The 122,583-nt window shown below is 39.0% G+C and overlaps 1 protein-coding gene across 6 annotated transcripts; it reads right to left on the bottom strand.

Annotated features, from left to right (window-relative positions):
- Nucleotides 1–2,205: 2,205 nt before the first annotated feature.
- MGAT5 (alpha-1,6-mannosylglycoprotein 6-beta-N-acetylglucosaminyltransferase) lies at nucleotides 2,206–114,219 on the bottom strand. Of its 6 annotated transcripts, none has more exons than XM_036386575.2 (18): nucleotides 114,134–114,189; nucleotides 102,905–103,002; nucleotides 71,845–72,233; nucleotides 67,729–67,896; nucleotides 57,441–57,517; nucleotides 55,896–55,985; nucleotides 47,914–47,985; nucleotides 46,665–46,826; nucleotides 45,606–45,775; nucleotides 44,592–44,726; nucleotides 38,760–38,893; nucleotides 34,734–34,867; nucleotides 24,336–24,485; nucleotides 16,675–16,821; nucleotides 13,923–14,039; nucleotides 13,085–13,159; nucleotides 10,485–10,642; nucleotides 2,206–9,446 (listed from the first exon to the last, which is right to left on the bottom strand). In XM_036386575.2, the coding sequence occupies exons 3-18, from the start codon at nucleotides 72,080–72,082 to the stop codon at nucleotides 9,248–9,250; spliced, it is 2,226 nt and encodes a 741-aa protein (XP_036242468.1). In that variant the 5' UTR covers nucleotides 72,083–72,233; nucleotides 102,905–103,002; nucleotides 114,134–114,189; the 3' UTR covers nucleotides 2,206–9,247. The 6 variants fall into 6 exon arrangements, with proteins under 6 accessions (XP_036242468.1, XP_036242470.1, XP_036242466.1 ...); XM_036386577.2 differs by having other exon boundaries at nucleotides 102,912–103,002; XM_036386573.2 differs by lacking the exon at nucleotides 102,905–103,002 and having other exon boundaries at nucleotides 114,134–114,219.
- Nucleotides 114,220–122,583: the final 8,364 nt, after the last annotated feature.

Below are 122,583 nucleotides of genomic sequence, written 5' to 3'. Positions count from 1 at the left end.
GTCCATTTTCTTTGGAGTTTTTACTCTTTCAGCATTGTTGTGCAGCACTGGTTTGCTTTGATGTGTCTCTCCTCACAAGCAGATGTCTTCAGCCAGGCAGTGCTTCCCTGAGTTCCTGCAGGAGCAAGGATCCCCAAGCCAAGGCTCCCAAGCAAGGCAGGACACGGTGAGAGCAAAGAGCTGCAGTCTGTTCTCTGCAAACCGGTCCCAGGTTTTTTTGCTACAAGGATTTACTACCTAGATTGCAGCTAAATGCAATCTCCACTATCAATAAAATAAAATAAGAAGTCCTGACAAGCATAAACACAAATAGAAGAGGGGAGTGTGAGGCAGCAGAGTGGGTGCTCCAGCTCTTGCACACTGAGGGGAAGTGTTTTGAGAGCAGCACAAAGTCCCAGCAAAACGTTTCCATCTGTGGACTCTCTACCAGCTGGAGTTTGACTAAACCCAGTCTAAGCATGTGAGAGTTGAAGTATCCAGTATTTAAGCTCCCCCAAAGGAGCTTTCCAATACAGCTGCATGGTGTATTTTTTATTCCAAGTTCCAATTTTCATAGCTTTTTTTTTTTCCATTATATGATTGCAACACAGCCCACATGTAACTCTAGCTGCTCACCATTTTACAGATGTCTCTTCAGCTTTTTAGATGTCAAATCTGAACAACAATTAAGGGAATGAAACAGGAAGGAAAATGTTTCCAAAAATAAGCAGAACAAGAGCCTGAATGAGCAGTGTCCTCCAGTAATTCATTTTGATGGTAGGAAACATTTGGAAATTGTGGTGTGTTGAACAGCAACACAGAACCAACAACATTTTCACCCAATTTAGTCCAAGGGGAAGTATGCCGAGGACCATAAAAAGGGGCAAGTGGTGAAGGATATTCACATACTTTTCCTCACTGAAACAGCCATAAAAGGCTCTTGCAGCAGCACTGCACAGTGGAAAAACCACCTTCTGTAGCCACAATGCACAGAACTCCCCAGGGAAGAGACTGGCCAAGTGGATATCCAAACCCACCCCAGAAACCTCTGCCAGCCTGCAGGCATCTGTTTGACATCTTCATTTATGCTCTTGCTTACCAGGGTGTGTGTCATTCACTGGGAGAGGGGCAACACAAGGCATCTCAACGTGATAGTTACTGACTTTTGTACTCTTCTGATTCTACAGGACTCACTTACGTGTGGCCACATTAAAAACAAAAAAAAACAAAACCTCAACAAGCTTAGAAAAAGGTAACGCTGAAAAAAATGAGCTGTTGCTTCTTTCCAGTGTAGTCATGTTTTTTTTTTTTTTAATACATAGAAACTGTGTTACAAATGGACATTTTTTAAACAGATAAAGAGCTGTCTTTTTTTTTTTTTTTAAATATTATTCTTTCCACTGCATACTGCTCCTGCATTAATTGCTCTATTACTCTTGGATGCCTCCACCAAAACCTCTCCACATTCCCAGCAGCTGACAACAGACAGCCCTTCCCTGACTCTTGGCTGGGCTAACAAAACCTGAGGTGGGCAGAAAAGGCCTGTCAGCAGAATGGGTGCCACTGAAATACCCTGACAGCTCCCCTGGAGAAGTTTCACCCTGAACATTTGAATTTGTGCAGAGCTGCCAAGGTGATTTCACGTGGCACCTCTTGAGGGCACTGAATGCACACCCCAATCCCACATGAGCCAAAGCTTCATGCCTGAGCCCTTGTTCCTCATGTAAATGTTTCATTCCTGAGTGCTTAGCATGTTAAATTGGATCCTGCAGGAGAATGCTCTCTAAAGCTGCTATTTTACCACAAAGGAGCTCCATCTTTCAGCTCCACAGTGTATTGTGCCAGGAGGTCTTGCAGGCCTGAGAGCCACTGCAATTCAGTCTCACTTTCCCTCTCTCCCAAATTTACAGTGTGCTGTAAATTCGGCGTGTGCTGTAAATTTATAGGAAAGCAGGAATTTCTAACTACTGCTGTGACAAAGCTGCCTCCTCAGAGGAGGCTTGATGTAACCCATTATCCAATTTTATAACCCAGGTTTACAACAAAACAAAGCCAACAGTTCATTACTCACCTGATGTTCTGCTGGCTGTGGTGTGGGACTTACCTGTGCACAGGTGGGGCAGCAATAGAAACACCCAGCTGCAGAGTTGGAAGAAGCCCCAGAAATGCAGTTTGGGATAAAAGGCAGCTCATGGCATTCCCATTTAAGCACAAAGCAATCATAAATCCAAATCACACAAGAAAAAAGTTTATTGAAAAATAAATTCTCCCTAGTTTTTTTTTTTCTACAACAGTGAAAACAAAGCAGTTTTCTATGCCATTAAAGTACAGACATTTACTGTTCTAAAAAAAAAAATTAAAAAAAAATCCCATCCTATTGAACCCCAGGAACTTGGCAGTATCTGAACCACTGCGTTCTGTTCTGTTTGAATCCAACTGCTTGAACGTAATATAGTGGAACACAATCACTGAAATAAAACAAAGGATTAACCTATTAGGGGAGAATTCAAACCAAACACCCCACAGTACCAGCCTGATCCTGAAGTTCTTGTGTCCATTTAAACCCCTCATTGACCCCACATTATTGTTTGCAAAAAGCAGTATTTTACTTCCAGTGAATTTAGTAGGGTTTTTCCCAATTTATACTGCTACAGGGCTTATTCAGACTCTGACCCTCTTCACCCATGAGGAGGGAGACTCCTGCAGGGAATGATGCAGACCAGAACCCAAAGAGCTGCCTCAAATAGCACTCTGGAGAATCTCCCTGCAGTGGTCAGCTCAGCAAGCTCAGGGGGATCAAAGTCTCCAAGCCCAAATTTGCTTTGTAAATATTCCCTGATATTTTTCTTTTGGCTCTCTTAGAATCTCCAGGGTAACTTTTCTCACAAAATTTACTCTTTTCTTTCCTTTGGTAAAAACTGCCATTTCCTCCTCCTCTCCTGCATTCCTTGCAAAAACCAAATTAAACTCACGACTCCTGAAAAATATTTTTCACTGTCACTGTACTGCAACAGACCTGATAATGAACATAAATTAGTTCTGGGTATTACACCATTAAAATTAACTGCCTTCAGACAGCAATTTAACTTGATTTATCATGTGCCTATTTGATACTTCAAACTACTTTGCAGCTGCTGGAGCCTGAGCCAGGTCGTGTTTCATGCACTTGATGCCCTGGATGGCTCCAGGAAATGCCAGGCATTATTTACATGCTCTCCTTAAAGCCAAGGATTTGGTGGCTCCTGCAGGACCCAGGGCTGTGTTTGCAGAGACAATACAGGTGTGTTTTCCTGCACCACAAGCAGCCACGTGCTTTGGTGGCCATGGGGACAGCAGGGTCCTCAATGCTTCTGTGAGCCCTTACACGAGGGGGCAAATTCTGGTCCCATGCACAGCTCACTTTAGCAAATTGCACCTGCACTGAACTGCCCAGCAGAGAGAAGGGTTTCAATCACTTGAGCACAACTGATTTTTTAAAGCAGTTTCTGTGTGTTGAGGGTGAAGTTATTACTCATTTTATCAAAATTTTAGGACCTGGTTTTATTTACTCATTTAATAAAGAAGTGGCTTACTGCTCTTGAGAGAGGTCTGCTGAATTAAAACACACTTTTATGTGTTCTAATTACATGAATATGCAAAGGATGACACTGTTCAAAATGAACAGGATCCAGTGTGCAAGGCACATCAGCAATGGTTGCACTTTGTTGCTTTTCCTAGAAGAAAGAACAATGAATGATGCCTCACACCTGAGGCACTCTGGGGTCCAGCCTCTGCTATTTTCAACACATTCCTACAGTAAACATTTTACACTTGATACATGGAGTTGCTGTTTACACATTCCATTTAAATATATTTGGAAGTTGCAAACTAATTAAAAAAAACCCTACAGAACTGCTTGAAAGTGTGTGGATGAGGTTTAAGTCACTGCCCATAAAATGGTGTGTTTTGATGTTACATTCACAACAATATTATTAAAGCAGATCTCAATCAAATCCTCTATGTCCCTGGCCATTTCAGCTCCAATGAAAACATATCTGTCAGTGCATTGTTCTCCTGGAGTTTACAGCAATCCCTACAACAATGGGGCCAAAGGAGATGGAAAGAGATCACAAGTGAGAAATTGAAGGCATAGCAGCTGCAGGACAAACATCACAAGGAAACAGCCATGCCAAATGTTAGCACCCCTGGAAAAAAGACTGGGAAATCAGAAACTGATAACTCCTGGTCTCTCTAAAAATAAACAATAAAAAATTTCATCCCTCAGACCCTCAACTGTTGACTGATCAGCAATTTAACCACATTTTCAACTGATACCTTAATAATTAATCAGTAACATCAATTTAGAGCTGATCTATGTTGTGACAGCAAGAAAAACTGGTTGCTGATATGTGAATAATATGCCCTGGAAGTGTTTGGTCTTTATCATTTAAGGTACAGTGCTTTACACTTATTAAAAAGGGAGGGCTGATCCTTTAATTTTAAGAAACATTAATGGAGGAGTTGTGCTATCACTGAAGCCAGGGGGAGTCACTAAGTTAATGAGGCTTGGATGAGATTATATCCAGCCCAACTCATCCCAGTTAATTTATTTTACTGGCAAAATCTGGTCCTGAAATGAACTCTGAGCAAAAGACATACCTGAGAAAGCAATTTGGGTTTTGTTTACATGAACAGTGCTGCAAACTCAGAAATCCCTTTGCAATTCAGATGGGCCACGCACTCTGAGAGGGGAGGGAATGGCTTTTGTATTAAGGACAAATAAAGGATGCTGCCTAGGATTTTAAAGGACAGTGGTACAACATGACAGCCTGATTTGGAGCTGATGATATCAAGAGAAATTTTCAATGAATCTGAATCCTTGATAATCAGCAAGGTGCAAAAGCTGACATAAAGTAGCTGGAGCAGAGCGGAGCTGGGAAGGTGCAGAGTCCTGGCTCTGGCTACAAGCCCACCCCTACTGAAATCTGATCAGCAGCTGCTTTGCAAAATACTGCTGCAGAAAAGTAGTAGCATAAAAAAGGAAATCCAGCTGCAATAAGCTGACCAGGCCCTGCTCACTGAGAGCTGCCAGTTCAGCTGTGATAAAAGGCCAATATTCTCTGGTAGCACCAGGAACCGCCCAGTGTACGTCCATGCAGAGACATCTTTATCTGAAAAACCAACACCTCCCAAACCTCATTCTGGATCTTCAATTTTCCTGCCCATCAAATCAGCTGTTCCTGGAGGTTTTCTGTTATCATTGTCTCCCTGGGGAATGTTAATGGCTTTCCTTTGCTCCCTGGTCATTGAACAGACATCCTGTCCCAGCAGGAGCTCTCATGCCAAATCACAGATTCTCACTAAATTGCATTCTGCTTGCAGAAGCAATGTTTTGCAGGAATTATTAAAAGTTATAGTATCTTTTATCTTATTAAGCCTTATATAGTTTTAGAACAGATTTCTTCACTACTAAAAATCATTCAAAATTCACACCACTAAGTTGTAGAGTCATCAGCACAATTTACCTGGAATTAGTGTTCCATTATATTGTTCAGACAGTGTCCATATTCCAAACACATATCCAAACCCCAAAGAAAGTAAAAAAGGCACATAAACATTAAATATTTGTAGAAACATAATCTGATATGAACAAGCAAACACACTGCTGCAACTATAAATTACAAAAAGAAACATAGAAACTAAGCAAAAAATGCAAAAAGCAACTCTATTTATACATGTGCAAATCAACTTGCATATATGAAATAAATGAGGTTTTTATTGGCATTTTTAAACAGTGTGTATTTACCAACTTTACCTTTCAAAGGCAAGCCTTTTATGTTAATTTTAATAAATATGTAAATGCTTCTCTCAAGTTTTCTAATCCCGTAGGAACAAGATTTTTGAAAAAAACTAGGTCACATACAAAAATACAAAATTTTAAAACAAAGAATGTCTTGATATGAGAGATATGTTTAAAAGCTTGTAAAATGGTTTAGGTATTCAACTTTTGACATTTTTTTTCCCCATCAATCGCAGATCAATATATTCAAATGCAGTCATGCAAAAACCTGACTTCTGAGCACAGGAAGCTGAAAGCTCTGCTTGAGTCTGAAAAGTCTGCACAGTCTCTGCTGCGAGACTGAAAAGAGCAGCACAGTCCCCTCTCTGATGGCCTTGCTGGAGTGCAAGAACAGGACTACACACCTTTCTTCTTCAATTAGGAAAGAAAATAGTTATGGAACTTGAACAGAAAGCTGCCCCCTAGCCTGAAATGTGGTTATCTAAAACAGGTTGTAGTAAATAGCTCAAACTCTTCACTAGTCCCACATGGATTTGCCTGAGTGTTGATCTGCAGAAGGATTCACTAATTTCTCACTGCACGAGGGGAGGCGGCTGTGACGGGGAGGGTGTGGAGCTCAGTGAGCAAGGCTTGCAGAGTCTATGCACTTACAGTTCTCATGATAGTCTCCTTTTACATGAAGCTGTAGGTCTTGATTTGTTATTCTTCAAGATTAATGAGTCTTCTCTAGAGGTTTCAGTGGACATAAGATCAGAGACCTGACACTGAAGCCAATTTGGATGTTCTGTCCCTGGCTGAAACGCAAGCGGCATCGGTGCTGCTGTTGCATTTTTGCCAGAATGCACAATTCAGTTCAGCAGACTAGAAACAGTGCTACAGCATGAGAAAACAGCTTATAATAAACTCTCCCTGCTGTGGTAAAGGCAAACTTAGCATTGAGCAAAGCACTAGACCAGAAAATGTTATAATAACAAATACCAAACCCCTCCCATCTTTAAAGGTTTAGAGGCAAAATGAAATGCAGTATGTACTGCCATGTGGGCCTTACAGCAGGGGGAAGCAAGCAAACATGTATTTACAGCAAAGAATTACACTACAGCAGAACCCACCTTTTGCACCCTTGAAGTGCACACGCACAAATCTTTGTTTCCAACATAATTCTGTGATATCCCAGTTCAAAATCAATTCCTGCCTGAAAAACATCAGGCTGAAGACAAGTCCTGCTCTTGCCTTTACTTTCAGCACCAGCTGGAAGTTCATACACTGTGATAGGCAGCATTTTCTAGTTGCACAAATATGCACAGGTATGCAGGGGATATTTTATATAAATACAGAATGAATTGTTGTGCCTGCTCAGACCCATTTCCAATTATCCTCCCCCAGCTTTTCCAGAGCAGTGAAACTATGGTAAACTACATTTGTGCTGACTGAAGCAAATGCTGAGCTGTGACAACAGGAGGGATTTTCATACTGGTTTGCATTTGTTTTCTTTTCATACAAAAATTTTGCCTCCTATTAGAGAACCCAGCTGTTCTGTTTCTGGAAAATTAATCTAAAATACAGCAGATTTTCACATCATCAAACCCAGATCCTGGTGACCCTGATGTTCAACAGCTCCCACAGCTCCTTTTTGGATACTCAACAACCTCCTGTGTTGTGCAGAGGGATGTTATGGAGTGTTACAGGGTAACACTGTCAGGAGTGTTGAGGCAGGAAACCAAATGCTTGAAAAGGCTCATTCACTGATTTAAAATTGGAATTTAAAACACAGACTGTTCTGGAGGATTTATCCACAGTGCAATAGCATCTCCCTTGCCTGGTCTTTGGTAGGTCACTACATCCATCAATATTCCCACATAGATAATGAACACTGCTTACCAGAAAAATCTGAACCAAGCAGATATGTCCGAGAAAGGAAAATGTAAAGCATCTCTGCCTTTCATACTACCTGGTAATCTTTATGGAAAAAAAAAAAATCTGTCCTGATTTGAGGTTTTATTCCAGCATGGTGAGAGCATGTCCACATTGCAAACCTACAGACTCTGACTGCAGATTTGTTTCTCACTAATCTTAACATGTAACTTCCTGACTACAAATGGTGCTGTCAAGCATGTCACCTTCTGCTGAAAATAACAAAAATTACTTCTGTGAAAAGAAGGCAGTTCAGAGGAGTTAACTTGCTTCTCTCAAAAAAACCCTAAAACCCAATCTTGATTTAAATTCTGAACTCTTGATTTGTTTTCTTCTAAATTTGTTATGGGTGTGCATGATCAAAAGGGAAGAAGAAACAAGAAAAAGCAGCCCTCTAAAACCAAAAAAAAAAAAAATCAAAGAACCCAAGAGGACTGAATAATTCTTTTCTTTTCTGCTCTTTGTCTCCTCCTACTTGCTCTCCAGAAAGAAATTTCTCTTTAAAAACCTAGCTAGTTGTGAAGACATTTTACATTTCTACCATACAATAATTGTAGTTAGCTGAGTTTAACCTTTCTATGTCATTCAGCAACACTTTAACTACTGGAAGCCGTAGCAAACTGAGGCTCTAAGGATAATATTGCTCCAATGATGCTGATACTTTTTGCTTCACACAGAATTTCTAGTAGACAGACTACAACAGAAGCGTGGGCAAATTCTGAGGATTACTCCCTAAATGGGACCAGTAAACTGTGATGAGTCCATTCCAAAAATGGTTGTGTGTTTTTGTAGCTTTTCCACACTGAGGAATGCCACAACCCCAGTGAGCTGTGCAGTCACCAAGATGTGTCACATGCTGGCAACTGCCTATTTGCTCATTTGTGACACTCTGCTTAGGCTGCTCTGGTGCAGCAGCTGTGATGCAGACAATACCTTGTTGTATACAAATATTTAATTTAAAAAAAGGAAAAAAACAAAACAACAACTGGGCCCAAATAACCCAATGGCAGGGTACAGAGCTCTCTCATTATTCCAAGTTCTTGTGAACTAAACCACTTTGTAGCCATTCAAGCCAAAGCTGTACCCAAACCAGTGCACCTTGAATAAAATGTTAGTCCTCCTTCCCCAGTAACCCTTCCCTCAAGCACACTTTTTTTCAATTTTCTACCTGGAATGAAGTTGAGATCCTTTAGCTAACCATGATGGGGGATGTCCTAACTCATTAAAAAAATAGAAAACACTTCACCCAAACAACAAAAACAGAAGTTTGATGGGTCTGGAAATTTTCTACAAACTATTCTGTGCAGTCATCTTCAAATCACTGTTGAACACGAGACTCGTTTCTCTTCGCAAACAGCTGAAGGAATCTGAAGAGTGACACTGCAAATGTCCTTATAGGAAGAAAAGATCAGTTACAGCTGTTTTATTATGAATCCCTCCTCTCTTAGTAGATAATTCTGCCCAGCAATGATAGCTCTGCCTGCAGTGGAAAACCTGGACCAAAGTGCAGGGAGTACACTAAGGATCTCCTCTCCAAAGGACTCTGGTTGTGCCCAGCTGGGAGCAGCCCTGCTGCTGCTATAGGCAGTCCTTGCAGAGTGCAACCTGCCCCTTGATATAGTCCCTGCAGGGGCAGATCCTTCTGTGGGCAGGGTGGGAGCCAGCACAGCTGAACAGTAGCAGGTCACCTTGGAAAACACAGTGCTTCCTCCTTCCATCAAAAGAGGGGACCAGGATATCGTTTGCAGACTCCATGGTGAGACATTCGATATTATACCTAAAAAGCAAAGCATGTCATCTGCATCACACCTGAGGTCATGGCAGTTTGGTACAGCTTTCAACCTTCCTCACTAAAAATAACAAACCCTGCTTTACTGTGTCCTAACTGAGTGCATTTGCAAGTGCAGCTTTCCAGAACATGACTTTTCTGCTGTACAGATTCTCTCTGCAGAGGGCAGTGCAGCCTTTACAGCTTTGCTGCTTCCTAAAGATTAACAAAAGAAGTTAAAGAGAAAAAAACTGCTTTTGACTATTCCCCAAAACCTAATATTTAAATACACCGTGGATTTTCAGTAGGACAGACTCAAAGAATCTGAAATCAGGAGATATTCTCTTTAATTTCAGGAAGTCTCTTCTCCAGGGAAGCCCCACAGAGGCAGCTGGAGGTGGGTGAGCTGGACTGTGGGGATAAGGGATGCTGCTCCTGGGCTACAGGGAACAGGACCTGCAGCTCCCAGGAACCAGCCAGCAGAAAATGAAAAATGCCAGTTGCCATTTGTGACCACAAAGCTTAAGCACCAGGGTAGCAATTCCAGCAAAACCTTGTTTTCACTTATTCTGGAAACATTGGTAACCTTCAGCATTTAACAGACGGGTTTTTTTCCACAGGATTCTGATTTTGTCTAGACAGCTAGAGAAGAAAGTTTTTATATGAGCTGCTTTTGAGCTCCACTGGAAATTACAACTTTTCAAAGAAAATACAAACACCAAAATCTTCTCCAATGTAATTTAGCAAAAAGTGGGGATGGAAAACCTGGAAAGCAGATACCCCAGCAGCCAATTTGCTGCTGGGGTTCTGAGGACTTTGTTTTCACTCTGAGAGGAACACAGACACATTTCCAAAGAGCATCCCAAAGCAGCATTCCTTTCCTTAATGCACAGCTGGTGAGTTTTACACATCTGCACTAACACCTCCAGCCAGAGCTGCTATCTCCCCACCTTCCCTTCTCACAGAACTTGTGCTTTAAATTCCAAGTGTGGCAAAAACCAGTGCAATAAAGAGACCAAACAACATACTTGTGCTAGAAATACTTACCTAAGCAGAGCTTTGTCCTTGTTAAGATGCTGGAAGAAGGAAGGCTCACAGATGAGCTGGCTTTCCTGACAAACTTGCTTACAGGATTTTCCAGGTTCAGCAATTTTGACTTGAAGGGCACTTAATGGGGGCCACATCACCTGCCCGTGACAGAAATCCTGCAGTGACAGATCATGTTTTGTTATGATGTGTTCAGACAACATTGCACAATACTCAGACTGTGTTTTAGCATTGGGCAACTCTCACCAAAAGGTGATCAAATAATTTGGGCCTGGTCCATCATGGTTTGCTTCTCTGGACAAAACCAAAACTTGTGTGAACTGATCCCCTCACTGTGACCCAAAGCCCCCAAATTCATTTACCAGTTCTCAATATCAGCTTGAGCTTTTTTCATTCTGTTTTGATTTCCTGTGCTGAAGGAGGAAGTTTTCATACTTCCAGGTCTAACCACAAATGGAATACTATACAATCATGAATCACAAAGTATCCTGAGTTGGAAGGGACCCACAAATTTCAAGGTGAGACCAAAGGAGGTGTCCTCCGTTATCTGTCTTTTCTTGCTCTTGGCTGAATGTTCTCACTCCCTTTGCCAAGCTCTGGGGCTGAGCTGAGCCAAGTCAGTTTTCTGACCTCACAGAGTCCTGCCCAAACATTTTCTGCTGGGTTATCAACTTCTCTGCTTGGCCACATCTTTCAAAGTCAGTATGTCTGTTCCCTCAGCCCAGCCTGCCTCCCCCAGCAGCTCCCAGACCTGCAGCAGGGAGTCCCTGCTGCTTTGGCCACGCTTGCCTGGCTGCTCCTTTGATGCCAGTGCCAAAACTGAAGCAATCCCTGCTCCCTCTGGTTCCCAGCCCCTGCTGGTGCCTTGCAGAGCAGACACAAGTGTGTGTGCAGCCACAGAGCAAACAGGAGCAGGGGTGGGCTCAGCAGGGATGCTGTGACCCAGCAGCCACACTGGGCAGCTAGCAGGGCCAGGGCTCTGCCAGGATGGAGCAGCTTGGAGACCAGGCTGGCTTAAGGCAGCTGAAGGTGACACTGCAGGGTGTGCAGCCACAGCCCAGAGGTCTCATCTCAGACCATAGAGGCCTTCAGCCCAGCTGCTGGGTCTGAAGGGACAGGGAGGTCACCAAACCTTTCTTGTGAACATTGTCCTCCCTCCTGACCCTCTGCCAAGGCCCCAGAGGGGGAACTCTGGGCACCTTTAAATGCTGCAGTTCCACTGTCCACAGAGTGACCAGCTGCCCAGTGTATCTGGCCCATCTCTTCACACTAAACATCCCCTGAAGACTCCACTGTCATGGGCAACCACAAACCACTGAACCAGTGGTTTATTCCAGCATCTTTATTTAACCAATTATTATCTTACCATTATTTAACTTTATTTAACCATTATTATTTAACCAATTCTTTATTCCAGCATCTTTGTTCCCATTTCAAGCTTGTGCTGCTTTCTCTGTTCTTCCTGCCTTCACCACAAACTTATCAAAATAAGGTCTCAATCTCTATTTTTGCTTTTTATTTTTGGTTCATCTGACATGATAATTAGGCAAAGTGCTAAGTACATGCAGCTAAAAATTGTGCTCGAGCATCCTGGGAGCTGTGAAACACCACCAGCTTTTGACAATTAGTCAAAGCAATGAACAAAATTACAATATCCTGTGGTTTTCTGAGAAGCACAAGGGAGGGCTTAGCCCTTGGGGGTGGGCCAGAGGGAAGGGACAGGTTTCAGCCACAGGTGCCATCTCTTGTCTTTTTCTCCCTTACATTGAGCTCCATTTCTTCCTGATTGACAAAAACTCCCAATTCTAACTTGGGTAGAATAATCAAAAGCAGTGATACTTTTACAGGTTTTGTCATCAGTACAGAAGCAAAAAGCTTAAAGTGTTTATTGGCAGGAAAGTGGGAATAGCTCTGCTGTGTTAACTACCCTCCTGACCTGAAGCTGTGTTATTCTTTAGGACTGTCTTTAACAGCACCCACCTTCAAAAATACAAGGGCAGACAGATGTCCAGTGCCCTTGAAAGAAATGCTGGCAATTAAATGACATATCGGAGATAAAGGTTATTCCTATCTCTGCTCTGCAGCAGCCAGAACAAAAGGCAGAGCTGGCTGCTGCAACAGATCTGGCTTGGGCAGGAGTCCAAGCAAACACACAATTTCTAGAAACCAGGATCCCAAGTAAATCCCTGCAGTTTATTACTCAACTGAACATCTTCTGCTGCTCTCAGCTGGAAGTGATGCCCAGGGACCAAAAGTCCTTTAAGTAACTGGGTTCCAAACCATTTAAATCTTATTGATTGAAACTAAATACTTGAAAAATCTGCCCAGAGGCTGCAATTCTGCAAGGAGACTGCAATTCCATCAAAAAGTACCTCTGTATTTAAGTGATCCTTCTTGATCCAAAGCTTTTATGTGTGCACACAGCTAAGGAAGTCACATACACACTGAAAAATTGCTTGGCCTTTCTGCTTTCTTACAATGCCAAGGTCTGCACAGCTACTATTCCTACTTGGACAGCAGCAACACTGAGAAGCTTTAAAATGGAGATGGTCCTCCCTTTCCAACATAATCCAAGAGTCATCCAAAACAGAAGTTCATACCTGTTTTTCAATAAAGGCATTCATCCTCTGAAGCATTCCCTCACAGGTAAATTCATAGGGCAAATAAGGGTCAATCTGTGGAGACAGTGTGTTCAGGTTAGAGGGGTTTTTGTTTCAATCACCTTCATTGTGTACTCTGTGATGTAGCTTCTGGTCCAAATACTCTATTATAGCAACAAAAAGTACTAATAAACTCATTAAAAAATAATTTTACAAAACCATCAGCAGCTTTAGCTGATTTTTCTCCTTTTTAAAGGCAGTAATAATTGCTCCATGACTCTTTATGGAAACTCAGGGTACACTGCAAAGTGGCAGATGTAAGGCTAGTCTGAGACCCTCTGGGATTCCAGAGCTCCTGTTTTAACTAAGTTTCAGTTTTGAAGCTGAAGTGACAAAACAGAATGTGGTACCTTTGAAAATTCCTTCATACTCTTCCCCCCTTGAAGTGCCCTCATTGCCATTCCTCACTGTCAGTGCACAAGCACTTCTCTGGGAATCTCAAGGCTACAAACTCAGAGTGGAGCAGTGCAGAGCCTGCAATGCTCTAAGAATCAACAATGAAACTTCCTCACTGAATGCACAGAAAACACAGATTGCTGTATAATTCACATCTGAAATTCTCATTTCTATACAAATTCACTCATTTTTTTCAAGAACCTGCAATATCCAGTACTAAAACATGAGAATTTCAATACCATAGATATGAAGTACCCATTTTTTCTTCAATATCCTACCAAAATGCAGCACTCATTAGACTAACATTAGGAAGCACTGTATGTGCAGTACACACTCCACACTCAAGTGCAAATTGACAGCAAATTGAAGACACATTTCTCACCTTTTGATTCAAAATGGATTTCACAGCCCTCTCAACCTCAGAGAGATCATTGATGTCCACAGTCCACACATGGGGTTTCCCAATGTAAACTTCAGCATAGGGATGCTGAGAGGTCAACTGAAAGAAGAAATTATATTGGTAAAAATTAATGTGTAAAGATATCTTTGCCTCTCACTCTCTTCATCAGACTTGGATTAATCAGTTAGAACACAACACTCAGCCTCATTCCTTCTGAGTTACTTTTCAGATTTTTCTCTTTAAATTTAGAGGGTGAATTTAGTTGGAAAACTGAAAATCAGATAACACAGATCACAAGTCAGATATGTGCACCTCTAATTTATGGCTTCAAGCCTCACCAAGACCCACATCACAGAAGACTTGATGTTTACTGCAATTACTTGCAGCACAGCCCTGCTTCCCCACAGCTCATTCACAGAGCCACCCTCCTTCTTCAGAACCTCTCACTGCCACAAGTCCTGCTTAGACCTGCATGGCTGGCTCCCAGAGATGTCATCCTCACCCTGCATCCTTCAAATGGCAAACATTTCCAGAGTTCTGTGAGCAACAGTGAAGAAAGAATAATTTTAAAAGCTAGGGATTAATTCTGACTCTCATGATTGAGAGAAGAGTAACATGACCTCACCAAGAGTGATAGCCAATATTTTGCACATCACTTGGTCAGAAAATAATATCAATGAATCCCCAAGAGGGTAACTAAGAAAAGCTGTATCAGAGTTGCTTTCAGAACTAGCAGGACAGCTCAATATGTATTTTTTGTGACTGGTCACCCAGGAGTGAGAACATGCACGTGAACACACAAAAGCGAGCAAAAGCTACAGAAGAGAGAAGTGGTTCACACCAGCCTCAGAAAAAAACCTGCATTTTCAATAAATACCAAAAAACCCCACAGGATAGGTTGTTTATAGGCAGTGTTTATACAGCTGCCAATTTATGCTGTAGTTAGGATAAAAAGACATTGCAGAAGATCCGAAGCAGGAAGCAGTGTCTGTGGGGAAGAACCTTCTCCTGCACTAGGAGATACACTGTACTTGATCTTTTCTTCTGTTCTGCCAGAAACTGTTGCATTCATGATTAAAAAAACAATTAAAAGTAGCCATTGCATTTTGCTTGTGGAGAATAGCAACTTGCAAAGGTTACTTTACAAAACCAAAAAGGCAGACTTCAAATTCTTGTATGGATAATCACGTCACAGAACTACACAAGCTCCTTTTGTTCTTTAGCACTTGAAGAATGGAGAGAAGCATTTAAGGGTTTTTTAATCCCAAAGAACCAGCACTTGGATTACTGGCAATTGGATCTAAATGCAGTTGTGAAGACCAGTCAGAGAAAATAGGTCAGCAGGCCATGTGAAGGCAGCAATGTATGGATATATATATGTGATATACTTTGGATTTGAGCAGCCAATAAGGATTATTTTTCTGTACAAGTCAGGTATACAGCATTTCTGTTAGTGCTGACACATGCCAGCAGGATTTATCATGGCATTCCAAGCCTTGAAATTCCCACAAAGCTCTTAGATGGGTTCAGATTATTTACTGAGCCTGACCAGTTATGGTGTTTGGGCACAGAACAACTGGAAATGACACAAAAACTGAGGGACTCACAGAGGAAAAGTCTTGAAAGGTGTCAAGGAGAAATTTTAAACAGGTTTTTATTCCCTTATTGCTGTCTCCTTTGTTAGCAACACAGACTGAGAGAAGGGGCAAGCTTCAGCTTGTATAGGACATGAATTCAGTGTATAACAAGAAAGGCAATTACAGTTGTGGAACATAAAATTATAAAGAATTTTTTTTATGCTCCTGGTTGAAAATGGGAAACTGTCTTCTGCTTATCAACCAGCTGGTGCTGCTCAGGACACAATTTAATGGCCCAAGCATAACCTGAATCATCTGCAGGTTACCTGAGAGCTTTCCCTTGATGTAAATACATAAAGAATATATGTACATACACCTATGAGCAAGCCATGGCCACAGACATGAGAGCTGATGTCAGAAATGGCTCTGTGACTATTAAATGTTTACAAGTCTAGGCTGAATTTTACCTACACTGAATAAATGAAAATGTTCCAAAGTCAGTGCCAGGATGAGGGGTTAGTTTATTTAGTTTCAGTCTTCTCTCACTAGAGCCTAAACACACTGACTGTTCCAAAAGCTTGGAGTTTGGTTTTCCTGTTTTCCTCAAGAGTCAGTTCTGCAAAAGTCTTCAGCATTTAACCACAACCACGGTGGGTGACCATTAATACCTTAACTCAACGGTGCCTGAACAGGTCTTTTCTGAAGAAAAAAAAAATCCCAAAACACACATAACCACCCACAAATACCCTTTTCATAATTTGCTTAAACACCTATTTACTTCCTGCACAGTACACTGCAATGTCTGTTTCTTCAACAAAATAAAACGACTTTCAAATGATGTATCAAAACCACAGATCTGTTCCTGGGCAGAACATCAGGTTTCCAAAAGAAACTTCAGTTTATGATGTCTCAATAAGAAGTAGCAGAATGCACCTAAAACAAACCTAGAGGTGAAGACTGAAGTGTGCTAACAACACCATTTTAGTTTTCCTACAAAAATAAGAACTGATACTCCTATCAATGACTAAAGAAAAAAGCATTTGCATGCCTCTGGCAATAAACCTTGAACGTTAATGCAATTTCTCTTATACTCTGTTACTAAAAGGAAACCCACAAGCATTTTCAATAAAAAAATTATCAATATTGATAGAGCTTACCTCTCGGAGTGTAGGTTTGCCTTTGAAAAAATCTGTGTTTTTGCTACTTTTTGGCGGGTTAAATCTTAAATTTAGGAAAGCACATCCATTGGCAATAGCCTCCAAGGGAGCTGGACCTTCATATGGAAATCCAAGACCAACAAACAGCTGAAAAATACAAAACAAAGGGTATTTTAATTTTTGTTATTCCCAAAAAAGCTAAGTGCTAGCGAAAAAGAAACAAAAAAACCACATTCTAAAGGTACCAGCCTGAAGAAAATGGGAGAAAATCAGCAGCTCACCACCTCCCACCCAAGCAGTAATGGAATGTCCTGTAAAAGACATTTGATAATCATCAGCTGTAATAAGCCTAGCTGGTTTTTCATGGAGCTGAGGCAACAACAGACCTTTTTAGGGATTTTTTTGGGCAGGAGGAAAAATTGGTGTTTTGATTGGTGTTGAAGTGGAGCTGCTGGGGCTTTCCTACAGGCTCTAAAGCAGCAATCTCCAGGAACAGCTGCACCAGGGTTTTCCTGATTCCCAAACCAGCCAAGCCGCTGGCTTTGCCATCACAACACGCTCCTGGGACACTAATTAAGACTCCTAATTAAAACGGTAGGTGGCAGCAAACAGCAGCTCACGACACTGGACGGAGGCAGCGAGAGCCTGCAGGGGCTTCAGAGGGTTCAACCTACAGAGGGTTCAGCGCCTCCAAGGGAAGCCAGAGCAAAAATCCATCTCAAAGCTTTTCCTCCACCAGCTGAGATTCCAGGTGCTCTAGAAAAGGCACTGCTCTGCTCCAGTGAAAATACATTAAATGGTTTTTTTTTTTGAGTTGTCTAAAAAAATCTTGACCCCCTTTCCTGCCCAAACATAATGAAACCTCCTGAATTAAATATAGGATTCTTCATCTTCATTTGAATGTTTGTGTATAATGGGAGAACTACAAGCTCTGAGTTGGAACAGCAATTTCTCAGTACTGCTGCATAACAATGTGTATATATACCTATATATATATATCTACTGCTTTTATCAGGAAAATAAAGCACAACCTTCATGAGAGTCATGCAATCAGGACACATATTCAAGGAGGTCAAGGCATACTATTCTGCATTAAATCTTGTGCAACACAGAAATGAATCCCAATAACAGAACATTCACAGCTGGAGGCTCTTCCTAGGAGCTGATGCTAACATTGATGCATAAACCTGTAGTCAGCCCTGCAGAGGCATTGCAGCATCAATCCTCCCCAGCCCATGGCAACAACGGTATAAATTCAGAGTTGGCTCATTTTAGAAAAGCAAGTTAACACTTCTCAGCATAGCTGGGGACATGCAATTTGTACTGCATGGAGCCGAATATTCTAATTTCAGTTCTCAATATTCAGGTTAAAGAAGTGGCAAAAAGTTTCTCAACTCTCTCACAGATTTAAATCTTACAGAAACTCTCTAGTGGCTGATAATAAAAAGATCTGGAAGCTATTTCTACTAAAGACAAATTATATAAATTCTGGTTTTATATATGGCAAAAAATAAACCAGCTTTCAGTCAGAGAAATGCATGCTACATATAATCTCAAAAGAGGGAATTCACAAAAAGGTAATCTGTTGAAAACAATGAATTAAGGACATGAAACCATTTCATGCAGTCTGCACATAAAATATTATTTATTTACACTACTCCTTAGTTCAGGCAGAAAACCAGCAGAGAACCAGCAATTAAACCTATCTGAAGTATTAATTCCTCCTATGGTCCCTGTGTTTGTCTGTTATGTAGGGAATGCTGGGTTGTTTGCTTAGTTTTGCACTTTTTTAATAAACTGCTGCTGTGCACTGCTGAGTTCTGTGTCTGACTGGTCCATTTATTTGGGAGGAAGCTCCATGGGAAAAGAAACATGGGTTTGTGTTTTGACAGCACTGAGAGCACTGCCATCACTTAATCTATAATAGATAGCTTACCACCTGTTTCCCATCCATTTTCCAACCTCACCTCTAAGCAGCACTGTTCCTTTGAAGGAAGAAGAAGGATGTGTCTGATCCCTAGAAGAGGGTGTGTGTGTGTGTGTGTGTGCTGCCTGGTGGCCTGAGCCTGCAGCCTGGCTCACAGCTGCCTGCAGCCCCTCAAATCCTTCTTGCAGCCCTTCTATCACCCTCCAGCACATCATCATCAAACCAGCTGAAATTCCCAAACTCAGTCCAGACCCTTCTCCAGAAAGCTGTCCCTTATAAAGTGTCCTTGCCCATGGCAGGGAGTGGAAGTAGATGATCTTTAAGGTCCCTTTCAGCCCAAGTCTCTCTATGATTAACCTTCCTTGGTTAGGGAGTGAGCATTTTTGTCTGGTATAAAGAGCAAAACAGAAATATCTTACATGCCTCAAGAAAGTCACATTCACTATGATTAAAAGAGCAAGTATTAGAGTACACAGGCCTTTTCTGTAACTCATAATGCTATCATTTGCTAATCCTTTGAATTACATGCAGTTTGTTATTTCCAGAAAGGCTAAAACAATCTGCCAAGGTACTTCCTAAGAGTATGCAGCAAATACTGCAAATCACTAACTGAAAAAGAAATGAAAAAAAGAAAAAAGCAGACATAACAGTCAACTATTTTCAGGTACCAGTGCAGCAAACATCATCCTCAATACAGATGAGGCTATGGGGAAAACACTCTGTCCCCAGAGTGAAAATTTACACCAGGCTGTGCCTCCCCTAATTTTGTGATGTGGCTGTTCACTGCTGCCTCCAACACTTGCAGGTGCTGACTATGGCTCTTGGGGTAATTTCTCATCAGATGGAGGCCTGGTAACCCAGCCCACATGGGAAGGCACCTGCACCCTAGGGCTGAAGATCCATATTGCAAAACTCTAAATGTGACTGTGTTGGTAACACCACAGTGGGAACACCTGGCTAAAAAATATGAGTCCAGATCTCATTCTGTTAGCTGCAGCAGAACTGCTATGCAGAGGAGATGGCTTTATGCTTTACTGGTTGATTAGTGCTTGGAAAAAATTCATAATCTGTTTTTGAGCATTTTTCTCACCTTTCCAATGTTTCTGAAAGCAAAAGCCATTATTTTTCCTAGACAGCTCTAAGTGGGCACACGGCACAGCTGGCTGTGCACGCTGACACCCCACAGAACGTGGTGATTGCCAGAAGGAAGTCACACTGTAAAAGTCTATCTAAAAGAGATAACTGCCAAGAAAAACAGAAATAGACTGATCATGGAAACAGCAATGTGGGGTTGTTTTCTTTTTACCCTGTTCCTTTTTAGCAAGGTCTGCTGCCCCAGTGTGTCTGTGCCTCTAGGTCTGCATGGAGCAGAGAAGAGATTTGTGTCTGCAACATCACTGGCTCAACTTGAGTAAAGTTGAAACCCTTAATAGTTTGGTTTTCATAACAAAGGCTCCTCAGGAACCTTCTCCACCTTTGTAATGAACTGAACCTCTGGTTTGGAATGTCAGATTTTTGAGCTGGCCACCCAGCATCACACCAACCACTCTTCTTGCTGTAATGTAAGGGGCTCTCTCACAGTGCAGTAGTTGAGACATCTCTGACACAAAAAGTGACTCACAACCCCTCTCATGAAAAGCAGTATGTTTTTTTTGTTGGTTTTTTTTTGGTGGAGTTTACAGCACCACATCAGACTACTATTAATATAAGTAAGTAAACAGTCCTCCTAAATTATAGCCAGACAGTATAAAATAAGGAGTGAATGCTTTACTTCCCTGACTGTAATTATGACTAGCTGAATAGTTAAGAAAAAATTTCATATTCCAGAGAGCAAATGCTCTAGTTTCACGCAGAGGAGTATTTATCTTCTCCTCTCCCTTTTCTAGCATTACTGCACTTTATTCAATTTATTCTGTCAGGTTGTAGGTTTATCACCACTTTAATATGCCTCCTTATTCAACTTCTATATTCTCTTCTAAACTCCAGAAAGAGGAGCATAGCAAAGGTTAACTATCTTGCTATATTCTTCTCATCAATACAAAATACTTTCTGCAAAAGTCAATCCTTTTGTGATTCAAAAAACTTGAGAATAGAATCACTAGGTAAATATCTTTTCAGCTGATTTTATGAGGTATAAATATATATTCCTTCATAAAAGGCAATATGAAAAAGTTTGTTTGCCTGTGTCTGCATAAGGCTGTTGCTCCTACTTTTATTAATCATACAGAAATCGCAAAACCCGCTTAGGAAAAGAATTTGAACTCTCTGAAAAATTCACAGTGACTTGAAGGAAAAAGTTGCATCTGAAACTTTCTCAAAAGGAGAAATACTTCTCAAGAATTCAACACTGGTTCCTCCAAGAGAGCCTGGTCCAACTCCTCCAGCTGCCCACTTGGCAGGCAGCCCTGGGAGTTGGCAGGAAGGCTGCCAGCTCGCCTACCCCATTCTCCTCCAGCGTGATGAATGGCTTCACATCTTCTCATTAGGAGCTGCAGACATGGCTCGTTTTTGTCATGCTCCACACAGCTGAAGCAGCCATGATGAATCTCAAACAGCCCCTCCTGCCTGCAGAGCTCCCTCCCTCTGAAATGTGCTGCTTTACAGCACACACAGAAGGAGATGGCAGCTGCACAGTGCCCAGAATAACTGTGTCCTACCATCTACTGGAGGGACCAAAGACATTTTGGGAATGCAAAGCTCTGATTAAGAATCACAGGACTGCGCCCTCACCTACTGGTATTTTGCTGTCTAAGGACAAAGTGAAGCAGTGCAGCATAAGCTGGCACTTCTGACTAGGCTGAACCATGTGATTTGTTAAATTATTATTTAGCTCTCCCTTTCTGAAAGCCAGAACATTTGTCAGCTGACCTAACAAAAACCTGCTAACACAGTGCTGAAATCACAACCAATGACAAACCCATGGTCTCAACACATTTGAAGGTTTCTGCAAGTTTAAGGACAAAGGCTGCTGTCTCCCCATGATGCTCCAGACGAGTATTGCACCCAGCCCAAAGTTATGGCCCTGATTATTCACACACCTGCAGCACAGGCACAGTCTGGTGACAAAACCCCATAACTAAATTAATCAGGGGACTCTGACCATGCTGCCTGGTGAATCAAGTGATTATGACTAAAAAGTGTCCTTGAACTTCACGGCATGCATGTGCACACGCACACACATGGGGTTCCTCCAGGCACAAAGCTCCTGTTCAAGTCACCTTGATTTTTGTGAGAAACCTGCACTTATTTTAGCAATTCATGATCCAGCTTTATATTGACCCACATAGGCAGCAGATGGCCACTGGTGACAGGTGAGCAGTGTTTTGTACTAAGCTGTGTTCAAGCATTGCCTCTTAAAGGGTATCAAAATCTGGAACTGTGAATATTCAGGCAGCAAGAAGACTTGGAGCAAGTGTGTCTGTTGATCAACACTGACAGGTAACCATATGCTGAGGCAGAACAGCCAGAGTACCTATGAGATACAAAGCATCAGCCAGCAAAAAAACCAAAACAAAACAAAAACCCACCCACCCCAATCCCCCTCCACCTGAAGTGTCCAAAAAAATGAGATGGGAGATCTCAGTTTCCACTTTCAATCCCAGCATGCTGCTGTTTTTTTCTGTTCAATTAGATACATTGAAACTGTATTAGACAGGAATAATAAGCAAAATGCATGATGCAATAAGCCATATTTAATTTCATTTCATTGCAAAATCAGAAATACATTGCACTCTCATTTCCATGACAATGCTTATGTATTAGGAGAAGCAGATGGACTATTAACAGCTTATCATCAGGGCAAAGTTTTGTTAGCCTGGCTGTATCATAAATAAATAATTTCTTTAAAAGGAAAACAGCATTTGTCATTTGCAAACCTGCTAACAAAAGTTCAGAAAAGCCATATAAAAATACTGCTTGCAAATGTAATTTTTAAAATGCTGACTTCCTGATACAGGGTTCTGAAACATATCAATGATTTTCTCAGTGCCATCCACTAGGAAATGCAGCAAATTCTAAAAATTATTTTCCCCAATGTTATAAAGGAAAAAACCAACCATAACCAATGCACAATAACAGAATAAAAATCATTAAAATCTAAAATGCTCTAGGACTCTGACAACAGCACAGCACAGATCCATGATTTTCACCAGATACTTTTGGTGAAAAATAAGCAATTTACTATGTCAGGAGCACTTCATAATCCCAACACAGTCTCTTCTATCTGAAGCTGCAATTACTGCTCAAAATGTGAGTGGAAGTAGTCTGCTCCTCTTGTGTCACAAAATCAATACAACTAAACTGTAACACATAGGTATCAACTTGAATTTGTCCTAAATTGAATGTGTCTTTACATTGCATCTTAGAGCACAGCAAATATAACCAATAACAACTAGATAAGACATTTAGTTAATACTGAAAATCAAGGTTTTTAATGTGATACATGCAAGATGGCTGATAAAAAATTAGAGGAAGGCTTAGTTAAACATTATTATATGAACTGGCACTTTTATAGGGAGTTCAGTAATTCTACAGGAAGTCCATTTGCTTATTTTACTATTTCAGTGAATAGAACACATGTTTTCTTAGGAGGTAGTCACTGTTCATGCTTGGGGGTTATTACAAGGTCAATATTCTTCCCACATTATGATTAACACAGGGATTTCATACTCCACACAGGCAAAAGCTGTGTAATCTCAGATTATCTATGACGAAAGCAAATGTTGGCTTTTTAATATGCAACATTATGTGTATCTGCATGCATCAAGCACATACACACAGTGGTTGCACTTAAAAACTCAGAATTTACCAACAGCTGTCACACAGAGATGTCAAATTACCATCATTTTCCCAAGTACTTCAAAAAGGAGACCTCTGCAGTTGTGTGGGAAGCCTAGAGGTGCTTGCTTTTTTCTTTTCTTTTTTTTTTTTAAGAGATTTTTCTGTGAAAGTGCACAGCAAGAAAATATCAACAGTGGTGCACTTCCACAGATTTTGCTAATTTTAAACATGCAACTCCCTTCTTTCACCAACTTAAACATTCTATTTAAATGTAATCTACTGAAGTGTTTAAATGCTGCAAAGAGCCACAAAGATTCTGGGAAGAGCAGAGAATCCTGACAAAACGTGGGGACAAAATTTATTTCCATGTAGATCCTGTCCCTCAGCTTGAGTTCCCTTGACTCTGGAGGCACAGGCAAAGCACATCACAAGAAGCCACGCTCCTGTGCTCCCTCTCTGTGCCCAGCTGAGGCAGAGGAAGGACATGAATGGCAAATGAAGTGCTGCAGCTCTGCTTTTCTCCCTGAGAGAGCAGGGTTGCTCTGGGTTAGAGTCACTGGCAGGGCACAGCAAGCTGTGCAGCTTTTGGCTGTTACCTAACCTTGACCTCAGGCATGTCAAACACAGCACAGTCTCAGCTGATAATCTCCTTGAGCTGAATATCACATTCAAGAAAATGAAAAATGCATTTATCCCTGTTTCTCAAGCTGGTTGTTAAATGGGACTGTAGCTTGTCATCCCAATTTTCTAATATGAGCTGTCAATCTACCAAACAGAGACATGATGAAAAATGTATTCTTGGCACACAGAACACAACTTAAGCTCCTTTACACATGATAATTTTTTTCCAGTGCTTTTAAATTAGGAGCTTATTCATAGGAGGTGAAATGCATGCACTTCAGACACCCTCTACTTGGAGATATTTTTTGCCACCACTCCTGCTTGACAAACTTACTTTGGTTTCTCTCAGCAGAAACTGCAAATCCCGCCCGCTGAGTATTCCATGGTTCTTTACATAGCCAGGAATGTACATGGTGCTCGTCCCATGAACAGTTCCATGGACCTCCATATAGGTGTGGATGACATCCAGGTAAGCCTTCTTATCCTGTAAGGGCAAGGAAAAAATATTTTCATTGTTATGAATTTGAAGTGGCAATATTTAATCAGAGCTGTTTTTTTATCTCCTGTATCACAAAAGCCAGGGAAAGAAGTTCACTCATTCCTATTTGATTTCTGTAATGTTTGACCTTTCATTACATTATTAGTTTGGTTTTCTACTAAACTGGAAAAAAACTGCAGCTTTTTCACTTGTAGTCGAGGTATAAAGAAATTAATACCAAGGTTCTCTTAATTTCTAATTGGACAAAACCCAGGATGCCATCAGACAGCTGTAATCTCAGCATGCTGGAAAGATACTTGGCCTAAAAATACTAAAAACCCATTTTGAAATATCAAATTTTCACTGTTTTGGTCAAAGATGCAAAATAATTCTCTTCTTTGTGAAGAAAAGGGTGAATGTCACCTTAGTAAGATGCAGTCTTGCCAACTGAATACTGAACACACCCCTTTATTTAAATACCCAGTGTCTGAGTTCCATGAGAGACCTACAAATGTTCTGCCTACCTGAAGCTTTAAAGGCATTTTGGAAAAGACCCAGAGAAGAGCAACGGCTTTCATGTTGCATTTTAAAAAAATTAAGAAAAAATAGTACACCATCCTAGTTTGCACACAAGAATTATTTTAATTTTCAATGCCATATGTTTTTTTAAGTTTTAAAGACTACTGGCATTCCAAGGCAATTAGCTGAAGTCTGTATTTACATGCAGTCTGCAACACAGATCAGAAGACTTTCCCTCAATATTTGCACATAGTCTTAGTAATAGCTCTAAAATCAGGCAACAAGTTGCTCTACTTCTTGGCAGCAAGCAAGTTTTTACCAATTCTACTTTCACTCACTATTTTTGTCGTGTAAATTCTGTGCACGGTTCCTGCACAGCCCTGTGTGAAAGCTGGCCAACAATTTTACTGAAGTTCACTCAAAGGACAAGTAGACTGGTGAAAATCCTGTCTTTTCCAGCCCTGGAGGAGCAGGTGTCACACCCAGGTGGATGAGTGCTACCTCTTCCAGCTTCCTTGCTGGATTCATTGCTGCAGAGTGTGTTTCATGGGTGTAACAATGGTTTCTCCTTTCACCCTGCTTGTGCTGGGCAGGATGGGCTGAGCCATCTCCAAATGCCCCTTTGGCAGCTCTGCCAAGGCTGCACCAGCCAGACACTGTCCTGGGCTAAGTGTTACATAAAACAGCCAACAGATAAAGACAAAGATGCTTTCTTCTTCAATGTGGCTGCTCTTGTTATTAATTAACACAAATTATTCAAAAAAACCTAAAAGCTCACTCTATTTTTTGCTTCAAATTTGAATTACTCTGTAAGAGATATTCCTGACATAATTGCTAAAATACCATAATTAGAAACTGTGAGATACTCATACACTTTGTCAAGAGAAAATCCACTTAGAAATTTTTCTTTGGAAATGAGCATGAGAAATATAAAAGGAGTGGCCTGGTCTCATTTCCAGAGGATACCTTATTCCTGCCTACCTGGCTTTTAATACTTCCAGAACTTTGGAGTGCTCAGGGTTCTGAATGGAAGAGAAGGCAAGGAAGCAGCAGGTGCTACTGACATATCCACCTGTAGCAACACCAAGGCACTTGCCTCAGATTTTACTGGCTCATGACACAAACCCTGGTGACACAAATGCACTCTAACTCAAAAAAACCCAAACAACTGAGCAAAAAGCAGCTAGAAAGAACAAAAACCAAGATTACCTAAAATTGCACTTCTTTTCAAGATTGCAATGACAATGTTACAAACCTTTTACAGAATGCTTAGCTATTGTAAAATGACATTAACCATGCACAGCCTTAACTGGGAATAGTACTTAGGCATATAACTGACTTCTTTCCCAATTCAGAGTCTAAAACCACAAATAAAGCATTTATTATCCAAATGAATGGATAATTTATCCAACCAAAATCTCACTCTTTTATTTCCTTACTTGGAGTCAAAACCAACTGCTTTCAAAATCATCTACAAAGTACCATAAAAGTACTATTAGCATCTTATACTTTACCTAAAGCTCACCAACATTTGTCTCCTTTTGCAATTAAGTAATCCTGAATTTTCACATTCCCTGCAGACAAAGGCTATTTTGGATCATAAAAGCATATATTCTAGGAAGCCACCTCAGAAAAATGATCAGGACACAATCAAATTCTAGACATTAATAAGAGTGAATTAGAAAATGAGAGAGTGCAAAAAGAGCATTTATAAATAGAAAGGCTACATGTAAATAAAGAAATGTGACTGAAAACAAAATACTGACATTCCTTCAACTATTTATCTGTTTCCTGATTTGCTCACCTGGCAGCAGATATAATTATTCTTTTATCTTAAACCACTTGAACTTTACTTTCTCCAAGATGGATTCAAAGAGACAAGACCATGAGCTGCTGGGGACTAATGCCAACCTGACATTGTCTGCATTTTGTGTCAGCCTGCACTGCTCACCCTGCTGTCCACACTGCAAACCCAGACTCAGAGGATGAAGATAATCACATTTTAAAAAAGGCAAATCATTTCTCCTCAGAATCAAAATGGAAATGTAACAGTGAGTAACAGCTACACAAACCTTTTCTGAAACAATTTTTCAGCAGCTAAAATAAACATGCCATTCAGAAAAGTACTTCTTGTTGATCACTGACTGCAGAACTGCTATTACTGCTCATCAATCATTTCCACCTACTTTTAAAAGCATCATGATAAGGCCTTTCTCATCAAAGAAATCAAGTGACAACTGTTTGATAAGTCTTTCCCCAGGACAATGTTGACAAGAAGACACAGTATGAAGAGGTAAAATTTTAAGTTTGGTGGGTGAATAATTTAAATATAAAAGCTATAAAAATATGTGGTGGAAACACAGTTCATCGAGAACTAAACTCTGCTTTTAGTTTTCTCAGTGTAATACCTGGTGGTAATTAACAACTCTGCTTAACCAACAGTTTGCCAGTCCAAGGTAATGACAGCATTTCGCAATTTTGGACCATTTGGGTGCCCTCACAGAAGACCAAAAATTCAGCACTGAATGAAACTAAGGATCACTAGAGGCCAACTGCATTACAGAAGAGCTTGATTCAGAGTCCTGAACTACTTTATGGCTTGAAAGTTCAGACTGCAAAACATATGTAAAACAGCCCATGTATCCAGCCTCACTTCCTTGCATTGAAAAATTCAGAAGGCAATGGTTTTATAAAGCTTGACAAATTTAATTCAGAAAAACAAGTACTGGGATTCATCTTTGTGTATATCCTAAATGCATGCTGTAGAGAAGTCCCATCATCTGAGTGCTTATCTGTAGAAGTGTCAAGTCCAAAGTAAGCCAAAATGCAGTGTACATGCAATGTATGACAATCAAGATTGTGACACAAACATAATCTCTGCTCGAGAACTGTCACCCTCTCAAAGACTTCTCAAGACATGCCTGAATAATGAAAATCCTGTCTACCAGGGAGCTAGAAGAGTGCACAAAGGCTGGGGAATATTAAGAGATTCAAATGCACACAGTGTTTTGCAGAGGTAAATCACAAAGAGTAGATTAAGTCTCCTCAAAGTCAAAGATGAAACTTTCAAATTTATAAATCTCAATTTGGCCCGAATTCATAAATGGAAGTGGAGAAGATTCAATGATTCATGACTAGTAAATATGAATTCTACACTGACCAAGTAATCTGAAATTTAAATAAAGAGTTAACTATGCAACCACATAAACCCCTCAAAATTATAATTACAATTCTTCCTGTCCAAGGAAATACTCTCTCACCAAACTGGTAGCATTTTCTAAAGAAGCCAAACAGCTTGTAGGAATTCTTTGAAGTTCTTAAAGGAATTGAATCTCTTGGGGAGAGATTGGTAATCACTCTTATGAATGAACAGTCATCATGTGAAAGAGAACAGAGAAATGACAAAAATATGCTGTCATTATTCACACTAACAAAATCCAAACTAACTTTAAAATGTTGGATAAAAACATCATAATTTTGCACACCTGGGGTTTTAACTTTTGAAAAAGCCCCTTCAGTAATCTAAGGGACAGAGAGACTAGAAAAGAGACCATCTGATAAATTCAACTGTCTCCAAAACCCAGGAAATAAACTCTCCAATCAATTAGTCAGGTCAGAAAGCTGACATTACTTTATTTGCAGCACTGGATGCATGGGGAACTCTCCCAAAGCATGCACGCTCAATAATTTAAGAGACCAGATTATATTACTGAAATTAATGCATATTCATCATATTTTCTGAATACATGCACATGTGCTAATTATTGCCATGGACTTGTCTGGGTATGGTTCTGCTCTTTTGATGAATTTTTCCTCCTTGACAGTATCTGAAATATGTCATCAAGTCATAATGTACTTCTCTTATCCTTCTTTTCTCAAACACACAATCCTTGTTCTCAAAACTAAGATATCAGCCCGTACATATTAATCACTAATACAAGTAAACAAGGAGGCATTAGCTGGCACAAGACTTATTAATCTCAGACACAGGGAGTTAACACAAGGCCACATTAATCTCAGGCATTTGTACTAAGCACTGTATGGTACAAAACTAAGCATTAACCATGAATATGGGGATCGTACATTATGTGCTCAAGTTGCAAGTATTTTCCAACATCTTCCCCTACTGCTGCATAGACTTCTCACAGAAATAAAACCTGTTTGGTAATTTAACTAAAATGACAGAATATTGAAAACCAGTCCTCACTTCAAATGTGGAAAGAAACCCCTGAGCTAACCAGTGTCACTCAAGAATGAAGACTTTGCATTATACTAACACATGATTATGGCCCATGAAAAAACCAGTCCATTGTTCAGTAGCAGTCAGTCCACTCATCAATGAAGTAAATGATGGGATTTTTTTGGAAAGAAATTAAGAAATAAAGAGAATACTATTGAATTATTCTCTCTCCCTCCTCACACACCACTGCAGTTCTGGTCCATTTTCTCACTGGACAGTGTTCTGAGAGGGGTAAGAAGGATCCAAGACACAGGACATTTCCACTGTTATACATAGAAAACTGCAAGAAATTCTTTAACAATTTAATTTGAAAAAGGCAACTTGTCAGAATATGAAGGAGGTTTACAAATCCATAGTTGGCATAAAGAATGTGAATAGTGACTGACTATTCAAAATGTCCTATACAAAGAAATCCAAACAAAGCTCATAGGGGACAGGTTTAGAAAAATGCATGAGTTAACTATTTCTCCTGCAACAGGTCAGAGATTTGACGGAATCCATGACAGAGAAAGCTGCAGAGGCAAAACAAAGTTTGCATAGGTGCCTGATCAAACAAACATTTTGAAATCACCTCTTACTGAGATCTCAACAATGTGTGAGCAGACAGTTTATCAACAGAGAAACAGATTCAGGAAATACTCTGAATTAGCAGAGCTGGAAAGAGAGAGAATTTGCAAGGGAAGTATTATATAACTTTGCCAGGCTCTTGCTCTTCCTGAATGTCCATTTATAGCTTCTTTTTTAGGCACCATATATCTCTGAATAAAAAATATATTGGCACATATATAAATTCTGCCCAAAGAATGAATAAAACATCTCAGTAAAGGTTTAGGATTTCTGGCAGAGCTTTAAGAACCTTATCCACTTCCCTATCCTCATCTTTTTCATCCATGAAGGTTTGGGGATTTTTAAACACCGAGGTTTTCCCAAGATTTGACAATTTCATTGTTATGCAATGCACACCAACACCTAAGCAGTAATTTCCTGTCCTTGGAATGGAAATTTCCAGAACCAACGAGACATCCTTGTTCACTGTAAATGCTGAAGGGGAAAAGTGAAGAGGTACAGATGAAAATAGGAAGTGGGACCAGAGGAAGAAAAGGTTGTGTTGGTTTTGTGCTAACCAAATAAGAGTAGGTGATTGTGTTAATCAGTACTGTAAGACCTCAGTAATTCATTTTGCAGCTGAAGAGTTCTGCAAAGTGAGAAGGTGATCACTGGCAGGTAAATATCCATGAAAAAGTAGGGTTTTTTCTTTATTCATAATAAATTAAACTCTAATTTTCATAATAAATATTAAAGAGTAAGCCTTTAAAAGTGCATGCTTATTTACCACACTCATTTGTTTAGATTTACTTGTTTCTGATCCATACTGCTTCCAGAACAAAATGGTGAATTTCAGAAATGTTTCTGAGCTAAAGTGTCTGGCTCATTCCAATTTGTTAGATTTGTGGCATAAGGCAGGACAGTGCTCCTGGTGCCAGGCTCTGGGGTAACTTTTGACCAATTGATAAGGCCCCAGTGCTGCTGCACATTTGGAGGAACACAAAACAGAATGACCACAAGAAAGTCTGTGAGTGCACTGACCATGTGGGAGAAAAGGTGAGAAGGAACTTCTGTCCCTTTACTTATTTTTCTTTTAGTTTAAAAGTTGAAATAAAATATTTATTCAAAATACAATGCTAAACATGAAGTACAAAAGCCAACCAGAAGGAAGGGGCTTTCCTCCTGCTTTGTGCAAGAGGGCATATGATGGGGAAATTACATTTAAACACATGTTCCCTGGAGCTACAAGGGAACATTAGTGTGAACAGCTTCAGTGATGTGCTTTACCATTGAGAACAGGCTAAAGGTAACCATTTCCAATGCAGCTCTTCTAAAGTTGCTGTGCAGGCAGTATATATTTAAGGAGAATGCTTTTCAAGTAGCATTAGTAAGAAACTCCCACATTATTTTACCTCTAAATATACAAACATTTTCAATATTTACTCAAACAGACGAAATACTAAAGCAGTCATCATATACTTATGTTATGCACTGATGCCTATTTTCTGGTAAAAGCAACCTTCTGACTTCTCTCACAGCAACCCACAAAAAAAAAAAAAAAAAAGAAATAGCAAGTACTGCAAAATCAATCTTGACACTTTCTTTCCTCTAGGATAAAGGGTCAAATTAGTGGAAGAGTATAACAGTAAGTTACAGGAAGAAGAACAAACAAAAGACTTAGAAACAAGAGCTAAGGCAACATGAAAGGCTTCAAACATTCTCTTTTAACTGAAATGTTCTGTAATTAAAGTAAATTTTGATAATGGAGAGCATTATGGGTTTCACGCACATTTTATAAATTCCATTTTCCCTCCCCCCACTTTGGCATCAATAGGACTCTCTTTACTCCTTAGTACTGCCAAAAATCCCAAACAAAACCCCAAACCTTTTATCCCAACAAACACTTTCCCAAAACTTGGTAAACGTTGCCCTTCATAGCTTACCTCTAAAGACAACCTTTAGAAATGCGGCAAAAAAATCTTTAGGGCCTCCTGTTTGTTATCCTCAACCCACCTAGGGCAGATTTAGTTATCAGAGGGAAATAAAGCAGATTTGTCTTACACCCTCTGCACCACACATCCTTCCTGACCTCAGGAGGTGTACCCAGACTTGGCCACTGTGGGATGGGATGGATGTCACTGGGCTCAGGCACAGAAAAAACCCATATCCATGGCTATGTAAAGCCATGGTGGTTTATACAGCCCCAGGGAGAAGAGGTCCTGTGCACATGGCAGTCCCACTTCAGCCTGCTTGGTTTAAATTAAACAATTGATTTGTCACTGCTATTCCCCAAAAGCACCAAAGTCTGGGGACAGGAACGCTCTCCCCTTCCCACTGTGCTCCTCTAATGACTGATCAGCCCCAGCAGTGACACATGTACTCTGTGCAGATTACACCTCTCATTAATTGGCCATGTTGAGTAGAAAGAACAGGAGCAGGATAAATAGATTAGTCTGGTTCCATACAAGCAGTGGTGGCAGATGAAAAGAGCACTGAACAGGGAAAATGAAAGAAACATGAAATAAGCAAATTACACAGACACAAGATTAGTTCAGGCTTTCTCTTGATCACAAGAATTGGATTTTATCACTCCAGATAAGAAATCCCACACTGTAACTGATTCAAAGTCTATCTGCAGTGATTTGCACTTTATATATGAGTGCATATGGGCATGACTGCAGTTACAATCTGCAAGTTACAGTTTTAATCTGCTCGATGTTACCAGCACACAGTACACATTTTAACATGGCCAGATACCAAATCAAACATCTTGGAAAAACAAGATAGGAAATGCTGATAAAATACAGCAGTGACTTGAAAAGCAGCACTTTAAAATATGATACAAAGCTCTTGGCTGAGAGTTCCTAATGGTGAAAAGGGAACCTGTCTAAAAATGAGACAGTATTTCCTTTTGGATTTGATGCTGGTATGGCCCATGTGCCCTTTGCAAACATTCACTTTTCAAGAGGAACGTGAATAATCTTGAGAAGGTTCAGAGAAAACAGACATGTGAAAACTCTTAAGGATTAGAAAGCACAAAGCTCTCAGGGGCTCAGCATATACAGGCTTTACAGGAGATGACTGTGGGTTACTTTGACCTCGACCTATATTCCTACAGGACAACAGAAGAGAAGCATCATCAGGCCAGTTGAGGAAGTTTATAATTGCTACTAAGACTGGAAGGAACCATATGGAAATCTGAAGCAGAAATAATGCCAAGTCTTAAGGGAGAAAGTCATTGTTGGAGGACTTCACCAGAGGAAACTGTGGGCTTTCCATTGGGTGCTATTTAAAAATCAAGACTGGATATTCTTTCCCAAAAAGCCATGTTTTTATCTTAATCAGTCCATGAATATCCTGTGTGTCATACAGAATCTGAGACTAATCACAGATCTCCCTCTGGGTATACAAACTATCCATACATATTTCTGAATCCACACAGAACAGACTGAATAAACTGAGAAAGATATATATGTCAGTGAGAAACACCCCGGTGAATAAGGAGCTGTCTTCTTCCTTAAATCCAAATGGTATTCAACAGGTCTTTCTGCTGATGTGCACTGCAAATCAGGTCAGGAAGTTTAGATGATTATTGTATGTTGCTGCATTATCAGTCTCTTTTGAGAGACTGATAATGAGATCAGTCACAAGTAAAAGTGTAAGTAGAGTCACATGTAAAAGGACAAGAGCCTAAGCTTGAAAAGACTTGAAGAAAGGATTCCAGCTCTGCTCCAGCACTCTGCAGAGAGGAGAGACTGGCCACACTAAGTCCTTCTGTACCTGATCCAAACAGAATAAATAAATACCTTAATGTATTTACTACATATTTTCTCAGCACAGTAGCCAAGAAGCATCCAGCTCTACCTGTTCTGCTACCACTGCAAACATTCCACTCTTTTTACTAAGTTTTAGTTTTGTTTTGTCTCACAGATGGACCATTTATTTGCAGCTATCATCTTTATAGAATTTATTCTGTATAATCTCAGTCATCAGAATGAATGTTGCTTCTGAGGTTTGAAAAACTGTGCAAGCCCAACATTCTCATGCCAATAAAGAGAAAAGGAATGACAATGTGACACCCAGGTGGTCTCCCACTGTCACATTGTTTGGCCCTATGTATGGCACTGATAAGTTCCTTTTTCAGCTGACAAGAGGCTTAAAAAGGTCTTTTTAGGCAGGAGGGAAGGCACATGAAGAATGTGAGTATGCAAAATATTTGGGCACACAGAGCTGGAGGCAACTAGGAAGAAATCCAGTTACTAGTAAGTAATCTCTGAAATCTGCATGAGACATACACTCCTAGGTGTGTCAGCCTGGAAGAAGGAGCCACAGAAAAGGACAGTGGGTAAAAAAAAAGAGAGCACTATGACTTAAAAACACAATATACTTTAATTTAGTGAAAACATCACCAAACCTTGGTGTTGTTATTCTGCTGATCTCATCTGCAGATGAGAGAAAATACAATAATGGCAATACTAAAGAAACAAAACTCTGATATAATTACAGGGAGATAAAATAAGACTGCACACTTTTAGAGCCTTTCATAAAACAGGCTTTCCATCTCAAAACGCAGCACATTTTTTGTTAGAGATACAAGAACAGAAGTAATTGAAAGACAGGTTTGGTTATGATTAATGAAAGTTCACACCTTAAATTTTCCATTATGTTTACCAGCCTTCTGCATTTTCTAAAATTATTGTGACATTAAGGCTATATTTTTTATTCTACGAGAAAGGTGTACAGAAATAGCAAAGGATCCACATCAATCTAGACAGAAATTTCTCTAACAGAAAGACTTCAAAATGTTCAATTTAATTATTCAAATACATTTGTTTTCAGAAAAAGGACTTAATGGGTTTAGACAGATGGGACACTTTCAAATTTCAAATTATGCTTTATTTTATTGATAAACACAAATTTACTCAAGCATATGAGTATAAAAAACTCACCTTCCAGAAATTATCTACTTTGCCATAAACGAGAGATTGATTCTGCCTTTTGATGTCATTAATGTGTTTAATGTCACTGGAATTCAGGTGCTGCTCTACCACAAATCCAAGGAAGCTGTTATCTGGAGTGTGAGCTGCAAGAAACAGAGCAGATTCAGCACCTTTGAAAATATTGGTTAATGCTGCATTAGAGTGAATGTTGTCAGAAAAGAAGCTATAAGGAACATGATCACCTCCTTTTTATTAGTACTGAAAGATACATTTGCTTGCTTTATTATCCAAAATAGTTTTTATTAATTTTAAGTCCTGCTCCATATGCCTACTGGAGTAAGCAGCTATTTTCTGTCTTGTTTCTGATAATAAAAACTCAGCCGCTGGACTGAGTCCAATGGTAATGATCTTTTTTGTCTGTGTGCTAGGCTTTATTTTATTATTAGAGATAAAAGAAACAGAAGAACTCCAGCTTGACAAATCTCAGAGATACAATACCAACAATTTGAAAACCCCCTGGATTTATGCTTGTTAGCAAAGATGCAAGCAAAAATGGATGTTGCTCAATGGCATAAATACATTTTAGCCAATTTCTTGGGTTCACCTCCTACACTGGAATTACCAACACCAACCACCCAACTTTCTGTGTATTATGCACCCATGCTAATTACTGGCCTACCAAGTCACACTATACAAATCAGAATACAAATTGCATTGCCTAATTCACCCAGACAGTGATCATAAAATATTTAAATGTGGCACGTGAAGTCAGCAATACTGCTTTAAATCCAATCCAGGCCAAAAAAAAAGACTGTGTACCAAGGATATGCAATTTATTCATAGTTTTTAATATTATTTTTGGCCCCTGTTGGTCTTTTTTCCAGCAGTGTCAGTCACTGTTCCACCCCCTATAAAGAGACAGATATTTAGGCTCATTAAAAGGGGTTCTGTTGTTTTGGATTGGTTTTTTTTTTGTAGACTTTTATTTTTTGTAGACTTTTTTTTTTTTTTTTTGGGTGTTTAATTCCAGTGATGGACTCCAGCACTCAATGCTTCAGGTGGAAATCTATCCCTACTATATAAAAGCTATTCCAACACATGGGGGTTTTTTGTCTCTAAAAAGTGGCATAGCCTCACAAATGCACATAGAAAAAGGCTGCAATAAACAGCAGGATCTCCTCTCTAGGCCTCCTGTTAAATTCTGGCACACAAGCTGACAATTAATCACATTTTGAAAAGCTTAAGAACTCAAACCAAAACAAAAAACTCCTAAATCCAAAGACAACACCCCAGGCATTTTCGATACGTGCAATATTAAACCTCTACTAGAGTTATTAAAAAAATTCTATTGCAATTATGAGGTTTTGCATTTTTGTTCCTGAAAATCAGCCAAGTGGATAATGCAGGAGAACAGAGAAACCATACACAGTGTACACGTCCCTCTGCCCTTACATTTAGTCTTTCAAATGACAATTACTCTTTTTCACAAAAAACGCCTCAGCAACAGCCAGGCACCCACTTAGGCCCAAGGACTTTTTAGAATTTTACATAGCAAACAGCACATTTCAAATATGTCTGAAAAGGGGCATTTTTCCATCTTTTCATATTTTTGGATGAGAGACTGCATTTAAAGGACAGGCAAGGCAGTACACACTCAAAAGAAAAATAAACCTTTGTTAAAGTTAGCACTTTAAAACTGGTGGAATTTAGTGCCTCAAACATCATGGACAGGAAGCAGCACTCAGATGGATTTTTAAGCAAGATCACGCACTTTTAGAAATACCAGGGCTGTTATTTGGCATGAAGGTATTTGAATTAAAAACATGGCAAACATAAAAAGGGGGAAAAGCTCTCATGCTTCTGGGAAACTCAGAGAACAGTCAGGCACTTGGTAATATGCCACAGGTTTGAATATGGCTTGCTTGTTGCTCAGGATAATTTTCTGCCCTTATAATCAGAGTTCTCAAAACATAATAGAGTCTGGGGATCTTGGGAAGCTGTCCAGGGCCCCAATCTGCCATAAAATCTTTACTGATGCATAACATGCACTTTTAATCACAACCCCTTAAAGATGGTGCTATCTCTGCAGCAGAGAACAAAACAACAAATATAAACTTTAAATATCACAAACCATATTGACTCTTCTGCACCTAGGAAAAAAAAAAAAAAAAGAAGAAAAAAAATCCTTGAATAATCCATGGCACTGAAATCACTCATGCTTCAGAATTCGTTTGCCTGCAATCTATTTATCCCTTTTCCTGCAGAGGAAAACCTGCCATCATTTCCAGCAGTAAAAATTGGAAATGGGTATTTATTAAAATTCCAATACAGTCCTACTCTTTGGAAAATTCATTATGAAGCAATTTTCTTTGCACAAGAGACTGTACCAGTGGCAGCCTGTACTGCCACAACAGAGATCTCTAGAGACAAGATTTACTTTCTCCTGCATTTCATGGAGTGGGACTGAGCAGTGCACACACAGCTGTACCACCAGTGCTCCTCCAGCTATTTTCACTGAGTGCATCATCCCCCTTGGTGCTATCTTGAACAGGCCTCACATCTGAATTTCCAAACAGCTGGACAACTTAAACAAAGCACAATTGAGTCCCTTTTCCATTTAGGACATAAACTGATAAATATTAGCAAATGTGGATACAAAACAAGCTCTGCTTACTAATACCCAGACACAAACTCTGCAACCACTTTCAAGTCACATTTCACCACCACATGTTTTGTTACTTGCTTCCCAACAACTGTGAATGCAGCCTTTTATCTCTTGAACAACCTTCACTTATATTTCTCTGGAAAAACTTGCACAGCAAATGTTGACAGACAAAATATGCCTCTCTCAAGAATTTTACAGGGCAACTGAAATCAAAAGCATGTCAACCTGACAGCAGCATGTATAATTCTGCTGTGAAAAGCAGGAAAGTTTCAAAGATTGATGATGAAAGCTGATGAGAGAGAACAGAGCCCTGGTCTTAACGTCAGACAGGGACCAGCACCAAACTCTGGAGGTGGGCTGATCATCATGAAATGTTTCCTTACAGGTTTCCTTACATTTCACCATGAAATGTTCCTTTGGGCTGAGCAGCCCCTGCACACAGCAGAGGGCTCTGCCCTGAGCCTCCCTTGCCCTGCACCTTTCAGAGACAACACACCTGAATTACTGCTACATAAGAGACAGATCCCTTGATTCTGGAACCTACCACCATAAAGCCAAAGACTAGGTAATGACCAGGTCACACTAATAATTTGATCTGACCCAATTTATAGAGAATTTGCACCTTTTTTTTGTGTACGTTTTGTTTCTTTTTTAGGTTTGGCTGGGGTCACTTCAAAAGATATTTATTGATGCTTTAAAGATCTACAGCAGTGCTGAAATCTACTACTTATTTTACAATAGCTTTGTACACTGCTAGCAAATAAATGTTAGTCAGTTTACCTTAGGATAAATACTCACAATATGAAAACAAGCTAGGTACATTTTTTCACAAAGCCATAAAAAAGTAGTGATAAAAAATTTTGCTGAGTGGTCATTTTAAAATTCTGAACACAAAGAAACAGTGAAAGGATGGTGCTGCTCAGCTGTTGAAGAACAAAATCAGAAATATAACACTATGGCTAACATAGGTCCAAACTTCAGGTCAACAAGATGAAATACAGGAGTTTATAAAAATGTAACTTAGCAAGTTCCTCAAAGATCTATTGCTTCATAATAATATTAGAGAAAGCAAAAGTAACAAAAACAAACTCCCTGATACTTGGGGGTAAAGCCAAGCATCACTTTCCACAGGTACCCGTGGCATAAGGATCCCTACCACTATTTATATTAGTTTAATATTTTTGTTTTCTCATTGCTTTGTGGAAGCACAACAGAGCTTTTGCATATCTACAGACACTGCCACAAATCTTCCCATTTAGCAGTTGCATTTTATTAAACTGTGAATTTGTCTTTCATAATGAAAAAATTCTTCTTAATGACAGCATTCCTTTTTAAAGCTCTGAATTATTCACAAGCACAGAGGTACTTACGGAACATTGTATAAAACTGCTGTGGATTGAGGTTCCACTTGCCCCATGGTGTCTTGTGGCCTTTAGACTGGGCATAATGGGCATGGTTAAACTCTGGCTCAGTCCCAAAGGAATCCAGAACTCTTAGCATACACCTGAAAAAGAAAAAAAAATTACTGTAGGTACACCTACATATGTATATATAAGAATGTGCCTATATATGCATAGTTATGATAATTAAAATGTGTTTTGTCTTTGTTTGCAGCTGTGGAGAACATATAAACAGAAGGTACATTTTAATATCAAACATTTCTGTTCATATTACATTCACAAAGATGTTATGAACAGCAAACTCAAGGATATATCAGATATTCAAATAACAGCCCTGGAGCTTATTTTGTCCTTACAGAATGAAAGTATGCTTTAAAATCCAAGTAGAGCTTATGGGAATGCCACAGTGGCCACCTGCATTTCCTAGGGCTCTGGAGTAGAATTTAGGCAGAAGAGAGGATTTTCCATGTGTTTTCTAAAGTTCTCCACCATTACCACAAACCAAATGCAGCAACCAGGGGCCACATGCCAAGAAGATGAGAGCAGAATTGCAGAGAGCACATTGTCTTTAGAGAATTGTATTTGTTCTCCAGGTTCTGACTTTTAGAACTACTGTAAAAGCACTGGTTTAATATGCTGAGCTCTTGCAGTCAGCTCATTTATTTGTTTATGAAATATTTTGTCACAGACTTTTGAAGAAACAAGATAAAAGTCAATTACCTGCATCAACCAACACACAACAGAGAGAAATGCTGGCACTGGATTACAAAGGGCCTGGGATGAGAGAACCATGCTCACCCTTTATTTAAAATCCTATTAATTTCTTGAAAAAGGAAGGGCCAGAAAAAGTGTCAGTATGAAGAAGACAGTACATGTTATAGGATAGAGATTCTAGAAGTTATATTTCCAAAATGCAGCTTGCCAAATCTTTGATATGACTTGGACATACTGACCACTGCCACTGAAGTGCATTACAGGGCTCCAGAGTTTACCATTCTTCAGCCCTCTACAAACAAAATTGCAGAAAAAACTTATTCATGAATTAAATATCATGTGCAATTGTGTTATAAACACAAACTCTTATCACTGCACATTGTAGCACTAGGCTCATATGTGCTAAGGAAGGGACACAACCTCATGGGTGGCAGAGAAGGGAGGTAGCTGCAAAATGACAATTAAAACAATTTAAAATGCCTATTTTTCACAGTTTTCAACATTTCCCATGCTCCAAGCCCATATGTACATTTTGTTCTGTAAAACACCTGATTTTGGCTTTTAAATGTGAAAGAATTTAGCCTTCAAAAGGTAAAAGAACTTATCTTCAACTATTTGTCAGCTTTAAAAATAAAACATTTTAGTCCCCAAAGTAAATTTACGTGTTACTTATATGTTGCTCCTTTCTCTAAAAGTATTCAATAATGTGGGAAGTAAAAAAAATTCCCAGTAACTTTTAAACTCTTATATGAAATGCTACCTGTGTATTTCAAAATACAAATTGAGAAAAAGGATGTGTTTTTTTAAACCTTCACAGAGATATTTCAAACAAAAAGAAAGTCAAAATATACAACATATTATGATTCACCAAACAACAAAGCTGACAGATCAGTTTCTGTGCAGTGTTTTCTGTCAACTGTTCTCAATGAAAATATTTTACAACAGTGGCAATTATCTCTGCATCACACAAAATACTCCAGCAGGACCAAAACAAGTTCTGCACTGATGAATCATTCAGTAATAAAAGCCCTCTCATTCCTTGGCAGGTCTTTAAACAAAATTCCTCTCAATCACACAGCTTTTGGCCAGGTACTTGAGTATAGGGAGAACGAAAAATAGGAGAAAACAACTAAAAAACTGCAACATTACTGGAGGTTGTCAAGAGATCCATGTAAGGAGCACTACTCTGCTTTGTTGGCTCTCCTTTTCCTGAACCCAGATGTAAGATAAGAAGCACTAATGGCTCACAGGGATATGAGGAACCATGTCCAGTACATGCAGGTTTCTGAATCAGGACAGGCAATGTGAAGCAACAGAAATCCAAACCAGAAAGCAGGAAAACAAAAAAAAAAATATTTCTATGATTTGGTATAAAGTCAGAAAAAAAGATGACAGAAAAAAGTGCAAGTCTGTGCAGGAATGGTATGAAAGATCAAAGCTTCAAGGGGTGAAACGAATCCCTGAAATGCAGCAGAAAAGTGTTGGTAAAGATTTAAAATTTAGAAATGAATGTAATTAATAGCAGTTATACTGAACTGATATTTTAATATATGTAGGAATGCCTTGATTGTCTACCCTACTAGCATATTCTCCATTTGTTTCACTTAATAATTTAGATGCCTTTCATTTTTAAATTATTTTTGCATACAATGCATTAGCATTTCTAAAGTGAAATAATTAATTTTAAAAATGACAAAACAGTTTTTTTTTATAACTCAGGGATATATTTTAAATTAAAATGCTAATTTGGTATACCTTTAATTTCAGTTTTTCCACTTTTCCTTCCCAAAATGTCACCTAGCTTTAGCAGTAAAGCTGCAGAGAATTTCAGTGTGCCCTGAAATTGGTGTCAGAATAAGTCTATTTTCTGCCTAATTAAAAAGAGGACTGCTAGGTAGTAAATTGCTTTAGAAACATCCATATTAGTCTTTTCTGTCTAGCACATTAGAAGTGACAATTTTAGAGCTTAAAAAAAAAAATGAGACAAAAGTAACCCAGGATTATTTAAAGGGAGTTTTTCTTTCCCCTTGAGAACTGGGCAGAAGCACAGTCTTAACAGAGCTGACCTAGTGGACATATTTATACATATTTTTTGTATCCTTCTCCTACTTCATCAGGACACTCAGTATTTGCATTTAAAATCTCAGGACAGAAAATAAACCTCCTAAAAAAAAAGAGGTGTGCTAGAGAACATGCACAAAGCAGGAATGTTGCTCATTTCTCAGGATAGCTGTCATGTTAATTTATTTCAAGAAAAAAAAGCCAGCTGGATTGTTGGCATATGGGAATGAGTCATTGCTAGAGAGACTGTGGAAAAATGAAAAAATACCAGATTTTTATGTGCTGCATGGAGGATGAGGGTGCTAAGAAAGACTGCACTTCTCAAACTATATTAAACTAATTATTTGAGTGTTGATTCATTGCACACAAACTGCATTCAAACATCCACATCTCAGAACTGAAAAATCCAGCAGGCATTGCTCTGCTTGGAAATAAGGTGCACTGTAAAATGAGATGTGTTCTGCTGTGTTCCTGCTATTTGCAGCACCAATTATCCCACAGATAAAGCACACACTACCAAAAGTCACTGGTGCTCTCAGCTGTGCAGAAGAGTCTTTCAGAAATACTCACTCCCAAAGCAGCAGGGTCATTCTTTTGAGCTTGCAGTTCCAGAAACCTGATTTGCAACTACCAAAAATTTCCTCAGGGCTCAAGTTCACCCAGAAAGATTACATAAAGCACTCATATGAAGCAACTGTTCTGAAGGCAGAGGCTCATTCTGCCACTCTATTCTGATCCAAAGTGAATAAAAACATTTTAATTCATTTTTATCTGAGTCTGGTCTGTGTAAAGCAGACTGAGCTGACCTGCACACATCCACTGAAAAACACTTTCTTTTGAGACAAACAATTATTCCTACTGACATACAGTAAGAAAAGTGAGAAAAAAAGCAGAGTTTGTAAAGAACAAGGGCTAAAAAGCAGCTTTATTTGTGATAGTGTTTATTTTATTGGAATTAAACAGAAATTGATGCCTATGCTGTTATAAGGCACTTTGTGGTTTTAACTTCAAAACATTTTAATGACAAAATTTGTAAGATAACTCATGATGCTGGGAGAAAAAACTGTGATTGGAAGAGGATCCTGAAATAGGAGACAGCATGCATGCAGCTACAAATTAATTCCCCTCTTTAACCAATTCTGTAGTCTCTGCTAGACTCTGGATCCTCTTTGGTACACTGAATTTGAGAAAAAGCCTCATGTAATTAGAGAGATTCATAATAAATGTAACAAGTTTCAAGAAAGGTACACAAAAGATGAATTGTATGCAATGACTCAAACCCCTAAATGTATGTACTTTAAAAAAGCAAATTGAAGGAAAAGCAGTATACAAGATATCCTAGGGGCTGGCAGAGAAGAGAAAGAAGTAATTCATTCTCCAGAACCCTATTAGAATAGGAAGTAATGGGCAGTTAGCAAAACACCAGGCCAAGAAAAACACATTAAAGAAAAACTTAACTATATAAAGCAACATGTTGGGGCATCTTGTTCAGTCTTCAGTAAAAGATGAGGCAGAAAATCTCTCATGAAAGACAAATGTATCCTTATCTATTTTTCAGTCAGCCCATGGACTAGATGAGACTCCCTTCCAGTCCATGAAAGGCAGTGCTGCAGAAGACAGGCATTAAGATACCTTTTACTCCCCCCAAAGCCTCCAAAAATTCTACAGTACCTAAGGTACTTGGACTTAAATGTAATTCTGCTCTCCTAAACAAGAAAACACCAGCCATTACCAGAAAATAGTAATCAAGGTAAAACAGATTGATAATTCAAGATGTAATTATTTTATGAGGAAAGAAAAATTGAATAGCTAATCTACAATCTCAATATATTGTTCCATAGCTTTTTTACAGGATATACCAGACAGGTAATTGCAAGCAGACAGGAAGAAACATTTAAAATTTATAGGAAGGGTTTCATATCCTGACCACAGTGCTGCATGTGATCTCCTAGTGACAATTACATCTGGCAGACAGACAAGTAACTGTTGCTGGTGGAAAATGGGATTATCTTTATTAGCAGGCTCCTAAAAACTAGAACATCCATTTACTCCCCTGCTTCTAAAAAGAGATTAAGAGTAATCTAATCTGCAATGTTGATCACTGTACTCTCATTTACAATTACACTGGAAAGATCCAATGCTCCAGAAAATCCTGAGGGTGAAAGAAAACAGTTTCTCTGCCATGAACACCTTCCAACACCTTCCTTCAAGTAGGATTTACTGGACTTTGTGGGTCATGAAATATGGATAATTTGAGCAGGTATAGAAAATTCAACATCAGTAATTGAGATTTGGATTTCTTTCATGCTGATGGGTATTTGTACAATGCAAGGCAAGGGAGCCTTAATGATTTAAAGCCATTGACAAAAAGAAAAGCGGTTCTAAAACTGCAGATGTGAAGAAAGATGCACAAAGTAATTTCTTGTGACTCTCATCTTCCATTTCAAATGGAAAGATGCTTATAGATCACAAAAGCAACAGTAACTGCAGTTTATTCTTCAGACCTGGCCCTGAACTCTCTGCCCAGTATCTTAAGGAATGGAACAGAAAATTGCACAGCAGTTGTTGGGCAATACAATTAGAACAGATAAATCTCCACAATCATTGATCCAGTGTGGTTACAAACACCAAAAAGCAAAACATGCCTCTGGTATTCCAACTAAACAACAAAATGCAGTAATCTCTCAGCTCACCTACTAATTTACAGGAAAAATGGGGAGGGGGAAGTGCAGGTAAAGAAAGGAGGGAAAGAGGGGCAGAGATGATGATTTATCAAGAGGATAATTAAAATTTTTAAGATTAAAAATACTTGAATCCAAGAATCTCAAGCATGCTGGTGGGGATAATGATGGCATGCAAAGAACAAGTATTACCCTCTTTAATCCTAAAAGCTAAAGACAATAGAAACGTGCATTTCACTTTTAAACAAATTCATGTGAATGGACTTATTTCAGTATTTTGACATATCTTATTCAACAAAAGCTCCTTAACAAAGCAGTTTAGAGGGCAAGTGAGTGTTATACTTACTGGTAATGAACCCATGATGGACCAAGGGTTTTCTTAAACTGAGTTAGTCCCACAATATCAATGTAAATGAGTTCTACAATTTTATCCCCCTGCGTTGGGCAGCCAGATCTGTTACCTACAACCTTCTTCATAATCCTAAACAAAGAAAGAAACAACATAAAAAAAGCATTACTTTCCAAATACCTTGAACTGATGCTGTAATACTATTTACTCAAATAATTCCAGTTTCCAAAAAAGTGTTACTCTTTTACTGTTTGAAATCATGATCCATGTAAGAACACTGAAATGCTAGAGATGCTCTACATTTATTAAATGTAAAGCACTAATTTTCACTAAAAAGCTCATTTGGTTTAAGCAAAGCATGATATGTTTGAAATGCTTAAAAATAGTGTGCTTTGAAATTATTCAAAATTATTTCTGCCTTCTATTGACAGCTTTATAGTATAAAGGCTCTCTATAAAACAATGCTGTCATGTAATTTAAAAAAGAAAGCTGCAGAAAAAGCACATGTGCTCAAGCTTCAAACAGATGTTTTATGTCTGGTGCTGAAATAGTTGGCAAAGCAGGACAAGGAAGAGTAAGGAGCAATTTGACCTAACACAAGCAATTAACTACATCAAAAGTAACATGTTTAAAGAACTTAAACCTTTATCTTAAAAAGAGATACTGAGTGAAGAACAACAGAAACTGAAGCAGAGGACACAGAATTAAGCTAGTCTGTAGCATTTCCCATTGCAGCTGGTTAAAGCACCTGGAATGTTAAAGTCTAAGCTGCTTAGTTGGAATTTTACAACATTCATTTATGAAGTCCCAGGAGCTTGAAGCTACAATGAAAACACATTATCCTTTCCATGGCACATGTACTTAGCTCATGAAAATAATCTTATCGTCTGTTTAGTGAATTATCACTTTCATTTTATGCTTCAAGAAATTATATACTGTTAATAGAAGCTTCAAGAGTTTACAATTCTTTTCTTCTAATTCTGGTTTCAAAAGCGAAAGTAATCTCCTTACTCCTTGAGCTCTGCCAGTGAAGCTGAAATCCTGATGTCATGGCCCAGTAAGTAGAGAGATGTAATTAAATCACTCCACTGGACTAATTCACCAAGTGGGCCACCGCTAAACGCATTTTCTGCAATCTTGAATCCAGATTCTTTTGTCAAAAGCCCCAAATGAACAAGGATCTGGAAAGGAAAGTCATATGTTTGAGTTATCGACGTGAAACATGCAACTGTTATACATTATAGCAGTTTTTCTTTCTATTAAATTCCAACTATGGCCAAAAAAAAAAAATCAAAGGATAGAAGCCAATACTTCCACTTGAATAATTTAATTTTATAATGAATGCAAGGACTGAGAATCTCCAGCAAGGAGCTGAGCCAGACCGGCTTAAGAGAGAGTATAAATATGAACATACATGGGGCTGCTGCCACTCAGGACTGGCTCCAGGAATAACAAGGCAAGAAAGCAAACCTGTTGCTGTGTTTGCAACTTTTGGCTTTATCTTAACTAGTTAAGGTAATTAAAAAAAATAAATAAAAGGAACTACACCTTTTCACTTCAAGTATCTCATGGCTTTAAAAGTGAACTCATTACAGGAGGTCTAAACTGATCCAATCCAAAGTTTTGGTTAACTTTAAGTCTACTCAAATCCAAACCAAACCAAATCCAAACCAAAGATATACCATTTAGAGTCTCAATTTTTGACAACAAAGATGTACAGTTGTTGTTTACCATGACTACATAAAACACTCCAGTGTCATCAGCTTGCAGTAAATTCACAGTTTCTCCCTTTAGAACACAGTTTGTATTTAGTCTACATTGTCTCTATTTTATCCAAAACTATACAGATCAGAAAACTTACTCCAAGACTGACTCATGCAAAACACTTAAAACGATCTGTAAAGCAAACACCCATTGCAACAGAATTTCAAACAGCAAAATATTTCTTGAACGGAGTATAAACACGACCTTCTATATTTTCTATTTCCATTCTGAAGCTACACCTGGAACAAGAAGGTTGAAAGAGCCCATGTAATGGAAAGTGACATAAATAAAAGTGCTCTCATTTACCTTTTTTCGCTTTCTTTTCTCCAAATTTTGTTTTTCTGCAAGTGATTTAATGGCTTCAATCCAGGTATCAGCCATTCGTCTGATGCGCAACATCATCCACCTGAATTCCTCATGCCTTGACATCATTTTGTAGAGATTATCAAAGTTGATACGAATTTCAGCCTTCAAGCAAAGCATTAAGAAACATCCCAAACATTAGTTATTCTTCAACACACTTTCCAGAAGTTAAAAAACTGCTCAAATGTGAGCTGTTTATATTCCTCTTTGAAAAAAAAAGAAATAGAAATAGGAAAAAGGATACACTCCTAGCACATTAAGATTTTAGTTCAAATATTAAAGATATACTTATACAGATACTTCTAAACTACATAAATTACACTGTTATTTTTATTAGTAGTACTTGGTAGCCCAGAATACATTTGCAATGTTTCACAATGCATTTATTTCTGCAATATAAGGTCTGGTATTGTTCATGTGCTTCAAAATGAGGCACAGGTATGTCTAAATTATAATACAGAGCAGTAGGCTCAGATTTATGTGTATCATGAATCTTCCAAACACAAGGAAGTCTCCAATTATACCAGGAAGGAAGAAACATTACTAGGGTCTACATTTTAAAGGAAATACTTGTTTTAAAGCTAGACTGTTCAAAGATAAATTTGTTTTAAAAAAAAGAGGCAGCCTATATCTATATTATGTAAGAAATGTTCAGATGCAGCCCAGCAATTATCTTAAATTATCTTAAAATACCTAATTGCTACATAATTATGCTGCAACAATTTAGAAACAACTCTGTGTGCTTACAGTACTTAATGGGAAAAAATTGGGAGTAATCAAAATGTTACTACAAACCTGAAATGGATATAAGCCTTTTCCATAAATGCAGTTTTGTAAAAAGGCCCATATTTTTGGGATGATAAAAATGGACATTTTCACATATACTTAACACTGGTGAGCAGTTTGTGGATTTGTAATTTTTCTCAGTATCAGCGTAGAGTATTTCATAAATTTAAACACAACTATGCTTTTAATGAAAATCTACCAGCAAGAGCACAATACAATGACTGAATACGTGAGCTACACATGTCAAGGAGGATTATTTTCAGCTTTGAAGAATTGAGGAGTAAAAATTGTAAATTCTAATCTTTTTCGCATTTATGTGGCGCAGGATTTCAAGTTATTTTGCAGGAATCACAATTAAGGAATTATTTTTCCTGTTTGTCCTTATTAAGGACATGGTTGTTCTTACCACTGTTTTTTGATCAGTTTCTTCATTAGGATTTTTTGCTCTCCAAGGTAAACGAGGACACCAATTTTCAACCTGTAAAACAATCATATCAAAATAAATAATGTTACTTTATTTTCAGCTTGACCAAAGCCTCCACTCAATGCCTTTATATTACACCTTAACGTTAACCTGATGGCTTAAATAAGTAATCAGCTGATAATAAGGTGATCATTTCAAGATAAAATTGCTTTTTTGCAGAAAAAGTTTAAGATTGCTTCTTGCAATTCAATGCTCTTTTAACCCAGCAAATTTGCCACCAGAAGTCACATTTAGATATTCATTCAAGATAATGAAAACAGAAGATCAAGGCAGAGGTCAGCTGTTAAATGCTCAAAATTCAATTTCTCTGAGCAGTTCTAAAATGTTTTCAATAAGCTTTTTATGCTTCTACGCCTTACAAAAATATGTATTTTGGAACATTTCCATCTCCCTAGAATATCTTTATAAAAAGACAAAGCCAGTTAAATTGAAGGATCAAAGTTCTACCTTGTAGCAATGCAGACCAAAAAAGTAAGAATCATTATAGAATCAAAGCCACCATGTTTGAAGGCTATAAATCAGGTAATTATAACATAAGGAACAATATTCACAAGCATCAATGAGAAACATGATCAATGCAAATGCAATACTCCTACTATTGTCCACTAGAAATAAAAAAGTACAACAGGAAGTAGTAGTCAGTGTAGAAACAGCAAATGGATGCAAGTCACTGAGAGCTCCTGAGCTGCCCCAGGGATCCTGCCTGTTGTGTAGAATCCTTATTATTTATGTACCTTAAGAAATTTGACCACTTGCTCTGGGGAAGGAGGAATCTCAGTGTTGGAGGCAAACCCATGAAAACTGAAACATGACTGTACTGTGAAAAGGGGAAAATGCAAAAATTTATCAGCTGGCTAAGACACCCCATCACTACTGATTAAGTTCACAACTCTCACAGAATTGAAAGTCAGAGTTGCTTTTATGGCTCCTCCAATCACAGACCTGTCAAAACACAATTTTAGCTTAATCATGCTGCAGAAGCCTGGAGCATTACAGATTAAAGGCTTAAGATCACACCATATGATTGCCTAGAGGGCCAATCACATGAAAATAAATGAATAGCCATCCTAACCTCATTAAAGGGAAGAAATGTATCAACCTTGGGTTCCTCAGACAAATCATAAAAAGCATTTTGAATGCTGTGACTTAATCTTCTCAATGTGTTTAATATAACATTTGAAAGCAGTGACTTATCAACCTCCTTTGAAAACATCTGATTCTTCAGTGGTTTTCAACTCTGGAACCACACCAGAAAGTGTAGCAATTATCAATCCTAACTTTTACAACTAAAAAGTTGTGGCAGAAAAGAGTTGCAAGCTCCACATTATAAATCATGCACAGTCACAAACTCTGGGTTTTTTTTCTTTGTTTTAATAGTACAAATTTTGCATTATCCCTAGCATTAGAACTGATCTAAATTAAGATATGACATTTCAAGGACTACTGTATGTGCCCCTTTTCTGACTTTATACACTTCACATTGCACCACAAGGCATCCTAAAGGAATTGCAGATTTTTCAGGGCTGCCAAGGACAGTTCACTGCATGCTTCACTGACTGAAAAACAAATACAGTTCTTTTATGCTTTCAGAAATATTCCCTCTAGTCTAAAAATAAATTATAATAATTCTCATCACAAATAAACACTTAAGGAATAGATTCAAAGCAATATCAGTGTCTGCAGTTGGTCTGACTCTCATTTTTCCTTATTGATCTTTAGCAATGATGGCAGAAAGGACTATGATATCACTAGAGTGGGTCTAGATGAAAACTCCATCAGAAATAGACTTCAGCTTTGCAGCTGTTTAGGTACAGAAGATCTACATACAACAAGCCCTAATTTTGAGCAAGGTGAAGGAAGGCAGCGATGCTCATTTGGATCCTGCTCTTTAACTTGTTCATTTCATCATTTAAGACCAAACACTAAAGTTGCCTCTGAAGAAGGAACCAGGGCTCCTCTTGCCCATTTCCAGCACTGCCTTCCTCTCACTGTTACCACCAGCTCTTTCTCCAGCTGATTCTCTCCATAGCAACCTACTGTTGTACTGCCACGGAGGTGATTTAATAGGAAGGATGTGATACCAGACAGATTAGTGGTTAAAGATGACTGTTGGGAAGCAGCAAATGCAGATTTGAAGACAGACCATTTTTTGGATGAGTGATATAAATGCTAAGCTATTATTCAGAACACACTATATTTATCTTTGTACTGTCATATTTTTGAATAAGACCAGCTGTGCCTCCTGTTCCTGGTACTGAATTCAATGCAAATCAAGGGCATTAGATAGTCTTTGATCTTGCTCAGGAAACTCTGTCTACCTGAGAAGCCAAATGTTCCCTACTTGGTTTGGAATCACATTAGTCACAGCACTGCCTGGAGTATAAGTAGCCAGCTCCTTAAGGTTAAGTTGCACAGCAGTTTAGAAGTTCAAAATTTAAGTGCTACATGATTCCAGATACTAGAGAAAAGCTGGTGTACTGAACTGTTCTGAGGTGTAAATGGCTAGGTTTAGGATGAAAAAAAAAACCCAAACAAACCTAATAAATTTGAAGAGTACTTGCTTTATAGAAGCTTTGCAGGTGTCTGTTCCAGTGACTCTTCCTCAGACACACAGAAACTGAATGCAAGGCAAGATTGCAGCACTCAACTCTATTACAGAGCAAGTACTTCAAGCAAGGTTTTAAGAACCTGACAAACATCTGTAGCACTGGAGTAGTCTGAGCATCTTCCAAATTGAATCAAAGTATACTCTGCCAGCAGCTCTGCACATTCAAAATTTCAGAAAGACCTTTATGCTTTCAAAGAGTCACAGTGGGAGTTGCATAAAGCTGGAGCTGAAGGCACGCTCTGAGCCCTTGGGATAATCTTCATTTTGGATTCTGCCAAAGGGCAGGTGCAGCCCATCCACAGGGAAGCTAAAACAACTTTCTTTACACACCAGGTGAACACACTGCTCACTGTACTTCTATCCATGGTACAGTGCTGCTCTTAAGTGAGTCCAGGAGAGAAGAATGCACAAACAAAATAATCCACTGCAATATGTGGTGAAAGAAAATGCATCTTTAAATTTATTAGGCAGTATGAAGGCAGTTAGTGAACTTGTAATGCCAGAAATCCCATTGAGAATTTGATGTGAAAGGACTGCTCCAGTTGGGAAGATGACTTGTTGAACTCCTATTTTCTGTTTAGCATTTCCTCAATGACAGAATCCCTTGGAAGAGAATCTGTGATATGCAAGGTGAGTGCCTGTCTGGTTAGTGAAATGGAGCAGGATACAGGCAGCCTTGGACGTGGCTGTTTCCAAAGGCAGTCTCAAATTTTGGGGAATAGGTACCCACAGCCCTGGTGACAAGGCAACACATTTCACACATCAGTCAGCAAACAGCCTCTTGTCTGCCTTCAGCAATGGGCACTGTATTTGACTCCTCTCATACACTGGCATTTATATATTTTCCAACAAGTCATTGAAAGACTAATCCCAGTTTAAGGTGACGGAAGAAGAAAAAAATAACAGCCCAAATCACCTAAAATCAGGCCAATCCACCAACAGGTAGTTCAGGGACAAAGTGCTGACTATCATTAGCATTTCAGTTTCTTAGGGACATATGTAAGATGTCTAAATAACTCTGAACTTCTGGTGATTTACATTTCAGACAACAACACTGGTTTTGTGAAATTTCTGAGTATTTGCATAGAGTTGAAAGAAGCTGGTTTGATGTTACATTACACTGAAGAAATGCAAATCATTATCTCAATGTCCAGGATTAGCAGCAGAAGCTGTGGAAAGGGGACTTCCCCATGGATGTGAGCAAATTGCAGTGAACTAGAAAAATCACAAGGATTAAAGGAATCTCTATAATTATGATACCCAGGAATTTTCCCTAAATTGTGCCTCAGACTACAGCTTGCACCCTGGAAACAAATGCATGTTCAAAATCACCTTTGGTTTATGTTTTAGACCTGAAAGCAGAAGTAAGAGTATGAAGAAAAATCCTCTCACTAGCAAACTATGCCTTGTGTTTCCATCAAGTCTGAAGGACTGCAAAACAAAAATTCTCTCCAGCAGTGTATTAGCATACATGCAAAAGCTATAGGAGTCTCACAGACTGGAATTCAAACCAGTTTAAAACCTTTCAAGTGCTGGATTCCAAGATGGGTACCAAAAATTACATGTGCACCTGAAAGGTGAGCTGGAGATCCAAAGCCTGGGATTTTAGAGAGACCTGCCCAGCTCCAGCAGGTAAGCACCAGTGTAATGGGAGGGGGTCATTTGCACCACAGCTCCCAGCTGACCACCAGTCCCACTCCTGAGTAGAAAGCAGTCCTCTCAGAGAAACACGGATGTAGATGAAGAAAATAATAAAAAAAAGATCTATAAGCTCCCTCCACTTTCTCCACTTTTTAAAAGGTTGGAAATAGTGTGAAAAACTAATTTTCTAGAAGATATTTTTAAAAGCTTAATTCTTCAGCTGCAAAGTGACATTTTGCAGTGAAATATATTTTTGTACTGCCTAGAAATTAATTTTTTCACATTTCTGCCCAGAGGCAATGCCATCCCTGAAAATGATAACTGTGCCAATGCCATTACAGTGTTAACAACTGCTTTTTTCATAACTAAATGCTAAGTTTAAAAGTAAGTAACTCTTCTCTATGGGCATCACAGTTAAAAGGAAGAAAGTTTAACTTGCTGTTTAATGTTTGCTATTTCTAATCCCTGTCTGGCTCTGTATTCAAGGGAATGCAAGCCTGGTTTTGCTATTCAGGCCATTTGTATCTCACCCACTCTTCAAAGACTCAAGCACAATTCATGTTCTGAGGACCAGAGGGTGGTGAGGCACAGGTCACCCAGAGAAGCTGTGGCTGCCCCATCCCTGGAAGTGTTCAAGGCCAGGTTGGACAGGACTTGGAGCAACCTGGGACAGTGGAAGGTGTCCCTGCCCATGGCAGGGGTTTGAAAAAGATGAGCTTTAAAGTCCCTTCCAACCCAAGCCATTCCATGGGTCTGTGACCACACAGCTGCATATCACACCCCAGGAAAGATCAGTGCCTGAAGCAAAACAGTGAGAAAGAAATGCAAAAATCCTCTCAGTTTCACCAGCAAGTTTGCACAGGGGACAGCTTTAAATAAAAGGCAGAAGCCTGGACATGCTGGGCTGGTTCTTGCTTTCCTTGGGCTGCCACACTTGCCTCCCATTCTGCTCAAGCAGCCAAGACACAAAGCAGTGCAGAAGAGCTGTTCCTGAGTTCCTGCAGGTGTTTTTGCCACCCAAAGCAAGGCAGAACTGCTGGTACCTGCCCTTGAGCAGGGTCTTAGGAGGGAACACCTGGGGCAGCCTGGATTTTGTCAGCATTGTTTCTGTTTTGCAGACACTCATGGGGAAAACATAACAGAGGACATAGCTGATACCCAAAGGCCAGGGTTTACATCAGCCTTTAGTTTCAAAACCTTTACATAAACTGTGGACAAATTACTTTGTGTCTCTCTGGTTCTGACCCATATTGCACACCAAAAAGAAACATTTTGGGCTCCTCTGTTTACAAGTTTAAAATCACATTACAAAGAGTACTGGATGAGCATAATGTAACACCCTAACTGAACTGCTTCAGAATAAAAAAAGTAGACCCTAGAAGAGTATGAAAGAACACAGACACTTGTCACACTAGATTGTAGAGGTGATTTGAAGAGTAAAAGTAGATATATGCATAATTTCATGCACATTGTTTTTCCAAACTGAGGTTGTACATAATGTGATGCATATATTGCCTTTTGAAACATGCATGTACACAACCATCTCACTCCAACAGTCTAACCTTGAAGTAAAAAAGAAAAAATCTTAACAGTAATATCCTTTCCATTACCCTACTACATTTTAATATTTTAAATCAGCAGTTCTGACTTGAGAGCTCTGTAGGCACATTTATCATTCAGCTGTGCAACCATGCTATAAACTGTCAACTCTTCATCACTGTCCACGTTGACAAATTACTCTTGCAACAGCATTTCCAAGTTATCCCTAGCAGCCAACACACCTCATAAATCCACATCATTGTAGTGTTATTAGAATTTCATTTCATGCTTGCATTCGCAAACATTTAAGCTTTCAACCTCTGCTGCTGGACATTAATCATGAAATTAATCATAGGATTAAGAATGCCAAATTTAAACTCAAGGTTAATAACACACTCACCCAATATTGGTTTTACATTCTGTCATAAGAAAACACTCTAAAAGAAAAAAAAAAAGGACAATACCTTTTTCTGAAGTTAACAAATATGCACATGGGCTAATTGCACTTTTATTCCTTCATGAAATGAAAAGTTGACCAAATTAAATATTGCTGCTTAAATAAAAAATTCAAATCCCGAGACCCTTGAAAAAAACAACCATTTGGCCTCTGAAAGTCTGCTCACATTTGGCCATGAAAGATCAATTATGAAAGAGCTAACACCATCAACTGACTTTTCAAGACTGATGATAAGGGAAGATTGTAATGTAAAAAATTGGGATTTAACAAAAATGCAAAACAGTAAATGTCATTGAAGAATATTAGTGTCTTGGCTTCAGCTGAGATACATCATCATTTTTAAGATATAACTGCATTAAAACCATGAAGCACCTGCTGGTTGACAGAATACTAATGACCAAACATAGCTCTTCTGATGCTAAAACAAATCCTTCTAGTAGAAACCTTAGATCAATTTCATATGATTATGAAACCATATCTCTAGCCTCTATGATAAATAACAAAATAAATAATATAGTTGTACTTTATCTTTTCCTTCTACAGCTTCACAGCCCATAAATAAATCAACACTTGGTGCTAGAAATGGAATGAGTCAAAACTGTGATTCAACCCAGCCTTTGTTATGCCTTCAGATAAATGTTTTGGATATGCATTTAACTATTGCTGCTTCAAGCAACACCCCCAGAAGTTCAATGACAGTCAACTGAGTAAATCAACAGAAACTGCTTTGATTACAACAGAGTCATTTATTATAACAGACTTAGTGTTTTAATCTCAGATATTTAATTTAAAATCCCAGCCCAACCCTCCCAATCCTCCAGAAGCTACAAAATTATTATTAATTGCAATCCTGCAGCCACATTGGCTCTTTTAGTTCTTTGCAAGCAGTGAGCCACTGGATATCAATATTCCTTCTAAGATTAGTTGCCATAAGTTATCAAAATTTCACTTAGAAGAGGCTGAGTGATCAAATACACCTGCCTATTTCTGGTGCATGCACACTTCAAGCCAGTAATAGAACTCATGATAATTAACTGACAAAACTAATTATTGGGAAAGAAGTGTTACCCAGGAAATAGAAATAAAACCTCACTAGAACAAGCATCTCACTCAGCTGTGTACAAAACACCTTAGGCTGTGACAGGTACCAAAGGCTTTAGCCAATATAGCTGCAGCCTCACTCATAAACAGGATATTTTGTTCCTGCTAACAGATTCCACAATTCACAAACAGTCTCTGAGCAGGAAGTGGCCATGCTGCTCAGGACAATGGACCATCAAGCACCATTTTCTGAATTTTCCATTCCAAATGCTCTCTATTAGTACGTCAGCAGCTGCATTAAAAGCAACAGAAAAAGTGTTTAAAGGCAAAGATCTCTGACTGAGCTTCACATGCAGGTTTAACAGGATACCCAGCATGGCCTCCCTGGAGAGCTGCTACTCACATCACTGCAGTTACAAACATTAGATTTCCTCAGGCTAGAAACCCCTGCAGAGTTCATGAATAATAGCAACACACTTAATAATTCAGTTTTAATAACTTTTTCCTCTTTACCTAATTGTTCTGAACAAAATGATGATTTCTTTTGAGAAAAGTACAGCCAACAAAGCTATGAAGGCAAAATGATGTTCCCCTTCTGCAGATGAGAAGATTACTGACCTCACTGAGGTAAATAAAAAAGGAGCACGTGGACCCATCTACACCATAGCTCGCATAACAGGGATCCGACCGCCACATATCTTTCATCCACTGCAACAGAACAAAAGACACAAGAGTTTATTAGAGTAAAGTACAACAAAACAGCTCTGTTTCACACCCAGGAATAAAGGAGGAAGTGGTAAAGTGGCTATAAATATCACAAATAACAAACCAGGAATTTTATTAATGATTAGCAGCACTGTATGCCTGCATTCAGTAATGCTGGGGAAGCAACAGCACAGCAGATGTGAGCACAGCTTATACAAACTGGCAGCCAGGCAAGCAGAGAGAAATATCAGAAGGAGAATAAAACTGGGATCCAGACATTTGGCTCTGGCTGGAGTTGAATGCATTGTGTGTTCCCCACCATGATATGCTCCCTCTAGAATTTCAGATATCATTTCAGTCACCAAAACTGAAATCTGCTATTTCTGCAGAAGCAAATAATTAATTTCAGTTCATATTTCAATATTCAAATAATTTATTACATAGTTACTATGCAGCCCGTTTGCCAAAACAGATCAAAACACAGACCAGAGATTCAAAATGTAGAGAGTTTTAATTTTACAACTACTTGTAAACCAAGCAGAAATCTTACTATTGTCTGCCATTAATCATAGAATCACAGAATGGTTGGGTTGGAAGAGAGTTTAAAGATCATCTCATTCCAATACACCTGCCATGGGCAGGGGCAGCTTCCATTAGACCAAGTGGCTCTGAGCCCCTTCCAACCTGGTCTTGAACTTTTAGGGATGGGGCATTCACAGTAATAAACCAGTATCCTTACATTTGAAACATTCCTTGGGGAAAAAAACCAACCTTAAAAAGCTCAATCTCTGGAAGTTTGTTGGAGTTTGTGTCTTGGTTTAGGTTGCCTTTTTCTTTTTTCCTTTCCAGCTAAAGTCTGATGGGTCGTAATATTTAGCCTTTCCAACTGCATTATTAGTAAAATACAGGACTTGTGTAGGGTCCACTGTGAATCCCAGAATTCTGGTTGCACACTTAGGCACCGCCTATTCTTCAGCAGAGGAGGCAGAATGTTTTCAAGGAAAAAGGGGGATAGAGGAACCACACAGACTTGTAGGCAATGAGATGAATAAATGCAAAGAAAAATCACGCTGAAAAAGGGGTTGGAGCGAGGTACCCACAGAATCACAGTCCTGGGGCAGGAGAACACCAAATTACTCATCATGGGGAGGAAAACAGGGCTTTTTCAAAAGGAGGAATTTCTGAATAACAAGATAGCATTCAAACAATAAGGCTTTTCAGTAAATAATATAGCATTTTAATATGGCAATTTTTTCCTGTCTTAAGAGGATGCAACTTTATTTCTCTGCAGCAGTAGTTTTAAAGGCTTGAGGTGAGCAATGCTGCAGTGACACACAGTCCTAAATATCCTATTTTTTGACTTAGTTGTTCTTGTTTAACACCTCTGAGTAGAGACCTCTTGCAACATATGTTCCATTTTTAACAGAATGCACATAAGATTAAAACCAGTTCACTTACCTTTATTTTCCCTTCACAGTGAGGAAAACCATCCATAGGAGGCAATTCACACTGTTCCTGGGCTCCATTTATGAGATCTAAAGAGAAACACAGACCATAGCTGAGCTTCATTTCACAGCTCTGACAGATAGCCTGATGAATCCTGCCTTTTGTTTTCATGAATCCACAGCCCAGACTGACTGAAGGGTCCTACTGGGTAGGATATTTGTTACAATATTAAAACTCAGTGTGCTCCTTTTTGACCACATGAGAAAATGGTTGCATAGATTTCAACTCTGACTTGAAGTGAGAGTGCTGAATTACAAAAATTGATGTATAAAGACTCAAAAATTAAGCTCATCCATACTGAAAGTAACAAGAAGAAAATAATTTCCTAATCAAAGTGTGTTGGAAACTACTAAATTGCAACAATTTGTTTTCATTTGTCAAACAGTTACAGGATGCATATGGCTCTTAAACATGAAACTAGTTTTTCAAGCTCTGCTATCACTTTATCAAATACCCACGATCCAAAACTTGGCACCAGATATATGACCCAATTAATAAATGTTGCAATATGATCTAATTTAACAACTGAGTAGCACTACATCACATCTTACAAGAAATATTTCCTATGGTCTCCCAAGGTATTTTTTTTCTTCATTTTTGCCCATTTTAATTTTTTTTTCATTCTAGATTATTGCAATGCATTAAAGACTGTAATAAAGAGGAGGATTTCTAGCCCATAGCCAACGAAAAAGCAGCAGTTTTAAAGGACATTACCCCTTCAGCTCCAAGGGACTTTCTTGGAAGAACCTTCTAATGCAGGCCTTTAAGGCAAGAAAAATTATTACCATGGTGGAGAGATTCTTGCCAAAGGCAGTGGAGGAGGTTTTCAATTTAGGTAGTTCATCCCACAGCTATCTAAATTTTACCTGCATCATTTCTGGCTTTTTCTACAGCCAAGAATCAAGATCATTAAAGTCAGCCAGCCATCACCCTGGGAACACTTTATACTGTGGCAGTAACTGTGCACAATTTCATCCCGAATATGCTAATTAGAGAGCCCAGAAGAAAATACAAAAAAAAAAGTTGCAGTATTAGAATAGAATAGCGACAAAAATCTGTGGGTAAAAGTTAAAATGTTGCATTATATTATTATATGCAAACCCTACGACCTGATCTATCTATTTTCCATTTTTTTTGCAAATAGCTTCTTTTAAAGATAAGACTTGAAATGTGAGCGAAGCATTGCAAAATGAACTTGATGGGGGAAAGAAGAGTCATGGCAGGAAGTCCTCACTTCTTTGTCAGTCTCTGCAGCAGGAGAGATTCGACAAACTGAGCTGCACTGCCAGTGACAATAGCACTGAAGCAAAGTGGTTTGTACAATGACTTTGTAATTTCAAATCAATAAGCACTTTCAAAATATTCTGCCTATCTTCTCGTCCTTGTGGGGTTCTTGCAGACCAGACCACCGACATCTAAGGCTCTGATTTCTGCTCTGAATAAGAACATACAGAGCATGCACACAGATAGCAGCAATTTCAGGTATGCTCTCAATTCAGTCAGTAGAGCTACATAATAATAGGACTATTTGCTTCACTGCAGTTCAGGAATCAGACCTTCCACTTGCATCACACCAGAATCAGTACCTGGGATCTAACAGTAATGAAGATGCATGGTTACCATATGGTAATTTTCAATAATCAGTAAAATTCCATTAGAAGACCTTTATGGTTTAAAAGGGTTTGTGGGCTTTTCTTTTTTCTTTTCCTCCTAACTCATAAGTCTGAATGCAAAATAACATTTTTACATAAGGCATGTCAATTTCAAGATCTTCCTAAAAGAAAAAAAGACCACTGAAATCTGGTACAACATCATAGCTGCAGCATGACCCTAAAAAAAGTTAAACTTTCAGCACAATACTAAATTTAGGGTGGAAAATGCTGAATGCCTGGGTATAGCTTGCCAGCAAGAATGAGCCATGAATTTTGCCATTTAAAATAAAGAAAAATGTCTTCTATCTCAAGTTAATTATGCTATCATATGATGGCTTTCCTCTTCAGAAGGTTAGTCAAGCAAATCCTCTCTTCTACTTAAGTCCTATTAAGTACAGGGTAATACATAAGCACAAGCTATAATTCCTTATTTTACAGCACACAGTGCCAAGTCCATCACTTATATCATGTTTCATTTTAATGGGGATTTCATGGCCTGTTAAAGAAAGAAAAGATGGAAGAAAAACCCCCAAAATCCAGAGAACAGCCTGATTTTTAGTAAATACACAACTGCAGTTTACATGTTTGCTTCTGTCATGTGTGAACATGTTCTCTGCATCTCAGTGTGGTTTTGCTGAGAGGCAAAGACCTTTGCTGCTGTTCATTACTCACAAGGTTTTACCTGTAAGAAAAAAACAAAACCCTCTTCCAAGAGTCACACACTGCACCAGCCTCACACATCCACAGCTCCCATCAGCCGTGGCAGAAGCCCACAGAGACTTCCCAAGCACAAACCCTGCCAGCCCTCCCTGCTCCTGTCCATCCCAAGAAGTAAAAAGGAAGAGAAAGACATTTTTCTCAGCACAAGATGCAGACTTTCTCAGGCTTCTGGTATCCCCTGTGGCCAGCTGCACTAAGGCTTTTTCAGAGCAGTCCCTCTATTGCTCTTCCACAGGGATGGGTTACACACAAACAGAGCATGGATCTCTCCGCGCTAATCCGTCTGTACGGGGAACATGGAACACTAATGCCCACCTTTATCACCTCTTTTTCACCATGGTGAAATATTAATGTGTCTGGGAGTATTACCAAGAGCATCTGACATCTTTCCTCCTTCTTACCAGCAACAGTAAACACTCCTAGGATTTGCTTTCCTCAAAAATATTCATGGTTTTTCTCCACCATAGTCCACAGACAGAGGAGATGCTTCACACAATCACCAGCTTCCCATTCAGCCTTACCATGGATCTATATCCCAAACACCTCCATCAGCTTTCACTTGCTTCATTCTCAGCTATTACTAAGGTAATAGCACAGCAAAGGCAATTCTATAAAACTTAAATATAAAACTGCTATCCAGAGCAGGAAAAAATGTAGCAATATGTGCATACAAGAGGAAATGAATGTGAAAGAGCAGAAGGAACAGAGAAATGTAATTCTGTTCCATCTGAGCATTCCCTAGAGAAGCAGTCTTTCCTCAGTGCCCATGAACAGGAAGCCAGCTGATGCAGTCAGACTGGAAACACATCTACATCAAGGACTGCTGTCCAAAGCAACAACTGCCTGCAGAAATGGGCAAGTCACTGCTGGTTTCCACACATAAGCCTGAGAATTCAGTGCAGAGCTCTGAATTCCCCAGTGAATAATCCTGACAGTTCCAGTCAACTACTACTTGCTCCGGTTGTACCCTTTCTTCTCGGCCACTGGCAGTGGGATTTCTAGGTTGAGAATCATCCCTCCTAATTTTCTCCTTAATGATCAGACCCTGTATGAAGAACTACTTTTCTGCTCCTCCTGCTGCTCGTTTGAACTCAGCATGGAGGTGTGCTTGAGCTTGTTGGTAACACCTCATAGCTGGCTCTCCTTAAACAGGAATCCAGAGCTGAACAAATCTTGTGTTTCCCGTGAGCAGCTGAGACCAAGCTCAACGAGACACCAGCAATTCACACTTCTGAGTGTGATCATAAAGACAGATGAAGTGCAGGAGATGAAGGAGTGGAACCCTGGGGATGCCAATCTTCCATCAGGATGCCATCAGGATCTTCCAAAGCATGAAAAGCAAGCATTAACATACAAGTCAAGACTTAGGAGGTTTTCATCAACCCCAAACCCTAATATCTCATGAGGATTCTTGTTAAAAAGTCTGGATAGATGTATTATGCTGTTAGCAAATTCATGTTGGATAATTCTTTCCTGAAGGGGAAAACTGAGCCAGACATTAAAGTTACTTTTGTTGAAAAATAGTATTTGAGAAACCACAAGAATTTTTACCCTTAATTAGGATTTATGTAATTTAAAATGTAAGCTCTGCAATCTCTTTTCCCAGCCAAAACTTAGAACTTACAGCCAAAAAAAGTTAGAAATACAGCTGTCAAGTTAGTACAAAACAAAAGCAGTTAATAAACACACTTTTTGCTCCTAAACTTTGTGTGAGCCATTAAATTATGTTCTACACACACCTAAGTGTTTTTGAATTCATGCATAGTTTATCTCCCCTTGACTGCTGTTATGAAAATACATAATTATTAAACATTTATCTCATATGATGTTACATTAAAAGTCAATGCATTAACACACTAAAACCATGAACACAGCACATTATAAACTTAAAAGCATGCAGTTGGTACAGACCATCCTGAAAAAAAAAAAGAAAATATTGATAAAACACCCACCAACTGCAGATTTTAAAAAACCTCTTTAAATACTGTTTGTGAGGTCCTGGGATATTTAAAACATAACTACCAAACTCCATCCTCATGTTTAGAAAGGAGCCATATGCTCCCTTCACAAATGATCTACAGCTTTGCACCAGACATCGTTGGAGCACAGCAGGTGAACCTGAACTTGTGAACAATCCTCAGTTGTTTCAGTGCAAAGTCTGACACGTCAGCACCAACCACACACATCTGAGCTAAGCCACCAACCCTGCCCTGGAAAAGAAGCTTCTCTCTTGCTGCTTGCTATGAGCACTGCACCTGCTAAAGCCCCAGGCCTCCAGCACCTAAATACCAGCTCACAGATGCAGCTCTTCATTGCCTCCTGCATTTCAACTGCACAGGTTTTATTTGTAATAGTGAACGTTTACAACACCCACGTTGAGAATGATGTGGCTAAAAGCACAGTCTGTGGTAGGGAATTGATTTTTGTTTGCTTTCAAGTTGCTCTTTAATAAAACAGTAAAAATGAGCAATAGTAAGTGCTACATGCATATTTCCTCCCTTTCCTACATTGCACATTCTTCAAATAATGTGCTTTGTAAGACGCTAAAAAAATTCTGCTTCAATTTTCCTCCATCAGACAGTTAGGAAGTCTAGAAATATTCCACTAAGACAGTACTCTGAATAAGAGTTATAATTAGTCACTCAGCAGTGAGTGCTGTTTGATAGGTGCCCTGTTTGTCATAAGAGTTTTAAAATAGCAATATTGGTTAAAGCAAATGAAAAGGACAGCAATACAGCTGAAAATGCAAGCTGACACCAGCAGCCTATCTACTCTGCTAAGGACCAGCTTGGTGTTCTTCTGAGAATAGAAATGTATTAAGAATTTAACACGACACTAAAAATGATGTACTTTGGAACCTTGAGGCTTAAACTCTGATTTTCAGACTAGTGCATATTAAAGTATTTTTTTATGATATACAGCACAGATAATAGCTCAATTCAAAAGTGTTCCCATCAGCAGATTTCATAAAATTCAGAACCTCTCTAGTATTATAAGGTCAGAGTAATCACATCCGATCAAATCTATTCATCAATTTTATCTCTGTTCTCCTTCTGGTTTTGATCATTAAATATAAGTACTATTCTTACTTTAATTCCTGAAACTGTTCTCTTGTTTTTATTTCAGTCCTGAAATCTGGTATCTGTGGTTAGACATAGACTGTGGTTAAGGCTGGTTTAGTTTGTGTAAGGTCTCCTTTCCCTTCTCCAACTAATTAACACATTTTCAATTCAATTCACATTTTTCATCTCCAGCTGGTAAGATTTCTTTAAAGAGAGAATTTGCAGTGTGAGCTGAAAGCACTAACCACATATTCAACCAAATGAGCTAAAGGTTTCAAGATTTTAAATGCAGAGCACAAAATGCTTTCTACCAACATTTTAGAGACTTCTGTAGCAAAGCGTTGGTATGATTTAAAGAAAATTAACTTTTCTACCTCTAGTCCATCCTCACACAAGCTGTGCTGCTGTGTTCCATTAGCACTACTGAAATCAATGCAGTGTTAGGAGAATTCAAGTAGTAGTCAAGTGGTTAATCAAAATGCAGCCCAGGGGACCACTAAGAGTCCCCTTCAGCATTATTAACACAGCTTTGCACTGCAGTGGAAAATATTCACTATTGGTCCCCTGCGCACACCACGCTGTGCTGCGACAGCCAGGTTTGAGGCACACAAAACTCCCCAGTTTCACACAACTGCCTTTGTGGGAGGGGGGAAATCTTAATAAGTACACATATACAGTGTGGAAAAAGAATACAATGCATTAGGCACAATAAACATGAGTCAAAGCCAAATATCTCCTCCAGGAAGCTGCTATCTTGACTATCAGAGCCAATGCAGTCCCACACCCTGCTACAACTGGTACACACTGGTGCCCTGTGGGGACAGTCACCTTGTGCTCTGACACAATGTGCTGACTGAAGAAAAGCCTACTCCAGCCCTCTCAAGACAGGAGGGCAGCTTTGGAATTTAAACCAACATGCAGTATCTTAGCTTTTTTAATCTCTGCAAGTACAGGACTACGGTGGAACTGTAGCTGCAGACTGCTAAACCCAACGAGGCCGTGTAACAAAATTAATCAGAGAGCCATGGAAACAAAACATCTTGAGGTTACCTGAGTCCTTCCCCCCTGACCTAAAAGGATTCAGTGTGGCGGCCCCAAGGCTTCAGGAATAAGGACATGGAAATACCACCACAAAGGTCCTTCTCACCATAGTAACATTGTAAAAAAAAGCCTTGTAGCATTGCCAAAGCTGACTTGTCAGCCTGCCTTGCTACATATTCACGAAGGATGCCAGATATCTGACAGGCATCCAAGCCATCATGTCTTCAATGACAAGTATACACTGAAGTCTGCATCTTAATGAGTGACTTGAAAGATGTTAAAACTGAAGTTGTTAGAAGGGAACTGAACAGCCAACACAGCAGAACAAGTTAATGCACAAGGCAGCAAAGCTATGGAAGCTTTGAACAGACACACCAGCAATGTCCTCCCTGACTGTGCAGTGTTCCATGCAGCAGCCTGAGCCTGGGCTGTCCTGAGGCTCTGCAAGGGCCCTCCCAGCACCAGCTGTGTACAAGGGGAAGGCTGAGGAGGATTTAACACAAAGCTTCACTTGCTCATTTTTGTGGGATCAAAGATACACAATTAAAATCATTCAAAGCAGCACTTTTAAAGGCAAAAGAACATTTTGTAAACAACTAGTCTGGCAGTTTTCAGTACAATTATTATATCTGGGGTGCTAGATGGTCAAGATTGTCAAAAATTTAGCTTGTCACTGAACAAGCACAGAAAGAGCAATGACCATCTCTAAAGAAACCCATCCCACAACACAACACTAATTCCACTCCCATTGCTTACCAAAAATATCACATGAAGAAAACAGAGGACTGATTTTCTGATCATGTTTGTGCAGATTTCCTTATCTGATGAACCATGATAGTGCAATTCTGTCCCACAAAAATCAAGGATTTCTTTTATCGTTATCTTAGAAAAGCACAACTGTTAAAAACTATATTGCCTAAACCAAACTGATCTTGTGCTTGTCACATGGAACCAAAGATGCAGCTACAACAGTAGCAGTCCTGTAGACAAGCTCTGCTTTCAAGTGCCATGGTTTTGTATTTCTCCCTTTCTGTTTAATCATCTCTACAACAGCAACTTTAAATCTACTTAGGGTATCATTTATGGCAGTCCCTTAAAGCTTCCTGTTCTAAAGGCTGATGAAAACTCTTATCTCCTAGACACCCAAAGTTTAGATTAATACTTTCCTGTGTGTATGGGAATATATTATTTCCCACAGATGCAGAAAGGATGGCTATCAAATATCTCAGAAGCTTTTCAGATACAACTTAGATAAATAGAAAAAAGAGAGAGAAGGAAAGACAGCTTTATTGCTTTTGAAACCAATCAGCCAAAGCTTTATAAGCATCTTTATATTATTGCATGATATAGCCCCACTGGAAGCAGGACTCTTGTAGAAAAGTCTGCTAATGACATTGCACTGTTTCACTGACAAATAAGGCTATAAACCACAATTTACTGCAGAGTTTTAAGCAGCAACTCAAGAAGCCTTTAAAAAAGATTATCAAAATTATTAAACATTATGTTAATCAGATGCTTCACAAACACTATGGTTGTCCACACAGAAAGACCAAAATTATTAACAATCGCTAACATGAATTTGTCTAAAGTCAGCATTAAAATATTACAACTGGTAAGGAGAGGAAGGGTAATCCTAACATGCTTGTTGTGATCACTGCATACTCTAACAGCTGAATGTTATAAAGAAAAGTATCATCTGTATTTGTAGACATACCTCTTTCAACTCCAGTAAAATGACAAACTGTTGGGTACCAAAAGGCTTTCACCACAATTTTCGCATTACCTCAATTGCTCTAACACAACTGAAAAGGGATGTTATTGAAATATTACAGACAAAACCAACATTGGTATTATCACAATGCCCTCACCTAGCTTATTTTCTGAACAATTCCTTCCCAACAGAGAAGATACTTATATTACAATTACGCTGGAATCATATGGCTTCCAGAGCATGCCGACAGGAAACTGCCACGAAGGAAGAAGTAGAGACAAGTTTTTCATTTCCATTTGGCTGCCTCTGATCTGAGTAATTGCCACTGATTGCTTCAAATGGATGAAGAGAGGCACTTTAAACAGGGATTAGGTTCAAACTCTACTCTAACCCTAGGTACTATCCAGTCCAGAGGTACCTGAGCAGTGACATCATCCAGTCATCAGCACAATGCATTAATTGAACCTTAAGGAGCTCTTACCTAAAGGTTTTTCCTGTTGCTGCTGTTTAAAGGTTGCTTCAGACATTTTAAACTCAGGGTACCAAGAGTCAAAGGTAAAAAACTTGTGGCTCTGAAGAGAGGATTGTGTTCTTTGCCACAGAGCAAGCCTCGGGCAGTAAAAGGTAATGCAAACACTGCAAACAGAAAACTCTTACCAGGCTCCTTAATGCTGCTCCTGAATATCAAAATTGTGAATCTAGCCCACTCCAAGAATAATAAACAACATTCAAATCACCCTAAAAACTGATGAAAGATGTTTCCTTCTCAGGTAAGAACAATGAGCCTTTGCCTATAAATTTTAAAGCAACAACATGAGTGTACATGTTCCAATTACCTGTAAATCTAAGGAAATAACTCCCTTTTGTCCAGCTACAAAAAGAAAACATACAGGGATGTTTTTCATTTTACATATATGGCCTAGAAACACTAACAATGCTGTACTTGTTCACTTTCCATCTCAGTGGAAGTTTTTCCAAGATCTGGTGCTGGATGCCTTGTGGCAGGAAGGTGGCACAGCCTGTCAGCACCCTGCAGGTGCTGCACCTCTTCAGGTACTTGTTCCTGACCTGCCTTCAATTCTACCAAGGCAAGGCAGATTGGGGAGGAAAAGGTCTGTCTGACCAAGAGATATCATGACTTTAGCACCCTGGGACAGATAAATGCAGTTAGGACTGAGCAGCTGAGAGCAACTCTGCTGCCACACTGTCATCAGGCAATCACTTGCAAATCTGCTTTCCTAGACTTGTTCCACTGGCATTTCCCTACCAAAGGCAGCATTTGCTTCTCTATTTTGAGAATTTCAGCAAGTAACACCTTCTCAACAGAAATATTTACTTTTGCAGGAAACCCAAGGACAGACAAGACATAGGAGCACAGTTATCAACTTATTTACCAAGTTGCCTTAACTCTTCTGCTCTGTTCTCTTTTGGGACTGCAAAAATCACTGGACTTAGACTCAGACTTTCCTATGAGTCAGGACTGCCAGTATCTCTTTCAACTTGGTGGCAGAACAAAACAGTCCATTCATTGAAAACAAAATTAATGGCTTCAAATGTCATCTCAAAACATGTTTTTATTTTAACTGAATGTACCAGGTAGGTGATCTCTGTGTCAAATCCTAAGAGCCATTAAACACTGTAGGGAAAGACATTTTTAAATCATGACCAACAAATATAATAGATGTTTTCTTTCAGTTAATAATCAATAAAGCGCATATGGTAGAATGGCAGAGCAGATTGATACCAACCTAAATAAGGCTTTGAGAGAAAAGATCTCCCCAGTTTCATCATTCTAAAATGCAACCATTAAAAGCATGAAACATCTACTATAAACGGGTGAACTACTCCCTTGAGAAGAGATTTTGATTTTCTAATGGGTTACAGTTACCAAAGAAAAAAGATCTTCCACTAATCTTGGACTTCAATTTGTCATTGATAAAGACTAGATTTTGAATTTTGTTTTCTAAGACATTCCAAATATCTAGCGCTGAAAAATCATGTTATGCTCAAGAGAGAAAAGGATAATTATTTATTATCATAATTGCCATACACACCTGCTACATTAAGCTTTTCAGCTGCTCCTAAGCTGGGAGCAGAAGTGGTGGTATTGTTGGTCGAGTTTGCTCCTGTTCCATTAAGTACAAGATTCTCCACCTTGGACTCCAACTTCCCAATGCGCTGCAAGATATTATCCAACAGGACAGCAAGTGTCTTTTTCAAATCTGCAAATGAAAATGAAAAGTTAAACTGCTTAATAATGCAGTGCACACTGGTCAGACAGAACCAAACAATAGATACAAGAATCAGACTGGAGATATATATATATATATATATATATACACATATACATACATACATACATCACTTTCTCAGTGCAAATCTTTGCCATTAGCAGCTCTATGCATTCATGTTCCCCACTTTGTTCAGCCTCAGATCCAAGTTTCCTTGGCCATGGAACTTGTCAGCCTGTATATTTTATGAAGCACAGTGCTACTCGTAGATATACACATTCAAGGTGAAATGTGAGCCTTTACAGGAACAGAAAAATGCTTGCTTTGCAATGGCTCGAGTAATAAGAAGCTGCTTAAATAATAATGAGGCTAAACCTAAATCCATATTCAAACACTATCAGAGGAACTGTCTGTTGATACTCAGTCACCTGGGAACAAAAATCCCCTTCCCAAAAAGGACAGCTTTAAGCCAGTACAAAAACATTCTCCTGCACCTCCTCCATGTAACCAGCTTCTGCACTGGCAAATTAAAAATAGATGATAATTTCTAAAAAAATGTTAAGTTCAACCTTTTTGTTGTATTCACACAACACCAAAAATCACATTTCCTTTCTTCAGTCTGCTGGTGATTGTCTCTGTTTGGTGCGACACAGGGCTTCCTTGGCATGGAAGGCAATGAACAATAACAGGAATTTGCATATCAAATGACAAGACGGAAAGAGTTCTTTTTCCCTTATTTTTATTTTTCCTTATTTTTTCCTTATTTTTAAATTTTTTCTTTTTTTTTTTTTCTTGGCTTTCATTTTGTTCTGATTCCTTGAAGGAACACAAGACACTTTGGCAAGAACTGACGGCAAGAGGAGAAAACTATCAGACAAAACCGTATAATTATAATGGCAACAAGCCAAAGAAGATGAAACTATTGTCCTTTGTTCACTTACTCTTTTAAAGATTAAAGAATTTGGTACAAGGAATTTACATTATTTTTCCATTTAATTACATAAAATAATTTCATGTGTTTTGGTATAATGTATTTTCTGTTTTTTCACAACTTTCAAATCAAATAATATTCTGAAATATAATAAAAAACTTTTCCATACATCTGAAGACATTCTATTGTCTCTACAGCAGTTGTACTTTTGCCACATTCATTCTGTGCTTTTTTTTTTATTTTTCCTACAACTATCTCAATTCTTGTGCAAATGAGATAATAAATAAGAAAATGCTATTACTTTAGAAAGCTTATAATTGTTTTCTCCAAACAAAAGGAGAATCATGTTTATTCCATGGTGCCATAAAGAAAGTTTTTCTCATCATAAGTGTGTTTTCCTTTGTCCTGTAAAGATTAGAAGGAGGAATCTGAAGCACTAGTCCACACATCTGGACTATTTTAAAAGTGGTCCAGAAGTTATTTAATGGCATAGTATGCAGAAGAAAAGGAAACTCTGGACATAACAGGAACAAAACCATGGTACAGAAGGAAGAAAAACATCAAGGAAAAAAAGTAGTAAAAATAACTCAGGAAACAGTGAGGAAGAAATGTAGCAACATAAAAGTCTACACTGCTCATAAAGACAAAAAAGGTTCAAAATTATTATTTTTTAATTCTGATACCAACATACTGATATGAGAGACATCTTGTCAGAACAAAAAGGGAAGTGGAGGCTAGTTTGAGAAGGCGAGGGCAGAAGCACAGATTCACAGAATTTTTGTAAAAGAACAGTTTACGGCTATAAAGAAAAATCTAATATTCACTGTGTATATCTGAACTATAACTTTTAAAAGGAAAATATTGGAGCCACCTACCTGACAGGTGAATACACGGCAGAAATGAAAAGTGAGAAAGTAAACAAGCTGTGCAACCACAATTAAGGAATGACTGAAAACCTTTCAAGTAGGTAAAAGCAGTCAAATCCAGCAAACATTTAATTAATTCTTGAACATGGAATCACGACTGTGCTCACTTAAAGCAATCAGAGGATAACATTAAGAAATATAAAAAGGCTAAATAAGCAAGAGCATTAATTTTCACAGAATATTGAAGAAGCCTCTACCAATTATTATTAACATCAGTCATTAATGTGTTTATTTGTGAAGAGCTAACCTGATTATTTGCTAGCAGCAAGTCATTTGGTATGCCAAACAGGACAAATTAACTTATTAAGTAATTACCTTACCCAGTTTCATAAACTATTATTTAATATGGTGTTATTCACTCACCCTAGTGCTTTTCCCTGAAATATTTTAAATAACTGCATTACCATGATTTTCCATCTTTCCAAACTACTTGGTTGAAAACACCTGGCCAAACTTAAATTTTAAGTCTTTAATCTTAAAAATCTTGTCAGCCATGGACTTGAAATTGCTACACAAACCTTGGCTTTCCTTTCACAGAAATGTCACAAAGTTATTTCACCTGCTTCCAAATGCAGTTTAACTTCTCCTTGGGAACTTGACCAGTGTTTGGAGGCAAGTCAACTTGCTCCCAGCAGGATTTGGAACAGGAAATTAATGCCACAGGCAACAAGCTGCAGGGGGAAGTTTGCCTATGGATATCCTGTACCCATATTAATCCAGTTACCTTCAATATCTGGCGCCAGATTGTTTGGGTTTTGCTGTCTATTTTCTTAATTCATCCACCATCAAGCACCCCTGCACAGTAACAGGACACTGGTAATGGCTATACAGCAGATAAAGTTTTGTTTTGAGCCTAATCACACAATCCTCTGAGGATCCCTACTTGCTCAGAGATCCTCAACGCAAATATTGATCTATACCACTCTGTTTTGCTTGTGTTGCTTTGTAAGGCTACGGTTCCAGTATAGCTCAACATGCAGCCACAATCTGGAGTTACAGAATAAGGGCAGGTTGTTATTTTAGCAATGAAGCAATTTAATTGTTCGCTATGTTGGGGATAATAATCTCATGCTTACAGGCAAACAAATGCACACCAACTCAAAAGACATGGAGAGAACCTTCTAGCAGGATATTTTCACTGCATGCACCAAAAAGTATAGAGTATTAAGAGAAAACTAGAGAAAAAAGTGCAGCTATTCTATCTGTTGCATCCTAGTCTATATTCTTTGTCTAAGCATACAAAAACTATCAACTCAATTTCTTCAGAGTTGAATATTAAGACAACTATAAAAGAAACCAAATGTAAATGACTAATTAGTTTTCCAGACATTCTGCAAGTGCATAGGTAAGTTGGAAAGCAAGTGAGTCTAAAAATTGCTAAACAAGTAAGGTGCATTATGTGAACTTCGACTGAAAAGGAACCACACCTAACCTGAAAGTTGATTATATTTTATTTTTTAGTAATATTTTCAGGTAATATGCTTCATTCTTTTCTGCTTGCTTTGTCTGACACATGCACAAAAACTTAACTCTGATGATCAAACTGGAAGAGAGTAAGCATTAGAAACAACTGCCAAACAAAGCACTAAAACTCACAGAGTTCTCTGCCCTGAGGCAAATAGGATATACTTAAGCTTAATTTAGGATTATACCAGATAAATAAACTTAAACATTAAGTAAATTGACTGAACAAAGAAGTGAAATGGGAAAGAAGAAATAAATAGCAGGTCTCCATTTTAAACTAAGACAAGCTTTTCCACGGGGAATTTCTTGCATCACTGAAAGGAAAACTGAAAAGCCTCCCAACTTTCTTAAAAACACCAAAAAGTTTTTTAAAACTGAGTTCTAACAAATAACCTAAAGTATACTAGACAGAGGTACTAGATAGACATAATAAAAATTAGCAGACGCTGGAAATATAAAGTTTGTCCCACTTAAAAAGGAAGGCCATTTTCTCCATTTGTACAGAAAATGCATAGGGGTAAAGTACTGCTAATTGAGCGGCATTATGAAGCAAAATGTTTGGACAATTGAGGAAAAAGCCTTAATCAGATTATCAAATAATCCAGAGAACACACTTACCATATGCTGTCACTGTCCCAACATAAGGCCCATCAACCACATTTTTATTTTCTTCAGCTAATGCTTTGATGTATCTTTTGCTGAGATCCAAAATTTGCTCACGCAGGACTGAACTGCTTTCATGTTGTGTTTGCTGCTGAATAGTAAAATGCAGAAGCATCATTCCCCAAATAAAACCAAAAGTCACCAGAAAAAAGCCTAGTTTCTGAGAGGACAGCTTCCATGGAGAGAATGCCATGATTCCCAACAGCTTCACGCAGTTACTACAAAGGTTCCTAAAGCATGAAGCCAAACAGCAAGTTCATGGTCCAGGTATATAAATATCACAGAGCAGGACTCAGTCTTATTCCAACTCCTTTGTCAACAGGTATCCGTGTTTCAGTTCCATCCTGTTGCAAGAGAAGAGAAAAAAACGCAGTTAGTACACCTGAAGTTTTTACTCCCCACTCTAGTTCTTCCCTCTCACTGGTACAAACCAGGAGGAGACAATGTGCTTGCTTTGTAAATGGTTAATTTGCATGTCTCATCATTGCACTGTAGCAGCCAGAGCAAAAAGGGGCTGAGAAAAGCACTGGAAAGACAACAAAGCAGGGGTGATGTGCCCGAGCAGGTGGAGAACACCTCACAGGATCTGGATCAAATTCCCTGCCTGAAGTGGTTTCTAAGCTGAATTTCAAAGTAAGGCTGCTGTAACATATTTATTTGTGTGTGTGTATGCAAAACTTTGCAATGTTGCCAATGCAGCAATTGAAGACAATTCTCAATGTAATTCAGTTCTCAGAAAACAAGTAATTTTAGCTGGCAGTGACACTGCTCGGAGTTCCTGGCAGGAGCTACAGCATATGGCTAGATAGGTGATCAGGAAATCAGACTCCCTCAGGGGGAAAGAGGAAAGAAGAAATCTACATTATTTAAGCCAATACACTCTCCTGGCTTCCACTGCAAGCAGTTGGGAGGCTGGAATAATGTCCTGCTCCTGTGTGGCCTCTGCTGTGCAGTTACTCCTCAGCCATAAAACATACTCCAACGAGGTGGCTCTTTGCAACTAAATTGAAAGCACAAACTTCTGAATGCAGCAACATGTCTTTTATACATAAACTAATATTTTCAAAGCTTTTCATACACAAGGGAAAAGGAGTTGTAATAGAGGCCTTCAAGATACAGTAGGACCAACTTTTGAAACTAAACTCAGTTATAAAACTTGGCATGAAGAATCCAAAGGCAGGAAACGGTCTGTGATGAGAGTTAGAGGCAGGGTCCTTAGCCTAAAGTCCATCTAGAAGAGGGGTAATTAAAAGGTAATAAAGTGTAACCTATCATGTTAGAACACAGATTTGGTAAAATGTTATCCTTTTAACTTCATAATGCTCCCAGACAGGATTAGAGAACATAATGCTCCCTTGCATTCTCTGCTCGCACAGATAATGCAGATGTTGCTGTGTTTTAATAGGATAATTACTCAGATCCCTGCTAGTAGTGCTCCCTGCTTGTTAAAATTCCCTGTACATCTTCTGCTTCCAGTTGAACCAGGAGCTGTGCAGCTGGACAGAAATGCCTTTGGGGCACTTATCTTCAATGTGACTTGAGTGTGCACATTGCACATCGCTGATTAAACTGATTGTAGAGGTGAAGGCACATTACTTAAACTGAAAGCAGGCAAGGCAGACACCGTCCCGTGCGCTCACACTGCTAAAAGAACAATCTGCAGCCATCTTTTGCTTAAAGAGGAATAGGGCAGAGAAATTAATTGCAAGTACAGCGAAAAACATCATAAAGCCCTCAAGTTGGCTTTTTTCACGCTGAAAATATCTCGGGAAAGAAAATGAACAGTCTCAACAGAGAAAATTAAGGACTGTTTAATGCTGCTCTACATAAATTTCAGTTAATTTTCCAAGAAATGGCAGGGAGAAATTTTACTTCTTTCTGTTTGTTTAACTATAGTCTTGAGATATTTTTGGTCTGGCTGGATAGCAGAATATTGTTACTTCATTAAAAGCTGAAAGTTTTACTATTCTTTTGCGTTATTGGGTGCGAGAAAATATAGAAAAATCCACAGTCTAAAAAAATATAATGACTTTAAAAAAAAAATCTAAAATATTCCAGATAAACTTCCTCAGTGACTTAATTTCAAGTAAGCACTGACAACATCCTCTACAGCAATAAGAACTGTGGTTAAACAGTCAATATTTCTTTCTCAATTATCACTTGTTTGTGAAGCAGAAAACACTGAGTAAGAAAGTAAACCTATCACCACCATGTTTTAACAGACAAGTGCTAATGATTGTTTATGACTAGTTGATAATGGGGAAAAAACACCTCTGAACATAATTAACATTAAAAACACCAATTAAAAATGCAAGTATTTCACAGCCTTCTTTTTAAAGTTCTAGAACAGAAAGAAAGATGGTATAAGAAATAGTGTAATGACACTGAACTATGAGAATGATCTCCTTAAAGAGGTGTTGACTTTTCTGTTCTATTTACCAGCAGAAAAATAAATCCACTTAAAAACTGTAAGAAGGTAGATAGCAAATATTAAACTTTTGCCATAAGAAAGGACTAAAATTCAATGACAGACGGAAGAATGGCCCCCACTATTTCAACAAACAAACAGAAAACCCCAAACCCAAATATCACCACAAGACTAATTTCTCCTGAAGCAATTTCATTGGCCAGCAACCTGATGAGCTCCCAACAACCTACTTAACTAATTAACTTTACAGCCCTGCTGGTGGCCATGGAGGTTTATAAAGTGCACAGCAGAATCCCAGCACTCCCATGGGCAGCTGCATTGACTTTGGGATATATTTAATAAATATTTATATGAATTTGGTATATATTAATCCCAGATCTGACAGCTGTCAAGGACTGCAACACAACTATTCTCCAGTTAATGATTACCACATACCTATAATGAGTCATTATTTGGTACCTAAGTGGACAGTGGACAGAAGATATCAAGGGGTGATGTGGAATGCATGAAGACAGCAGCACAGAAATGTCTCCATGCATTTCTGTTTTGACAGGAAATTAATAACTGAACTGAGCAAGAGCTGAAGCAATAAACACACATTTGTCTACCACAATCTCTGATGGATTTTGACTGACAAGTTATCTCTCTGCCCATACCAAGTAAGACATCCCAAAACTTCAGGTGGTAAGTCTATTTCCCTTATTCTCCTGCACATCTTATAAATGTTCCAAAGGAGGTAATCCTGTTAATTACTAAGGCTTTTTCCTAGTCTAGTCTCCAAATGCACATACCTAACAAGGATATGGACACCCACATTTATTTGTGCTTCTAGAGAATGACAGGTGCTTTTTTTTACCCACTTCCCACCCCTTTTTTATGCTTTGGAAAAATGTGGTCCCACTCTAAGATGTCTCTTAAAATAATTCCAGCACCCTCTGGAAACTGGATGCTTTAGTTGTGAGTTTGTTTGTGAAACTGTCAGGAAGATAATTTCTCCTGACTTAGTCAGAGCAGTTAATGTACAAAAACTAACACTAAGTGTGAAAAACAGGATGAAAGTGAAAGGATACACGAGGCAAGAACACCTCTAATAAACAGAATCTTTGTCAAGTTCTTTCTCAAATTCAACTCTAAGCAGCCAAAATCCCACCACAACTGAAACAACATTCTGTGGGGTGGCAGGCAGGTGTTTGGGACTGTTTTTAAACAGACTAGTTACAGCTCAACTCAATTCGAACACTACACTACCCTGAAAAAAATTATTCACATATTTCATTGAAAAAGGGCTAACCTTACACCCATTTAACCAGGCATAAGAATTTCAAAATACTAAAAGTACTATTATATAGCTTCATCAGAAACACATTTTTTCTGTTCTGTATTTAATAAATCCTGTCCAACAGCTGGTCAATTCATGAGTTAGAGAGGATAACATTACCATGCTGATGTCATTGCTACAAAAGAAGCCTCACACTATTAAGAAACATCTCAGTTAAGTACCCTAATTAAAGTGATCTGTATGTCAGGGGTGCAAACCACACATTTCTCAGCATTTAAAGACTTTACCTTTTTTTTTTTTAAGGCTTAAAATAGAGTACAAATAGTTCATCTTCATGTAAACAGATTTTGGTGACACATCTCCACATAGTCCTCTTCATTTTTTAAGGAGGAGAATTAATCATCTACAAGAGATTAAGCTAAGTCTCTTTGTAAGTATGTACATATACACAGCTTGATATTCCCTGTCCAATCTGTACCTATATTAGAAATGGTACTTAGGGTAAGCTTGGAACACCACTATCCTCAGGATACTCAGAATTAAATCAGGATACTCAGGATTAAACCCTTCATCAGCTGAATGCACCATTCATCAGTAGCTACGCAGTTCTAAAACCTTAATTGTCTGTAACCAAAACAGAAGCTCTTGCACCCATAAAAACAGCAGCTTGAGTGGTATTTAATTATTAGTTTGTTATAAACTCAAACCCAAGCAACCTTACACACATGACAAGTAAACAGTATATATGTATTTTTGTACCACGTGGCTCAGTAAAAATAGTATTGCCACTGCTAGGAAAAGGCCTGTGCTCCAATGCCAAACATGCAAGTCCCAAATTCTGGCCTCTTATGCCTTAGAAATTATTCTAGGAGTAACTGTATGAGCTAGAGCTGGGTACCAGGTGCCTTATGTTACAGCAAACAGCTTAGATATGAGATAAGAACCATGGGCTGGGAAACACAGGCACAGGTTGAAAGGAGAGGCCCCAGAACTGTGAGTTATTCAGTAATGGTCAAATACGATAGACACATGTGTCAAGGATGTGTCATCCAAAAGACACAACCTTGACTTTTGGGAAAAAACCCTGCTTTTCTTTTAACAGCAGCGAAAGCTGGAAAGGATAGTACTACTTAATATAAGAGATGGCACCTGTGACAGGCCCATCAGTGCTAAATGCATGGCACCAGCTCTGTGGTACCCTCTGCTCACAATTTATAATGAAACTTTTACACACTAATTGCTTTGACTATGCAGTAGTAATGACCAGGGATGAGTAATACCTAGCCTTTAGTAAGACGTATTGTCAATGAATGTCAATCTACCCAAGTTCTATGATAAAGTTTAAAGCTGGTTTTAAACTGCTTTGTTCCATCAGCCTCCTAAACCTTCAGTCACAGCAATCTCCCATTCTCCTCTTACATACAACCATGCAGACACTCACAATGTGTATTCAGGTGCACACATGCCACCCTGCCTGACCTATTTTCCAGATTGTTTCCTGAAGAGGGCAAGCTGCCCTCCTGTTTGCAACTGTTTGATTCTGCAGAACAAGCTGTTGCAGAGCAGCCAAGGACAAACACCAAGACATGAACCGCCTCTGTTCTTACCAAGGGCGTGCTAACCTAAAAGCAGATGATAATTCAAGTGTGAAGCCAGTGGGCTGCCAGAACACCACAGCTACAGCCAGCAAACACAGGGTGAGCGAAAACACCTGCCCCATCCCAGACCTCCTCTGCTAAGGGGTGCCAGGAGTCAGGCTTCAAGCAGAAACTGATGCAATATGTCCTAAAATCCTCTGAAACCTCTTTTCTAGGAGTAATGAGTCCAAACCAGGAGTGCTACGTTTTAAGAGTTTAAGCCAGCCACACTTCCAGTATACATAAACTGGAATTCCAGGCTGATGTTAACCACAGTTCTCCTACTGCAGCTGTATTGTCTAAACAGATGTGCACTATACCCCAACCGAATGCAAATTCCTGGATTTCCTGGTATTGCAGTTGTTTATTCCTGGGGGAATATCCCAGCAGCTGTCCTACCCCAGTTGGCCAGTCTGTGCTCTGAAACAGTGCAATCTGTGCTGTAATTGTGAGATGCTGGCTCCCTCAGTCCTTTTGGAGGCTCAATCTACCTTTCCTTCTTTCAAACCACAGCATTAACAACGATAACTTACGGCCTCCTACTTAATGCAGGCAAGTGAAATCAAAGAACAGTCACATGCTCTGTTGGTAGAAGATAAGAAAGGATCAGAGAAGAGAAAAAGAAGCCTGATTCCTGATAAGATTACTTGCATTTAGACACGGTGTCTGCTCATACCATTGTCAAGTGTCTTTCTACCACACACATCTTGACTCCAGTACTGACACTGCAATTAATTAACTGATCCACTTAGGAAATGTACTCCATTAACATTAAACCATCCACATATCTAAACAAAACTTAGGGGCCTCAGTTACACTGAGTGTTCAGAAGCAGTTTAGCTGCTGTTCAGCCACTGCCCATGTCAAATGCATAAAGCAGAGGTCAGACAGCAGGACAAGCAAAGTCTGAATCCACATCTGCTTAGGGTGCCAAGGGCTATATCCTGCCTGAGTGGGTCACAGAAACAAAAGAACATTCATTTCAATAGGTCAAGTCATAAATTTGAAGCCACTTCAAAACACTTGTTAATATTAAAGCAAACTTTCATTTAGTCCAATAAAAGCAGAAGTCTGATAAAAAAGCTGATAGAACATCCTGGAAGGAGCAGAAGCATGTGAGCAAAGCTGACAATACTAACTCAGATCTGCAAGTCCTAGGTCTAGGTGAGGGCTTCCAACTGGTTGAAGCTGTACATATTTCCTACACACCTCACAGGCTCCTCAGGAAGAAGAGGTAGCTGAAAAAAATCATGCAACTATCCCAGATTTATGCCTACTTTTGCTAACTGCACATTTTATAATTTACATTCCTTAATATGGAAAATAAATGCATGAAACAATTTCCCTTAACTGTATGATGGAGTCTTAGTTTTGCTGTTCCTACTGCTGCTCAATTTTATTTTCAGCAATGTTTCTGCCAACCCATTCTCTTCTTGTAGCTGACAGATGTCACTGTGTCTTCTCGCTCACCACCCCTCTACAGCTGATGTGGCACCATGTCCCGTGCCTGAAGTGGCAATTTGGGATGCAATCCCATGGAGTGAGAAAAGCAAAACAACACTGGGTCACAACAGAAGCAGCAGGACAGATGGACTGAGGGAGACTAAGAGTATAAATACTCCAGGTTTGGGGTTTTTTTAGGTTGGGGAGGCATGTTTGCTTTTGTGCATGTGCATGTAGTACAAATTGGCAGGAGGTGGTGGGATGAGTTGAAGGAAGGGAAAACAGTCTCTGATAAGGTGCCATAAAAACAAGTAAATTTTCATCTTGAGCAAGCAGCTTGCCTTCACTTTCAAAAATAAATTCCCCCACTTAGAAACAATTTGGGTGGCATCCCACCTTAATTCCCCCATGTGCGTCTGTGCTTTCACACAGCACTCTGAAGCATTCCAAATTTTCTACCTAGCACATCACTTGCTGTAGTTCAGTCCTACAAAAATTAAAGCATCTGATGTTCTTCCTTTCATGCTGCTTGCTTACTGTGATATTTCAGGGAGGAAAGAGTAGAAAAGGAAAGAACACAACAGATAAGGGGAAAAAGGAACAGAAGAAAATCCATAAGGAAAAATCCTTATGAGTTGAAATCCTTATGGTACATACACTGTTTACTGATTAGAAACACTCCAGGCAATGCATTTAAGAACATGATCACAACACCATCCTGATCTTTCAATAAACTGAATGAATGTTAGAACTAGGAACAGGACTTCAATGAACTTCATAAAATCAGAAATGTTCCTGACCTTGAACATTTTTACAGCCATTTACAGTCAAAGGATGTGGAATATTAATAACCTTCGTCTTGCTGCTGCATTAAAACCATATGCCCAAAATAGCATTTTCTCACTGAAAAGAACATTTTGGAATGTCAGCATGCTGACCAAGAGATTAAGAAGATTAAGAAACAGTTTTGGGTTTTGGTTGTTGTTTATTTTTGCAAGAAAGTAACTTACAGAGCCTGAGAGCCCCAGCCATCATCTACAAAATCACTAAAACCAGTGAAAAAAGTACCCATGAGCATGCTTTCATGGCTTCAAGAGTCCCTGAAGCCCACTGCACAAACAAACCTTTACGTTAGTTCATTAATTTTAATGAATTTTAAAAATAGGACTCATGGCCAATAAGTTTTATCCTATTTCTAGTGTGGATAAAGTACATCTATTTTTCTCTTCCCCTCTTTGCAACTCCCCCCAGTGAAAAGCTAATATATGACATCCTCTTCTGTCATTCTCAATTTTACATTTGACACTTGTCCTCTGAAGGGTGAAATCATGGCACCTGCCGAGAAGCAGGGCCTTGCCCTTTTCAGATCACCTGGATGATCTCCACAGTCATGAGCAAAACCTCCTTGGTCCCTACACAACAATCCCATGTTCTGGTAATGCTTTCCCATTTCTTTAGTGCACAGAGTATCTATGGCAGCAAGAGCTGCAAGCATTGCTATGAGCTTATGCAGAAAGCTTTATTTATTTTTAATGAATAATAAAATTAACCTTAGCCTATAATCAAAGCAACCAAATTATGAGGCACTCCAAGAATGACTAAGTTTATTACATAGAAATTGGATCCATTAGCTCATTTCTTGCATCAAGCTGAAACTCCAGTCTCCAATCTCACCCACTGCCATTAACCACAAATCAGCCTGTTACATCACATCTTGTGGTCTGTCCAAGAGGAAAAACAAGCAGCTCTCAACAGGAGCTCTGTCCAACTCTCAGAGGAAAGTCAAAACCTTCTTTGCAGTCAGCAAGAAAGCTCTCATGACTGTGGATGCCCAGCTATCATCCCCTCTCAAACCCATGGTCAACACACTAAATGTGGTCTTCAGCAATTGTGCTGGACCCCAGACAGAGAGACAGACAAAAATAAACACAAGTTTTAAGGAAAGATCCAAAACATGTTCATGCTCAAAGTACTCACTACACCTTAAGGGAAAAGTTTTTCAAAAATAGAAAACAAAGAATATAAGTACATCTGTATCAAACAGTTAATTATATTGAATTTTCCACCATTTTCTGGGAATTGTAGATAATCAAAACAAATATAAATTCTCATTAAATTTGGTTTAAATTAATTGTTGCTACAGCATTCTATACACAAACTTTTTGCAAAGGACAAATACCAAGGGAAAAGACAGCAGAGTCATATTAAAATAGAGGAAAGCAGAAATAAATATATAGAAAATGTTTATGTGCATACTATTAAGCAAGTGCATATCAGATCACAGGGAGGACAAAAAAGTAAACAGCAAAGCTGAACATTAAATGAGTCTTCAGAAATATTTATCTTTTGTTGCTTTAGAATTTCTTGAACTTGGGTCAAAGTATAACATTTCTTCCAATGGATTTGTTCTTGGCAAGCATGTTGAACACATTCCAGCTTATGTGGCTAGACAAATGGCTGAAAGCACAAGCTGCATCTCCAGAGAATAAAATTTAATGGAATTAAAATTTCACTACTGTCACCTGTTTGGAAGCAACAGTGCTGCTGATTATTCAATCACTCTGCATTTAAGACCTTTATTATTGAAAGGATGAAATTTTATTTTGTAATCTAATTCAAAAGTTAGTAGGGCAGCTAAATATTTTAACTTCTTTCCTGCATATATCCTGTTGCTTAACACTGGTATTTTTCAACAGCTGATAGCACCAAAGATTAGAGAAGCATTTTTAATTGAAATAAAAGAATGAAAACTGCCAATGTTTCTTATTTCTCTTTGTAAGGAGCAACAATTTGTCACACAGAGATGTCAAAATATTTAAAGGGACATACATGAAGTTCTGTACATGTGCAATGAAGCCCCATTAGAAACCTACAGTTACAGAAGACAGAACCTTATAGCAAAGGGCTTGAAAGTAATGTTAAGAGGAAACATTAGACAAAAGTTTCACTGTCTACACAGTTCTGATCCATTCAGCCATAAAGTAGCAACAACATGAGCCTTCACACAAAACCTCTGCACATGAGTCTCACAACGCTGTTAAGAATTCTAAAGCTTTGTGAGAAAATATGACAAATACTGAACAATGTGGCCATGACCCCAACAGTATTTTCAAAGGAGAGCCAGGTGAGGGCAAGCATAACCACATTCTATCCTGTCACTGACTGTAACCACTTCACTGCTGGGAGTGCATCAGCTTTCCAATCATCTGCAGGATCAATAAACTAGACAAATTTCCTCTGCAAATGAATGAGCTGTACTTAGTTTATCACGGGGCACAACTTCTGAACTATTTTGAGTAGGTGGAAAACAGCCTCCCCTCTTTCAGCATCCCTAGACAGCTGTAGAACAACTTGTACTGGCAAACTCTGAGGAATAGCTCTGTTTCAGCTGTAGCCCTTACAAAGCTAAATGGGGAAAAAAAGAAAGAAGTGACGTGTAGAAAACAGCCGGCACAGGCAGCATAAGGAAAATGAATTAGTAATAGGATTTTGTTGTTTCTCCCCAGACTACTGCTAGGAAGGGAGAGGCAGGACAACATATAACCCCACCACCACGATAAAAAATAATGTGAAAATGTCCTAGCAAGCAGCCCAGGTTTCTGATCTGATGTTTTGCACAACACAGTACTAAAGGAACAATGCAGAACTCCCTAAGCTCTCCTCATCGCTTACACACCGTCATTAACAGCAACATTCCTCTTTTTAGCCTCTCTCACTCCCAGGTTTTCAGGTTCTCTAGATAGTGATAAGCTACTACTCAAAAAAGCTATTTCATCTGCTGGTTCTGGTCCACACTGCAGTAATGGTCTGGGTAATGAACTTTCTTTAATGCCTCAGTGCTTTTAATAAATAATCCTAATTACAAGGCCTTCTTTCCAAAGCATGCTTTGTTGAAGCTATTATCAATACTCCCATTCCAGGTTTGGTAGCAAAAGTAGCTTCATTTTCAGTGCTGAAAGCAAACCTTTATTCCCCCTGCAATGCAGTTTCAAAGTAAATGTACGTTCACATCTTGGAAAATTTAATTATTTACAATATTGAATGCTTGAGTAGTCATGAGGTTCCCCTTCCTTCTCCAAAGTTTTAGATAAACTCGAATAAGAAAGTGGTCCTTAAGTAAATCAGAAAATAAAGCCTGAGGTCTGTCTTTAATAGACATAGAATCACAACTTAGGTCTTGAAATCTCTCTTTATGTGAGCAAATACCACAGCAGAACAGGAGCACATCTGTAAAAGAACCCAACAGATTTTGAGGACGTGACATTCACACCAAAAGCATTTCAGCTCAGAGGTGTGGGTGTCTGTCAGCACTGGTGCTGTGGATTCTATCTAATCTGGCTTTAGAGAATAAATACCAATAGTTCGAGGACAGCACTTGCATTCCTGGAGTATTTTCATTACAGAGCAACTCAGTTTGTGGTCTCCTAGAGTACTCCATTAAGTGTGTGTACATATAGATAAAAAAATGAAAGTGTTATTAGTGGGTTATCAATTCCAAAAGCATGTCTCATGCAAACCCATGCTTGAGCATATTAAACTTCTCTGAGCTACCAAACACATTCATGTCATAGATACCATCAAGAAAATTGCCAAGTAAGTAAACTCAATTGCCTGTAGTTATTCTCTCAAGTAACATAATGCAATTTGTAAAGTTAATGGCCAAAAAGATATAAAAAACCCCTATCGCTTCCTTTACATGCATTTTGGTTATGGATCAGCACACAACTGCAGATTTACTAAGAATGCACTTGAAAACAGCTCAGCTCATGCATGAATGAGCTTTAACTTTATCCAAAAGGGTTTCTTGAGCTCTTGTAGCTCTGTAACATGCTACGGCTGCCCCAACAGATACTCCCCTTTTACAGCCCCCTAACCATTGCAACAAAATGCAAATACTGCAAAGATGAATACCAATTCAATTTTCTGCATTTTTCTTTTTTCCACCTCTTTTACTTTTTTCTTGTTCCCTATCTTCCCTTAGTGTAGAAGCAGAAGCTTTCTCAGCCAGCTACTGATTCACAGAAAGCTTGTAGAAATTTCATCACCAATTTGACTGAAATTCCAACAGGAATTGGAAGTATGAAGGAAAAAACTGTATGACTGAAAGAGTCTTGTTTCATTGAGAAGTCACAATAGAATAAAATTAAAGAGGCAGAAATTCTGTGTTCAGCAATCTAGGTGCAATAGATTAGAGATAAATAATATTACCAATAGGAAAGCAGAACTAAGCTCTTCCTTTTAATTATGAGCAAGAACTTGCAAATTTCATCAGCATTTCATGGATGCAGTAATAGATAAAATTTCAGAACAGAAGATAGGAGAAGAAAGTTGTAGAGAAAACAGTAGGTAAGCTTGAAAATCTGATGAGTGGGGAAATCACTGTAGGAAACACAAAGTATTAAGCTGGTAAAGAAATTGAAAGATGAGGAAAGGGGGAGGAAAAAAAAAATGCCCTGAGTGAGATGAGGTAAGCAAACATCTAAATGAAGGTCTAAGAGGGTAAAGGACATGAATGTTAAGGAGATGTAAAGGTACTAACAGGGAACAGCCTGACAGACAAGGGCCACACAAACTGAATGGCTGAATACACCAGGTCAGGCAAGAACAAGAAAACACAGAACCTGAAATAATCCTAAATCAATACTGTGAGTGATTTGCCAACAAACACAGACTACAAGTGCAAGTGGCAAGGCAGAACGAATGCATTCCCATAAACAAATAGGACTTTAACCACTGATAGAGGAAATAGTTTGCTTGTCAAAAGTTATCACTGTTTCCTGATACACTTCAGCTGCTACAACTTTCATCTTGAGTGGGAAACAGGTGGAGCTTTTAGTTTATGAGAAAGTCACAAACAGTGAATAGAACTTGCTATATCAACACCTCCCTTAAATATAAAATATTTAAGATAATGGGGAAGGTTATCAGAATGACTATTCCTCAATATTACCATTAGTCTTATCAATATATCAGCTTCACCAAAAAAATAACTTCTTATAGGGTCAGCTCTCTCTGTAATTTATATTCCAAAGACTTGCATCGATTCAAACCATAAGGACCCAGTCCTTAGGAAATAGGGTTTGTTCCACTACATTCACCAGTATAATAATTTCTACAGCTTTCAGCAGTCCTCAGGGCCAAAATGCAACATTACTTTTGCATAAGACATTATGGGTCTATGTAGATGTTGCTTCATAGGCAGTAAGAGGATTCTGGAGGCAGATGGTAACAGGAAACAAAACCACAAGACATTGCAAGAACATATTCAAGATCTACATGGAAGATGATGAAAGTATTTGGTATAAATTACATATTAAGCATTTATGGCTCAAGAAGTCCAAGGTCTAGGGTCCCATTTCACTGAATTTGGCTCAAGAAGTCCAAGGTCTAGGGTCTCATTTCACTGAAATTGGTGAAAATCATCCCATGTGGTCAGTGACAATTCTCAGTAATACTCTGAAATGTCTGAAAACCATCCACCCTCTTTCACATATTTGACACACAGAGCCACATTGGAGAGACACTCAGAAACCCCACACAGCCCACACAGCTAACCACAGGTGACAGAAGAGAGATGACTAAACATCCCTTTTAGACTTTGGTGCTTTCCATTAGCTCCTCCACTCCTATTCTGAGAATAAATTCCCCTCAATGCTCTGACAATACATAATTAATTACATTTATTGACACTGAGGTTAGAGCATGAGTCAAATGTTGTCACATTAAATATTGCACAAGAGTGCCATGAGGCTTTTTTGGATACTATGAAATCTGAAGATGTCCAAAAAGATGTTTGTAAACCCACCCTTGTGCAGAGTCATGTTTAAGCGGTTTTTCACAGGAATCAGCTGGCAGCTCAGTGCCTGTTACTAGCACAACACCACCTCCCAGCCCATGCACTCCCCCCAAAATTTGTATGCATTCACTTGATCAGCTTTCAAATTGCACTTTTCTAACAACAGAATATGCTTCCTGAAGGTTGGTAAACATGCTTGATCACCAGCAGCCACGCTCTAGAGCTTCCACTGGGAATCTTTCATGTTTCAACAGCTGGCTGTGTAGTGAGTGTCAAGCAAAGAAACACTCCCTTGCATAACACCCTTTTTGCATTTTTATATAAGCACTAACCAAGAAGCACATACTGCTAGAGAACAAAATTATTTTGCTGCATATCAGATTTTTCAAATCTGATAAAATTTACTTAAGTATAATTTAAATAACTCATCTTGCTCTTCTCCCCCTTTGCTTATATGCCATCTAAACCTCAACTGCAACAAAAGAATAACCCACCAAATACTTGGTACTTTGCAGAGCTTTGTAGAAGCAGCAGCTCTCATTATTTAGTTTTTAAGTATTATAATGCATGAAACTTCATTAGATAAAATATCTCATTATTCCCTGAAGGTCAGCCATTTCTGAGGCAACTCTCAACAGTCAAATAACACTTTCATCACTTTAAAATAATAAATTTAATGGGGCAAAAAAAAAAAAAAATACACAACATATTTGGCATGTGTATATAATGATTTAAGAAAAAAACACCATACAGGACTTCTTGCAAGATCTGCTTTACAAAATACAGAAGGAAACTATCTTTCAGACTGCATGATAATGAAAAATAAAATATGGTGGATTGGCATTTTCCCCCACTTAAGTCAACATTTCTGTTTTTCTGGACAATAGGGAGAAGGAAGGAGTTTGAAGGACAAAGTAGGAACCACAAATAACTCAGATCTAACATTAGCAGTGGGTCAAAGATAAATGCGTAAGAAGTTTTATGTGCAAAACTGAAGTGACATTGCGAACACTGCAAGGAAATAAACATCAGGAAGATTAAAAATGCAAGCAAGCAAGACTTAGAGAAATGTCAGCAAAACCACTTGCAAAAACTTCCCCACACTACAGCTAATTCCAAGGAAGTAGTTTTTAAAGTACAAGAGCAGAGAATTTTTCCCTTTCAAAAAGATAAAGGCGCCAAGACATCCCACAATTTTTATTCAAGAACCTTGACAAGAATTCATTTTTAAATTTAGTGTTGCATAACTCCAAAAAAAATAGTCATCCACTGAATTAAATTTGCTTTAAATATATTCACTAACATTTTCTATTCTCCATCCTTTGCTGAAGTTGTTTTTTTATTGCAATATGGCAAGAAAGTTTTGGAAGCTCAAATCTGGAAAGAATATTAAATTAAATACCCGTTGTGCAATTTTTCAAGAAAAGCAAACAAATGGGACCAGCTAAAAGAGAGTAAAACAAAACCCAAGCAAAAGAAGGATTAATTGAGGCGAAGAAGAAAAGTAGTAACCCCTAGATTTCAACAAAACACATTGCCTCATGTACCATTTACAACATAATCAGAATTCAAAGGAAATAAAATGTATAGAATTTGTAAGAAGGTAAGGCTGGTTACAAATTCCAGTGACACAGACAATGCATTGATTTCCATTTGACCTAAGCTTTCAATTAAAGCAGGAGGGAAAAACTAGCTTGTCCAGCAGTATAGTTAAGGGTTAAATTGTCATGAGGTTTTAAGTCAATAAATAAAATGAAATTACAAGGACACACCACAGCTCAAGTAATAAATATGTGTGAAATAATACAGACATATAAATGCAATTCCTGTGAATCACAGAAGCCCCACAATCCTGACCATATTTTTCACAAGTCAAATTGCAACCCTTTTGTGTATTTTTCTGCTTGGAAAGTCAGATTTTAGGTAGCGAGATGCATCAAACTGGACAATACAGTATAGGCCACAGAACAACAAGAGAAATTTTTAAAAAAGAAGAAAATTACCACAGCTCCCTCCTTGCCAACCCTGGTTTTCACTGAGGTACACATTGAACACCTCCTGTCATACAGAAAGGTTTTGAAAGCCACACCTACCTCTCCAGACTGGTATTGGCACCGCAGCAAATCCTGCTCAAGGATTAGGAGACTTTGCTCTCTCTGATACCAAGGACAAAGCTCTGTCTTGTGCCCAGCAACCAAGCCATGCAACCAGAGATAAGAAGGTGGGGATGGACTGGACCACAAAGAAACAAACCTCAGAAAGCATTGCTAACAAGAGTGAGAGTCTCAGTTCCTTGTGGTCCTGTAGGCATCACAGCAGAGCAGAGTTCTCAGAAGAGATCTGAGAATGGTCAGGCTTTGCAGAGATTAAAGGGAGATTTCTCATCTGTGGCTGGGAGGAAGAAGGCAGAAAGCAAAAAGATGCTTTTCACAGAATGGATCTACAGGCAAAGCCACCGTGGGCAGCACGAGGCCTGGGGGAGGTAGGAAACCTCCCAAACCCTGCTGGGGAGGAGGATGGGCACAGGAATGTGAAGACAAAATGATGATGTGTCAGTGGGGGAACAGGAGGGGAGCAAAGGATGGGAAAGGGAGCATGGTCAGACCAGTGTGTACAGGAAAATACAGGGAGCTGTCAGCACAGCAAAGCCAGAGAAAATCCTTGTGCACTAAATTGAGACTAGAAAGGGGGGAGGTGTGTTTGCCTGTTAAAACATTTATGGTACATGACAGGCTATACCTCACATAAAGTGTGTCAAAACTCTGCAAGACTCATGCTTGGGGGCTTTCTGCCTTTTTATTCTTAATATTCTCACATTCAGAATTTGGAAAGAGAGGCTGCTACTGTGGCTAGGAAAGAGTGGGAATGGAGATGAAAACAAGTTCAAGAATATGAAGTTTGATTTATTAGCCTAGTGGAGGCTTACTGTGCAATATAAGATTTACATGCAAGAGTATGTCACTGCAAAATTAATACTAATTTACAGGGTATTTTTCTTCAATCAAAAGCTCTATTACTATCTACATTTAATCACTATAACTATCAAGGAATGAGAAAAAAAATCTGAATCTTTGCCAATACCAACATCTTCCTTTACTACAGAAGTGTGCCTTAAATGGAAGTAGCACAAAGAAAAATAAGGGGGTTTTTGTCAGTCATGCCAGATGACTGTCAATAAAAAAATGCCTAGAATTTCTTAACAGTTTCTAAAATATTTTTCCTCCTAAATTTCAAAGAATTGAGTCTCAGAGGTGCATCTACAGAAGTGTTGTTTTTATTTTAAAAAGGCTGCTTTTTGCATTTATCATTAACACTTCTAAAGCACAAAAGGTCCTTTTCCTGAATTTTAATGTATCCAACAGGTTAAAGAATCCTAGAGAGATCCTTCATGTTATGCAAAGTACTGTCCTTGAAAGTTTTTGTTGTTTCTACTTTTGAGCCTACAACATTAGGATTTCTTTTAATTAACTGAGAACTATAAGACAAGCTAGGAGGGGGGGAAAAAAAGTCACTTTAATTATGGCAACTGTCAACAGCACAGCAAGAATTTTAACGAAATCTCAATAAATATGCAAAGAGACGTCTAAGAGATTTATGAACACACTCAAATACCCAACTAACTCCCACAGCATTTAATGAGACACTCCTGGGTAGTCCTGTAGGTGTCTGAACACCTTCTACAAAGCAGACGCGGGGAATGGCTGAGCATAATTCACACCTGTAGTCCCCATCAACGTCAGTGTGGTGTGGTGGGCTTTTGGCACCTCCAGAAAAGCCCACACATTTAAGTCACTTCTGATTATCTCCATCTGTGCACATTTATTCCTGTACAAAATTATCTCATCTCTGTTTATAGCTTAAACTTCAAGCTTAGACCTCGGGCTCACACATGGAGACAGGAATACTAACAGCAATTTATAAAAGAGTAGGAGTGAGGCTGGAATTTTTCAGCACCAGCTAATTTCTTCTTTTTCCCTCCCCACATCCTTCTTAATGTGTTAAAGAGGGAGCGAAATAGAAAAAATTTCTTCAGGATTTGGAATATTATACTTGCTACATGGAAATATAAATCATAGCTGTAACAAGAATTTATGAGAATAAAAAAAGTTTGAGATTTGAATACTGGTACTGAAAGTTATATTTTCAGCTACTCTTCGTGATTTGCTTAAACATGGAAAAACATTAAGAGACCTACATTTTAAGCTTTAAGTATTCTCAATTTTCCTCATAACAAGAAATTAAAGTTTACAGCTCTGCCTTTTTACATTGTATCAGTTAAGCACCTGAATTTAAGATTTTTTTTAGTAGTGCATTTTATATGTTATTAATATAAATACCTTCATAATTGATACCATATATTAATAAAATACTATTATAAAATACTATAAATATTATATAGAAAAACAGACTAACATAATGAATGAAGAAGAATCTGAAGTATATATATACATAAATATATACATATACATACACATATATATATTTTTATATATATACATATATATTTATATCTATATATACATATATATTTTTATATATATACACATATATATTTATATAGATACACACACACACACATATATATATATATACACATACATATATATATATGTATGTCAAGTCATTTTCCAGCACTTGACTTTTGAGAGGGTGGTCAAAATCTGTTTAATTGTGGTATTCAGAAAAGAACGTGATAACTTCAAGGACTATCTATTCCCATAAAAAGTGTGTGTATATTTAGTGAAATCTTTCTTGGCATCATTTTCAGAACATTCATCTTAACAGATGGAATAAAAATGTGGCTCACAGGCAGGACAGACTGACCTTCCAGGACAGGACTCATTTAACCCACAGGCAGATGGGACAGCAGAGTTTAGGAACACTGCACATTTCTGTCTTCAGTTGGTTCAGAAAAAGTTTTACTGGGTCAGTCACTCAAATCTGAAGACCTAATAGTATTACAACTTCCTCAGGTCCTGCAGAATCATAATAAATCCAATAAATACAGATATCACAGCCAGGACTTGTGCACCAAAATGCTGCGCCCCCTGCAAGGGGATTTATTGCTGTTCCAGGAGTTCACATTGCTAAGAAATGTGGTCTTCATGAACACAGGACAAGGACCCTGCAGAGGCTGCAGCAGGCAGGGACTGCTGCTGTGCTCCCTTAGAACTCCTCAGCATTGCACAGCTGATGGCACAGTGACAGCCCACAGGGACCCAGCCCAGGCTGCAGTCAAGGAAAAGAGACAGAGATCAGCAGACTAACCTTGGAAAGCCTTTTATCCTGTGCAAAATGAAGTAGATTTAGTTAACAGTAGAAGCAGGTGAATGGGTGATCACTGACAGGGTTGTCAAGCACTGGCACAGGCTGCCCTGGGAAGTGGGGGAGCCACTGTTCCTCAGGGATGGAAATGTCACATGGATATAGCTCTTAGGGACATGGTTTAGAGGTGAACTTGTCAGCTACAAAAAAAATAAATCATCATGGCTTGCAGCACTTTAAGAGGGCATAATTTCCATCAATCAGAAATGCATCTAAATGATGTTACTCAAACTGAAAGTGCATTCATTTACAGTACAGAGAAAATGAAAGCTACTATAAAATCACTTACACTCATGCATTTTTCCTTTTTTTTTTTTTTCATTCTTAAGTAGTGAAAGTAGCAGATAGTTCATTTAGGAAAATAAAACATAATACACTGAGTGGTTAACACCCCCACTGAATGCACTTAGGTCTCTTTTTATAAAAGACCTTTAACAATGTACTCCTTGAAGAAGTAAAAGTTTGACCCCAAATCAGCATTTCTCTCTTTACATTTCTGTTTTCAGCATTGTGTCTGATGTCTCCATCATCCTTAACCCCTACTGCAGTGCCTGGCAATGACCCATTGTTACAGCCTTGCAAAGTGACAGAGTATCTCTTGCAATTTCTGGTTTTGAAAAAAAAAGAAAGATTGGGAAAAAAAACCTCAAAAACTCACTTTCAACTTGTTAAAAAACCATTCATTTGGCTGAACATGAACATGGTGTCTCTCAATACAAAAAGTGTCCTTGTTTTCCAACACCTGTTAAGTGGTAACTTGCATAAAAGCAAGACTTTTTTTGACAGTGTAGGATTTCATATCCAGCTTTTAAAATGTCAGTTGACCTCCCCTTGCCCTTCCTAAGTATTTAATTGCCTTAGTCTACTGACACACTGGGCCACCGTCACATAAATCTCACCCAGCACACAGCCAATACTTCTACTTTAAAATTTGCTATTATATTATAAGAAAGCCTTTTTTCTGTGTTCTGCTTTTAGATTTAGATCACGTTTTTCTCCATTGCTGTAAACTTTTTATTTGGCTTTGGGAGGGATTAATTAAGTCATCACACAATTCAAGCAATTCAAACAAATACTACAAGGTTTGTGATAGTACTCACTGACATAGATGTGTATGTCGAATATACAAGAGACACATAGAGCAAATTTATCTTTAAGTATTATCTTAAAGCAGCTCAATCAGGAGGAGTCTGTCCCTGTTTTCTCTACACCTCCCCAATCTGACATTCATAAAAATTAATAAGACTCCCCCGCAAAGTTTCTCTTCTCTGGGTTGGACAGTCCCAGCTCTCTCAGCCTCTCATCCCATACCAGATGCTGTAGTCCTTACAGGTATAACTTCTCCAGTCAAAAGTTAAGTAGGTAAGGCAACTCATTTTGACAGAGTGGAAAACCACTCAAACCTGAACACTTCAAACCAGACATAGCACCCAAAGTGGTGCACATTAACATGGGAATTCTAGAAGTATCCATAAATGTTGTGGCAGCAAATCAGTTACTATTCCTGTTAGCATGGCATCATCTGTGAAAAACCAAATACTATTCCCCACATAGATATGGTACTTCTAATACAGAATAACATAATAAGCATAAAATGGCTCAGAGGTTATGCACAATTTACAGCTTCAACTGTGTTGTTAACTCTGAAAGTGTTTTAAAAAAAACAAGATATTTTGATGCTTCTCACACTTACTTGAACTATACTATTACTACCATAAGCCTTCATATGCCCATCTTGATCTGCTGTAAGTGAAATATTTTCAACACAGTTGTAAATACCAAAGAACAGCATCAACATAAGTCTGTATGTAACCAAACTCAGAGTCAGCAACAACAGCAGCAGTAAAAGTCAACCAAATGAGAACACACACATTGGAGACACAGCCCAAGGTACCAAGCTGGTACACTGTATAGGCTTTTAAAGGCTTACTAAAACTTCAAAGACTAAATTAATAAGTTTCATGCTTCAGATATCTATTCCAAACATCTTACTTGATTTATGCACAGTTGGTTTTTACAAACAACCCACACAGATAAAGAATTTTGGACCTAATAGTACAAATTTTGCAACCATTTACTAGAAAAAGCCATTAACATCTTGCAAAACCTTTTTTTCCCTCCAAGCAATAAGCATTCCTTCATCAACACAATTTCTAACACGCAAATGAATGTATTTTGGCCTCAAATCTTGGCTGCCTTTATCTGAGTAAATGATACAAGCTTTTTGAAAATGCTTTGAAAGAACTCTCTATCCAGTATGAAAGAAAGGACAGCCATAGACATTCTTCCACTCAACAGCTTTCCATAATTACAGCATTTTATCAATGAAATTTTATGCAGGTTACTATCAAACTCATTCTGTTTCCCAGACAGTCCCAAAATACATTGCAAAATATCATTAAGTGTGTGAAAAGCATCTACTTTCATCCCAAGTGATTAAAGACAAGCTTGGTCAATTCTCATGTTTAAGTTAAGGCAAGACCAGAATACAGTACACCTAATTTCAGGTCCCTTTTAAAGATCTTCCCACTGGCTCTTTTCAGCAGAACCTTCCTCCAGGTACCTTCATCTTCAGAACAGGATTCTGGTTTTTCTGAGTTAGTCTTATGAGTAAGACTTCAACGTTCTGCTTTAAAATGTCTGTTTACCAAGTATCCATGCATATATGCACTCTTCAGGATTTTACTGAAATTGAGTAAAACTTGACTAGCACCTCTTAAATCAGATGCAAGTCTCCACTAGTGTAATGAATGTGCTTATCCCACACATACACGTGCAAATTAAGTTAAAGCCATTCCACAAACAGCCCCCTTTTGATACCTCAAAATCTGAGTTATTAAAAATAAAGTAAATTAATTATCCAAAGAACTTGAGTATCTAGGCACTATTGTCTCTTCCATGTGACTGCTGCCAGGTGAGTAAAGAGCAGAGAGCTGAAGCTCTGTGTGATTTATACAATATCCAAATCAGCTTCAGAGAAATTATTAAGTTTACCAAATCTCTACAATTTCAGCTTAAGAAACACAGGTCAATCAAGTCCTGCAGATATTTGATATTATTTATTTCTATATTGTGTGAGTAAAAAAAAAAAAAAAAAACAAAAACCACAAATGATAAACAGGAACTGCAGAGGAAATGGAAGGGAAAAGGAAGAAATGGAAGCAGATGTGGACAGTTGTTAAGGCAGTTCTGAAGGGACAAAAGAGGCCTCAGTGAGAGATAATGCTCCCTCTACCCCAATAGCTGCTGAAGAACAGTAGCTGAAAGGATTTCTTCCTTAAACACACCCTCAATAACTCTCAAGAGTTGCTGTGGAAGGAAGCATGGGGGGAAAAAAGCCCTGCAAAGTTCATCTTGATTTGTGTGGGAGAACTCCTGGGACCTGGCTGCTGTCTTTCACTGCTGACAGTGCCCCCAGAGCTGCACCTTCTGTGCCTTCAGAAGATGGGAGCATGACTGGAACTGGGTTCTAGGATGCAGGGATGTCACATCAGGCATGACATCTCCCACGTGAATGGGACATCCTCCTAGTCCCCTGCCTTTCACTTCAGCCCTCTTTCCAGAGACATGAAGACCTCACCAAGCCATTAGGGGAATTCTCTGTGCAATGGGAATAGAACAGGCTTCAGTACACAGAGTGTGCATTGCAACAGCTCTTTTGAGGCAGTAAAACTTGGGGCAGGGGCGCCCACAGAAATTTACATCAAGCTCAGTCCAATACATATCTTTTCACTGAAATGGGCAAAGCCTATCAATATTAGCATGCCAAGCCAGCAACAAAACCCACACAGTTTAAACAATGTTGTCAATACAGCACGATATTACTCATACACTTCACACTTACAGTGCAAATTCTCATCTCTCCACCTCAGTTTGGCTTCCTTTCCCGTCATAAAGGGCATAGAAAAAGGAAATAAAACAGCTACAGCAGCTAAAACCCTCCATATAAAGTTCTAACATTCAAGCTACAATAGCCTTTATTTTTCTGTATCCTTACACTTTTCACAAAGTTGAATAAAAATTCACAGAGGTGACCTCATAAATAAGGCTGGTAAAGCATTATGGTCTCAATCTGTAGGAACAGGTGACAAAATGCTTACCTTCCAAACAGACATGCACACAGCAGATGGCAACCCTCACTAAGCGTGGAATTGAGGAACAAGGCTCTCTCTGCAATCCCTTACAAGCACGTGAAAGGTACTGCTAACAAGGAGAAAAACATCTGGAGGAGAGTGTTTATATATGGAACACAGTTGTTGAATAAGCAAACGGAAGTGTGAATTTGCATTTGTTAGTGTATCTATGGTCTGGCTGCTTTGCAAACAGCTACAAGGCAATGTAAGGAAAAACCAGACTGAAAGGCTCAGAACGTTTTTGGGGCAATGTGTACACAATGCTTTCCCATACCTCTTCTAGAGCATGTGCAAAACGAACAGCTTCAATGGGAGATTTGACTTTTAGTTAAATATTAAAGAAAAATAGCATTTTTTAAATCTTGTGCACACAGAAAATAATCATGTAGCAGAAAGCCACAGCACAAGACAGTGTGAACTAAGCAAACAATCCATTGCTTTTTCTGTACAATTTCCAGTTGTCATTCTAAATTAAAACAGGAAGAATTTAAGGAGCTGTCTGTTTTCAGATGAAAATCCCATTCCTAAACAGGATTAGCTGGTAACCTAAAAATATCAGTCAGTAATCTCCAAAAGTCATAAGCTCATGCACCCCACAAGTCCTATACCAATCACTAACTAAAAGAAATTAGGTCAGAATCCAAATCAGATCACACTACAGTAGCATCAATCTTCTTATTTCAGAGCTGTCACATTTTAAATCTTCCACACAATTTCTACATAAATTATTAAAAACAGAGGAGATTTGCCTCCAAACAGATACTAACTAAAAGTGACATTCTAGTTTATTGTGACAGTTTAAAAAAATACATATCTTCAGTCACTTAAGACCTACATCTCTAAATGCACCCCATCAAGCTAACAAACAAATGTTATCTGACAGGCTGCTTTAGTTTCCTTAAAATCATCTGGGATCAGGTGACAGTTCTTCTGTTACTACCATGGACTACTTTCTTTCCTTGTACATTCCCATATCTTATTTTCTATAGGTAAAAAATAATAAACAGTGTATAATATCTGACAATTTTTGAAATTTATTGGTGTAAAGCCACACCTTTTCACAATGACAAGAGTCTTGCAAGATGCAGACTCGAGGACACACATAAAGTATTTCAGCATACTACAATAACTTGCATCTGCAAGTCATTAACTGCACTATTAAAGAAGTGGCCATTTCAGCTCACATTGTTGACTGCCTGCCTTGACTGACTGCCATTTGGGCAAAACCACAAATATCCAATGAAAGCATCTCACTGGTACTGTGTTCCCAGAAGTAGCATCACTGACTTACTGACAATTATCACAATTTTTAATGGCTTTTAACCTTGGTGCAGTTCACTGACTGCCACTGTTGGCAAGGAGTAGCTATGACCAGAAAATAAGTTTTATCTACAACTTTAAGATAGAGGCTGACTCCATAATGAGAAGCAGTGTGGTACTCAAGTCCTATGACATCTTCAACTCTAAAATTCACGCTTTATCTACAAACTTGTCACCAAAGCCAAACCAACTGGGTAGCTAATGGCAGCAAGACACTTCAACACTCTTATTTTGTCTAATTTTATGGTGACATTTATGAGCTGTAATAAGCTATTTGAATCAGTGTCATAAACCTTCATAACACATAACGAACTAGAGGGCAAAGTAAGTGGTTTGCTTCCTAATTAAACAATAGTTTAAATTCTTGCCATGCAGAATAAACCTCTTATTAAATACCATCATTTTTGATTTCTTATATAACAAGATTCTGTCTATCCCTGGCTGAGTTACAATGACAATCACAAGTCTACAGACCAGCAATTCCTTTGGGAAGGGACATTTACCGACTGCAGTTTGAGAAAATATAGAAAATGTCATGAGAAAAGCCAAACAAAGTTTTCACTCCTCACACATAACCACCCTAAAAATGTCCCAAAATATCGACATCCAAAAAACACCAAAACAACCCCAACAATAAAACCCTGCCCAATGATTTAACCAGTGCCTATTGCCTCATCTTTGCTAATAGACAAAATCTCCACTTCCTCACGTGTTCTGAGCCCATCAGAAAGTACTGTCAGCATGACCTGGCACATGAACAATGCTCTGCAGACACAGAGTGTAACCAGCAGACATTTATATCACCATATCAGTTGTGGAAATGGCATTGAACAAGCAGGGGGTTTGTTTGACTTTGTTCTGCTTCTCTCTCCCTTGGATCAGTTACTTGCAGTGGACCATCTCTGCTAATTTTAGCTGCAGCTCTCAGTCATTTTCAGCCAAATCCAAATAGTTTCTCAGGAACCCATACTCCCAGGCATGTAACATCACACTGCTTAACTCTGACAAACTAAGTTTGCAAATTCTTGCTACAGGCAAAGCAGAGAAATTGGAGTTCTCTTCATACCACAATCTAGCAGTGATGCATAAAAAACAATCAAACCCTGCAGTGAAGAAACCTTCACTTTATGCTCTCTTGTGATAGGATATCACAGCTATGAGAGGATAAAGCACAGCCAGCCAACACAAACTCAGTTTGAATGCAAGGCCCAGTGAAGAGCTGTGGGACCCATCTTATACAGCCTGTCATGGAAGACAGGCATGCAAGGCCTTTTTCCTGCCAGAGTGGGCTGACAAAAAGGTTAGCCTGAACAGTTAAATTTTCTTGCTGCCACAGCTGTCAGAGAGCACTCCTGCGTAGCTTGTCACTTGTCTTCAAAAACTAGAAGTTTCACAAAAGAAGGTAAATCTATTTCTTTTCCTCTTCTCACCCCATCTCCCCGGGAGCTACAAATTAATTAAAAAAGCTTAAGCAACTATAAAAGCCATCAACAAGAGGCAGGGAGAAGTACAATTAAATAAACCCAGTAATGTAAAACCCAAACTGCAGGCAGACAATTGAACACAGTATCCCTGGGTTGATGTCAATATAAGGAAGGTGGAAGGAGCATTGTGTTACAATCTAAGCCTTAATAGCAAATTTCTTTACACTCATATCAACATAATAATTTTCTAATGCAGGAAAGAAAGCAGTTCAAAGCTCCAGCTGAAATATAGACTGAATAGCAATCTCATAACCTTTGTTCTCTGTTAAAAGCTTGATGGACTTTGTTAGTGTTTATAATGTTACAAAGCATTAGGCCTCCATGAATTGCTTACCTCATTTTGAAATGGGTACCAAGGTATTTCTTTTTAAGAAAAGAAGAAGCTTCTAAAATATCTTGTCAGCTCTACCCAGAAGCTCTACAGAGCTCTTCAGTTCCAACAGTACTGACCCCATGATCCTAGAGCTATTACTTATGGGTTTGTCCTTGAAAAAAATCCTGCCAGTGACACAGCACCTGAAGGGGGTTACTCTAGAACAGCTCTTACATTTCTCAGTAGTTACACCACATTTGTTATGAACCAAAACCTACTAATGCTAATGTCAGAATTATCTTCTGACACAAAATCCAGCAAACTTTGTTAGAACAACCACGATGAATTAACTTTCACCAGCCTAACATCTTTCTTATCAACAATATTTAAACAAAATGGTACTGCTTGTATAAAGTACAGACAGCTCTTAATAAGAGGTCAAATGAATCAACTTATAAAGACCAGTTTATCAAGTGTGTGCCAATATACTGTGGACACCTTATCTTGAAAATGTATATATGGCTGCATGCCAGTCCTACTTCAAAGAAAGCCACCATGCAAGTCATAACTAAGCCCTCCTCCTAATCACAAACATGAAAATTCCTTAACTCTTGAAAATGTGTATTTAGAATTTAAGGGGGAGGGCAGGTGGACAAAAAGGGGAAAAAAGCCCCAAGAAACTCATACATGACTTATTTTCTGCCAAGGGCAAAAACACCAGGCATTCTCTAAAGGGCTGAGATGACTCTGAACATTTTAGAGGATGATGTTCTGGGCACATTCAGCAAAAATGCACTAAGAACTTGGAAGTCAAAGAGAGCTTCCACAACAATGATAATAGATCCTTTGAAAAACAACTATCAGAGCAACTATGGAGGAAAAAGTGCATGTACATAAGCAAATAGGACTGGACAGAAGAAAATAGTTGGCAGAAAATCAAGATCTTTAGATTCAAATTGGGAAACACATTTCCTTCATTTTCCTCACTTCTCTCAAGTTGTTAGTAACCTCTAATGTACTTTGCATCTTTGCAGTATTGCTCATAAGTTAACTAAACTTTACCAAATGTTATAAGTACATATTCTAACATTAGATAACTTATTCCAAAACAAGGTTAGTGCATACTTTTGCTATCACTGTAACTAAGATCTGGGAGAAAGAAAAGCCAAACAAACCCAAGAAGAAAGGTTTTTTGTAACCATAACAAACAATAGTGAGGTTTTATCTACATACTTCTTTGAAGGTCATCATAATGGGCCATAACAAAGGAATTGTTATCACCTAGGTTAAAATCTGATGAATTGTAAATAAAGATCACAACTGCTTATATTTGAGCTGAAGTACTTATGCTGGAAAAAAGTATACATCCACCATCTGGTGCACAGTAATTACAGAAATTAAAACCACATTTCTGTGGCCTGCCTTTAACAATTTTTACTGATACAGTAATACTTGATCTTCTTAGGGAGCATAATCTAAACTCATGCTGTTAAATGATCATAAGACTATGCAGTGCATGGCATAAGCAGTTCATTAAGCTGGACTCTTTAAAAACACTTGCTCCCCAGTATTAGTGGAAACAGTTCCTGTAGGTTCACGTCACGCCGTTCAATTTAATCCACAGTCAAGGCAACTTAATTTCACACCTGCTGAGTGATATCATGATGGATGGCACCACAGCAGGTCATTAATTTTGTTTCCTTTTGATTAATTTCACACCATACACTGGACACAGTTTTTTGAGCTAGGATGTCTAAGAGCAGGGCTTAATGCCTGCAAAGGGCTAAATCAGGTTTTGACTGCTTGCCAAAAGGCAAAGACCCCAGATGTGATCTAAGTGAAAGGGAGCTTCACTAGGCTTGGCACTGAACTCTGACATGGTTACAGGTGTGGCAGCATATTTTAGGTGTGTTGTTCTTGAGTGTAGCCATAAAACAGAAATTCTGCATATACCCTACTTACAATTGAAGACAAAGTTAGTTTTATTTGCCACAGAAACCCTTCCATCATTTACTTACTGAAGATATACCTAACAAGGTATAAATATTTACTAAGGCTACTATACTTTCTGATTTCAAATTAAAAAAAAAGAAAAAAAAAGCATGATCACACAGGATGAAAGAAGAGGAAGGAAAAGCTAACATTCAAAGATGGCAACAGCAGCCAGTGTTGTCACCAGAGCAGAAGGAGAAGCAGTGGGTAATTTTGTCACTCTAGTCAGTGAAGACATCTGGGGTCTTTGGAGACCTCTGGACCCACAGCAGAGGGTCCAGGCACAGCAGAGGGCTGAGCAGAGCCAGCAGCTCACAGCTGAGGAACAGCCTAATCTCCCTGCACTTATCCTACTGCTCCAACTACCCAGGCTCACACCCCCCTTTGTGCTACATGTGCCAAATCAACAGATCCCTCGATGAGCTGATTCAGCTCATGAAAACAAAAGAAGCCTTTTTCTTATATTAGCTTTCTGCTTGTTTCACAAACCAAGCTGTCTAACAGATGGGTCAGGTGCGTATCAGGGCTGGTGAAAATGAAAAGGAGAAATTGTATCTTTTGGTAGCAAAGAGATGTTTAGCTTAGCCCTTCTCCCTCTTTTAGGGAATGATTCAAAGCAGCAGCCCCAAAAGCCTTGTCCTTTCTATTGACTATGAAAGGACCTGAGCTTCCTAAACTCAGATTAGGATGTGCTTTCATCCCTACTTTTCCTTTTCTCTGTGGACCCCAATATTCTACAGCACAACAAATATCAGGGAATCATTATTGCTTGCCACTCATTCAAAGCTTTTGCTCTTTTGTTCTTCAAAACAGTGCTTTACAACATCGTATGAGCAAATTTTTAGTCTCTTTCTGATCATGAAGAATAATTTAGAAAACACAGAAATGCTCAGGCTTACCAGCAGCCATTTTTGGTAAGAGAAACTATTGCAGTCAAGCCAAAATAGTGGAGGGAGTGACAGGGACAATGGTTTTGTGATTTGACAAATGGAAATGACATGGGACACGTGATTCAGTATGCATGGCTTAAATCTCTCAGTGTGACAGGCTTAAGTGAGGAAGACACGAGCTACTCTGAATCCATCTGTGCCAGCAGACTTCCACTTCTCCAACCAGAACCCATTGCCCCCTCACATCTGCCCATGCAATTAACCTCAGTGTCCCCTAGACCTTATTGCAAACTAAGTAGGGCAATAATTAATTTGCTATTTCAGCTGCAAATCTGGTCTTGCTAGTTTGATTAGCATAGCTCAGGCTGTGTAGACTGGGCTGTCCATCAAGGTTGCAGGAATCTCTCCTACAATCATCCTGTTGTCCTCTTCTGGTTCAGCACACTGACTGACATCATGACTCATTATCAAGTACTTGATCAAAGGCTCCGCACAAGGCTTGATTAGATGCTGATTTGATGTGTTATAATGGTTACCTGTTTATTTGCCAACATGTAATTTTCAGCATGAACTGAAAAGTTTTACTGTCAGCTCCTATAAAGAATCTAAAATCAGGATGAACAAGAAGCTGGATTAATAGGACATAGCCACTGAATAGAAATTCAAAGTAAATTATCTCAATCATCAGAAGCTGTGAGCTGGATTTCGTGGATACAACTCCTATTGCTGGCAACCAATTATGACAATTTTGACAGTCAGGAGTACCCAAGGAAGAGGATCAACAAGATCTGCAGCAGTTGAGATCTTGCTCATCATCACTATCACATGGTTCACATTATGAATGGGAAAGTGAACATTTCAGTGCTTTCCCCAATTACCCACAACACAGTATAAAAAAGAGTTTGTGAGAGAACTGGTTTTTGAGGTTTACATTCTTGCATGTCTATAGGACACCTGGGCGCACTTCCCTTTGTATGACTCAGTTCTAAGGGGCTGCTGAAGAAGTCACTCACTTTCTATCCAAGATCTCTTTGTAGCTGAAAAAATCCCAAACAATAAAACAATCCCCATCCCATTCTATTGTGACCACAGTCACATAAAAAGCACCCACAACCTAATACAAAACAACACCCCAAAATCCCAAACGGAACACCAGCCAAAACCCTAACTAAGCCACCCAGGTCACATTTCTCAAACAACCAAATTCTTATCCTCCCCTGAAAGTGGTGGTACTTTCAAAATATAGAAACCTAATCTGCCTGTACATAATTTGAAATTAGGAAACAAGAGAAGCCAAACTCTCAAGGCAGGTCTTAAATTGTTTTTTTTTTCATCTCACACAAATAATAAATAATTAAGCTGAAATTTCCCATAAGTGCATAGGTTAATGGTTACCAAATCTCTTTAATTATTACAGAAATTTGTGAACTAAAACCTAAGTGCAATAAAGAATTAATTTCAAACTGCTATATGTTTGCATATATTCATTATGCACGTCACCATATGTCAGGCAGAATCTCTGAAGGTGAATCTCAAACAAGTGATTACCACTGGAGCAATATGATGGAGAATAAAGTAGACAAGTGATATATTTAGCTTCATCCTATCTTTGTCCCTAGAGGAAAGCATTCCCTCTAGTGTGGGAAGGGGAGGGGGGGAAAAAAGCCTAGAAAATTAAAACATGTTTTTCCTCAACACTAATGACCCATTTTAAACAGTCTTATGTAACTCAAAAATGAGATTATATTTGCGTTGTCATGGATTTGATTTCATATTTTCCAGTCTGAATCATATCAGAGGGTTATTTACCTCACCTGTCTAGCTTCTGAACTTTCTCAGTTTAAGAAATTCAGTCCTCTGCAGCTTTTCAAATAGATTAAATAAAAAAAAGGGGAAAGTTTGGTGAGGTAATTCTGCACTTGTCTGAACTGTACAAGGTTTATACAATCTGAAGCTATGTAATTATGTTAAATACCTTCTACCTTCTGAAATTTTCACCAGTCCTGGAATTCCCCCACGTGTGCTCTTCAGTGTGTTCTCAAACATGCACGTTGAGCTTTTCCCCCTGCAGTGCTGGGAACACAAGCCAGTTCTTAGAACACGTGGTTTAAACTGAAGCACTGTCATTAAATGAAAAGCTTTTCCAAAAACAAGGAGAAATGTGTCCACTTTGGTAGCTAATCTCTAAAAAGGTCACATAAAACTTAGCATTCACAAATCTCTTTGCCACTCATAGTGGTATGGATGGAAGAGACAAAAAAAATGCTCCTTCTAGCAGAAAATCTTGCTGTGTACCAACTAAAAGCTCCTCAACACATCAGATAGACATTAATATAAATTGAAAACACCACCTATGTACAACAAAAAACCCACATATTTGTCAAACATTACCTGAATAACAGGGATAAGATCTACACAGCAGTTAAGTCAGACTTCCAAGGTCCACTCAAAAACATTAGGGTATTATTTAGGTTAGTTCTCCTGTGTTTCAACAATACAAACACATGATAAACAATATAATGTAAACACCAAGGCTTCCTTTCTTCTCCCTCAAGCATAAAAAAAATCTCTAGAAAATACCACCTAAATAGCCTCCTAAATCCAAATGGCTTCCAGAATGAGAAAGGAAATTCAATAGGCAATATTGTCCATCTCTAGAATGATGACAGCGAAAAGCTCTGCATTTTGATCTAAAAAGGTTCTTCCTAGAGCCACGTTTATATTAGTTAGGTAAATGTACAAGACATAAAATAAACCCACAGACAGGAATACTAATCTATAAATATGTACCCAAAACCCTCTACTTTCAGACAATCCATTTGAAAATTATTACAATCCAGCAGTTAATGTAAATGCACAAAGCTGCCAAAAAGATCACTTACAGCTCTGAGCAGAATGTAAATGATCTTGAAACTGTACTGTAGTACCAGCAGAGAGGAAAACAGAGACCACTTTACTGATACTACCACAGATGAATGGATTTCTTTACTGTTTAGTCAAACCTAATGAAGAGAAAAAGATAGGCAGAGACAGAGGAATAGATTTTCTAATATTATGAAAATACTCATTCCTTTCAACTCACAGGGGAAATGTGCTGGCAAACACATCTTCAAAGTTGATACAAAAAGCCTTTCTCTTTTAAACTGTGTATCACTGGGCTACATTGATTTATCTTTGTAGCAGCCAGGATTTGACAGATAACCTGCAAATAACTATTTCAGGCATTATCTTATCACATTTCAACATCCTGAGCAGTCCATTTGCTGTGTAAGCTACAACCATGAGGGTCCATCACAGACCATGGTATCCTGTCAGCCTCACACCCAAATTCCTCTGGCTGAAGTGGGTAAATGTGTGCTTGAGCCACCTGCGTGCAGATCCATCAGTGGCTCTGACTCCACGGGGGACACCAAAACACCCTCACTGCAGGAGTGGCTGGAAGTGCTCAAGGCCAGGTTGGATGGGGCTCTGAGCAAGCTGGTCCCATGGAAGGTGTCCCTGCAAGAAGGTTGGAATGAGATGAGCCTTAAGGTCCTTTCCAACACAAACCATTCTGTGATTTTATGATTAATTCTATTATTAGGTCTGGTCTTAAAGAGAAGAACAGTTCAAGCTACTAGCCTGACAAAAGAAAGAATAAATTTTTAAAATAGTATTTTCCTCTGTATTTCAGAGGAATATGATATTTCTTCCTGCAGCTTTTATCACTTAATAGTTTCCAACTTAGACTATTATTTTTACAATGGGAAAAGTCATATCCTACAGTTTGGACTCAACATATGACTTGAGGTTCAGGACTGAAAGAAGCAGCTTAATTATGAAATGATAGCATGGATTTACTGGACATTTCAGAAGATGGAATTTTAAAAGCTGTCTAAATTAAGATTTCTTTGCTGCCTTGCTCCGCTCAGCTTTCCTACATTCTAACAGACCACTGAGACAATGTAAAGTTTCAAACTTACATTTTCTCCATAATATTTTCATTTGTTTAGCCTGACTAGCTTTCTTTGGGAGGTATAATGATAGCCTTAGATGAGATTCCTACACAAACATTTATAACAATCAAGCCAAATATGTTATTCCAATAATATATTGACTATATTAGCAAAAACATGGAAGATAACTCTGGTGCTAATAATCCCAAGGGAAAAAAAATTCTGCAGACTAGGACAAATTACTGGACATTCATGGATTACCCAGTTTTTCAATGTGCTACTTCCATTTTCTGTGAATTCAAAACTTGTGCAACATGGGCAGTGAATCAGACCTTCAGTAAAAACACCCTCAATCATTTTGGACATCCTGAGGTCACTTGAAAAAGGCTCATCAGAAAAAACCCAAAAAACAGCAAAGAGGAACTGTGAGGAACCTTTGTTGTGACAAAGAAAAAGATGAAGACTAACTGGCCTTCTGAAGGCTTGAAATCAATGCTTCAAATCATGTTTTCATAAATAGGTAATGAACAACCCAACAGAAAGGTACAACATGAGCTAGAACCTATTATTAGCTGATTATAACAAAGATTCAGCACAACTGCACAATACAGCATTCAGAGACTTCATCAACTTAGACTTGTACAGAAAAAAAATCCATTTAGGCTTGTCCAGTGGGTGGAGCAGGATGAGTGGGTTCTCTTTTAGTCAATTCAAGAAGTCAAGGAGTTTAGCAATAAGGCCATTTCCTAACTTTTTAAATAAAAAAAATTAGGTTTTAGAAACTGAAGACAAAATGCTTGGAGTGAAATAGCAAAAGCCATTCAGAAGTCTGGATTAACATCGAAATCATGCTTTTTTTTCAAGCACAACAGGGGATACAGAAAGCTCTCCTCACACATAACTCACAACAACAAACCCCAATTCTGCATACTTAGATTGAGAGATTCCCATGACATCCTAAATAAGTTTTAATAATGGAAATAAAGACCTGAACACCATAGTAAACTGGACAATGGTTAGCACTGCACTGAGGCACACACACAACACAAGTGAGAATATATTAGCAAAAGGAAAAGTATGAAAATAACATTTGACAGATTTCTTTCTCTGTTTGTCAAATGTAAGGATGACAGAGCTGGTCAGTACAAAATAACAAATGAGAAGGTTTTAATTCTGCATTTTTGTGGCCTGGACAAACATCTTTATCCTGAGCAATGGGCTTGATCCCCATAGTACAGGCAAGGTAGACACTGTAAGGTTCCTACAGTTATTTCTGCCAAACTACAATGCTGCATCAGCAGCCTTTTTAATTAAATGTCAAATTTTAGTTAAAGAATAAGGTGGGTGGCATACTTAAAAATATTCTGTAGCTTGTCAAAGGGCAAGAGTACACCTTCATTAAAAAACCCTTTTCATAATGCACACCCAAAATCAATACTGTGAAATCTGAGTTGTACATCAGGAATTTATACAGTGAGGAGGCTTTTTTGTTTTTAAATTTGGATAAACAAACATAAAAATATATATTGATAGTAGGCAATAGAGTTCAAGTTTTCCATATCCACCATGCACAATACTCAAAGGTAGAACAGACTTGGGGTACAAACAGTCTGAATAGAGTCCAAGACAATTCTAACAAACCAGAATACTAATGGTGGATGGGGGAAAAAAAATCCAGTCTTTAAGTACAAAGGATGAAGGAAACTTGCACTTCAAATGTAGGGGAAAAAAGAACCCCTGCTTCTTAAAATTTTTTTAAACCCCAAATAATGAGAAAATACTTCAGATCTCCATCTAACCCCCTTCTTAAGTCTAAAAAATGTAAAATTGATGTAGACCAGTTTTCCACACATAGTTAAACTACAATACTATTTTTCAAGTACAGCTTTTTAAAAATGATTTTTTTTCCATTTATAAGGCTCACAGTTTTCTTTGCTCTAGAAGTGGCCGCATACATGCCAATATCTCAGTGTGTAAGAAAGTGCTCCCAGCCATGTTTTAAGTGACTCAGAAGTGGCATTCTGTGACATTACACAGTGCAAAAGCTATGCATCCAGTGCATATGGAAACTACAACACCAGGAAATGAATCAAGGTACAAGGTCTTGAATAGAAACTGAACAGAAGCTAAACCTGGTACAACTTTTTGCTCTGTATCAGCCAGTACAGCCCTCAAAGGAAAGTTTAAGTGTACACCTGGGCCTCATTGTTCTGGTTTTAGTATACAGAGCCAGAGGTTTAAGTAGCATCAACTCAAAAAGAGCTTAAGTAAACTGCAATGTGCCTTTTACACCGGCCCAGAATTCACCACTGTGGTTAAACTCTCCTTACATCACTGGAAAGCTCCAGCCCTTTCACCACAGAGCTGTGGCAACACTGAATCCCTGCTGGTAACAAATCAGCAGTGCTGTAACAACCTGCTCCTTTACTGCAGGTTCAGGAGCCAGATTGGATCACCCACCAAAGGGGAATTCCAAACTTACAGTGGGAAAGTCCAATTTCCACAGAACTTCATCACAGATGCAAGTATGCAGAAATCTGTGATGGAAACCAAGCCCTTGAGCAGCTCCCAGCCTGAAGCTCTTCCTTGCTCCCTCAAATATTCTCTAATTTACCTTGGGAAGAATTTTGTGTGATAGGTCAGGTGAAAGTTACTGTAACCTTTTCCTCAAAGGAATCATGAATCATCCCTTTAGGTTATCAATCCAGAGCCCAAGGGGACTCACTTCAAACACTCAAAGACTTCACAGAGATTCACAACTGGGGCCAAAACCTGATATCAATAAGCTGCCTGAGAGGCTTCAAACCACCAGGATGTAGATCCAGTAATAGGTCAAATCACTTGGTGAAACCAAACACTGCTTCAACTTGGTTTCATTTCTCACATCATTAATACAGCCAGAAGTTTTTATTTTACTCATTATCCAATTTTGTGAACTTAGGAATGCTGAGCTACTGAAAACACTCCGGAAAAGTACTCCAACAAAACCCACATTTTATCTATAAGGAGCACAGTTTGTCTTTCAAGAGAAGTTATCAAAAGAAAGATTTTTTTTTTACTACTATTGTTGATTTATAAAAAAACTCTACCAGTATTTCAGAAAATTTCTATTAAAAATAACAACTGAATGTTTTATTTTAAGCTATAACCATAAACATATTTAAAGTATAACCATAAAATATGGCAACTTGATTACAAGCTCTTAAAATTAGATTAAGTATTCAAAACTGGTTAATTTAAAGTGTAGTAAAATAGCTGTTAGCTTTAGCAGAAAAGCCACTGGAAGCATTCTGCTCCTGCATGATTTTTTGCAGTCTAGTAAGAGAAAAGCAGCTGCATAACAGAAAGAGACGTGAAGTGTAAACAGAATGATTCTGCATTTCACCATGCTCTTGGAGGATCAATAATCCTGAGAGAGGAACTACATTTCACAAAAAGAAATACAGGGAAGCAAACTGCTCATTTTTACAAGAACTTAGAAAACCAAAACAATGTGCTAAGGGACTGATTGGAACAAGGTAGCTTTAATAATGTGGTCAAATATCCTGAGACACCTAGGCTGAAGTCTGAGTGGTAAAGATTGAGAAATCTTTTTTTACTTCTCTACAGCATGTTCCACACCTTTTTCCTATACCGTCAAACTTGTACAGAGAGAGAAGCAGAGACTAAGGAGAAGGAAATGAATTGGAATGCCTGATACAGAGGTGTAGTGGTGCAGCATGAAACTTTCTTGTGCAACTTAGAGCTGGTATTTTCACTCTTCTAAATCTAGAATATAGAAAATTAAGTCATTGCACAAACTGTACTTGAACGGGGCCTATCAAGAAAGACTCATAGAAATTACTTAACAAGCAATTACATAAGCTTGTTAGGAGGTAGATTATCTCTTCAAGGATTTTTATTATACTATACCAATTTTCAAATTCACTGAAGGAAGGAGTTATGTATATTATGCAGACAAGGTTTATGTGACTAATGAAATGTTTCAGACAGTGCACCTTCAATCAAAACATATTTTATGCTTCATTTTATAAAAAAGAAGGTCAAAATAGAAGAGAAAATAAAAGGTTAGTTATGTGGGTCCTTAAATACTTGAAATTGTCTTCCAGGTATATCACATGCAATCTGCAGAGTTCAAAAACTGCATTGAAGCTGCATTGAACAGTAACAGTTCTCTGAGAAAAGGATCAGAGAGAAAGGGTGAGGACAGAAAAAAAAGAGAGGTGAGGGATAAGACAGCATTTCAAACTCAAGAGAACTATTGCCCAAGGGAATATATCTTCATACAGAAGATTCTTATTAGTAAAACAGTAAAAATGTGTTAATCCACTCTGCTCACACACATTGCAGACAAGAGGACTATGACACAATGTGGCAGAATCCAACTGTTCAGTATTCCAAAGATCAAAAGCCATCCAGTTCACACAACACAATCTTGGGCAGGAATGATAATTCACTGCAGTTTGTACCTTTTATGACAATGTAGAATCACAAAATCTCTTTGGTTGGAAAAGGTACTTGAGAACATTGAGTCCAAGGGTCTACATGTCTTTTAAACAACTTCAGGGATGCTGACTCAGCCCTGGGCATTCTGTTCCAAAGCCCAACAGCCCTTTTGGTGAAGGAGTTTTACCTAGCATGCAATCTACTGCTCCATCAGTCGCTGTCGGAGAATGCCCTGCTAGGAGCTCAACACAGGTTAAATAAAAAGCTGAACCAGTCACGGTGCACACAGGAAAGGAGGAACACAACCTTAACAGGCAATGGGAACAAGCAGCAATAACCTCATTACCTAACTCTAACAAGAGAGAAAAAAGCTTTTAGTTTTAAAACTATTCTAGGGAAACATAACCATAAGGAATACATTTCATGTCAAAGATTATATTAAAAAAAAAGTAACAAACTACATGACCCATGAGCAACAACCAATTAAAGTAAAATCAGGTTCAGCCTGCTACTTGTAATCTAGGGAAAACCTTTTATCTAAAGGACAAGGTCAAAAGAGGTGGTTGATCACTTTCAAAGATTACAGGATTTTATCAGGATATAAAAATCAGTAAGACAAATGTCAGCAGGTTAGACAAATAATCAAGGTTAAACAGTTTGGAATGCCTGTGGGATATATGAAAAAATACAGTTGGCTAAGAGGAATAAGAGGTCCTTGTGAGACTCAAAGGGCCAGGATCACAGGATTCTTAACTCATACAAACCATAAATAATAAATCAAATGAATCACGGCATTGACTTAAGCTTTCCATGTGAAATGGACTTTGCTGTTTAGAGTAGTGTAAGAGGGAATCCCTATCACCCAAAGCATTTCCTCTCGGTACTTTCATTGCAGTGTCTCCCTAGTACACAAGCTGTCACACAGGTATGAAATCTCTTCAGCAGAAGTTTCTAAAAGAAAGAGCTGCATCATGGCCTGACTGCATGCACAGACCTTGGGCTTGAAGGATTGACCTGATCAGAGCAGGCAAGACGTCTCCTTGTGGGACGGTAAGAACAAAACCCCACAGTTCATCTCAAGACAGCTGAACTATTCCAGCTTGAGTAAAAGAAGAAGGCTATCCACTCTGACAAAAGTCTGCATTGCCACAGAAAGGCACTGCCTCACACCTGGAGGCTGTGTCAGTACTTGTGCTGTCAGTGCTTCGTCATTATGGTGGCTCCTCCTCAAACCACATCCACTTTAGAGAGCCTATTTCATTATCCAAAACCCTCCACTGAACTAGTCTAAGTTACTGCAAAACTCTACTCACTCTCTCTTTGTAGCCATAATTTACAGTAAATTATCAACTCACAGGAACAAGGAAGAAATAGTAAAACCAAACAGGGTCAAAAGGAACAGAAATCTACCAAAACATGATCTGAGATTTATACCTCAGAGAATTTATACTTCCTTACATTATAGGTCTGAGCTCTTCAAAAAATTAAAGTTAAATAGATAAGGAAGCCTTCAAAACTTCAATATTATATGCCAATAATAGGAGGTGTATAGAGGAAAACAAGAGGGTTTTGAGTGTGCAGGCATACAGAGGGTAGCAAATGCAAAATTCCACTTTTTCTTTTGAAGTATGGAAGGACAAGAGATTTGTTAGTTTTTTGTGTTCTGGGTTTCTGGGTTTGGTTTTGCTTTTTTGTTTTTTGTTTATGTGGTATATGAAATACAGAGATGCACAAATATTAACTTTGCAAAAGTAGAGAGGAATAACGAATGACCTTATTCCACTCCAAGCAGTTAAGATTTTTTTTTTGAAATTGAAGATGCAGTAATAGCAAAACTGCTTGATTCCTGAAAGAGTTTCCACTCATCAGATTCCCAGCTGATTAGCTCTGTATAGCATATTCATTTCCTCAGCAGATGCTTCCAATATTTTTCACCAAGAATTGCTGCTGGAGTACTCTGGTTCCAAAACAGGCTAAGCAGAAGAGTTCTGCAGATACTTTGGGAACAATGTGATATAAGTGAAAATGCAATCAGAACCTGGCACTTTGATATTCATCAGTGTATTTGTTTCCACATCTACTTAAGAGACTAAGCAAACACTAAGTCAAAAAATCTGTTGGCAAATAACAATGATGTTTGCCACTGGATCTCCCTTGGGACTGCTCTTCCTCAGAAAAAAACCTGAACTGATTCTCCCATTCTCTCATAAAACACCAAGTCTCCTTTAGATCTCAATCTTCTCACATGAACACTGCATGAAAACATGAACACGGCATTCACATAAGCCTTTAAAACACCAACCACATAGCTAATAAATTTAAATAAATCTATTAAAATTTTGGAGCCAAGATGACGAATGAAATTGCACACTAAGCTATTTTACTCAACAGAAGCAGAGTGAACTTGTTAGATGACGGCAGCATACAATGGCAAAAACATAACCGAGCATATGAAATAAAAAAAAAGAATAATTTCAGACATGAAGGGAAGGGAGTGGTGCTAATAAAATTCCACGTACTAGCTGAAGCATAGAAATTAACAATACAAAGCTTTCTTTTGCTTTTTTAAACAAGGGAACCGAAGGGAGTCTGGTTGGAGGGAGAGAACTTAAAACTGGTGAGCAATTGTCTTTATTCTAAGTCATTTTAAGAATTCAGAACACTTCACTATTTTGCCAGATTCTATTTCATGAAGCAGATTAAGGATTTTACATGATTTGCACCCAGTGTTGCTGGCTGCTTCCCAAGTTTTAGGCAGTCGAGTTTGGAAGCTTAGACAACCTGATCTTCTTATATTCAGCATTCAGTCACTTTGTCTTTCAGCATCTTTTCAGTCCAGGCTGTATAAGCTGCCTTCCTCCGGGACAGCAAGATGGATTTATCACCCAGAAAAGAGGAAGCATATGTTCTTATTTAATCCTTATTCTGTTAGTACGAAATAAATCCATATTCTACATAAGAGCAACAGAAAACAGCCTGCATACGTTAAATCATGAAGAATAGACATTTCTTTCAGTAAACAGACTGTTCTATGGGCCATTTTAAGAGTAAACTACTCCCTACACCTCAGATAGGCAAAGAAGAGAAAGCTGAAGTGAGAGTACCTTGAATGCAGTAAAACCACCAGAAAGAAAGGTGGAAGGCTTTTCCCCTATTGTCAGGCTTGGTACAAGCAGCAGTAATTCTGTGAACCGTGGGTGCTGCAGTAAGCAGGGTTTCTCATGAAGTACAGTCAGAGTCATTACACAGAGATCAAGAAGGAAAAAGGTAAATCATTCATTCAGACTAAATTGAACTTTGCATCCCCAGGCAAAATGGTTTCAATAATATAGAAACCAAGAACTAACCGGTTCCTCCTTTTTTGAAAGCTTTTTATGAAATGGCAAAATTATGCTGGAAGAACTGAGATCGCCTCATTGATTTGGGAGCAAAGACATACCCCCAATCTGGAAGCAACTTTAAATACTGTCCTCCTGAGGACAGAGATTAGCAGATGAGTGCCAGCGACTCCCTCCACCCTACTGGCATTTTACACACAAAGCTGTTTGCTTAGATAAAGCACTTGCACAGCACTAAGGCAAAATTCATTCCTGTATTTAGGATTATGAGTCATGCTGTTGAAAAAGCCATCATACTATTTCATGGGGACAAGGCGATGGAGCTTTTTAGGCAAATAAGACTGAATAATGACATGAATCTCAAGAGTGAGCCTTCATTTAAAGTGTTCTATTCTTGCTGCAGTTATCAAGAGAGATTGATGTAACAAGACCTAGTGCAAGAACCGAGAATTCATTTTCTCAGGTTTGCTGACCCCAATGCCGGCAGGAAAAATATGCTCTCAAAAGATGAGACTGATATTGTAGCACAGCTGGGAAAGATGGAACCTACAGACTCTTCACAGCGGGGAAAGCCTCTACCAAGATTTACTTCCTCAAAACCGAGTGACATTTATTTTCCCCCTAAATGTGCTAAAAAGTAACTTTGCATGAAACAGTTGCTGAAACTCAAGAAAAAACAACACAAGCGTAGGTCCGCACACCTATGCAAACACATCAGGTCAGCCTGATGTGATTTTGACACAGAAATCCCTGCGATCAAACCACAAGGTGATGTTGATGTGCCAGAAACACCGCAGCTGGCAAATAAAAAGCACTGTTTTTCTAATCCAAACCTCAAGACACCTCTGGCAAATTAAAAAAAAAAAAAAAAACTAAAAAAATAAAAAGAAAAAGTAGTAGCTATGGCAGCCCAAGGCACGTTTGGCACTGAGATGACAGCTTTCAAGAACCTCTTTCTCAAATTCACTTCCTAGAGGTTTACAAAGCATTGGAGAGGGAACAAAACCACGAAACCGGGTGGAACCGAGAGCTTGTAAATGGCATCACAAGGGGGAGATTTCAACAGACTCTCGCCCAAGATTCACCCTCCCACCCGCGGCACCGCCGCCCGCGCTCGGCGAAACCTCTCCGTGCGCGCGGGGCCGCCCCCTCCCCGCAGCCACCGCCCGGCCCGGCCGGCCCGGGGGCCCCGCGGCTCCCCCCGCCGCGGAAGGTCGTTCCGCAAGGTGACGGGGGCGGCCGGGCCGCGGCCAGCACGGGCCCCGCCGCTCCGGGGCGGCCGCTCGGCGCTCCCCTCATCCCCGCATCCCTCCCGCTCCGCGCCCGCCGCCGCGCCCGGGCAGGCGGGGGCGATGCCGCCGGGGCGAGGGGGGGGGGGGGGGGTGTGCTGGCGTGCGGCCCCCCCCGCTCGGCTGCAGCGACCCCCGCAGCGGGGCTGGGCGCGGCGGCGGAGCCCCTTGGCCCCGCAGCCCGGTGCCGCCTCACCTGTCCGGGCGGCGCGCAGGTCCCCGCGCCGGGCGGAGCGCGGCGCAGCGCCCATGGCCGAGCGCGGGCGGAGGCGCGGCCGCGCCGCCGGGGGACGGGCCAGGCGGGGGCGGGCGGCGCCGGGGAGCGTCTGCAAAGTGCCGGCCGCGCACGGGGGCGCAGCGCAGCGCGGCGGGGCGGGCGGAGGGCGGGGCGGGGGAGCGGTCGCGGCCGGAAGCGCCTGTGACAGGGCGAGGCAGAGCCAGGGAGTGTCTGCAAAGTGCGTGCCCGGGCGCCGAGCGCGCAGGGCGGCCGTGAGGGGAACCGCCCGGCCACGGCCATGGCCGCGGCTGTGGGCACGGCCCCGGGCACCGAGCTCGGGTATGAGTACGGGCACCGGGCACGGTCACAGCCGCCGCCCGCCGTGGTGAGCGTGCGGAGGCGGCTCCCGTCCTCTGCCTCATCGGGCTCGTCCCCCTCCTGCGAGGGTTTCCCTCAGCAAAGCCGCTGGCAGCAGCGCGGCTTTGCCCGCGCCGAGCGGACGCGTTACACCGGCCCACACGTTTCCTAGGCATTAGAAACAGGAATTTGTGTCTGTTCAGCCGCTTAGGCTGTCCTTAAAACGTGCTCTGCACGCCAGCAGAAGTTCGCTTGTGAGAGCCATTAGCGCAGAGGAAGCGGGTGCGTTGTTGCAGTGAGGAGGTGACTGCTTTGGGCACAGTCTCTCGTTTAGCTCAGCTTCAGAGCGGTCTCTGTTTCCTCCAGCCTGCCTCAGAGTTCATAGAGGCTGGGTGACATCTCGTGGTCAATCCTGCTCTTCTGCATAGATACAGCCTTCTTTCATAAGGACAAACATCAAAGTAAAAAACTGTTTCTGGTCACCTCCACAACCCCATATAAATTAAAGAAACATGCCTGGATGTTATAATAAGATGCAGAACTCTGGTCTATTTCTGTCGCAATATTCATCACATGCCTTGAATCTTCAGGAAATGGTTACAAAATATATTTTTTTTTTAAATTAAGGAAATGGGTATGGTTTAGTGGCAGGGGACAAAAATCCCTGCTGTTGTTTGGTGCCGTTCCTCAGGGATTTCTCCACACAGGACAGAAAATGATGATTCACTTTCTCAAGGCTTACAAATGCATGCTGAAAGATACTTGTCTGCACCCACAGGCATCTACAACAATGCTGAGTACCTGGGAGTTTTGCTTTTCACCCAGCATTGTGCTGTGTTCCTGCTTAGAAAAACTCACTGGCATTTAATAACAGGTTAGGGATTTAGGAACTTAATGAGGCACTGAATGATCAAAGCCTTGGACACCCTTCTGTGTAAGATGGAGAAATTCTTAAATGATCTGCTGTGGTTTGTGTAATGGCTCGCATCACAGGCAAACAAAGCAGGTGAAATAACAGCAACTACAGGACTTTCATTCTTTCCCATTTATTATGGTTTTAATTTGTATAGCTCATATACAGGAGCTGACCTAACACTGCAGTCACTTTTGAGCGTGATAAGTTCTTATACAGAAATATTATACAACAGTGATTTCCTAGCAGAGCTCTTCCCAAAGGGAGCAGTAGCCCTTATTGGCTCTCAAGCTGGATTGTGTCAACCAGATCCCCCATTCAGGAACAGGATGGTACACTACACATTCCACAGTATTTATATCTGACATAGCTGCATGAAAAAAATGGCAGCTATGAGCAAATTACGTGCCTTGATTAGGGAAGTGAAAACTGCATAGGTGAGCGGGCTCCCTGCTCAAGGGGTGTTCCTGGAGAAAGTTTGGAAATGTTGGATTCTTGAATCATAGTGAGCAAGAGACTGAAAGAAGAGAGAGCATAACCCCCTGCAGCACTGAGGTGTCAGTAGAATCTGAACTGACCACTAACATGTTTATTCTGCATTTACTGTGAGCCAAGTAGGCCAGCAATTATTCAGATTTAGCTCTGCCAGGCCTGTCCCACATTGAAACTTCCACCCATCTGCTTGCTCATTCCATGACCATAGGAAGAGAGTGGGTGGAGGCCCCAGGAGAGGTTGATTAGGACCATTGAGGCCTGGTGCTGGCATCTCATCTTGCCTGTTTGCATCTCTCCAGGACTCCGTGTACTGATCCCCTGACCCTTGGTGCAAGGAGGAATCGTTACAGAAGTAATTAAAGTGATTAAAGAAGATGGTTGATACAGCCTGTTGGTTGTGTGAAACTCCCTAAGTATTGTGTAAGGCTGGGACTGTACATCTCAGCTGTACCTGTTGTTAACCTGAGAGCTTTTGGGTTACTGTGAGGCCTGTGTTTTCATGAGACAAACAAGTATATTCTGGTAGAGACATTCAAGGTATCATCTATTGACAGTGTTTTCCTGCTTGATTTTTTTGTCCAAAACTTGCAGGTACAGCCCCACTTTGAGTGGATGGCAAAAACTCCTTGGTGTGATTGAGTGCCAGTCACAGCTTTGGAATAACAGAGAACTCAGGCAGCCAAGGGGCAGAAGTCACATCTGTAGCAGCTTCTGCTTGCTTGCTGTGCACTCAGCATGAAGGGACAGGAATAGTCTTAGGCAGACATTGAACACAGTTGGGACTGTCTGTGTTGTGGAACCAATTCTTTGGCACTTCTCTGCACTGAATTTCAGAGAATTCTGGTTACAGACCAACATAAAACATAAATGCACGGAAATCACCAGTGCTAACTCCAGAATTGCTTAATGGTACCTTTAATATAGCAGACTTGTTGAGTTTTCCATCTCCAGTTGTTCAAATAATGAACTACTGTAAGTTGGAGAAACGTGACTAGAGCATAGAAGAACTCTGGAATTATTTACAGGCAATACCTCCTCAACCTTTCCCTGGGGAAGTACATGCCAGATGTGTTCCCTTTTGACTTGTAACACTGTACAACAAAATTACAGCACACACATAAAATGTACTTTGCCTTTCATAATAGCAAAATCTGTTGTGATGAATTATATATTATTATTAGAGAATACAGACAGAGAAAATATTATAGATATAGTAATCTCTTTCCTGTGAGGGGGACTACATTCAGCATTCCTGCCTTTGTTGTGGTTCATAGCCCCCCTCTTGTGTCAGATAGGCAGACACAGTGTTACATCATGTTATACTTGTATTGCCACAGCAGTAAAGCACTTGGGATAGGCACTAGAGAGAATCTGCTTTATAATCTGCATCTCCTTCAAAGCCCTGTTGCCTGGGTTCTGGAAGGGCTTCTAATCCTCATCCCTCTATGTAGGATTTCTTCCCTTCTTTTATAAGCCCCTCATAAGCTCCTCTGAATAAAGGGTTCTTAGCTTTGCAGACACTAAGTGGACTCTTTGGTGATAGGCTGAGTATTGTATTATTAATGTTGGACATAACTTCAAAACAAAAAAAGGAGAAAAGAAAAAAAACAGGAAAAAAAGAAATTTGAACCAGAGATAAGATAAAAAAGACCTTCCTGAAAAGTATCTTTGTCTATTCTTTGCTAAACAAAATAATCATGCTTGAGGTTTCCAAGATATGCTTTTAAAGTTTTCTGTTTGATGTCTACCTCAGCTTTGTTGATGGAATTGAATTTACTGCAAAATGATAACTGACTCAAGCCCCTGTGCCAGAGATCAGAAAACTCTTGTTCTTATTCAAGAATGTATCTTGCTTTTTTGTTTGATTGCTCTGATTTCTCAGGACCTCATGTATGCTTTTTGAAATGCAGTACAATACAATTCTGAAAAGCTGAAACAGTATCCAATCCCACTAATATTCTGATCACAGAGTGAAATCTTGAGGAGTCACACTCTCTCTTCTTAGTCACAATTTGAAGTTGCTGTAGAGTAACCTGGGTTTAACTCTGATTAAATATAAGAGTAAGTAATAGAAAATGTTCCTGTCCTTCTCCCATAATCAGACAACTGCCCTGTTTTTTAACATGAGTAAGACTTTGCAGTTAGGATTTAACTGTGTCCTTGTCCTTCTATAAATCAGATTTTAAAGTAAGTCAGTAAGTCAGTAAAAAGTCAGATTTTAAAGAAGTATTATAACTCTGCCCAGCTGAAAACAAACAAAAACCTCTGCAAACCCCCATAAATTATTCTTCGAGTCTTGCTTTTGAAAGTTTTATTCAGTTCCCTGTTCATAAAAGTAACAACTGGGCTATACAATTTTCCAGCACCAGAGAATATTAATCTATGTTCAGACCTGTTCATTTCCACAGATATTGTAAATATAAATTCTACAACGCTGAGTTGTCAAGCAGGAGATAAACTCTTGGCTTTAGGTACCAAACCAGACATTTCTAATAGGTACTTAGTGTGTCCACTAAGTGTACAAAGGAGCTCCCCATTTGCAGGAAAATATTTGAGATTTCTTTTCAGATATCACACTAGCATTTCACTGCAAAGTGGTATCTAATTGTAAAATCCCACAGGCACAGTTTAATCCTGGTTGAGCTGATTCCTCATTGTCTTCTTTCCTTTGCCATAATTAATAAGAGTGGCCATACTGTTCATCCACCTTGCACAGGTTTGAATGACAGCTCAAGGTGCCAGGGACACTCTGTGGTCTCATTTGAATGCAAACTGAAATTCTGTCATGATTTATTTTACAGACTTCATTGGACCTGGGAGAATTAGAAACTTCCCTGAGGAAACAAGTCATCAGCCACTCATGGAGATTTGCCAAAGAGATTGTGCAGCAGATAAATTCCTGATGTATAAAAGGAGAAAGACTAAGAAGGAACAAAAGCAGTAAGAACAGACTAGAAAATATGGATGAGTTATATGTCTTAGTGTTCACTGTGGAGGTAGTATTTTTCTACATTTTCTCTCCAGTATAATTTTTATGAAGCTATTGAAGTAAAATGAGCAATACCAGGACTTGATGGTATTTGTCCAAGGGTTTCAAAGGAACTTAGGTAGGAAATTTCTGAGTGGTTGTCTTTGTTGCATTGTCTAATCAACCTCTTTTTGCAATTATCAGTAGCACAAAATTCAGAATGTTGTTAGTGGTAACTCTGACAATTGGGAATGGATGGCTTAGTCTGGCTTCTGCCCTGGTGAATCTGCAGAAGATGTACTTAGGCTGCCTATAGGTAGCATGTGTATAATAGGTAAATATCTATCTGTGATCCCCTTCTATAGAGGTAAACAATCAGCTCTCAGGTTATTTTGTTATTTGAAGGAGCCAGTAAGCACCTCTCTGATCTGCATAGTGGTGTCTATTCAGATATCAGTAAAGTTTTTCACAAAACCATGAGCAAATACTGTTGTTAAAGGAATGAAATCTCCTTGGGATGATATAAAATACTTCAAAAATAGTAGAAAATATAAAAACCAGAAATAGGAGTATGGGATCATTTCTTGCTGTGGAGGAAATTTGGAATCTGTCGGGACCTTGTTTTGCTACCTTGTTTTTCAGCATATTTGTAAATGGTCTGGAAGAGGGAGGAATATTGAGGTGACAGTTGCAGATGTCATAAAATTTCTGAGGATAATAAAATCTAAATCTGATTGCAAAATGTTGCAAAAGGATACTGGGATGCTACGTGACAGGGAAATGAAACAGCAGATATAATTTAGTGTTGGTAGTACTTTGCATGATAAATGCAAAATCACATTAGAAGTGAAAAGTGACTGCCTATAAAACCAAATAGACTTTTGATATTACTAATCAGAAATGAGATTGTGAAAATACTTCAAAGAGTCTCTGAAAATAGCAGCTCAATGTTCAGCAGTGATCAAAAAACCACGGAGCTGGAAATTATTAAGAAAGGATTTGTGAACAAAACAAAACATCCCTTTGTCTGTGATCCATGATACAGATCCATGGTATACTCAGATCTGAATCTGTCAGTTGTCCTTCTCTACATCAGAAAATATACAGTAAATAATACAGGATGCTAGGAGTGATCAGAGACTGTGAATTACATCATATGAGAAGAGATGAAGCTGACTAGAAATTAGAGAAGGGAGCAATTTGGGAAGGAAGTGGTAAAGTTTGACTAAAACAAGATTATGAAATCACAGATCACAAATGGATGAACAGGGAGGGATTGTTCAGTGTTTGACACAGGAAAAACCCCTGTGGCACCCAATGAAGTTTTGAATAGTGGATTTCAAAGAAATAAAGTTAAATACTCAGCCAGGCAAAATCTAAGTTAAATTGTAGAATTTACAGGGTTTCCTGCAGGCCAAAAGTGTAAATGGATGCAAGGAGAAATCACACAGTTTAAGAGGTCCTTTAGCAGCTATTAAATAGGAAACAACTTTTAAGAAGCCTCTGAGTCTGACTGATAGGAAGATGGCAAAATATTTCCTGGGAGGCACCATTCTGTATTTGTCCTGTTTCCTACTCTGCTCTCCTCGGTGTCTTCTCATGTTCTTCCTTTGAGATGCTGAGCAGTTGGTCCTTCATCTGATTCAGTGCATCTCTTACAGTGTCCTCATTCCTTCCTTTTAATGTCTAACTCAAGAAACAACCTAAACAGGACATAATGCCTCTTCTTAATGGTGAAATTCAACCTCTCCAAGGCACAGAAGAGCTCCAGCTCAAGAAGGCCTAACTATGTGCAGACTCAGTTCCCCTTTCTGGCTTTTGTAGGTTCCTGTTTAGCTCCTGGCATATTTGAACAGTGAACTTGAATGACTTCTATCAATACAACAGCTCTAAAAATATTCTGGAAATGTTACTCTGCTTTGTCTCAGATGAAAAAACACTATATACCTATTTTTCCATGTATTCACCAATTCTTTACCCCAGTATAGCCCCAAGAATTTGAGGCTGTTCTGCGTCTCACAGAATTGTGTCTCAAAGCCACAATCTGGACAATATTGGTAGTGAAAAGTCAAATTCCTTGTTTTCTAACCAATGCATGTTCTTAGTGTGGCCAGTGTAACAGTGCTGAATTTAGAATACAAAGCATCTGGTTGGATCGCTGCTACATTGTCACAGGTGTAAGAGAGGGCTACAGGTCAATGCCAAAAGCAAATGATGAAGTTCTTTTTCATCCTTAATGTATCTGTTTTTCTGTTGTTACTTGATATCTAAAGAAGATATCAGGAGGGAAATAATCCTTATTTTGAATCTGGTTTTGCAGTTTTAACTATGATATCAGCTGTGACTTCAGCATCAGGCCTATGCTTTGAGCAACAACAGAAGTAGGAAATACAGTACCTCCTCAAATCTCCAGAACTTCTGACAGACTTCACACTGCTGTACATACCTGTAGTTGTTCTTAAGTGACCCTTGATTGTTCTTTTTTTTGTTTCTCTAAAACTTATGAATTTGAAGCTCAAAAGGATGTACAAGCTCAGAAATGTACCTTATCTTTACTCTTCATTACCACTAAATGCATTTTTATCACCCAAGGGTGGAGAAAACAGGTCATGTTCTCTGAAATTGGCATCTTTTGTCTCTCAAGTGGCCAGGTGATGTTTCACTTACAGAAACTGTTAAACCAGTGTGTTAACAGCAGATTTACTTTATTTCCTGCCTACTTAATAGAGAACTGTTGCTGCTATCTTGGCAATTAATGTTTGAAAGTGGGAGGCATTTGGTTTATAAAAGACATTAAATTGAGTCTGCTTTATAAAGCCAAAAGGGAATAATTATAAAACTTCAGGAAAATAGAAACTGTTTTCAGCAGTTTATGAACTGTGACAAGACTCTCTTGCTTCAATGGGCAGTAGTTGTTAGTTACAAACTCAAACTGTGAGATTTACATCATTACTTTTGAATACTCTTTTCTTCTCAGCCCCTCAAATGGAGGTTATCTTAAATAGGATATATATTTATATTTATGTACATATTTTCCAATGAAATTATTTGCAGTAGGATTGTCTGTTATTTACAAGTAGGCAATAAAAATTGGGTTTTTGACTGTAGAATTACCACATGGAAGAGCTTACTTGTGGGCTTCCAGGTGGTTACCCAGATCTGGACGGTCCCCTTTAACCTAATTTAAAAATGGAAAATGTCAAGAGTACTGTGGTCAGCGAATTACAGGCCTCATGCATATTTATATTGTTATTTGTTTGTTTATTTATAAAGAAAAAACTCAGGCTGGCTAGGGTCTGAACAATATGAGCATGTGTTTGCATTGTTTGGTGATAAATGACAGTTTTGTTGGGATTTTAATTGCTAAATAATAAATTAATTTTTTAGGTTATTATAGATTATGTCTCCTTGGAAGGGATGTAAAGCTTCATCTGGAAAATTTTAATGTGTCTTAAGTGAGAATTTTTTAGGTTCTTGCAGTTGTCTGGAACTGCTGATATTTTTGTGACTGTGGTCCACCAAGTTTGCACAAGAAAGTTTATTAGTACAAACTTTGAAACACTGCAAGAGTCACAGAGGAATGCTTATCCCTCTGGAATTTCAGTGACCTCTAAATCTTTTCATGTTGTTACTGAACACTTCTGGGACGTGATTCCAATTGCAAAATGTGGAAAAGCACCTTTAATTTTGTGCAGT

This window comes from Molothrus ater, chromosome 7, assembly GCF_012460135.2.
Source record: "Molothrus ater isolate BHLD 08-10-18 breed brown headed cowbird chromosome 7, BPBGC_Mater_1.1, whole genome shotgun sequence".
Classification (NCBI taxonomy): domain Eukaryota; kingdom Metazoa; phylum Chordata; class Aves; order Passeriformes; family Icteridae; genus Molothrus; species Molothrus ater.
The sequence above is the reverse complement of the archived record's forward strand: the minus strand, read 5'-3'. Positions and strand labels throughout refer to the sequence as shown.

Bases quoted from the DNA above. Each gene is read 5' to 3' on its own strand.
- MGAT5 (XM_036386573.2), bottom strand. From the start codon at position 72,082: ATGGCATTCTCTCCATGGAAGCTGTCCTCTCAGAAACTAGGCTTTTTT. The intron at 44,727-45,605 runs GTAAGGAGATTA...TTCTTTGTTTAG, and splicing joins TCACTGGCAGAGCTCAAGGA to GATTATGAAGAAGGTTGTAG. The intron at 34,868-38,759 runs GTAAGTACCTCT...TGTTTCTTGCAG, and splicing joins GCAGTTTTATACAATGTTCC to CTCACACTCCAGATAACAGC.